The sequence below is a fragment of the Rhinopithecus roxellana genome, chromosome 15 (genome assembly GCF_007565055.1).
Source record: "Rhinopithecus roxellana isolate Shanxi Qingling chromosome 15, ASM756505v1, whole genome shotgun sequence".
In the NCBI taxonomy this organism is placed as follows: Eukaryota; Metazoa; Chordata; class Mammalia; order Primates; family Cercopithecidae; genus Rhinopithecus; species Rhinopithecus roxellana.
The window spans coordinates 82,271,441-82,415,619 of NC_044563.1; the positions used below are offsets into that span (position 1 = coordinate 82,271,441).

The window sequence follows — 144,179 nt, forward strand, 5'->3', positions numbered from 1 at the left end:
GTTTCTGAATTGGAAGGGGACACTAGCAGAGGACTGTTTTTGAAAGATAAGTGTGGAGGTAATACAAAGACTGAAAGTAAACGTTGGGAGATGTAGTCAAGATGACTCATTTCTAGAAATAAAGGAATTCCGGGATGTTGGACTAAACAAGAGTAGTAAGAAATTAAGTGAAAAGAGGGAACTATAGAATGGCCTTTACAAAGTTATGATTGACAAGACTTGGTGACTTGACCTGGGTAGGAAAAGACAGGGAGGAACCTAGACTACCCAACAGGTTTACAACCTGGGTGACTTGAAAAAACGATGAAACCCATAGCAGAAAAAGAAATGGCACAAAAAAAGGCGACTTGTTGAGGAAGAAGATGAGTTTTGTTTTAGATATACTGGGTTTGCTGTGATGAGGGAACATCCCAGGGGACAGGCAGAAATGTCTAAACACTTCATGGTTATACTATAAGACTATAAGACTATAAGACAGTGTATACTGCTCAGGTGATGGGTGCACCACAATCTCACAAATCACCACTAAAATAACTTACTCATGTAACCAAACATCACCTGTTCCCCAATAGCCTATGGAAATAATAAAAGAAGAAAGAAAGGAAGGAAGGAAGGAAGGAAGGAAGGAAGGAAGGAAGGAAGGAAGGAAGGAAGGAAAGAAAGGAAGAAAAGAAAGAAAGGAAGAAAAGAAAGAAAGAAAGAGAGAAAGAAAGAAAAGAAAAGAAAAGAAAGAAAGAAAGAAAAAGAAAGAAAAAGAAAGAAAGAAAGAAAGAAAGAAAGAAAGAAAGAAAGAAAGAAAGAAAGAAAGAAAGAAAGAAAGAGAGAGAGAGAGAGAGAGAAACTTTAGCTTAGGAGACAATTGAGTGTGGAGGGGATGGCTTTTGAGGTTATTCACATATTCCACACTTCCACATAAGTGTCTAATAGTCATCTCATACTTAATGTTTCCAAATAGAACTCTCAGCCACCTTTACCACACTCTAGTTATTGAAGACTCAGAGAACGCCAATCTGTTTTAGTAATGATCTCAGCCAAACACCAGTGCATAGGCAAATTCTCACTGAAAATGAGTTAATACTCTAAAGCCAAATATAAATTATTTGATATCATATTCTCTTTGAGAATATTCCTCTCCGAATTTTGAGTTATTTTCTATGATCATCTTGGGATGCCTTCAAGTTCAATTTAGCCATCTGCTTAAAGGGAATGATAACCCATAAAACCAAGGTGTCCCAGTTCAGTCAGCTTCCATAGCACTCTCCTCACGGATAGACTGAATTTTCCCAACACCAATTCTATATGAATTTGTTAACTGGATTATAGACCAAGTTTCCTATCTTCTCTCTGGGCTAAGAATCTGATTTTCCCTTGACAATATATTCCTAATGCCAGAGGTCAAGGCTTTTATTAAGCCATTCTGAACTTGCCTTCAAGTGGTTAATGAAAGGTCCCTAGAGCATAGCTTTGACCTTAGCCTGAGTTGCATTTTCTTTAATTGGATTGTATTTTGCTCCCTTCCTTTGTTTCTTTAGTCTCCAACCAGAGAAGGAAGCCAGTTGAACTCCTGGGATATATTAATTACATGTTTTATTCGACCATGTTTTGGTTTTCCATTATGTTCTTGTCATCTTTTTATTGTTCCATACCACAAAACATCACAGGGACTAATTCTCTGGGAGTCTCTCATTTGCATTTAGTGAGGAGAGGACAACCTACCCCAAGTGGGTGGGGGAATGCCTGTGATATCAAGTTATAAGGCAGGGGGTTCCCTTTCCACATTTATAAAGCTACCCCAAGCTTAGGACACCCCCCAGTCAAATGGGGTAAATGCTAGACAATTTCCTGTGGGAGACCTGGCCTTCTTGGAAGGAACTGAAATCTGCTGCTAAACAAGAAATCTAGAAATGTTTTGAAAATCTAAACATGTGATAAAAATAGAAGAGAGCTTTCTTATTAATAACGGCACACAGATACACAGACCTTTGTGGTTAACAAACTGTTCACACTTGATACTCCTAATTGCCCTTAAGATAGGCATGGTGAGTACTATATTCATGTTACAGAGGAGAGCATGATACCGACAGAGCTTGGTGACTTGCTCAAAGCCACACAGCAGTAGAGCTGGGATAAGTCTTAATGCTATTTATGCTGTTTTCTTTCCATTTATCTATAGTAAAATCATCAACCAGAGTTTGCTGACCTATCAGGTGGCACACTACAGACTGCTCTAAGCTGTGGTTGTCAAAGGTGTTAGATCCACAGAATTAAACTGCATGCCTGTGAATAGACAGTTTTCAAAAGAAGACACACATGCAGCCAACAATCATGAAAAAAAGCTGAACATCACTGATTAATAAAGAAACGCAAATCAAAACCACAATGAGATACCATCTAACACCAGTCAGAAGGGCTATTACTAAAAAAATCAAAGAATAACAGATGCTGGTGAGGTTGCAGAGAAAATTGAAAACTTACACATTGTTGATGGGTGTATAAATTAGTTGAACCATTGAGGAAGACAGTGTGGCAATTCTTCTAAGACCTAAAAACCGAAATACCATTCAACCCAGCGATCCCATTACTGAGTATATACCCAAAGGAATATAAATTGTTCTGTCACAAAGACACATACATGCAAATGTTTGTTGCAGCACTACTCATAATAGCAAAGACATGGAATCAACTTAAGTTCCCACTGACAGTAGACTGGATAAAGAAAATGTGGTATGTATACACCATGGAATACTATGCAGCCACAAAAAGAACAAGATCGTGACTTTTCCAGAAACACAGATGGAGCTAAAGGCCATTATCCTTAGCAAACTAATGCAGGAACAGAAAACCAAATACCACGTGCTCTCACTTATAAGAGGGAGACAAATGATAAGAACTCATGGACACACAAAGAGGAACAAAACACACAGGGGCCTATTGGAGTGTGGAGGGTGGGAGGAGTGAGAGGATCAGGAAAAATAACTAATGGATACTACAGTTAATACTTGGGTAATGAAATTATCTGTACAACAAAACCCACGACACCAGTTTACCTATATAACAAACCTGTACAAGTACCCTAGAACTTAAAATAAAAGTTAAATTAAAAAAAAAATTGCATGTCTGAATCCATTTTATTTCTTTCCCTCACTTACACAAGCAGCATTTTTCCCTTACCTCCAAAATCACTCTAGTATATATTGACATTTCACCAAGCCACTCTTTACTCCACAAATAGACCATGCCATTTATATATGGCTACCACTTTATTCATATTGTTCTTTTCACTGGATTGCTCCTTCTACATCCTATCTGTCCTAAAGCCTCTTTTGATTCTCTGTCTGTGTGCTCTACAGTTTGTTGCTTTTTCCTTAAAACATTCAGAGTATAATGTTTAATCATGAATTTGTGTAATTGAGATAATGGATCTAAAAAGCTAGTGCAGAGTCCAGGACATTGTGTGTGTTCAGTAAGTGTTAGCTATGACAATGATGATGATGATAAAGATGAGGATAATGATGTATTTTCTATTAGTCTCCTAACTAAAGGTTTTGTATTTGGCACAACACATGTCACATGGTAAGAAATCAGATGTTTTTATTTAATTTTGGGGTTATTCATACTGGTAGTTTATAGATAGAAATTCAGGCAATCTTTATATTAGCCTACAATGGGAAATGACAGCATAGATATAAAACCATAGCGATGATAATTTTAAAGTAGTGTAGCTGAATCACAAACATAGTGTGTATGAGTTTGAAACAGGCTGAGCCCCTAGTCGAGTGGTTTTTAAAGTGTGGGGCCCCCACTAGCAGCAGCACTGGGAACTTGTTAGAGATGGAAACTGCAACTCGATTCAATATTTACTGAATCAGGCACTCCGGGAATAGCATCTAGAAATATGCATTTCTGCAAGTCCTCCAGGTGATGGTGATAAAACTGGAGAGTGACTGATCTAGTCCAACCATCATCTCGCTTAACACTTGAGAAAAGTAAGGCACAGAGGTCAAAGTCACATACCTTGTTAATGGCAGACATGAGGCTAGAGTTGTGATCATGACTACATTACCTTTATATTTCTCCTCATTGCTTTTAAAAAGTTATTCTTAATGTGTTTCTTTATTCAGTTAACAGCAATATAATTATATTAAAAGTTTTGCTGTAGCCAGCAATACACACTATCGTAGCAGAAAGCCTTAGTACCAGGACACCAGAACCTGTATTCTGGCTTGCCCAATTACTGTCTGTACAGCTATCTGAGGCAGCTCTTCAGAATAAAACCTGTGGTGCCGAGTGCAGTCAGTTGATGGCCTCAGCTGTAGCATCTTCGGGACCTGCCTCAAAATGAGAGCTAAAAACATAGGCTCCCAGCCAGTGCCTGAGCATGGCAGGGGTCCTAGGGCCTGGCCATTTCTACACAATGCTATACTCCTCCAACTGTCCATCTGTCCTTGGGAGCTCCTATTGGGCTAGCGGCAACTCTCAGGGCTGCCATCACCTGAGGCTGGTTCTTCTTTTCCTCCATCCTTTCACACTGTCAGAGCTACACCACGGGCTGAAGGTTTTCTGTGTCTTACTTTGCTCTCTTCCCTGTGTTTTTCAGAGAGGTCTGCCCTATTAGATCTCTTCTACTTCTAACTGTACCATGGCTCCTGATTCCAGGATGACCTGAAGGGACACATTACTCTCCTCGAGTCTCAGTTTCTAGATGAGTAAAATGAGGTTTCAGGAGTTCATTGCTCATACAGAACTGGGAAATGATAGATAGTTGCTCTGTTATTAGTAGTAGCAAGACCATCAGCATCACAAGGTCATTATGCTGACGGAAGACATCGGTGTAAGTGCATGTGGCAGAGACATCTGTTGCTATGGAACATCCAAGTGACCACCCATGCCTCCAGCCCAGGTGGAGACATGTGACAAATTCTGGACAATATGCTAGAAGCAGAAGTGATAAATTTTCAATTCAGCCTAAAACACAAACGAATAAATGTCTCTTGGGAGGCCGAGACGGGCGGATCACGAGGTCAGATCGAGACCATCCTGGTTAACCTGGTCCGGTGAAACCCCGTCTCTACTGAAAAATACAAAAAACCAGCTGGGCGAGGTGGTGGGCTCCTGTAGTCCCAGCTACTTGGGAGGCTGAGGCAGGAGAATGGCGTGAACCCGGGAGGCGGAGCTTGCAGTGAGCTGAGATCCGGCCACTGCACTCCAGCCTGGGCGACAGAGCCAGACTCTGTCTCAAAAAAAAAAAAAAAAAAAAAAAAAAAAAAAAAAAGAATAAATGTCTCCTAAGGCTGGCACAGCAAACCCCAAAGGCATGTGTTTAGGATGATGGAGGCTTCATCGGCGTGTGATTTGCGAGCTAACGCGGAATCCAGCCCCCAGCTCACTCACATTGAAAATGTCTCACAACAAGAAATAAAGCTTTAGTGTGTTAAGCACTGGAATTTCAGGATTAATTTGTTACCACAGCCTAAACTATCCTATCCTAACTAAAACAATATGTTTGGTAAAATAGACAGCACAATGAAAAAAATACATTTCATTCTTAACTGTTCATTTTCAGGCATTCTTTTTGGTTGTACTTGGAAGAAAGCATATCGCCATAGACAAAAGATGAAGATATAATTCAGACGGAAGAACAATGGGACTCGACTTAGAAATAAAATCCTAGATATGGTTTGCATACATGATTCAGAGACAGAAGAACAATGGAACTTGACTTAAAAATAAAGTCCAAGTCTCATGTTAAAATGTAATCCCAGCCAGGCACAGTGGCTCATGCCTGTAATCCCAGCCCTTTGGGAGGCCGAGGTGGGTGGATCATGAGGTCAGGAGATCGAGACCATCCCGGCTAACATGGTGAAATACTATCTCTACGAAAATTACAAAAAATTAGCCAGGCGTGGTGGCAGGCACCTGTAGTCCCAGCTACTCGGGAGGCTGAGGCAGGAGAATGGCGTGAACTCAGGAGGCGGAGCTTGCAGTGAGCCAAGATCAGGCCACTGCACTCCAGCCCGGGTGACAGAGCCAGACTCCGTCAAAAAAAAAAAAAAAAAAAAAAAAGTAATCCCTGGTGTTAGGGGTGGGCCCTGGTGGAGGTGTTTGGACCATGGGGATGAATCCTTTATGAATATTATCACCATCCCCTTGGCAATGATTGAGTTCATGCCAGATCTGGTTGTTTGAAAGAGCCTGATATCTTCCCCATCTCTTGCGCCAGCCCTTACTGTGGGATGTGCCTGCTCTTCCTTTGCCTTCCATCATGACTGCAAGATTCCTGAGGCCCTCACCAGAAGCTGATGCCAGAGCCATGCTTGCACAGCCTGCAGAACTATGAGCCAATTAAATGTCTTTTCTTGACAAATTAACCAGCCTCAAGTATTTCTTTATGGTGATGCACAAACAGGCAAACACAATCCTCAATTTTAAGATGGAAAAATGTAGTCATTTTGCAAAATTCAAGAGCCTTTCATGCTAAAAACTCTCAATAAACTAGGTATTGATGGTACATATCTCAAAATAATGAGAGCTATTTATGACAAACCCACAGCCAATATCATACAGAATGGGCAAAAGCTGGAAGCATTCCCTTTGAAAACTGGCACAAGACAGGGATGCCCTCTCTCACCACTCCTACTCAACATAGTGTTGGAAGTTCTGGACAGGGCAATCAGGCGGGAGAAAGCAATAAAGGATATTCAATTAGGAAAAGAGGAAGTCAAATTGTCCCTGTTTGCAGATGACATGATGTATATTTAGAAAACCCCATCATCTCAGCCCAAAATCTCCTTAAGTTGATAAGCAACTTCAACAAAGTCTCAGGATATAAAATCAATGTGCAAAAATCACAAGTATTCCTAAGCATCAATAACAGACAAACAGAGAGCCAAATCATGAGTGAATCCCATTCACAATTGCTTCAAAGAGAATAAAATACCTAGGGAACCACCTTACAAGGGATGTGAAGGACCTCTTCAAGGAGAATTACAAACCACTGTTCAACGAAATAAGAGTACACAAACAAATGGAAGAATATTCCATGCACATGGATAGGAAGAATCAATATCATGAAAATGACCATACAGCCCAAGGTAATTTATAGATTCAATGCCATCCCCACCAAGCTACCAATGACTTTCTTCACAGAATTGGAAAAAACTACTTTAAAGTTCACGTGGAACCAAAAAAGAGCACGCATTGCCAGGACAATCCTAATCAAAAAGTACAAAGCTGGAGGCATCATGCTACCTGACTTCAAACTATACTACAAGGCTACAGTAACCAAAACAGCATGGTACTGGTACCAAAACAGAGATATAGACCAATGGAACAGAACAGAGCCCTGAGAAATAATACCACACATCTACAACCATCTGATCTTTGACAAACCTGACAAAAACAAGAAATGGGGAAAGGATTCTCTGTTTAATAAATGGTGCTGGGAAACCTGGCTAGTCATATGTAGAAAGCTGAAATTGGATCCCTTCCTTACACCTTATACAAAAATTAATTCAAGATGGATTAAAGACTTAAATGTTAGACCTAAAACCATAAAAACCCTAGAAGAAAACCTAGGCAATACCATTCTGGACATAGGCATGGGCAAGGACATAGGCATGGGCAAGGACTTCATGACTAAAACACCAAAAGCAATGGCAACAAAAGGCAAAATAGACAAATGGGATCTAATTAAACTAGACAAATGGGATCTAAATAAAGAGCTTCTGTACAGCAAAAGAAACTACCATCAGAGTGAACAGGCAACCTACAGAATGGGAGAAAATTTTTGCAATCTACTCATCTGACAAAGGGCTAATATCCAGAATCTACAAAGAACATAAACACATTTACAAGAAAAAATCAAACAACCCCATCAAAAAGTGGGCAAAGGATATGAACAGACACTTCTCAAAAGAAGACATTTATGCAACCAACAGACACATGAAAAAATGCTCATCATCACTGGCCATCAGAGACATGTAAATCAAAACCACAATGAGATACCATCTCACACCAGTTAGAATGGCAATCATTAAAAAGTCAGGAAACAACAGGTACTGGAGAGGATGTAGAGAAATAGGAATGCTTTTACACTGTTGGTGGGACTGTAAACTAGTTAAACCATTGTGGAAGACAGTGTGGTAATTCCTCAAGGGTCTAGAACTAGAAATACCATTTGACCCAGCCATGCCATTACTGGGTATACACCCAAAGGATTATAAATCATGCTACTATAAAGACACATGCACATGTATGTATGTTTATTGAGGCACTATTCACAATAGCAAAGACTTGGAACCAACCCAAATGTCCATCAGTGATGGACTGGATTAAGAAAATATGGCACATATATACACCATGGAATACTATGCAACCATAAAAAAGGATGAGTTCATGTCCTTTGTAGGGACATGGATGAAACTGGAAACCATCATTTTCAGCAAACTTTCGCAAGGACAAAAAACCAAACACCACATGTTCTCACTCATAGGTAGGAATTGAACAATGAGAACATTTGGACACAGGGTGGGGAACATCACAAACTGGAGCCTGTCGTGGGGTGGGGTAAGAGGGGAGGGATAGCATTAGGAGAAATACCTAACGTAAATGACGAGTTAATGGGTGCAGCACACCAACATGGCACATGTATACATATGTAACAAACCTGCACGTTGTGAACATGTACCCTAGAACTTAAAGTATAATAATAAAAAAAAAGAAAAATGCAGTCATTTTGAGGGGAAGGATAAGTTAGACAAGTCATACCCCTCCATTAACTACATAATCAAATTAAACAGTGGATGGTAGTTTTTTTCCTACATTAACTTGCTATAGGGTGACTAATCAGTATTATTCAGATTATTTTTCTAGTGCAATAAAACTAGAACAGAACATATCTAAAGTGAGGCTGCTTTCTGTGCAAGTGGCTTGTACTCACTGAGGATGGCTCAGTATGCAGCTATAGAGAAGACCAACTTGTGCTGGCCTTTTTGATAGCTGGAATGCAAGTCAGCTGGTGATTTAGCTTTTCTAGTCCTTAGAAGACGACCAGCCTCCAAGCAAGGCTAGCAATGGCCAGTCAGTCAGAATATGGGAGAATGAGAAAGTTGAAACAGGTTTGGGCAAGGGACAGATCTCAAGCCTGGTTGATGTTTGAAATTTCATTGCCATCAAACAAATGGCATTTAGCAGAATATGTCCATGTGCTGCCTTTTCAGGGATGAGATTTCAACCAGAAATACCTTAGAGGAAGCCAATATTTTGGATTTGGAAGTAGGGAAGGAATGCTTCTCTGACTCTTTGGACAGAGACACAATCAAAACATAGAACTTGGAGCTTTTACTTGACATAACCTAGAAAAGTACTTTATATAGCTACTGCCTTTTAACTACTCTTGGGTGCTCATAACTTAACACTGAAGCAAGTGATGCTAGGTCACTCACTTTGTGGTTTGTCATAAATTAAGGAATGGTGCAGCTATCCTTACAGCAAAAGTGGAGAAGGGGTGAGTTCAAGGGCCCTGAAAGCAAACTGTACTCAAGGAGGAAATCTCCAACTGAAACAGAGAAGTAGGAAATTTTCACACAATGAAATGATAGTAGAATGGGGGTATTTGTAAATCTCACAGTATTTTAAAGTTACAAGTCGGTATTGAATCTAGTTTCCTTTCAGAGCAGCTCCATATAAAATGTGGAACATCTTGTCTGGATACAGATTTCACATAACCTTACATCTTAGGAAATAATTGCTTCTATCATCCTTCTCCCTTACTTCTTCCCTCTCTTCCTTTGCCACTTCTTTCCTTCCTGCTGTATTTATGAGTCTGCACAGTTGTCTATTGATGTGTTTCTGTACTAAAGTCACTGGATAATTTGGCCAACCTATGAAATTGAAAAAATGAAATGACAAGAGGTTTTGTTATATTAGAAATAAAACAAAACAAAAAAATAAAATAAAAATAAAACTTAAGGAGTAGTTGTCACTTTGTGTTTTTTTTTTTTTTTTTTTTTTTTTGGAACTATTAACTCTTAATCTTCTAAGTTAGAAAAACTGTGCCTAGCTCACGACTCTTCTATTAACTTTTCTGGGCAACTGGACTTTCAGATGCAGAGTTAACCAAAATTTATTCTACACTTTCTATGTATGTGCCAGGCATTAATCTAGGTGCTTGGAAGTATGCCATTTTACTTCATTGTCATGAATTTACAAAGAGGTTAGAATAACTGTATGTTCTGGTTTGCCTGGGACAGTTCCAATATCTATTCCCCACCAACCTATCCAGGTGGCACCTCTTTTTACTCTTGAAAGGCTCATAGTTTGGAAAAGGAATGTCCTAGTCATCTTACATACGGTAGGTATTACTGTCACATTCTCTTTATAGGCCTTTCTGGGTCTTCATTTTCTCACTGATAAAAATTGGATGCTTAAGACATTACTATCTGTGATTTCTTGCACATTCGTAGATTTCTTTGCATCAAAGTTTTCTATCTGCTTTAAATGTCTAAAAATGCGAAGATTCTGCCCCAGCAACCTGTCAACACTGAAAAGGAGAGAAAGAATTCATCACTTCAGTAGAAGAAATAGATTTTCTACAGAGAAAAGGAGAGTGAAAAGAATGCCTAATTAATGTACATGTGTGAATGGTGCAAGACTGTCTATTCAATCACCAACAGTTTATAAAAGATATGCAGAGAAGAGGGGATATACCAAGAAAAATGGGGTGATATATTCCTAAAATAATTTGACGATATCTGTTTTGTAATAACGTGGTAAGTTCTAGTATATTTCAATTTAGAATCATTGCAACAATTAAGAATTATGAAGTGTTTCAGTTGTAGGTTACTCATCTTGTATTATAGGGTTTAAAAATATGACATTTGCAAATGTTATATCAAGAACACAGTTTTCACTGTACCCACAGGCAGCCTCCTGGGTAATATGTTATGGTGAAAAAAGCATGGGTTTTAAAATAAAACATTTAAGTTTTAATCCTGGCTTTGCCAGAATTAAAATGTGTGCTCCTTACTCTTTCTTAAGACTCAGTTTCTTTATTCATAATATAAGAATAACAATCTGAATGTACAGGATAATGCTGAGAATTCAATGAGGTAGTGCTGGCGCATTGCAAGCCCTGAGCAACTATTAATTCATTCCTTTTTCCCAACCTGCTCCCAAAGAGGCTCCCATAAGAAATGCATCAAATACGCATTGTGTTGAAGGATAATCAGACACCAATAAGAAATGTATCAAATATGTATTGCAGAATAAATCGTGTTATTATAAACCTAAATCTCTCATGTTTCGATGGCCATGCAAACACCAGTAGGAGGGATTTCATCTGATGATGGTTTTATGATTAGCAGCAAATAGTGGCTTGGTTTTCAGCTCTGCCTTACATTAAAGTTCTTTAGAGTAAAGTCTGTGTCTTCTACAAGGCTGTCCGTAAGTCTGTTGATCCTCCAAGGTGGAACATGTCCTCTTTTCAGAGGATGCTTAATAAATGCAATTTGTCATCAGTTCTCCAAGTTCAAAATATCTTCCCAAATGGAATTTACATGCCTTTCTTTCTTTCTTTTTTTTTTTTTTTTTGAGACGGAGTCTTGCTCTGTCACCCAGGCTGGAGTGCAGTGGCAGGATCTCGGCTCACTGCAAGCTCCGCCTCCCGGGTTCACGCCATTCTCCTGCCTCAGCCTCCCAAGTAGCTGGGACTACAGGCGCCCGCCACCTCGCCCGGCTAGTTTTTTTTTTTTGTATTTTTTAGTAGAGACGGGGTTTCACTGTGTTAGCCAGGATGGTCTCGATCTCCTGACCTTGTGATCCACCCGTCTCGGCCTCCCAAAGTGCTGGGATTACAGGCTTGAGCCACCGCGCCCGGCCTACATGCCTTTCAAGCTAAAGGAAAGCTAGGATCAGATCTCACCTGTGGTATTGAGTTCTGTTCTGAATTCCATACTTTAAAAATGCCACATGTGTAGTCTTGGGATTAACGGGACTGAAATGACTAGAGGGTAAAATCTTGAGCAGCTGTAGGTGGAAAGTATGTTTAGAAGTGTTTTGGATAAGTGTTTTTCTGATGGGAGCACATTTTTTAACCTAAAAATGGTCAATTCTGGCCGAAAATAAGGAGAATATTCCTCCCTTCTGGAAACACAATACAGATATAACAAAGAGGCATCTGAGGGAGAGACAGACAGACACCGAGACAGAAAAATGCAGAGGCACTTAGAGAGAACAAACCATTGCCATAATAAAAGGTAATTGGTAGCAAACACTTCATAATACATATCCAAAGAAGTATTTCTCTGTGACCACAACGAACAAGGTCTTGCTATTCAAGCGAGTCTTAAACAGTTGCATCAGAGACTGAAACCTTTTTTCATAGTTTTTGTAATCTGTGAACATTGTAAACCCAATGCAGAATTACCTAGAACAAAAACAATAACATGAGAAATCTGAATAATAGTGGCTCCAATAGCTATCTTGATGAGAGGATGGCCCTAAACTTTCCAGAATCTCCCTCACCTTCAAAAGCTACCCTAAATAAAAATAATCACTTCTAATATGGACAATGGGTCATCTCTTAATCTTAGGTGCTCTATGTGTAAAAGTATCTTTAGAGAACTTCTTTTACTCACACATCACCTAAGACAACCCGCAGCATGGGACAAAATATTTGCAAACTAGGCATCTAACAAAGGACTATTATCCAGAATCTACAATAAATTCAAATGAATCAGCAAGAAAAAAAACAATAATCCCCCAAAAGTGGGCTAAGGACATAGACAGTTCTCAAAAGAAGATATAAAAATGTCCAACAAACCTATGAAAAAATGCTCAACATCACTATTAATAATTATCAGGGAAATGCAAATCAAAACCACAATGTGAAACCTCTTTACTCCTGCAAAAAATGGCCATAATTTAAAAACCAAATAATAATAGATGTTGGCATGGATGTGGTGAAAAGGGAATACTTTTACACTGCTGGTGGGAAGGTAAACTAGTATAACCACTATGAAAAACAGTATGGAGATTCCTTAAAGAACTAAACATAGAACTACCATTTGATCCAGCAATCCCACTACTCAGCATCTACCCAGAGGAAAAGAAGTCATTATATGAAAAAGACACTTGCACATGTTTTCTACAGCAGTGCAATTCACAATTGCAAGGATATGGAGCTAGCCCAAATGCCCATCAACCAACAAGTGGATGAAGAAAATGTGGTATATGTTTATACATCATGGAATACTACTCAGCCATAAAAAAGAGTGAAAGAATGCCATTCACAGCAACCTGGATGGAGTTGGAGACCATTATTCTAAGTGAAGTAACTCAGGAAAGGAAAACCAAACATTGTATGGTCTCACTTACAAATGGGAGCTAAATTATGAGGATGCAAAGGCATGAGAATGATGTAATGAACTCTGGGGGAATGGGGGGAAAGGGTGAGAGGGGATGAGGAATAGAGAACTACACATTGGGTGCAGTGTACACCACTCAGGTGATGGGTGCACCAATCTCAGAAATCACCACTAAAGAACTTATCCATGTAACTGAACACCACCTATTTTCCAAAAAGCTATTGGGATGCTCTGGTTTCTCTTCATAACGAATAAATCTTTCACCTTTTACAAAAAGCTATTGGAATAATAATAATAACAAAAGAAAACCACACTACCTCAACTGATTTGTCATGTATGATATAGGCAAAAATAATTCCTATGCGGAGTTTTAAGAGAAACCCTCTAGTTTCTCTTTCCAACCTGATTGCCTCCCTCAATGCCCCTGTAGACTGAAACAATCATTGAATCTCCTAGAAAATTCTTCCAGCCTTTCATAGCATTCCTATGGCTTTGCACCAAGATTTGGCGGATGGGAAATTTGAAATTCATGTACAAATGTCTATTATTTACTAACAAATATTTACTGAGTACTGTCTAGGTGCCAGACACTGACCTTGGTACTGCTTATCACTGCTTTATGGCATATCAATAGGTTCATTATCAAATTTATAGAAAATTAAATACTGTTTTATTCTATTGTATGAATTAAGTCAGTCCCATTTAACATCTCTTATTTTTTTTACTTTTCTAAAACCCCATTTATATTTAGAAAGTGTTAGAGATAGCCATTACTCATAGTCATTCCTATATGGACTCTGATGCCAAGGGGTGGAAATTTCACAGGTAGCACCTCTTCCAAAATGTTGCTTACTATGTAACCCAAACACATAGTGAGATACCAACTAGATGATAAAGGTATTTGAAACCATTTTCTGTGATGAATGATGGAAAGAACAGGGGATATTTAGTGCAGAAAGGTAAATGCTTCTTGGAAGGCAATGAGTTCAAGAATAGAGTCGGAAATTGGTAGGAAAAGTATAGGACAGTTCCAAACATCAGATTTAGGGCTGGGCCATAAATCCATCCCAGTTCCAAGAGGTAATGATTTTAATGAAATAAAATGAACATGAGGAATAAAACAAAAACCAAGTTCTTTGGGTCACAGAAGATGGAAGAGTATATGATTTAGAGAGGAAAATTCATGGGGCTTTAAAAAGATCTTCTGCTAGAGAAGAACAAAATCATGCAGAGATGACAAGGCCAATGTCCCTAGTGAATAATCTCCAAACGCATTGGGATTGGGCAGCCAGGCTCTGACACTGTGTAGAAAACAAAGGTAATTTAATACTAAGAAAGAGACATATAGTGGGTCAAATAATATAAAATCTGAGCACATTAATATTTCTGTCAATTTAACCAAGAATGTTATGGCATATGTGTCGCTGGGAGTGACAGAAGCTATTACTGAAATGAGATTAGAATCTTTTTGAAATATCAACAGAAGCATTATAGTCGGTAACATTCCCATATAAAACAGATGACATTGATGCTACACAATCAACATACTAGGGGAAAAGCATGGAGAATTACAGACTAGATTATTTTGCTCTATATAGATTTTTTTTTTCTCTTCGGAGTTTTTGGTTAGCTGTCAACTCAGTTTTTCTCAGCCCCAAGTACAATATCAAATTTCTCCGATTTTTGAACAGAAGTGGGGTGAGTATATTTGGGTTTCCTTTTATTTATTATGACCACCAGGGTGTGAATCAACTGGCCAAATAAACGGGTAAATTAACCTGTAAAAATAATTCTCAGGCTAGGAGTAGAGGTGCTTCTTCTGTCACCTTCACAGGATTGGTCAGGACTATGTTGCCCTTTGGCTGGGCCAGTGCAATGTGAATTCTATGTTCCAAGTTTTACAAACCCCTTAAGAAGCAAAACATAGTAGGAGGGTATTTTAATATTGAGGTCTGTTTAATCTCATCTTCCCCATCCTCTAATGATGCAAGCGCATCACAACGTTCTATAGTGCTGCCTTCACAGTAGAGCCAATAGCCAACAAAGAGTTAAATGCTTCATTTTGGAGCTCTTCTGTATAATTGGGTAGATCTAAAGCAGGAAAAAAGGCCTGAAAAGCCATGTCTTGTATTTCAAGTACCAACTACTGAAATAGAAACAGAATTATTTTACTTCCTTGGCTTTAAATGTGAAAGAGCCAAGGCCTAGAAGATTCAAAACATAGTATAGCAAGAACAGATGGGTAATGTAAGCAGAGATGGAAACTCCGAGAAGAGAATCAAAAGAAAATGTTAAGAATAATAAACATTGTAACAGAAATAAAAAATGCCTTTGATCAGTAGACTGGATATGACCAAGGAAAAAATCAGTGAGCTTGAAGATAGATCATAGAAATTCCCAAAACTGAAATGCAGAGGAAAACAAATGAAAAAGATGGAACAGAATATACAGGAAGTGTGGGACAATTTAAAAAGGTATAACATATATGTAATAGGAATAACAAAAGGGAAAGAAAGAGAGGAATGAACTGAAGAAATATTTGAAGTAACACTGGCTGAGAATTTCCCAAAATTAATAATAGGCACCAATCACAAATCTAAGAAATTCAGAAAAACACCAACCTTGACAAGTACAAAAAACCCTGCACCTCAGCATATCATATTCAAACTGCAAAAAGAAAAAAAAAGAAAATCTTGAAAGAAGCTAGGGGCTAGGGGGACCCACCTAACCTACAGAGGAATATGAATAAGAATTACATCAGACTTCTCTTCACAAACAAGCAAGAAGAGAGTGGAATAAAATATGTCAAGTGTTAAAAGAAAGCAAAATACCCAACAAGCTACAATTCTTTATGCAATGAAATTATCCTTCAAAAGGAGAGTAAAAGATTTTCTTGGACAAACAAAATTTGAGGGAATTTGTTGCCAGTAGATATATCTTAAAAGAAAGTTAAAAGTTGTTCTTCAGAGAGAAAGAAAATGATAGAGGTCAGAAACTCAAATCTACATGAGGACGGAAGAACATCACAAAAGGAATAAATGAAGGTAAAGTAAAATCTTTCATTTTTCTTATTCTTAATTGATCTAAACGATAATAGTTTGTTCCAAATAATAACGGTGACAATGTGTTCAGAGTAGAGCTTGTCAATAAGTGAAAAAATGACAATAATATTGTAAGAGATGGGAGTTAGGTACTGGGAATTCTCTGCTATAAGGTACTTCAGCTACCCATGAAGTGGTATAGCATTATTTAAAAATGAACTTGGATTGGTCGTAAATGCATATTGCATACTCTGGAACAACTGCAAAACCAAACCAAACCAAACATCCCACCACGTATACCATAAGCCAGAGAGTCAGGAAGATGATATGGTGACACTAGAATTTATTAACTGAGAACAGAAGGGGGAAAGGTGAATTGGGGTGCTCTGAAGTCTCTGAGATGTGGCCCAGGTCCCAGCGGTGGTTGGAGATCACAGGAACACTAGAGCTTCTGACAGAAATTCCAGATGATCTGGGAGCATTTCAAATTAGAATGTACCATTTTCTCTTTCGCTCTATGCAGTCTGGAGGACTGCAAGCCTCACAGAGAATCCCCAGGTCCAATATGGCATTTGGGTGGTAGAGTAGCAACTGCTGAGGAAATCAACAGATGGGTCAGAGCACAGCTTTGAGTCCCTCAAGCCACAGTATGACATGAGAAAAGCAGCTGAGTATTCAGAGACCTCCAAAAGGAGCCTCAGAGTTGGGATGAGGGACACAGGTGCATGGGATTTTGAACAGGAGTTCATCAGGAGATTGTCATCATAAGCAGCAAATGTGCCCTCATGGCTTCTGCTAGTTTTTTCTGCTAAGCTTGTCTTCTACTAAGTAATTTTCCATTTCTCATAACTGCAGCATTTGCCCTCACTCTACTTCATGGAGTCTTTCTGTGACTCCTTTCAGAATTCAGCTCTCACTGTTAATAACCTAATCTTCTCCAAAATTCCCAAGCATAACTGCAGAGTTGAGAGGATCTTATCAGATTAGCTTGTTCCTGAGTAGAGATTTAGAGATTTCATAGGCCACTGGCGAACCTGGTCATTGGCTCCTCTCAAGCCAGTTGCTCACCCATGGCCTCATTTGGTGAGGATAGAAGCAGGACCACTTGGTTGAGACTATGTATATCCAGGGATGTTCCTTTTAATCCCTCAGCAAGAGGTGTCTACAAGGTGGTTTCCCTGAGGAAGGGCCATGGGCAGGTCAAGCATGATAGTTGACCTTGACTTGCTTGATTATAGATTGATGCATAGAGAAATACCAAAGCAAAACCGTTCTGTAATCAGTAATCTGTGGTAAGAAGGAATCACAGATCTGAAAATAATAATACTGTAGGGGGTAGAGTCATGGTGGTAGCACTTTTCTTCTGTCATTCCTTAAGCAAGTCATGTTAGTATTAACAGTAATAAGAGCTAACATTTGTTAAATGCCTATCGCACATTAATTAACCTATTTATATAAAAGTAGTTAATGCATTAATTAAATGATTGATTTAATTTCCATAATAATTCTGCAAGGTAAGTACTGATATTTTCATCACCAATGAGAAAATTGAGAGTCTGAAAAATATAGCAACTCATACACATAATTTTCTTGCTTATAGGAAGTAGCATTTGCACATAACGCTTTCCTTGCAAAATATTCTTGATTATACTTCGGAACAGATTTACTTACACAGAGCAAAGATAAAAGTGTAATTTAGAGATGAGAAAAGATAAAAGGGCCAGGCGTGATGGCTCACACCTGTAATCCCAGCACTTTGGGAGGCCGAGGCAGGCGGATCACGAGGTCAGGCGTTCGAGACCAGCCTGGGCAACATGGTGAAACCCCGTCTCTACTAAAAATACAAAAATTAGCCGGGTGTGGTGGTGATGCCTATAATCCCAGCTACTCAGGAGGCTGAGGGAGGAGAAGCGCTTGAACCCAGGAGGCAGCGGTTGCAGTGAGCCTGTATTGCGTCATTGCGCTCCAGCCTGGGTGACAGAGCAGGACTCTGTCTCAAAAATAATAAATAAATAAATAAATAAATAAAGGAATTAAAATAAGGTGGTAGAGGGCTTTCAAAAGCTTACTTTAGTTACAGTAATTTTACTAAAACAAAACTCTACTGGCTTTGCAAAAACATACAGAATCCTAGAAAGCTTTAACTGAAATTTAGGCCTCTATGAGATTTTTATAATCTTGGTGTTTAAGAGGAAACAGTTCACTGGAAAACAGAAAACTAGGTTTTTCTTGGTTTTGTGACTCATGTACTGCAGAACCTTAACCAAGTCCCATCACTTTTCTGACATCACAGTCACCACAACCAATAAGACCTCATCAAATGCTTTTAAAATGAACATGGACTATGAGGTAGGAAGGAACTTGAAGATGCTTTGGATGAGCAAATCTGAACCCTTTTCCTAAAGATCAAAGAGAAGGCATTATGTATATAATGTGACAAGCATGCAAAAGTGGGAGACAGTCCCAGAGAGTCCTCAAGGAACCCACTAATGAACATAACGGAGACGTAAACAATAAGACATTGTGTAGTGAGCTGTATTACAAGTCTTTAGTAAAGATATATGAGAGCAAAACTAGTTCCCCCTCTCGTACATTGACCCATTGGTAAAGTCACAATGACTGACAATAGGATTCACCTTGCACGCTAACTCTTATCAATTATTAGCAGCCCAGAGTCCTATGTGGAGAGATCTGTGACTGTCCAGGCCAAGCAGGAAAGAATGCTAAAAGTTATTAAAAATGTCTGATGTGGATATAGGTGGGAAAGCCCAGGGGCATGTGTGTAGAATAAGAACAGTTCAAATGCATAGAAACCTTTGAAGTTACCAGGAACTAGGTTGTAATTCTTGCTTCATTACTTAACCATGTGATCTTGGACAGCACAAACCTCAGCTTCTGTATGTATATAACAAAGGATCTAGTGCCCATATTTTGTGCTGCTATGGGTATGTCCTTATATAAAGTACCTAGCACAGTGTCTGACAGGCAGTGATTATTCAATATATTTTAATTTCTTTGACTGGAAATCCAACTTCTTCCATATAATATATGGTAGACAGGCTTTTTTTTTTTTTTTTAAATAGTGATCATTGTAAATATAGTTTACATGGTCTAGAAATCACATATCAGTGAGGACTCTAGACTCCTCTCAGCCCTGAAGACATCTCTCAATACACTAAATTTTTAACATTCCCTTTGCAACTTCACACCTTAGGTTTATGCATTTTCTTATTATCTTCCTCTGCTTTTCCTCCCTCTGCCTCTTGGATTTCTTATATCTGTGAATGGTACCAACATTTATCTAAGGACTCAACACATAACACTGGGAATCAAGGATGCCTCCCAAGCCACCATTTTAACTAAAACACCTTCTGAGTATGAAGTGGTGAAGGAAAGGCTGTCACAAGGCTTCCCTACTGGAGATGTGTTCTGTTCTCTGAAGAATCATTGTCCAGTCCCACTGCAATGAAGTCCATCATCGTAGTCTGGAGTAGTCATTTTGAAGGCCTTCAAATACCCACTTTACAGTTTAGCTCCATTGTATGACTAAACAAATGGAAACAGCCACATGTTTCTTTCCCTTTCCTTGATAACTGAGTTTCCCTAGACCTCCTGGCCTCTTTGTGCCCTTTGCTGCATACATGAACAGAAACTGCCTCCCAGAGCAGATCTGCAAAGAATTTTTCTGGCTGAGGCAACCTGAGGTCAAGAAACCATACAGCTGTCAGCTCACAGTTTCAGTCTAATGGGAAGAAGCCTGAGGCATGGGCATCAGGCTCCCACACCATCAACCTCCTCACCAGCATTTCAGCTGAACAATAACCACAATTGATATAAGAAAGAACAAAGCCACTTCCCAAATATTTTTTTCTTTCTTTTTCTGCCCAGTATGCAATGCTTCCTGTTTCTCTAGTAATGAAAATGTGTTCATCTGTCAAATGGAAAGCTGCCCCACTGTCTTAGGTGCAGAGAACTTCAATCACAGCAGCTGCTGCGACCAGACCGAGAGCCAAGCTCCTCATTTGTTTTGGCTAACACTGAAGAATCAGTTTAGGCATCCCCTAGAACAAAATGGTGCACGGGAACAGAGCCAAGCGATGGAAGAGAAGCAGCAAAGTTGCAACAGATTATTTGTCTGCTAAAGCAGAAGGAGAAAGATATCAAAACCTGGATTCATTTGAGTCCAGCCTCCCTAACATATTCTCTATTTGCAACACAGATGATTTCCTCTAATATCATTCAACAGGTGCTAAACTGTAGCTTTTCTGAAGATTAATCATTGCAACCTTGGCAACAGAGAATTAGGAAGTCACAAGGTGGCTCCCAGAATTCTTAGGCTATTTCTTCTGAGTACTCAGCACAGGGCACTATATATATTTTATATATATATATGTGTGTGTGTGTGTGTGTGTGTATACACACATATATATCATATATACACATAATGTATGTATATAATATGGATATATTATATATCCATATATTATATATAACCATATATATAATATATATGGATATATATGGATATATAACCATATGTAATATATATCCATATAGTGTATACTCAGGGCAATATATATCTACACTATATATATAACTTTCCATTTGACAAATGAACACAGTTTCATTACTAGAGAAACAGGAAGCATTGCATACTGGGCAGAAAAAGAGAAATATTTGGGAAGTGGCTTTGTTCTTTCTTACATGTAGATATGTGACATATATCTATATAGTGCCCTGTGCTGAGTATACAGACACACACACACACCCCACTACAACATATATAATGATACATAAATATATATAGTACATATATAGTATATATATGTGTATATATACGCTTGTTAATTATAAGAAAACTATCGTTGCCTTCTGTGTTCACAGAGCACCCATGCATCCCTATATCTTGACATATATCACATTGATAGGAAGTTATATTTGCTTCTGTGCCTCCTGCTTATGCTGCAAGCTCTTTAAGATAGGTCTATCTTGGCCGGGCACAGTGGCTCAAGCCTGTAATCCCAGCACTTTGGGAGGCCGAGACGGGTGGATCACGAGGTCAGGAGATCAAGACCAACCTGGCTAACACAGTGAAACCCTGTCTCTACTAAAAAATACAAAAACAAAAACTAGCCGGGCGACGTGGTGGGCGCCTGTAGTCCCAGCTACTCGGGAGGCTGAGGCAGGGGAATGGCATAAACCCGGGAGGCAGAACTTGCAGTGAGCTGAGATCAAGCCACTGCACTCCAGCCTGGGAGACAGAGCGAGACTCAGTCTCAAAAAAAAAAAAAAAAAAAAGAAAAAAAAAGATAGGTCTATCTTTAACTTACCTCTTATTTTCAGAAACTAGCACATGATAGACACTCAATAAATGTGGATCGAATGATTTATTTGCTGAGTTAAACTACATAAATGCATGAATTATCAATCTTTCCATGTCATTAGGGAGATTTGAGTAAGCATGGTCATTTTTTGGCAATTTACCAGCACTGATTATTCTTAAAGCTCCATTTAGATTTTTATTTTCACCCATTTGAGACAAGGGCCAAGGCCACACAGATGTAAATAATTTAGTTGAGTCACTAAACCAAGTCCATGTTGTAGTCCAGTTGGCCCACATAAAGAAAAACTTAGAGCTTGGGAATGATATGGCTTTACTTTTTTCCAAATTTATCTGAAAATGGCTAACTTTGAACTTCCATTTGAATATTGTAGGCCTCATTGGAACAGGGAAACAGTGAAACCAAACTCTAGGAAGGACAAAAAGAGAATTATATAGAAATTGTAGAATACTTAAATGCCTCAAAAATTTTGAAGGTCTATCTCAAGTCTGGCCAATTTTTATTGTAGAAGATTGCTATCGTATGGCCAGCCTGTTTGTTCTGTATGGGGGTATGTCCCAAGAAATATCTAAGTTAGGTACTTTTCTAGGTCAAGATAAGTCAGTACACAGTGCTAGTGGATTGTGGATGTTGCAGTATGATCTACTGCCTGAATTTCCAAGTCTTAGATGAAGGTAGTGATCTGGAGTGGATGAATGGATCATTCATTCAATGCTGAAGGGTGTCCAGTAGGAACTGAGTCATTGGCCTGGGAAACTGGAATGGAGAATGAAACGGCCTGGGAATGGAGAATCCTCAGCTTTATCTTTAGTAGTTAGATCTTTGTGATGGTTAATACTGAGTGTCAACCTGATTGGATTGAGGGATACAGAAGTATTAATCCTGGGTGTGTCTGCGTAGGTGTTGCCAAAGGAGAATAACATTTGAGTCAGTGGGCTGGGGAAGGCAGATCTACCCTTAATCTGGTAGACACAATCTAATCAACTTCCAGTAAATATAAAGCAGGCAGCAAAATGTGAAAATGAAAGATGGGCCTAGCCTCCCAGCCTACATCTTTCTCCAGTGCTGGATGCTTCCTCCCCTGGAACATCAGACTCCAAGTTGCTCAGTTTTGGGACTCAGACTGGCTCTCCTTGCTCCTCAGCTTGCAGATAGCTTATTGTGGAACCTTGTGATCACATAAGTTAATACTTAATAAATTCCCCTTCATATATATGTCTCTTGTTAGTTCTGTCCCTCTAAGAGAACCCAAACTAATATAGATTTTGGTACCAGAAGTGGTTCTAGAAGAAGAGAATATTAAGGATGGAGTTCTTTCATTGGTTTTAGGGTTTCTGGAGTTGACTGCTTAATATGAATAGACCCAAAAATGCTAAGGACGGTACTTCTAATAGTATGCAGAACACTGACAGTCCTTGGCGTGCACTATTTAGAGAGTTATGTAAAATAAATGCATTTGACACTCCTGATTCACTGCTCATGAGAGGCAAGGAGTTTAGTGACTCTGTATGTAGTAACTTTGACCGTATGTGGAGAACCAAGGAACATAACGAAGCTGGTTGGTTGCTCCTAAGTTCAATGACAAAGTGATAAAAGAAAATGATGAGATCACTTGGACTCGGGAAGGGGAACATCACGCACTGGGGCCTATCATGGGGAGGGGGGAGGGGGGAGGAGGGAGGAGGGAGGGATTGCATTGGGGAGTTATACATGATATAAATGATGAATTGATGGGTGCTGACGAGTTGATGGGTGCAGCACAGCAACATGGCATAAGTATACATATGTAACAAACCTGCACGTTATGCACATGTACCCTAGAACTTAAAGTATAATAAAAAAAAAAAAAAAAAAAGAAAATGATGAATTCAGGGATTCTGTCTCCCAGCTTCCGAAGCAGATACTGAGCCTCAAATATGCTAAGATTGCCCTGAGTGAGAGTCTTATCTCCAGTAGAGAAAGAGCTGAAATTGTGGAAAAACAGACACAAGCTTTTATCATGCGAGTGGCTGACCTGCAATGAAAGGTGCATGCACAGTCTTAACAGGTGTCTACTGTTAAAGTGAGATCATTGATTGGAAAAGATTGGGACTCTGAAGCTTGGGAATGGGGATGTGTGGGAGGACCCTGATGAAGCTGGGGACACGGAGTTTGTAAAACCTGATGAACCTTTTTTGCCAGACGGAACAGCTTCCCCATCCCCAGTAATGGCAACATCCCTCCCTTACCCATGCTGCCATCAGCCTTTCCACCTTTGTCTGAGGAGATAAACCCTGTGCTGCCTGAAGCAACAGTGGTGGCCTCCCTTGAGGCAGTTGCCAGGCTAAATAATGTTGATTCTCCTCAGGAGCCGCCCCAACACCCCTGTTTGCCTTCTAGACTTATAACTAAAGTCCTAATAGGCCCCTGGATGTGAGGTTGAGAGTGTGACCCATGAGTAGGTGCACTACACTCAAAAAGAACTGTTTGAGGTCTCTAATTATATAAACAGCAATCTGGAGCACAGGCACAGGAATGGATATTAAGGGTGTGGGATAATAGTGGAAAGAACATAGAGTTGGATCAGGCTGAATTTATTGACTTGGGCTCACTAAGTAGGGACTCTGCATTTAACGTTGCAGCTCAGAGAGTTAAAAAAGGTTCTAATAGTTTATTTGCTTGGTTAGCTGAAAGAAGGATTAAAAAATGACCCACTGTGGGTGAGCTGGAAATGCCTGATCTCCCTTGGTTTAATGTAGAGGAAGGGATCCAAAGGCTTAGGGAGATTGGGACAGTGGAGTAGATTAGTCACTTTAGACTTACTCATCCCAGCTGGGAGGGTTGAGAAGATATGCCCTTGACCAATGCCTTGCCAAGTAGATTTGTGAGGGCAGCACCTGCATCTTTGAAGAGCCCTGTAATTGCTCTTCTCTGTATGTCAGAGCTAATGGTGGGAACCACAGTCACTCAACTACAAAATTTAAATACAATGGGAATAATTGGATCCCAAGTGGCAGCACTTAACTATCAAAGGCAAGGTGGGCATGGCTACTGCAAGGGACAGCAGAGGCAGCCGCAATCAGAATAGTCTGATTCGTGTAGAGCTCTGGCATTGGCTAATAATCACAGTGTTCCTAGAAGTGAAATTAATAAGAAGCCTACTGCATTCCTACTTAAATTATACAAACAGAAAACTTCTAGGTCAAATGGAAAAAAGACTAATTAAAACTATAAAAACAGAGAATCACAGTCCCTCAATCAATTTCCAAACTTGAGCCAGTTTACAGACCCAGAACTCCTTGAATGAAGGGGAGGCCAGGTCTCCTTGAGGAAGGACCCCACTACATTACCAACAATTCATGCAGGATCTTTCTCCCATCTTTCCACATGGAGACTTTCCAACTTTTACCAGGGTAACTGTGCACTGGGGAAAGGGAAATGATCAAACATTTCAGGGACTAGTAGACACTGGCTCTGAGCTGACATTGATTCCAGGGGGCCCAAAACATCACTGTGGTCCTCCAGTGAAAGTAGGGGCTTATGGAAGTCAGGTAATTAATGGAGTTTTAGCTCAGGTCTGACTTACAGGTCAGGCAACTAATGGAGTTTTAGCTCAGATCTGACTTACAGTGGATCCCCAGACTCATCCTGTGATCATTTCCCTAGTGCCAGAATGCACAATTTGCACAGACATACTTAGCAGCTGGCAGAACCCCCACACTGGCTCCCTGACTAGCAGAGTGAGGGCTATTACGGTGGGAAAGGCCAAATTGAAGCCATTAGAGCTGTCTCTACCTAGAAAAATTGTAAATCAAAAACAATATCGCATCCCTGGAGGGATTGTGGAGATTAGTGCCACCACTAAGGACTTGAAAGATGCAGGGGTGGTGATTCCCACCACATCCTCATTCAACTCCCTGATTTGGCCTGTACAGAATACAAATGGATCTTGGAGAATGGCAGTGGATTATTGGAAGCTTAACCAAGCGGTGACTCCAATTGCAGCTGCTGTACCAGACGTGGTTTCTTTGCTTGAGCAAATTAAGACATCTCCTGGTAGCTGGTATGCAGCCACTTACTTAGCAAATGCCTTTTGCTCCACTCCTGTCCATAAGATCCACCAGCAGCAATTTGCCTTCAACTGGCAAGGCCAGCAATATACCTCTACTGTCCTACCTAAGGGGTATATCAGCTCTTCAGCTTTGTGTCATAATCTTATTCAGAGAGATGTTGGTCGCTTTTTGCTTCCACAAGCTATCACAGTGGTCCATTACATTGATGACATTATGCTGATTGGATCCAGTGAGTAAGAAGTAGCAGGCCGGGCACGGTGGCTCAAGCCTGTAATCCCAGCACTTTGGGAGGCCGAGACGGGCGGATCACGAGGTCAGGAGATCGAGACCGTCCTGGCTAACACGGTGAAACCCCGTCTCTACTAAAAATACAAAAAATTAGCTAGGTGAGGTGGCGGGCGCCTGTAGTTCCAGCTACTCGGGAGGCTGAGGCAGGAGAATGGTAAACCCGGGAGGTGGAGCTTGCAGTGAGCTGAGATCTGGCCACTGCACTCCAGCCTGGGCTACAGAGTGAGACTCCATCTCAAAAAAAAAAAAAAAAAAAAAAAAGAAGTAGCAAACACATTGGACTTATTGGGGAGACATGTGCATGTCAGAGGATGGGAAATAAATCTGACTAAAATTCAGGGACCTTCTAATTCAGTAAAATTTCTAGGGGTCCAGTGGTGTGGGGCCTGTCAAGATATTCTTTCTAAGATAAAGGATAAGCTGCATTTGGCCCCTTCCTACAACCAAGAAAGAGGCACAACACCTAGTGGGCCTATTTGGATTTTGGAAGCAACACACTCCTCATTTGAGTGTGTTACTCTGGCCCATTTTTTGAGTGACCCGAAAGGCTGCCAGTTTTGAATGGGGTCCACAACAGACAAGGTTCTGCAGCAGGTGCAGGCCGCTGCACAAGCTGCTCTGTCATTTTGGCCATATGACCCAGCAGATCCATTGGTGCTTGAGGTGCCAGTGGCAGATAGGAATGCTGTTTGGATCCTTTGACAGGCTCCCATAGGTGAATCACAGCAGAGACCTCTAGGATTTTGGGGCAAGGCCCTGCCATCTTCTGCAGACAACTACTCTCATTTTGAGAGACAGTTCTTGGCCTATTACCGGGCTTTGGTGGAAACTGAATATTTGACTATGTGTGATCAACTCACCATATGACCTGAACTGCCTATCATGAACTGGGTGCTTTCTAAGTCATCTAGCAATAAAGTGGTTCATGCACCGCAGAATTCCATCATCAAATGGAAGTGGTATATATGTGATGGGGCTCAAGCAGGTCCTGAAGGTACAAGTAAGTAACATGAGGAAGTGGCTCAAATGCCCATGGTCTCCACTCCTGCCACCACCCTGCCTTCTCTCCCCCAGCCTGCACCAATGGCCTCATGGGGAGTTCCCTGTGATCAGTTCACAGAGGAAAAGAAGACTAGGGCCTGGTTCAGAGATGATTCTGCATGATATGCAGGCATCACCCAAAAGTGGACGGCTGCAGCACTTCAGCCCTTTCCAGGACATCCCTGAAGAACAGCAATGAGGGGAAATCTTCCCAGTGGGCAGAACTTCAAGCAGTGCACCCAGCTGTGCACTTTGCATGGATGGAGAAATGGCAAGAAGTGCAATTATATACGGATTCTTGGGCTGTAGTCAATGGTTTGGCTGGATGGTCTGGGACTTGGAAGAAACATAAATGGAAAATTGGTCACCAAAAAAATTTGGGGAAAGGGTACGCGGATGGACCTCTCTGAATGGCCAAAAACTGAAGATATTTGTATCCCCTGTGAGTACTTACCAACGGGTGACTTCAGCAGCGGAGTTTAATAATCAAGTGGATAGGATGAACCGTTCTGTGGACACCACTCAGCCTCTTTCCCCAGCCACCCCTGTCATCTCCCAATGGGCCCATGAACAAAGTTGCCATCATGGCAGGGATGAAACTTACCCATGGGCTCAGCAACATGGACTTCCACTTACCAAGGTTGATCTGGCTATGGTCACTACTGAATGCCCAATTTGCCAGCAGCAGAGACCAACACTGAGAGCACAATATGGCACCATTCCTTGGGGTGATCAGCCCCCCACTTGGTGGTAGGTTGACTATATTGGACCTCTTCTATCATGGAAAGGGAAGAGGTTTGTCCTCACTGGAATAGACACTTAACTCAGATGTTGGTTTGCCTATTCTGTACACAATGCTTCTGCCAAGACTATCATCCATGGACTCACATAACGCCTTATCCACCGTTATGGTATTCCACATAGCGTTGCCTCTGACCAAGGCACTCACCTTACAGCTAAAGAAGTGTGGCAGTGGGTTCATGCTCACTGAATTCACTGGTCTTACCATGTTCCCCATCATCCTGAAGCATCTGGATTTATAGAATGGTGGAATAGCCGTTTGAAGTCACAATTGCAATGCCAACTAGGTGACAATACTTTGCAGGGCTGGGGCAAAGTTCTCCAGAAGGTCATGTATGCTCTGAATCAGCATCCAATATATGGTACTGTTTCCCCCATAGCCAGGATTCGTGGGTCCAGTAATCAAAGAGTAGAAGGGAAAGTGGCACCACTCACCATCACCCCTAGTGAACCACTAGCAAAATTTTTGCTTCCTGTGCCCGCAACATTACGTTCTACTGGCCTAGAGGTCTTAGTTCCAGAGGGAGGAACACTGCCACCAGGAGACACAACGATTCCATTAAACTGGAAGTTAAGATTGCCACCTGGACACTTTGGGTTCCTCCTACTTTTAAGTCAACAGGCTAAGAGGGGAGTTACGGTGTTGGCTGGGGTGATTGACCTAGACTATGAAGATGAAATCAGTCTACTACTCCACAACAGAAGTAAAGAAGAGTACATGTGGAATACAGGAGATCCATTAGAGTGTCTCTTAGTATTACCATACCCTGTGATTAAAGTCAATGGGAAACTACAACAGCACAATCCAGACAGGACTACAAATACCCAGACCCTTCAGGAGTGAAGGTTTGGGTCACTCTACCAGGAAAAAAACCAAGACCCTCTGAGGTGCTTACTGAAGGCAAAGGGAATACAGAATGGGTAGTAGAAGAAGGTAGTCATCAATACCAGCTATAACCACGTGACCAGCTGCAGAAACAAGGACTGTAACTGTCATGAGTATTTCCTCCTTCTTTTGTTAAGAACATGTCTGTGCATGCACACACTTGAACTAAGAAAATATCTTCATTTTATTTCCTTTTCCTTTATCATGTGACATAAGATTTATTGACTTCATATCAGCATTGAAGTATTAACTTTATGTAATAGTATTTGGGTTGGGGATTGGTACATTTCTGGTCGTACAAAGGATAGTTGTATTATGTTAGGTGTAACGATGACCTCATTATTGTCTTTATTTGAAGATTATGTATGTTCTCAGGAGATGTGTATGGGTTCAAGTTGACAAGGGGTGGACTTGTGATGGTTAATACTGAGTGTCAACCTGATTGGATTGAGGGATACAGAAGTATTAATCCTAGGTGTGTCTGTGTGGGTGTTGCCAAAGGAGAATAACATTTGAGTCAGTGGGCTGGGGAAGGCAGACCCACCCTTAACCTGGTGGACACAATCTAATCAACTTCTAGCAAATATAAAGCAGGCAGTAAAATGTGAAAAGGCGAAACAGCCTCCTAGCCTACACCTTTCTCCTGCTGGATTCTTCCTGCCTGTGAACATCAGACTCCAAGTTCTTCAGCTTTGGGACTTGGACTGGCTTCCTTGCTCCTCAGCTTGCAGGTGGCCTATTGTGGGACCTTGTGATCATGTAAGTTAATACTTAATAAACTCCCAAGATTATATATGTGTTAATAATAAACTCCCTATATATATGTATCCCTATATCTATATATCCCGATATATATATACCAATATATATGTATATATATCTCAACATATACCCTTAGAGGGTTCTGTCCCTCTAAGAGAACCCTGCCTAATACAGTCTTCTACCTTGGATGCCTCTCTTCCAAATCCACAGTGCTTGCTGGAATGAAGGCACCACAGAGGCAGCCTCCTTCGTTGCGTCCCTGCTCATTGCTGGAGACAGCAAGCTCTGTCCAGACCCCTCCATAAAGAGGGGGTTTAATCTTCTTTGCCCCATATATTTCATGCTTGTTTCCTATTTCCCCTATCTTCCTCCCACATTATTTCAATAGTAAAATGGTCAGTGCTCCACACACAAACTGATCTGATAACATTTAGTTGAAATGATTAAATTTAGCAAAATATTGGAGTAGGATTATTTAGTTCTGTGATACTATGTGGTTGGATCAAAATAATTTTCATTTCATTGCTTAGTTCTGTTTTTCTACAGTATCAGGTTACTTAACTCTATCTTGTCAAATATCAGATTTGGGAATGTCAGAATAATAAAAGCAAGTTTTATTATTTCAAGATGGATATTTGGCATTGTATAGTCATAGCTTATATCTGAGATAATATTTTAAGGATTCATATTGGAGCAGAACTAGAAGAATGATATAGTTATTCAGCATACATGTGACATTTATATAAAACAAGGATGGATTGAAATAAACCAGTTTAATTTCTAAAAGCCCATTGCATTTAGCAGAAAATTTTGCATAATGTGTGCAAACCTGTATCATTTTCCCATAAGCCAGACTCTTCAAATTACTACTGGAGATTTCAATTCAACCCAAGCAAATGCATAGTATATATGTGCTTATATGTGTGTAAAAATCTGAAACCTCTGAGACAAAAGTCTTAAGACAATGTAGCAGGTGTCAACTTTTTACCAAGATAATGGTGAGAACCCTAAATCAGAATGTTACATACTTAAAACAAATTTGTTTCAGTGGCATAAACTCAAGTGTCAAGTATCAAATGCTGATTCAAAGAGAGACCACATATGTCAGGTTTGTGCAACACTGTTTCTGTTGATTTTCTTCCTTTAAGTATGCTCTTGTATCCCGAAGTATTTTCTTAAGGCTGAAATTTAGCCATCTGTGGTGCAGGAACACAGGACTGGGAAGAACTTGACCCAGTTCCTTCAGGGATTAGTTCTTGAACTCCTGAAAACTGTATTTAAAGTGGCTTACAAATGAATGAGAATTCTTGCTTAACATTTTAAAAGCTATGATGGGAATTAGTTTTGGCTTTGAAACCAGGACTTACGAGTATTAACACCAGGTCCTTCTTCTTAATCACAAGGCAAAAACTGCATGTAAATTTGGTACAACAATGCTCAACCACTTCGAATAAAACTCAACATGTTGGAGAACATTGATTAGCCTTGAATACCATGTTAAAGGTAGAGTCTTGCTAAGTATACCTGCCGATACAGAGCCCTGTAATAGTACCAAACTGTTAAAAGGTAGAGATGACCATGGGGCCCTCTTCCGTATGGCGAGCTCTGTTACTCTTGGGGTATGGCATATTATAGTGACTACTGGGTTTCCTTAGCAGGAAACTTTGGTTGATATTTGGCTTTACCTATATTTGAATCTCAAGCAAGTTACCTTGAGGATATCAACAACTCTGAGGCTTAATGAACTAAGACAGTGATTCTCAAACTTTTCTGTCTTAGGATTCCTTTATACTCACAAAATTAGTGAGGACCCCAAAGAACCTTTGTTTATGTGCGTTATATCTGTTGATGTTTTCCATGTTAGAAATTAAAACTGAACATTTAAAAATATTTATTCATTTAAAAATAACAGGCCGGATGCGGTGGCTCACGCTTGTAATTCCAGCACTTTGGGCGGCCGAGGCGGGTGGATCACGAGGTCAGGAGATCAAGACCATCCTGGTTAACACGGTGAAACCCCATCTCTACTAAAAAAAAAAAAAAAAAAAAAAAAAAAAAAAAAAAAAAAAAATACAAAAAATTAGCTGGGCTTGGTGGTGGGCGCCTGTAGTCCCAGCTACTCAGGAGGCTGAGGCAGGAGAATGGCATGAACCCGGGAGGCGGAGCTTGCAGTGAGCAGAGACCGTGCACCACTGCACTCCAGGCTGGGTGACAGAGTGAGACTCTATCTCAAACAAAACAAAACAAAACAAAAAAACAATAAGCCCATAACAGACTAACATAAAATATATTTTTATGGAAAAATAACTATATTTTGCAAAAATATTAGGGAGGAGCATTGTTTCACATTTCTGCAAATTTCTTTAGTGTTTAACAGAAGGCAGCTAGAGTTAAGACTGCATTCAATCTGTAGTAACATCATACTTCATGTAGCTTCAGGTAAACACTGTGTACTTGAGCGAATGGAAGTGAAAAAGGCACTCAACATTTTAGTATCACTATGAAAATTGTTTTCATCTCATGGACTGCCTGAAAAAGGGACCACCAGGGGTCCCCACTCCACACTTTGAGAACTACTTTCCTTAGAAATAATATCGAATAATAACAATAATAATAAGCATAGCTAATATTACTTAAATGCTTGCCCTGTGCTTCTCCCTATTTTAAATGCTTTTTATTATTATCTCACTTAATCCTTCTAGCAACTGAATGAGGTAGATATTATATAGCATTGTCTTTATTTTCCAGATGAGAAAACTGACGCAGAAAGAAGTTCTGATTTCCCAGGGTCACATAGATCATAAATGATAGAGCGAGGATAGGAGCCCAGGTACAGTGTTGTCGTAAAGATCAACAGTAATAGACAACAGTGTACAGTGGCAGCAGAGGTGACATTGGCGATCATACAGTGGCACTGTATGCTATCTAACGTTTAGGAAACACAGGCTATGTAAAATGCCAGGTGCCTTCGGTACATTGTCTCATATTCTACTCACAACAGATCTATGATGTACTTTTATTATCATCATTTGACAGAAAAGGAAACTGAGTCTTTCCTAAGATCATATTTAGTATGCAGGAAAATTATATAAACTCTCTAAAGTTTTGTTACTACTGTAATTAAACATAAAATTATGCTAAGGGCCGGGTGCAGTAATTCCAGTACTTTGGGAGGCCGAGGGCGGGGAGGATCACTTGAGGTCAGGAGTTCAAGACCAGCCTGGCCAACATGGTGAAACCCCATCTCTACTAAAAGTACAAAAATTAGTCGGGTCTGGTGGCAGGTGCCTGTAATCCCAGCTACTCGGGAGGCTGAAGCACGATAATCACTTGAACCCGGGAGGTGGAGGTTGCAGAGAGCCAAGATCAGGCCACTGCGCTCCAGCCTGAGCAACAGAGCAAGACTCAGTCTCAAACAAACAAGCAAACAAAATTATGCTAAGATTAGATGCTGTGATCTGATACCTCATTTAACTGGCATCATGGCATCATAAGATCCAGTTATCTCTGCAGATGTGAATTTTCCAGAGTAGTTCATCTTTCCTACTTTGTGGCTCAACTGTTTTAAGGTATAACCATAATGATGGAAGAAATCATTATGAGCATCAATTTGGATTCTATGCTTTCCTGTGGAGATGCATTGGAGGCTGTTGAAATGGGAAAGCATCAATTTCCTGGTCAAATCATTCGAGGATACTCTTCATGCTGTGCCAGTGTTTTCTTTTTAGGGTTTGTGTATCTTTCCTGTTTTGCTATCTCCTTCTTATAAATTCAGTAGTATTTTTATTTTTTTCAGATTTAGCCCTTGTGCCTGATTTTAGCCAACTCTCTTTTTGCACGCTTGTAAATTATTGCTTCTATTTTGTCCTCTTGGGGAATTAGGCAACCACGTTTGCCTGTACGTATTGTGTGTAAAATAAAGGCAAAACCTATCTGAGTCTACGGACTCTGAATATTTGTTTAGATTGCTCCAAATTCTTCCTCTGCTCACTTCCACTTGATTGGCCTTACTCACACAAATGCAGTTGCTACATAAGCACTTTCGTGTAAGTGAGATTTTACCAAGTGATCAGAACTTCTGAAAGTTGGTGAGTTTTAATGCCATTTACTAGGACAGCAATTTGCATATGGGCTTTCTTTTCCTGTACTTTTACATTTCAGAGCTCTGCTATTAACTATACTTTAAAAAGAATCCTTCAGAGGAAACCAAATATGCCTTGTTCCAATTCCAATAAGGTTGCTTTGAATATTTTGAACTTGTAGTCACGGTTGAGATGACTTAATTTAAAACACATTTGGGAGTGCAACTGAGCCTAACCTATGTAGGTAGTTTCATTATTTTCTTGGATGAGTTCACTTTCTGTTGTTTTGTTTTTGTCTAAACTCATGGCCCAGCATTATTTATGTTTTTCTCTATCTGAGATGTATCTCTAGTAAAAATAAAATAAAAGGAAAGCCACTATTGTCAGAGCAGAACGAAGTGGTAAAAACACAAACAAAACAGAAAGAAACAAGAGGAGCCAAAGTCTGAGAAGAAACATAAATCATTGTTGTACTAGATTCAAATTAATTCAACAAACAATTATATGCACTAAGGACTGGTCCAAGGTATACACTTGCAAAGTCTTCTAATCACATCCCTAATAAAGCTTAAAGTCTAGGATCTGGCGCCTATCTACCTAGCTAGGCTGCCACTCCTCCTGACCTTCCTTGTATGTTCCATAGAAAACGCTACAGAAAACAGTATGACGCTTCCTCAAAAAATTACAAATAGAATTGCCATATGATAAAACAATTCTGCTGCTGGGCATATACCCAAAAGAATTGAAAGCAGGGGCTCAAACAGACACGTGTACACCCATGTTCATAGCAACGTTATTCACAACAGCCAACAGGGGGAATCAACCCATGGGTCCATCAATGGATGAATAAACAAAACGTAGCATACATATGGAATGGAATATTATTCAGCTTTTAAAAAGAAGGAAATTCAGTTGGGTGTGGTGGCTTTTATCTGTGATCCCAGCACTTTGGGAGGCTGAGGCTGGTGGATCACTTGAGGTTAGGAGTTCGAGACCAGCCTGGCCAACATGGTGAAACCCCGTCTCTACTGAAAATACAAAAATTAGCAGGGTGCAGTGGCAGGCCACTGTAATCCCAGCTACCTGGGAGGCTGAGGCAGGAGAATCACTTGACTTTGGGAGGCTGAGGTTGTAGTTTGCTGAGTTTGCGCCCCTGCACTTTAGCCTGGACAACAGAGGGAGACTCCGTCTCAGAAAAAAAAAAAAAAAAAGGAAATTCTGATACACGTTACAATATGGATGAAGATGAAAGACATACTAAGTGGCACGAGCCAGTCACAAAAGAACAAATACTGTGTGATTCCACTTATATGAGGTACCTAGAGTAGCCAAATTCATAGAGACCAAAAGCAGAAAGATGTTTGCCAGAGACTGGAAGGAGAGAGTGATTGGGAGTGTTTAATCGGTACAGAGTTTCAGTTTTGCAAGATGAAATAGTTCTGGAGAAGGATGGTTTCACAACACTGTGAATGTACTTAGTGCTACATTTAAAGATGGTTAAAATGGTAAATTTTAGGTTATATATATTTTGCCACAATTTTAGAAAATTTTTTAAAAAACTAAACAAACCTACACATCTGTGCTGTTGTCATTCTGTTGCTTACTTAATATCTTATAGGCTGGATGCCTGAACACACTGACTTTGGTAAACTATCTTACTTCAGTTTAATTATGCTAAGTAAGGCAGAAGGAGAGCAGTTGACTTGCCACCAACAGGCTGGAAGGTCGCTGACAAAGGTCCACACAGAACCCTAGTGACTGGATCCTGGCTTTGTGCAAAAGCCCCTGAGGCTTTGCCACTTCCCCGTGAATTCATCACTGTAAGCCTGAGAAAGCCGATAGACACTGGGAAGGGGACTGAGCTGGTTGCTTTGCCGATCATGGACCAGTCCCAGAGAGAAGACACCTGTGATGTGACTTGGCCATTGTGTCTCCTCCACGGTGCTGAGCTCCTGCATTTCCATGCTTATTAAAAGTTACAATTCTGGAGATGATACAGGGATACACTCATCTGGCTGTAATTCAGGACAGAGAAAAAAGCCTCACCTTCACCCTACCCAGCAAGCCTCCTCCCGCCTTCTTTCTCCACCCAACAAATGCAACAAACTACTCTGTCAGGGAATTCTTTCCTCCCCGTGACCATTCTCTAATGAAGGGCAGGTGTGCGTGCAGCCCATGGAGAATATGAGAGGATGGGGCGCCAGGAGGGGTGAAGAATTTCCTGAGAAATTCAAGCCCTTAAATCGCTTCTCTTCCATTAGCCAAAGAAAGTTTTTGGTTAGAGCTGGAGGTTGGCAAAGTTTTTCTGTAAAGGGCCAGATATTAAATATTTTAGACTTTGTAGTCCCCCTGACAAGTATTCAATTTTGCTCTTGGAAAATGGCATAAATAATATGTAAAAAAAGAATGTTTGTGTTTCAATAAAACTTTATTTATGGACACTAAAATTTGAATTTCATTATAATTTTCATGTGTCTCAAAATATTATTAATTTTTCTAAATCATTAAGAAATGTGAGAACAATTCTTAGCTTGCAGGTCATACAATAAAGCAGGTGGCAGGCCAGATTTGGAGACTATGGACTGTTGTTTGTTCACCTCCGGTTTAAATATTTATAATCCACCTACTTTTAAAAAAACTAATGTAGCTCACATGTTCTTGAGAGGAAAGAAATAATATTTACGGATAACTTGTTTAACACAATTTAGCATAGCATGATGGTGAAGAGCATAGCTTCTGGGAGCAGAATGGTTGGGTTTCAATTCCAGCCCTGCTACTCACAAGCTGTGTGACCTTAAGTAAATTACTTAAACTCTCTGAACCTGTGTCTCCTCATCTGCAAACAAGCTGACTCCAATAAAATCTACCCAACAGAGTTGTATGGATTAAACGAAATAGTATGTGTTGAGTGCTTAGACCGTTGCTTGGTGCCTTGTAAATGTTAGATGTTATTTGCTATATGACAGCATTATCACATTTAATCCTGCCAAATGAATATTATCACCATGTGATAAATACAAACAATACATTTCAAGTCATTTAAGCAGCTTGCTTGTTGGGAGTCAGAAAACACTACCCCAAAGCCCTCTGAGGTGAAGGAGATCGAGAGGGCCTAGGAAGCAAGCTCACTCTGAACTTCCACCACATTTCTGTGCGAGAGCCGAATATAAAGGAATTCTCTGTCTTACCTTTCCTGCAAGTAGATCATAAGATCCTCATGCGAGAGATGACCTGCTCTATTCCCGGAGGAAAGAAATGCTGCACAGAGGGGCCAAGAAGCGTCGGAACAAATAGGCCTCTCTGAGTTAACACGCCCCCACACGCAGTTTATTACCATTAGGCCCTGCCCCTTTCTGTGGTCCAATCACATTTCTTCGCACTTCTTTCATCAGATTTACCATAAAAATACAAAGTTTTCCCTGGATCTTTGGTTTTTTTTTTTATTTCTGAAGCCTCCTGAGTCAGAAAAAACTTTTAAAATAAATTCGTTACGCTTTTCTCTTGTTAATGTCTTTTATTATAGGAGTGTCCACCATGTCCCTTGCAGTAAGTGAAAACAAGTTGTTATTTTTTCTCCCCTCTGTGCTCAAGCTTCAAACAGAAGGATGGTTCTAACACAGCCTATCTGCTGTGGTCCAGGCTTTCCTTCCATTCAAACCAGGCTGCCTCACTGCTCCCGTTAAGACTATTTTGGTAGCTTTTCACGCTGTTAATCACGTATTTGCTGACAAATCTCCTTTCTCTTTTGATTCCATGATTCTTCTTCTGTTAGGTCTTCTCTTCTGTTCCCTTCAAGAGTTCCGCTTCCTCGGCCGGACGCGGTGGTTCAAGCCTGTAATCCCAGCACTTTGGGAGGCCGAGACGGGCGGATCACGAGGTCAGGAGATCGAGACCGTCCTGGCTAATACGGTGAAACCCCGTCTCTACTAAAAAAAATATAAAAAACTAGCCGGGCGACGAGGCGGGCACCTGTAGTCCCAGCTACTCGGGAGGCTGAGACAGGAGAATGGCGTGAACCCGGGAGGTGGAGCTTGCAGTGAGCTGAGATCTGGCCACTGCACTCCTGCCTGGGCGGCAGAGCAAGACTCCGTCTCAAAAAAAAAAAAAAAAAGAGTTCTGCTTCCTCTATCTCCAAAACTTCCCGTTGCTGAAGTCCAGAATGTCTACTTTTTTGTCCTCTGCAACATTCCTCTAGTGTCTCCTGCAGCTTTGATGATAAACAATCACCTTTTGCAAATGTGTCCCACAGCTCCACGTCTCCAGGTGCTGCACAATTAGATGCTTCTAGAGGGCAACGTGCTAGATGGACTGCGACATCGAGCTGACCTGGTTTCACATCTCAGCACTGCCTCTCATTTACTGGGGGATATTGGGAGAATTGTGTAACCTCTCTGAGTCTTGGTTTAGATATCAGTAAAACTGTGATAATAATAAGAACCCCCAACTAAGGTTGTTATAAAGATAAAGTGAAACGATGGACATAATGCAAACAGGAGGTTTATTCATTCATTCTTTTATTTATTTTCTCAGCAAGCGTCTGTGGTGCCCCTCCTATGTCCCTCTAAGTGCATACTCAGTGGTAGGTGATGTTGCAAAAGCCCTGAGTTTTTTCACCTCAACACATCTTCTAAATGTGCACTTCTCTATTTTTGCCTTTTGCTCATCTTCCAGTCTTCTAGGTTCTTGGTAATGCTACCTTCTCTCAGCTCCTGTATTCCAACCGTCAAGTCTTGCTTGACTTACTCATGTTTTTCTTTCTTTTTCCCAGGGTTACCATCCTAGGACCAAGCCCAGGTCAGCACAAACCTGGATCCTTCTTTCATGCCACTCCTCAAGTTTTGACTTTCTTTCAATTGGAAATTGGCATCCAGGGAAGTATTTGAATAGGGAAGGAAAAAGATCAAAGTGGTGCTTTTGGAAGTTTAATTTGTGCTCCACATGAGTTGGAGTGGGAAGCGGCCAGCGGCAAGGAGACAGGTAAAAAGTTTTAACAATTTAACTATAAACTGATAAAGACTTAAAGTAAGGTGATGCTTTTAGGCATAGAATGGAGAAAGAGGAGGCAGCAAGAGGCATTTTGAAGGAACCTGTGTGGGAGTGAATTAGGTTTGGGGTCTGAAGATAACTCCTCCATTTAGAGTCTTGGTAGCTAGGAGACTAATGATACCTTTTTCACAACTTCGGTAACACTTTGTGCTGCTCACATGTGTCTTTTCACCTACCATCTGGTGTAGGTTATTTCTTTTTCGTGAATCATTGTCTTTCTCTACAAATTGGTTATGAACTCCATAAAGCAAGGTCTATGTGTGTCCTAGTCTATTTTCTATTGCCTGTAACAGAATACTTAAAACTGGGCAATTTATGAAGAAAAGAAATTTATTTCTTACAGCTATGGAGGCTAAGTCCAAGATCAGGGGACCACATCTAGTGAGGACCTTCTTGCTGGGTGGGGGACCCTGCAGAGTCCTGAGACGGTGCTGGACATTACATGGCAAGGGGGCTGAGTGCTAGCTCAGGTCTCTCTTCCTCTTTTATAAAGCCACCAGCCCCACTCCCATGATAACCCATTTATCCACAAATCTACTAACCCATTAATTCATGAATAGATTAATTCATTCATAAGGGTAGGATCCTCATGGCCCAATCACCTCTTAAAGCCCCCACCCCTCAACGGCCCTACATTGGAGTCTAAATTTCAACGCGAGTTTTGGAGGAGACAAATATTTAAACCATAAGAATGTCCCATCATGCTTCCCTTTTTATTTCAAAATCTGCTTACACTGAGTCTAGGCAGTGCTAATAAGTGTTGCTAATTGGTTCATTCTTGTGAGTACTTTGATGATGTTGCAGGAATGGAAGTTGGAGTAGCAAATTTTTTCCCCAGAGAATTAGAGGTATGTCAGTATTATTAGCTTATTGCTAAACTAAGTCTATTCTGTAAAGAAACATAAACATTCAGATTATGCACAAAATTTATTTTCATTAATGAAATATAACCCCCATGAAAGCTCCCACACAATCTCAGTAGGCTGGTGGTACAGTGCCTTGGAAAGAGAAATCGGGAGTGACATTCAAGAGCCAGCGACCCCAGAAAACCCTCTATCTTGATGGAAAGGGCTACTTGTTTTCTGTCTCCTCATCCTCGCATGTACATTCCATCTGCCTAATGCTTTCCTCTCTTAATTGAAAAACAAACAGACATGACACACACAAAAAAGCATTTCTTGCCCCACTTCTTAGAAAGCAAGGTCAACTTATGCTGCATTTAGGCTGTGTAGTAGGTGCAGTCATATGTTTTTGGGATTTCTTGAAGCACAGCTTTTAAACAGTGTGGCGTAGATATGAAGTCCTGCAGACAGCAGCTGCAGGCAGAGTGGGCTGGTATGCAGCAGGGGAATGCATGGGAGGGCTTTCTGAGCAATCTTTGAGCAGATGGCGAGTCTAGGCATCCGGGTGCAAATCACTTCAGTCACATCTGAAAACCAAACAAGAATTCTTTAGAACTGTGACGTCTGGACAGTGTTATTCATTCTATGGTGATATCAGAGAAAGGGCTTCATATCTTTCTTTCTGAGTAGACCCCCCTCCAAAAAAAAAAAAAAAAAGTCCTAGAGCAATAGCAAGAGTCAAGAAGTCCAAGGCTAAGCAAAATGAGTAACATTGGCTGGAGGCTGGGATCCTAGAAAAGGAAAGGCAAAAGACTACAAAAATGAAGAAGTGCTCATTAAGCTGAGGAATACGTCCAGGGATAGAGTTGGGAAAAATAGTAGAACAGATAACAGAGTGGTTAGGGAAATGATTTTAGACTTGCTAGCATCTCTCCTGTTATCTTGGATTGGTCAATTCAACACACAGAAAATAAAGGACTTCCTAGAATGATGTAACAGAAAGATCAGTAACTCTTTTAACAGACGGGCTTAGGTTTAAACCTCACACCCTGTGAGTGATCTTGGCGAGTCACTTCACTTTATTGGGCCTGGGACTCTTCACCTATGAAAGAGGTAGGACGATATCTACTCCTAGGGTGTTATGAGGATTAAATGAGATATAATGTATGAGAAGCTCAGTTCAGCCCAGCACGGCTTGGTAAACAGGGGACATTCAATAAGTATGTGCTCTTTTTCTCTCTTCCCTCTTCTCCTTTTCTCATAGGAGATAGGGTTCACATAGACCTATAAAGGCAGAATTCTTAAACAGGCTGCCTTTAGGCAGAGAGAACAGAGCTTGGTCGAGAACTGTGAAGGGTTTGAAACTTTATACTACTTGTAAGCTCACAAGATAACCTGATGGATTCATGAATGCTGGCAGAAGACACAATATTCCTGAGTCAGAGACAATGGACTCTACTCACAGCACAGGAAGCAATATGAGTATTAGCATATTTGCTTTGACCCTCCAAGCCCGAATTCCCACAGAACAATGTGAAGAGAGCCAGGTGATACCTGCATACACTGTAGGGTGGCTTATGAGAGAGAAGCCCTGAGTATAGAAAACCCAAATCTTGCATAATGGACCCTAAGTGCACCTGCCCTATGCTCCAGCCCAGCTCCATTTTTCCATGTATGTTTCCACTATGGAAACACCCTTAAAAAGAGAGGCCAGCACAAGGACTGTCAGCACCTGCCAGAGGTAAAAATGTAAGACACATGGAAAATTGTCTCCCAAAAGGCATAACATAAATAATCCCTTTCCTTCCTGTCCTCTTACCAGATTCATTAGCAGTGGCAGGCTTTCTGCACAACATTACTTTTCCCTGTGAACATGCAGTCTCATACATCCCATACCCTCCATGTTTCCCTCTTTATCTATTCTCCTATTAACGTAAGCACTCAAGCACCTCATCAAGAACTTTCTATCCCCAATTTTGACCTTTTTAGAGAAGTGCCAGAGCCCACAGTTGGGGAGGCTGCTGGCCTGACCAAAGGACATGGCTTTTCTCTGGGAATCTCGTTTAAAGTTTTATGAAAAACATAAGAAGAGAGGAATAAGGGAGGAGGTCAAGGGAGAGAATGAGACATTTCTCCTTAACTCTCTGCACTTGGGGAACATTTGATCCCAGCTTGGAGGTGAAAATGGAGCCAAACTGGTGTCACTGAAATGAAGCAGGAAGTGTTCTGAGTCTCAGATATCTCCCTTCAGGTGCACGGGCCCAGAGCCAGCTGGATGTTTGGAGAGAGCAAGAGGCCACCTACATGGAGCTATTTGAGTGACACCAAACATCTTCCTGCACCTGATATTTCCATTATGGTCCCTTCTCCAGCAAAGGCATGATCTAAAAAGGACACTGGTCCAATATAAACATGCCATCTGGGAGAAACAATTTCCTCTATTTATAAATGCTTCCAGAGGTGGCCCATTCATTTAATGCCCTTATTTTAGTACCAGCTACGTGCTAAAACATTGTGTTAGCCACTGGGCTTCAAGGGGGATCAACCATACATCTTGCCCTCAGGCATTCATAATAAGAATCAGGAATTATACTGGGAATTAGGATGCAACTGACAAGCTTTATGACAAGTGAATTGAGAGAATGACATACGAACATAGATAAGGGGCATTTAATCTTATTTTGGAAGATCAAGAGATGTCTTTCAGTGGAAGCTAAATGTAAACTGAGACCCTGTATGTTGAGTCTTTCTTAGCTGTATTTTAGAGGTGAGAAATGGAAGTTTAAAAAGTCTAAATATCTTATCCAATGTTATACAGCCTGGGAGTGACAAAGCCAAGACTCAAACATACTATATTTTAATATTGGTTTTATTGTGGGTTTTCCCATAGGTATTAACATATTGGTTTATCTAGGCAGCTAGGGCCTTAGGAGACAGGACCTCTGAGAGAGGAGTCCTAGTGGTGATGGGAGGTGCAGGAGTGTGGCGAGGGTTGGGGTGAAGATGATTGTGTGGGGTGGGGGTCGAGACAGGGTGATGCAGCTTGGGAAAGTCTTCCCAGGGGTGGGGTGCTGGTGTAATGGGGGGTTTTGGAGGAGCAATCGATGAGACCTGAAGACAGTGGAGAGTGTGAAGGTTCTTAGGGAGAAAAAAAAGAGGAAGAAAGAGGGTGGGGAGAGGAGGAGGAAGAGGGAGGAAAGGAAAAGAAGATGAGGAGGAAGAGGAGGTAGAGGAAAAGGAGAAGGGGGAATAGGAGAAGGGGAAAAAGGAGAAGGACAAGGATAATTATTTAAGAATGAGATCATATCTTTTGCAGGAACATGGATGGTGCTGGAGGCTATTATTCCTTAGCAAACTAACACAGCAAAAGAAAACCGAATACTGCATGTTCTCACTTATAACTGGGAGCTAAATTCATGATGAGAACTCATGAAAACAAAGAAGGGAACAGCAGACATTGGGGCCTGCTTGAGTGGGGAGGGTGAGTGGAGGGAGAGGAGTAGAACTGTACCCAATAACAATTGGGTACAATGCTTATTACCTGGATTATGAGTCTGTATGAAAAAACTCCAGGCCGGGCGCGGTGGCTCAAGCCTGTAATCCCAGCACTTTGGGAGGCCGAGATGGGCGGATCACGAGGTCAGGAGATCGAGACCATCCTGAAACCCCGTCTCTACTAAAAAAAAAAATACAAAAAACTAGCCGGGCGAGGTGGCGGGCGCCTGTAGTCCCAGCTACTCCGGAGGCTGAGGCAGGAGAATGGCGTAAACCCAGGAGGCAGAGCTTGCAGTGAGCTGAGATCCGGCCACCGCACTCCAGCCCAGGCGAGAGCGAGACTCCGTCTCAAAAAAAAAAAAGAAAAAAAGAAAAAACTCCTGTGACACGAGTTCACCTATATAACAAACCTGCATATGTGCCCCAAACCTAATACAAAAGTTTAAAAAAAGGACAATTATTTAAGGAAAAGTTGTGATAGAAAATTTGATGTAAGCAGCAAAATCTAATTTTCTCTGTTTTATAAATGTATCCAGTGCTACATGAGTTAGTCATAGCCACTGTTCCAGGAAGCAGGAGGCCAACACCTTCTCTGTCAAGAGGGAGAATTCAATCAGAGCCGCCACACAAAGCCCACTGCTGATCGGGTTCTTCACAGGAGCCTGAATTAGTAGTTCTTCCAGTCCTTTCACACACTACTACCCCACCCCATCTTGTCAAGCTTTCCTCTGTTCTAGAGGGAATTGAAGAAACAGGTGATAAGAACCAGCTTCCCCACTCTACTTTGACCCTACAGGCGCCTGCAGTTTCCTAGGACTGACTTTAGCATTTGGAATGAGCATAGTGTCTTGTAGAGTGCAGGGTCAGTGCATTTCTGAAATAACAACCAAAAAAAAAAGTAAAAAGTGTTTTGAGTTGGATCAGGGCTTATATCATATGCTATAGTTCAAAGCTTTCCTCCTAGTCTTAGGGCCAAGCCAAACTCATTTGGGTTTCAAATATCACCATTTAGCAGTCCATTGGCCTGGGTCTCCTTTTCTTGACTGAACTCTCATCCAACCTAGGCAACATTTGGATTCAATTTGGTAGAAAATGTGGGTGAGCTGCTTGCCAAATTCTTATGAATCTGTGTCAAACTCAGTGATTTAGGCTAAGATTTGGGGTGTGGCTGAGTCCCCGGAGGAATTCTGTGGTTGCATAATCCACAGAAAGTGAAGCAAAGGGTATTTTCAAATCTATTTCCAAGGAAGTGGACTCTGTAGAATCTCAGTTTATGGGGATTAAGATTTTGGAGACTTCACTACAGAATTTAAGTATTTTCACAGTACGTAATGGTCCTTTAGGGATGTTTAACCATCTGTTCATTTTTCTCCCCCATCACTCCATCATATAGGTTATTATCCATTTGAACCAAAGTAAGCCAGTACACAAGAATGATACATTACTTAACTCAAGGTCGAGAGGTAAGAAAATGACTGGACTAGGCTATAGGCCTGGCTCAATGAATTCTGTTGTACAGAGGCTACCAAAACCTTGATCTCTGACCCCTTCAAAGACTGTAATTTTTTTTCTTTCATTACAAGACAGGTTACTACAGTGACAACATACAAGCCAGAATAAATATAGGGTATTGAGACTGTTCCCCGGGAAATTGACTCTGAGGTGGAGATTTGCATTCAGGGAGTTATTAGGAGTGCTCTCAGGGATGATACTTACGAGAGAGTGAAGGAAGCAGGACTGGACAAAGGGAGAAGCTGGACAGTGGGGCATGTACAAGAGAGGGCTACCCAGATCCCTTGGGGCACTCTGGAGCTCTGATAGCCGTTCACACAGTTGTCTAACATTGTGACAAAGGGTCTGGACAGACATTAGTTAAGAGCTACCTCTGGAGAGTAGACATGACCTTGGACTAGGAGGTTCTCTTTGGCAGAGAGCAATTTTCATGGAAGGCTCAGCTGTGTGAGGTTAGCAGCCAATATTCCTGGCAGCTGGAGTGCCTTGGTCCTCAAGGAGGTGGTGCCCCCACAGCATCCACTACAGGAAGGGAAATAGAATTGTACATTGAAAACCCAGAGTACCGTGGCCAGTTTCATAGAGGTCATGTCCATAGTGATGTGAAATTGCTTATAGGAGCTAGAATGTGGCCTAGAGATATCTGAGGCTCCAGAGACTAAAGAGAAAAAGACCCAGCAAATGCTAAGGGTGTGTAGGAGTAAACAACTATGGCTTTTGCATTTTTATACAGGGGGTAAAATCAGGTTTGATAGAGTAAAAGATAATGGGGGAAGAGAAGATGTCAAAGAAGAAATCAAGGACAGACAAAAAAGTCTGCAAGGGAAAAGGAATGTGATTTAGCTGAGTGTGGAAACTTCCAGAACAAATTGAAGACACATAATCCTTGAGTTATATTTTGTAAACATCCTGGAATCCCTACTTTCTTCCCAGAAGCTACTCTAAGGCTTCCCAGAAGCTTGGCCTTGGTGCTAACGTCATACCCCAAAGCTGGCCTAGCTAGCAGCTGATCACTGGAGTAGGAGTTAGGACCCTTGAGTTTTTAGGGATCCACTTGAGCAATAGGGTGGCCTTGGACTAATAAATTTGTTTTTGTTACCTATTCTTTTCCTCTCCTTCCAGCACTAAAATTACTGAAAAATGTGCCCATTGTTTTACACCAAATTGCTAGGTGAGTATTTAAATTTTCTAAAACATGTGAAAACATGAGGGGTTTTGAAAATGGCTTCCTTCTTTCTTCTCTTCTCTCTCTCATTTCTGTCCCTAACTCTGATTTTTTTATGACAAGATTATGATGCTATTTTGCTTTTTTGTTGTTACTATTTTCATTTTTGCTTACATTTTTTCTCCTTGAGCAGATTCTCTTTTCAGATCAACTCAAGGTTCTCTGAACACATCTGGTGTGCTCTTAACTTTACCTGCTAGAAGTATTCTCAACACTTGGAATTCCATCCCATCTACATCAGAGCTCTCAACAAAATGGCATCCAGTTGTTATGGCCCATCTCAATAGCAGTGTGCACTTGGTTCCTTACTCACATCATACACAGCACATTGAAATTGAAATTGCCCACTGACTTCCATTCAGTCATTTATTAGCCTTTCTGAAATCTCTTGTTTTTTGTCCCCATCCTGATATGATTTGACCCTGCCCTGCCATTTCTTATATCTACTTGTCTCATTCGACCTTACTATATAGTCACATGGTTTCTCACTCTATTCTATTCATCTGGTTTCTATTTTAAACTGAAAGCTCTCAAGGGCTGAGATTATATCTAAATATTATTAGATTTTTTTTCCTGTAACACAATATCATGATTATATATATATACACAAACACACACACATATATTATACATATATACATACGAGCAACCTAGTAGTCAGAGCTCATAAATATTTAATTGAATTTACTATCTAAGAACAATGAAGGGAAACCAGGAAAACATTCAAATAATGAAAAGCTTGATACCCCTTAACTTCTGACTCTTAACTTAGTTATCCAAACTGAGTGAGATAGTCCTGAGCTCAAAGTTAGCTGTTCACAGTGACTGGCTTTGTGAACTTAAATTAATAATGAGCCTGTCTGAGCCTTAGTTTTCTCATCTGTAAAATAGGAATGGTAATTGTAACTACCATGGTAGGTGGGACAGTAGTACATAGCCTGACATTTTATAAATCTACATATGTTCAATTGAAGAAGGTTGAAGGATGGAGCTGGAACACATTAGCTGAGAACTGAGTCCCCTTGGCCCCATCAACAGATCCTAACTCCTTCACATAGTGCCAGTGCCACTGGGTTGTGAAAAGTAAAGAACGTTGAGGTCATTTGTTTTTGATACCAAAGTTCTCTTTGATACCAGTTTTAACTCTTCTTAAGAGGATAACTGTATTTTTTTTTAATGTGGACCAAAAACTTGTCCACACAAATTTATAAAACTGAATTATATTCTGGTCAGCCCTTAATTATTCATAGGAGCATTTTCCACTTCTAGATTATCAGTGGAATTCTTTTCCCTTAGATTTCGGGCTGCCTTCTCCCTGCCACCCAGCATATGGCTAGGCCACATCCCCCAGTGTGGCCTTAGGGAATGCAAACTCATTTTAACTTTTTCCTGAGCAGAACATCACTGGGAAGGAAAATTGGAACCCCCCAAAAGTCATACAAAGCATTCCAAAGTAAAATATAAGAAACATTTTTATTGTTTTTCTGTTTTGGATTATCTGTGCCACTATTCATTTCCGCTTTTTGTGGATAATCGAGAACTGGATGTATTATGGTTAACAAGACTTGAAAATTGCTGAGAAAACTCTGCAGGGCATTAAAGCCTTTTAAAAGTAAAATTCATAATCCTCAACATTTACACTCGATAGCCCATGCTACCTTGGAGGAGGGGAGTAGAGTAGGTAGACAGCTGCAATAGTTGCAACTGAAGATTTCTTTTTTTTTTCCCCAGGAAATTTTAGCTTCACCTGTTTCAAATCATATCTGGCCAATAATGATTAAAATCAGATAAGGCCCCCAAGACAGAGAGAAAAGGAAAAAGAAACTCTATCTTGCACTGCAAAGATTTTTTTTTTTTTTACATCGACTTAAATTTTTAAGAAAAGAAAGATTGTTTTCCTTTTTAGCCAAGGAATTTCTTCATTGCATTTAGCCAAATATAGATTCCACACCCTTTTCTAACTCCAGCCATCTGAATGTCCTGATAAGCACATGGCAAAAAAACATGGCAAAAAATAAGCTAAGTGAAACATTCTCATTGCCTCATGATCTCTAGAGTCTATGTCATCAAGGCACTCATCCAAATATTGCAAGTGGGTTATCTTGAACTTCAGTTTTGAGGGACCCAGGGCCACCTCCTCAGTCATGGAGGTGGAAAATGGGATCCAGCAGGAGCTTATAATGAAGGTAAGGATTTGAGCTGGAAGTCAGAGTGCTTGAGCCCTTTCTTTGGTTTTGTACTCCTAGGTCAGCTCTGACCAGACCTTAAAAGAGTTGGAAGATCACACCCATTGCTTTTTTCTTCATGGGATTCAATTCCATGCAAACAATGCAATGTCATTTGTCTAGTTTTAAAATGTAGGAGGCACAAGTGACTAAGATACAGGATCCAAAGCTGAAGGCAGTGCAGTTCCTCCCCTCAAAGAGCTCACGGTCTAATACAAGAGACAAATCATTATTGCCGTTGCACAGAGAGATTTGCCCACTCTCTCTAACACAATTGCGCTTTACTGGTTGCTAACAGTGCAGTGGGAACACAGAGTAGGTGTTCTGAATGGCATTTTAGGGCAGTCCAGAAAGGCTGCATGAAAAGTTGATATTTAAACTGGGCCATGAAGAATAAATAGAATTTTGACAGATATAGGAAAAAAGAGTGAGACTTTCAAGCCGTCAGCTGATTTTTCAAGAGAAATCTCTGGCCAAGGGACACTAAGAGGTAATACTGGACAAACTCAGTAAGGAACTGATAAAAAGATCTTCAGAAGGTGATAAGGAAGAGGTTGGCGATCAACAAGTGAGAGGGCTTACAAAGATCAGCCTTAACCACCACCCTATTGTGCTTCTACCCCAGGTACAGTCCCATCTCTCCTTCAATGAATTCCTTTCTCTAGAGGAAATTGACAGTTCTCAGGAGAAGTCCTGATTCCCCCAACCCCACCAACCTTTGCTTCCTCTGAGATTACTATCGTTATTTTACATAACAAAAATGACAACAGTACAAGTTACTCTGCCTCACCTAACGAACAATGATAATAATAATAGCTATCATTATTTTGCATTTATTATATGTTAGACATTTGTGCTTAGCATTTTACATATAAAATCTCACTCAATCTTTGCAACAGCCTTTGAGTTACGTACTTTATTAATACACAGTATTTCACAGCTGAGGAAATTTAGACTTGGAAACTTTAAGTAATGTGCCCATGGTCACTCAGCTAGTAGAGTTGAAACTCAGGTTTCTCTAGTAACCTCAAAGTCCAAGTTTTTAATCTCTACATCATCAGGTCTGTCTAGGAATTTCATTCTCCCATAACAATAATATCACAGTTTTATATAGTGCCCTACGAATGCACACAAAGTTTATTCCTTTTTATTTGTTCATTTAACTACAACAGCCTTGTGTTGTTACTTTAATGTTTCATTTTTAAAAATTAATTTATTTTTAAATTACAACATTTGTATTTGCTTGTTGCTCTCTCCTTGAGAATGGAGACGTTTAGTAAATACAAATTAAAGGGAAGAAAAGAAAAGGGAGAACGTTTGGAAAAGGGGAGGAAGGAAGAAAGGAAGGGGAGAAGGAAGAAAGGAAAGGAGGAAGGGAAAGAAAGAAAAGGGAAGAAAGGAAAAAAGAAAGTATAGAGGAGAAAAAGTACTATCTTGCTTTACCCATCACAAGGTTGATGGCTGATACCTTTATAACCAAAGACAGGTTAGCAACAGAAAAGCGTAACAAACATATTTAATTCATGTCTTATGTGACACAAGTCTTCAAAAATGAAGACCCAGAGACCCAGGAGAAACTGTATTTTTATGCTTAGGTTTGATGATGAATGTAGAGGCACGACTGGACAAAAAGGGGGTATGACTTAAAGATAACCTGGAGGGCACTTAGTAAGGCCTGATTCTTCAGATTCTTCTTAGTCTCTCTATGGAACATTCCTTCTCTCTGGCTGTAGGGCAGGACACCTGTCACGTGAGGGTCTTCGAGAGAGGTCAGAAAGACCTTTCTGCTTCTGTGGTTTTCTCTGTTTCCTTCAGCTTAAAATACTGAGCATGCCAAGGTACCATATTTGGGGGGTAGAATTTCCTGCACTCTGTCAAAAAAAGAAGGAAAAAAAGGAAGGAAGGAAGACAGGGAGGAAAGAAAGAGGAAAGAAAGGAAAGAAGGAGGGAAAGATGGGAAGAAGGAGGGAAGGAGGCGAAAGAGAAGAAAGACAATTTTCTGATAAATAAATTGAAGATCAGAGAGCTGAAGCAACTGGAATGGAGCTGTGACAAGTCAATTACAATACCAGGATCGGAATCCAGCTTATGGATTCCTGATGTGACCATCTTTTCATTGGGTTGTTGACTTTGGTGATAAAGGTCCCATATATATATATATATATATATATATATATATATATATATATATATTTTTTTTTTTTTTTAAAGTTCAGTTTTTATCTTTGGTGATCAGAAACAGTATCATAGTGAGGCAAAAGAGTTAGCTTTAGGACAAAAATGAATTCTCTGCAGGAAAAATGGTGTCTGACCTTATAAATTAAAGTCACATGACTTAGGGCCTATTATTACACAGCAACAGTCACATACCAAGCATTACACAAACAGATGGAGGGGGTGAAAGACGACTTAATGAGAAATACATGAGAAGAATGTGAGACATGCATGAAGAAGGAGCATTAAATACCTAGGATAACAGCTATGGCTAAGCTACTGTGAGTTGGGATAAAATAGTTTAGGCTAATAAAGGAGTCAAGAATGAAGAATTCATTCTGCATGCCAAGGGGAAGAAACTTCGTGATTGAACCATTAGTCTGGGACCTTCTCAAAGGATATTCCTCGTCCTGCCTTAATACTTATCCCCTCGAATTCTTTGACTGTGAAATTCTTTTATAAACAAGTTTATAATGATCAAAAGGATATTATGACATCAATTTTGAGGAAAAAAATCACCCATGCATGATGGGAAGGTGAAGTAGAAATTGCATTAATAGTAAGTTGGAAAAATAGTAAGGACAGGTGGGCAGAAAAGGAATCATTCTACGGGGAAAAATTAAGCAATTGACTGAGCAGATGCATATGTGCCTGGATCATCCACTCTCACCAAGCCAATCCAATAGCAGTTCTAATCCTGTCACCTCCACACAGTGTCCACAGCCTAACAAAATTTTTCTTGGATGTGAAACCACTATATTCTTTACTGAGGTCTTCACCCTGAAAATTGATTTAACTCTGAAATATTAGTAAGGTAAATGTTATCAATGGAAAAAATCCCTGAGCTTGTTCTATTCTCTATACATTCTTTCTTTCTTTCTTTTCTTTTCTTTTTTCTTTTTTCTTTTTTTTTTTTTTTTGTGATGGTGTCTTGCTCTGTCACCCAGGCTGCAGTGCAGTGGCATGATCTCAGCTCACTGCAACCTCTGCCTCCCGGGTTCAAGCAATTCTCCTGCCTCAGCCTCCCAAGAAGCTGGGACTACAGGTGTACACCACCACGCCCAGCTAAGTTTTTGTATTTTTAGTAGATACAAAAATATTTACTATATTTTCACCATGTTGGCCAAGAAGGTCTCGATTTCATGACCTTGTGATCTGCCTGCCTCAGCCTCCCATAGTGCTGGGATTACCACTCCCAGCCACTATTGTCTATACATTCTTCTTATTTAGGTCCACTTCACTATTGTCTGTTTCAGATTCTACAATTGCTGAGTAGAACAATCATGTTATATACTCTCTATGAACTATTCCCAGCTAGGAAGCATCAATCTTTAGACAGTTCATAATGAAGATGAAGAGGCAGATGACAATGACAATAACCAGGAGGAGAGTGGACATGAGATTCCATAAGGGATGGGAAGAATGGCTGGAATTTTGCTACCTTGCGTATTGATAATTTAAGGCAGCACGGTATAGAGAAAAAAGCCTGGCCTTTTGAGTACAAGATAGATACTGTTTCTCATCTTATTTCTCTTCATTGTGTGGCCACAACATAGGGTTTATTCCATGGATCATGGATTTACAAGGTCAAAATTCACTTCTAACAGATAGGAACTATATCCATGCCTCAATATTTAAACTATGGATAGATTTATAAACTTCACCTTGGAAAGCCTCAGAAGTATTCTCCATGCAAGCAAAGAAAAAAAAAAAGAAAGAAAAAGGAAAAAAAGCAAATGGCAGCCAACTTGATGAAAAAATATAACAAAACAATAACCTGGAGACAATATTTAGGAGGTAACAACTCTGGGAAAGTATTTCTTTTTTCCCCAACTGACTTCAGAGGGGTGGCAAGTATTCACTGGGGAGCATCACTTTAAGCCAGGTACAAAAACAGGCTCCAACTATGAAAAATGCGTTTTCCTAACAAAAGTACTCCGAGTAACCTCCCTGTACATGGCACATTTTCTGAAAATCAATCAAGCCCTCTCATTCAGCTAAAGTCCAATCGCATTGTCTGTCCCTTCCTCCAGAAGCCGATTTCTGCCAGGTAGAAAATTAAGTTTCCTTTACTCTTCTTTCAGACACAATGCTTCAGCATTGCAGAACTGTTGTTCTGTGTGGGAAACCGACTTCCTGTCTCAATAAACAAGCACACACAGGCTTTTCTGGACACATAATGGAGCCTTTTTTATTTTATACAAAAATCATTCCACACTTAACACATCAATGAAGCCACTTAAGCTCTACTGCATCTGAATTAAAGAGGAATTGTGTGATCAAAGGGTGTGAAAAGAACCACACAGGGCGTTCTTCAGATCCTCTACTTTTGTTACATTTGATACATAACAAACCCAATAAATATGCTTATCCTAGGAGCTAGTTTCATTATCTCATACCCTTAAGCCTGGTGAAAGTATGTCTGTACTGCCCTTCATTCCATTTTATACTGACAGTTTTGGTGAAAAAGTGAAAATTATTTGGCATGTGGGTGAGATTGAGGGAATGAAGTGGTTTTCCCTTAAGGTTTTGTTTCTGTTCACTAGCTATAAATGCATATTTATATGTTTATGTATATGTATAAATATATATCTACATGTATCTATGTACACATCCAAAAGAACTTTACATAAAAATATGCAATATATATATTACAGATACAAAAGCATGTACATTTCTCAAGTTAATATTACACATAAAATGATAACATGGGAAATTTCTTTTTCTTACCAAATATTTGAATATAAAGCAAAAAAGACATGATGAAAATTCTCTAGTGCCTAGAATTGAATAGGTGAATAGGACATACTATAATCCTTTTATACCTTTTCATGCTATAGCTTCTGTGAAGGTTACTAGGTATTTAACATTAGCTGCATTTTTTTAGTATCATGCATTGTAGAAGATTTGGAAAATTCCTAAAGAATTCAGGCATCCTCATAAGCCACATATCACAACTACAAATATATTAAAGTGTCTTCCATACAGTTGAAAAAAGGCATGAAATGCAAAATATGCAGTCAATGAATTAAAGTTGATTGAACACATTATTTCAATTTATGCAATCCAATCAATATTGAATTGAGAGTTGTTCCTTTAGCTATCATTTGTATAGCTCTAGTGAATTGTTGAACAAGAACCCAAAATTTTCAGATAGAAATCCTCTCAATGAAGAAGTTCAAGTTGCAATTAGTTCAAATATAATCTGTGGAATGCCAATTATGAGTTAGCCGGTGATCTAGGTACAGAGGAGTCAAAGATTAAAAAGACGTGTCTCCTACTGTACTCATAGTCCAATAAGAAAGAGACAATTGTAGACAAAAGATCCCATGCAAAGTGTGATGGTAACTTTCATGAGGTGCCCTATTGGAGTGTAGTGGAAGAAACAACTAATTTAGTGTAGAGAAGTCAGCAAAGACTTCCCTAAAGGAGTTTATATTTGAGCATGGTTTTAAAAATGGATGGGAAGATTAGAAGTTTATCAGACAGAAAAATTAGAAGAAAAATATCAGGTATAATGCAAAGAAGCCAAGACATGCTTGAAAACATGAAAAAGCATCAAGCGCTCTTAAATTGATGCATAGTCTGTATGATTGGATTGTTGAGTTTATAAAGTGAAGAGAAGCTGCAGATGAGGCTGGGATGACAGGCAATGTCATTAAGGCATCCAAACTGTATTCTTAGAAGTAACCAGGAACCAAGTAAGATCTTAACAGATCCGAGTGATTTGAATTAGATTTTCTATTTTGTGTCTAGATACAGTGAGGTGTCCATACTAACCAACTCTTTGAATACTTACTCAGATCTGGTTGTATTGGTCTAAATAATTTAGCCAGTTGCATTTTTCTTTCTCAGTGCTCAGTTGTTTGGCATTGCATATGCCGGCTATGCAGATGATGGGCTGAAGGTTTGGTTTACATGCAGATGTTTTCAATGTTGTGTAGACAATCACAAACATTGAAAGAAAAAATATTTCAAGGGGATGAAAGTCCCTTTACCATGCTTTCCAAATACATCATCATTGATGGTATCACTAATAGCAATTCGGCTTTGTTTAAACACAGTTATTAATATCAGATGACCATCTGTTTTCCGCTACAGTATATATCATGCAAACCTTTCCATGGAGCCTATGGACTGTTCTCTATTGCACAGACAAATAAAGTCCAATAAATAACCATAAAAATAACAACATATTGATGCAGTTGTACATTCTCTTCTTGATTAATTCTGTGTGTGTATATACCCAAGGTCCAGACATATCCAATCTGGCTTTCTCTGTGAAAAAATAAATCAATAAGGGGTTTTTCCCCCTTCACTAATCCTATCCTGAATTTCCTGTCAACTTGCACTTACACTCACATAAAAAAAATGATGTTTCATTTTGCTTTTGAATGATATACAGAGTCCCCTTTTTCCTTATTTTTATTTGGGGTTTATTTGTCCTTGAATTGTATGGCTGCACTTGATGTCATGATTTAAATGTGGTCTAAGGCAAGATCTTTCACTCAACAGCCCATAACAATTTGAAAATAACGAGAATGGAATTTTCTAGTAAACAAATGCTGACAAACATGCCACTTAGATGTGATAAGCACAGAAAAATCACATTCATTGGCTATGAGGGAGAGAGCTCAGGAAATAGAAGAAAATTTGTCCATGTTCATTTAAAAAATACTGTGACTCCACCATGAATTTTTTAAGATCTGAGCATGAAGAGGCCTGTACATTCATTTTAATTAATACATTTGAAGGATGAAGTGACAAACAGAAGGATTTTCAGAGGAAAACAATCAAGAAAGTGGAGGTACTAGAAGCTATATCATATGAGGAGAAGTGGAAAGATCCAAGAAGCTTCCACCTAGAGAGAAGCATCAATCATGGAAATCGCCACAGATGGATCCCCAAACTTTATGTGGGGTAAAAGAATTTCACTTATTGTGCATATCTTTAAAAGGAAGCATGGCTGGAAGAAACACAGAGATATTGTTCCAATACAAGTAGAAACCTTCCAACAGTCAGAGCCATCTGTATAATGGGTAAGCTGAGGAAGTAAAGGATTTTGTATATACAGAAGTGTTCAAGCAGATGTTGGAGCACCATGAAGCAGGAATGCAGTAACTCAAGAATTAGAAGGGTTCTTAGGTTTCTAGAGATCCCAAGCTGTAATTCAAACTCATCTCAATTTACTGATTTTCCTTGGGTTCGGCCTATTATGAACTACAGCACTTTCTCTCCTGCTATGGTTGAATGTTTGTGTCCCCTCCAAAATTCCTATGTTGGAACTTAAGCCTTAAGGGGATATTATTAAGAAGTGGGATCTTCAGGAGTAATTAGGTCATGAGAGCTCTGTCTTCATGAATGCGGTTAACAACTTTGCAAAAAGTCTAGAGGAAATAAGCTAGGCTCTTTTTTCCTTTCTATCCCTTCTGCCTTGTGAAGAAACAGTGTTTGTCCTCTACAAAGGATGCAGTGTTCAAGACAGCAGGACCTCACAAGACAGCAAACCTGTGGTGCCTGATCTTGGACTTCCTAGCCTACAGAACTGTGAGAAATAAATTTCTGTTACTTACAAATTACCTTCTCTCAGGTATTTTGGGATAGTAGCTCAAGCAAACTAAGATGTCTCTTCAGCATGAGTCTGACTGCTGCCGCTCCTGACTTAGTCAAGCCTGAGTCAGACCTCAGTTCTGGACATCACAGTTATTTTAAAGTAACAACCTTTTCCTAGATGATGATATCTGGTTGGTTTTGTTCTCTTTTGATTTGTTTTTTTCAGTCATAGCTAGTAATCTGACACCAACTTCTGACTGATGCTCTCATTTGAAGATTTGACTTTAGCATTCTTAATCTTGAATTCTATCATAGAGAGAAACAAAAAGAAAGACTTCAACCCCTCCTTGTATAGGGTCATTTCAGAACATTAAAAGATTTGAAACCCCGTCTCTACTAAAAATATGAAAATTAGCTGGGTGTGGTGGCGGGCGCCTGTAATCCCAGCTGCTCGGGAAGCTGAGGCAGGAGAATGTCTTGAACCTGGGAGGTGGAGATTGCAGTAAACTGAGATTGTGCCACTGCACTCCAGCCTGGCAACAGAGTGAGACTCAGTTTCAAAAAAAAAAATCACACACATGCACACAAAAATCACAAAAAATCTCACGTTAAAAAAAAGATTGGCATCAAAAAGAGTTACAGAGAGGAATGGTGGTGATGTTTGCATATTATGAATGTATTTAGTACAACTGAACTGTACATTTAAAAATGGTTAAGGTGATAAATTTTATGTTATGTGTATTTTACCACAATTCAAAAATTAGAAGGGGAAATAAAAGGTTTAGCATGGGATTTTCACATAGGCAATAATACAATTTATGATTTGAATTGATCCATTCTTACTACTTTTCAAAGTGACCACTATTTTACTTGAGGGTTTTTCTTTCTAAAATCCTTGGGTCATTTTTACACATTTTAGTCTCATGCCATAAATCTAAAGCCAACCAAGACTGTATAGAGAATTGGGGAAACCTTCAAAGTTCTGGTGTCGCTCATTGATCTCTTGGGTAATTCAGTCAATTAACTAGTGGTCCATGTATCTACAGACTATTACTCCCCTCAAGACTCCTAGATTATTAACCAGTACTGGAAAAATGTTTTGGGGCCAGCTTACATGCCTGTCTGACTTGTCTGCTTTGGAATTTCCCTGTGAGTCTCTAGATTTTGGTACATGAGTTATCTCCCAAAAACAAACTTCCTTGTCAAGAAAAGGAAACTTAAACAGGCATCAAACATTCATGAAACTCAGCAGTTTGATGAATGGAGAGTAAATGAATCATAGGCTTATGAATTACATGACTTTCTATGTACTCACATGTCTCAACAGGAAGGGGTGACAAGTTGGAAGCTTCATTCTTGATTCTTGCAAGCCAAACTTATCTGAACATGCCATTTGAGGCCATTTAAGGTTAACATGTCCTTATTTCTAATGCTGACTGCTACCTTTTATGGCCTTTACTAAAATTTTTTCAAATTTCTAGGAAATTCACATTGGGGCTGATGGGGGTGAAAAATAAATGACTTCTGAATGTCCTTTCAAGTCAAACAATCTATTACTCTTTTTTTTTATTTAGGTAAGCCATACTGATTCCATAGAACAAGTCTGCTAGATCATAGCCTTACTACATGCAAGGGGAAAGTTCGTTACCTGTTAGTAAAAGAAAAAGAAATCAAGCGAAGAGCTCTTTTTCTTTTCTTTCTTTTTTTTTCTTTTTTTTTTTTTTGAGATGGAATTTCACTCTTGTTGCCCTGGCTAGAATGCAATGGCACGATCTCAGCTCACTGCAACCTCTACCTCCTGGGTTCAAGTGACTCTCCTGCCTCAACCTCCCAAGTAGCTGGGATTTTAGGTGCACACCACCACGCCCCACTAATTTTTTGTAGAAACAGGGTTTCACTATGTTGGCCAGGTTGGTCTCGAACTCCTGACCTCAGACAATCCACCTGCCTCGGCCTCCCAAAGTACTGGGATTATAGGTGTGAACTACCACACCTGGCCAAAGAGTTCTTTTTCTTTGGAGACCTGGACAATACTGATTCTCTTAGCATGCATTTATTGAAGAACTAATGTGTGCCAAGCACTCAAGCTACAGTCTTTCCTCTAAAGGAGCTCCCAGTGTGGTGGGAAAGGGCAACAAGGGAGCAGGTAATGTTAACACAGTATGAGATACCCTGACAGGAATATGCACAGTGTACTCTGGGAACACAGGGGAGGGGAATCTAACCCCAAGGCAGGGTGGAGGAAGGCTGGGAAGTACTCCTAGTGGCATTGATGCTCAGGTCAAAGGTGGAAGGATAAGTAAGGCAGGAAGAGAAGAAGGGTGGAGACGCTGGGTGTTTGGAGAGAGTTTAGTATGAATGTTACTTCGGGTTTCAGTTTCCAGTTGGGAATTCGGTGGGCAAGCCAAGGCTGGCAAACCAGGCTGGGGCTGGCTCATGAAAGGCCTTGCATGCCAGGTTAAGAAGAGCAGATTAAGTACTGGCTTTAGTACACATGTGGTTTCTGCTGTTATTGCTGTATCTGAGCTTGAATGCTGTTAGCATCTGGGTTAGCCACATGTCCTCCAAGAGCGTGTTTTCCTTTCACCTGCGTGTTTCTCTTAAAAATAATTTATCCTACAGGAACTAGGAGGAGGAGAGGGAGTAGGTGGGGATTTACTACTTAGTCTTAAGCCCTGGTAGAAACATTTTGACGTTTTATTCCACAGTTCTCATTCAACGTTGGTTCAGCCCTCTGCATTCCTGGGCCTCGGTTTCTCATCTGGCAAGTGAGATCACTGTGCTCTGTCTCAGATGTGCTGTGCGTCATTTGGAGGAAAGTTGTTATTTGACTACAAATGCTCTCAAGTTCCTAATCAGATTGTATGAATAATTCACAAACAACATCATCCAGGGATAAATTATATTTGGAACTTTTATGTTGACCAATTCTCAAGCCAGACTGCTGTGATTCATAACAATCTTTGGTGACGTTTTCTAAGAGGTAAAGAAAAGTAAACAAAAAGTTCTTTTTAAAGATGAGGAAAGAATTAAGGATTAAAACAGTATCAGGGAACTGGAGAGATAGACCAAAAATACAGTGGGGGATTTTATATGTTTAAGAGTCATTAATAAAAAAAAAAAAAGAGTCCAAATTATAGATACAGAGCAAGATTTTTTTTAACACCCCCCACACCCCAGTCCCTGGTTCCCATCATTTCTATTCTCTGCATCTATGATTTCAACTCTTCTAGGTTCCATATATAAATGAGTACATGTGGTATTTGTCTTTCTGTGGCTGGATTATTTCACTTTAGCATTATGCTCTCCAGGTTGATTCACATTGTTACAAATGACCCAATTTCCTTCTTTTTAAAGGTTAAATAGTATTCTGTTGTGTATATGTACCACACTTTCTTTAGCCATTCATCCATTAATGGACACTGAAGTTGATGCCATAGCCTGGCTATTGTGAATAATGCTGCAATACACATGTGAGTGTAGCTATCTCTTTGACTTACTGATTTCACTTCCTTTGGATATATATCCAAAAGCAAACATGCTAGATCATAGGGTAGTTTTATGGTTAATTTTCTGAGGAATCCCCATATTGTTTTCCACAATGGCTGGCTGTACTAATTTGCATTCCCACCAACAAGAGGGGGGTGTTTATTTGGGATCTGATACCATTAAGTTTTTTTTTTTTTTTTTTTGAGACGGAGTCTCGCTCTGTCGCCCAGGCTGGAGTGCAGTTGCATGATCTCGGCTCACTGCAAGCTCCGCCTCCCGGGTTCACGCCATTCTCCCGCCTCAGCCTCCAGAGTAGGTGGGACTACAGGCGCCCACCACCACTACGCCCGGCTAATTTCTTGTATTTTTAGTAGAGATGGGGTTTCGCCATGTTAGCTAGGATGGTCTCGAACTCCTGACCTCATGATCTGCCCACCTCGGCCTCCCAAAGTGCTGGGATTACAGGCTTGAGCCACTGCGCCCAGCCCCATTAAGTTTTTAAATATTAAGCTTTAACAGATTTGGTAACATGGACAAGGACCCGTACTTGGTGCATGGCAGAGCAGGGATTTATAACTAACTTTTTCTGGGTCAGAGTTCTTCAACACTCTGCCTTTGTGCCTCTACTCATTGCTTCAGTGATTGATTCTCAAGGACACGGTTTGGGATATGAGTACAACGATTTTATCATACATGGGATTTTGTCAAAGGTATCTGAGAAGTGAAGTCAGTAATTCTGGGGAAATCACAACTTTCCCAGGCCTTTCTACAGGGAATAAAAGCCACTAGTTTAGTAAGATGTCCTGATCATTGGTGACACGTATGTCATGAGTCTTAGTGTAGTTTCCTGCTAAATCCAGCTCAGCCCTGCAGTCACTTTCCATGAGCCCTAAGTACTGCAGGAAAAATCTGACTCATAGCAGCACTTCTTGTAACACATTCTGGCTTTGTGATTAAATTTTCCTTCTTTATTTTTTGAGTGTGGAAGCAGATAAAGAAGAGAAGAGTCTCATTCAGCTGATATTTAAGAAAAGGTCCAAATATACCTCAAAAGAAGCACTTGCATAATAAGAAAGATTATTCCCATTTTACAGAAGAGAAGCCTGAAGAATTCAAATCAAGGATTTGCTTAACTATTTAGTAAGAGCTGTTATCAGAGCAAAGACAAAAATAGAAGGACTGTTCAGATGGTGAGGAAAATTGTGCACGTAGAAAAGCCTAAGTGTTCTTTTCTTCTCTTATTTATTATTTATTTATTTATTTATTTATTTATTTATTTATTTATTTGAGATGGGGGTCTTGCTCTGTCGCCCAGGCTGGAGTGCAGTGGCATGATCTCTGCTCACTGCGACTTCTGCCTCGGGGTTCAAGCAATTCTCCTGTCTCAGCCTCCTGAGTAGCTGGGATTACAGGCGCCTGCCAGCACGCCTGGCTAATTTTTGTATTTTTAGTAGAGATGGGATTTCACGATATTGGCCAGGCTTGTCTCAAACGCTTGACCTCAAATAATCCGCCCGCCTCGGCCTCCCCAAGTGCTGAGATTACAGGCATGAGCCACCCGCCATGCCTGGCCTCTTCTCTTTTTTAAAAAAAATTTTGGGCCGCGCACGGTGGCTCACGCCTGTAATCCCAGCACTTTGGGAGGCCAAGGCAGGCGGATCACGAGGTCAGGAGTTTGAGACCAGCCTGGCCAACATGGTGAAACCCCGTCTCTATTAAAAATACAAAAATTAGCTGGGCATAGTGCAGGCGCCTGTAATCCCAGCTACTCAGGAGGCTGAGGCAGGAGAATCACTTAAACCTGGGAGGCGGCAGTTGCAGTGAGCCGAGATCATGTCATTGCACTCCAACCTGGGGGACAAGAAGGAGACTTCCTCACAAACAAACAAACAAACAAAATTGTGGCAAAATACGCATAGCATAAAATGTATCATCTTAACCATTTTTGAGTGTATGGTTCAGTAGCATTAAGTACATTCCCGTTGTTGTGCAACCATCACCACCATTCATCTGCAGAACTCCTTTCATTTTGCAAACTGAAACTCAATCCCCATGAAACACTAACTCTCCATTCCTTCCATCCCCGGTCCCTGGAACCCACCTTTGTACCTTCTGTCTTTGTGAATTTGACCACTGTAAGTACCTCCTATAAGTGGACTCATATAGCATTTGTCTTTTTTGTAACTGGCTTATTTCACTTAGCATAATGTCTTCAAGATTCATGCATGTTGTAGCATATGTCAGAATTTCCTTCCTTTTAAAGGCTGAATAGTATTCCACTGTATGTATGTACCACATTCCATTTGTCCATCCATTCATTTCTTCTTTGTTGTAGTTCATCTGAAAAATGCTGGCAATCTGCATTTGAGTATTTGGACGTCAGATTGGCTTGAAGGAATAGAGGTGACAGATAATCCATCCCAGTGTTTTTCCAAGTTTGTTTCTTTGTCCTTGCACTTATGTGACAGCCATTGCAGAGAACCCCATCTACAAAAGTGTGAGTCAAGCTTCCTATCAGGCCTGATTGGGAAAAACCCTGTTCCTTGTATGGATCTCAAAACTTTCCTTGTCAATCCTGCCACCCAATTCAGTATTTAACTGAGTTAATATGTAGACACATGATACTAGCCATAATACTTTTTAGACGTTATGCTCAAGCATCAGATTCTGCTAAGGCTTAGGAGCAGGTGGGAGAGAAGAGGAACCCCAGACCACCACATTCAGACTGTTGGGTCTTGCAAGACAGTGAAGGAGCATTTGCTGCTTTCATTACCCTTACTCCAGCCCATGCAGCTGTTTTAGTGACTTCCTGCCATTCTTCTCTCCAGACTTACTCCTCTCTCACAGAACACGCTAAATCCCTCCTTTTCCTTCATGCCTCAACTAAATTAAGTCCTCTCTCTTAGCCCTAAAAAAGTGAAGCACAGTGAACCAGTAAAATGTATGGTTTAGGTTTTGTCTTTCTCTTACATTCGAAGTAAATATTAGAAATAAATTTGACTTTTCTGCACCAAGGTGAATTGCCCTCAAGTTCCTAAAAACAGCTGGTTTTCTTCTCCTTTGTCTTAATACTACAAGAACAGAGTCAGTTTCACCAAAGTTATGGTACATTGTTCCAATGGATGATCCTCCTGTATGCTAAAACAAATCTCTTTTATTAATTTTAATTTTTAATTTTTATGGGTACATAATAGGTGTACATATATTTATGGGTTACATGAGATATTTTGAAACAGGCATGCAATGCATAATAATCACATCAGGGTAAATGGGGTGTCCATCACCTCAAGTATTTATCCTTTGTGTTATAAACAATCCAATTATATTCTTTCAGTTATTGTAAAATGTACTATTAAATTATATTTGACTATAGTTACCCTGTTGAGCTAGCAAATACTAGGTCTTATTCATTCTTTCTAAGTATTTTTTGTACCTATTAATCCTCCTCACTTCCCCCCACTCTGCAAACACACACACACACACACACACACACACACACACACACACACACACACACTTCCCACTACCCTTCCCAGCCTCTGGTAACCATCCTTCTACTCTCTATCTCCATGAGTTCAATTGTTTTAATTTGTAACACCCACAAATAAGTGAGAACATGCAAAGTTTGCCTTTCTGTGCATGACTTATTTTGCTTAACATTAATGATCTTCAGTTTGAACCATGTTGTTGCAAGTAACAGGATCTCATTCTTTTATATGACTGAATAGTACTCCATTGTGTATATGTAGCACATTTTCTTTATCCATTCCTTGGTTGATGGACACTCAGGTTGCTTCCCAATCATGGCTATTATGAATAGTGCTGCAATAAACATAGAAGTGCAGATATCAGTATAATAGACTAATTTTCTTTCTTTGGGGTATATACCCAGCAGTGGGATTGCTGGATTATAGTGGAGCTCTATTTTCAGTTTTTTGAGGAACCTCCAAACTGTCCTCCATAGTGGTTGTACTAATTTACATTCCCACCAGTAGTGGATGAGGGTTTCCTTTTCTCCACACCCTCACCAGCATTTGTTATTGCCTGTCTTGGATATAAGCAATTTTAACTGAGGTGAGATTATATCTTATTGTAGTTTTGATTTGCATTTCTCTGATGATTATGCTGTTGAACATGTATGCCTTTTTGCCATTTTTATGTCTTCTTTGGAGAAATGTCTATTCAAATTTTTTGCCCATTTTTTAATCATGTCATTAGATTTTTTTCGATAGGGTTGTTTGAGCTCTTTACATATTCTGGTTATTAATCCTTGGTCAGATGGGTAGTCTGCAAGTATTTTCTCCCATTCTGTGGATTGTCTCTTCACTTTGTTGATATTTTCCTGTGCTGTGCAGAAACTTTTTAACGTGATGTGTTCTAATTTGTCCATTTTTGCTTTGGCTGCTTGTGTTTGTGGGGTACTATTCAAGAAATCTTTGCACAGTCCATTGTCCTGGAAAGTTTTCTCAATGTTTTATTTTAGTAGTTTCATACTTTGAAGTCTTATATTTAAGTCTTTAATCCATTTTGATTTTATTTTTGCATATGGCAAGAGAAAGAGTTCTGGTTTCATTCTTTTGCATATAGATATCCAGTTTTTCCAGCACCATTTATTGAAGAGACTGTCCCCTCTCCAATGTATGTTCTTGGCACCTTTGTCAAAAATAAGTTCACTGTAGATGTATGCATCTATTTTGTTCCACTGATCTATGTGTTAGTTTTAAGCCAGTACCATGCAGTTTTAGTTACTATAGCTCTGTAGTATAACTTAAAGTCAGGTAATGTGATTCCTCCAGCTTTATTCTTTTGGTTTAGGATAGCTTTGACTATTCTGAGTCTTTTGGGATTCCATATAAATTTTAGGATTTTTTTTCTCTTTCTGTGAAGAATGTTATTTATATTTTGATAGGGATTACATTAAATTTGTAGATTGTTTTGTGTAGTATGGATATTTTAATAATATTGATTCTTTCAATCTATGAAAATAAAATATCTTTCAATTTTTTGTGTGTCTTCTTAAATTTGGGGGGTATTTCCTAAATTTTTTTCTTTTTTGTGTGTGTGATTTCTTAAATCAGTGTTTTATAGTTTTCATTGTAGATATCTGAAACACTTACCTTTAAAGTCTACTTTTCAGGTCTAATCGTTCATTAAGCGTACTATAAAACAGCATTGTTTAAGTCATACTAAGACATAAGAAATACTGGTTTAGAAGAACATATATTCTGGTATATTCAATATGCATGTGTTAATCAAACCTATGTTTTACAATTGACTGAGACTCAGTTTCCTCATCTACAAAATGAGATGAAATGTAGCACCTACCTCAAAGAACTGTCGTGAGGATTAAATAAAAGAGCCAATGTGCTTAGCCCCATACCTGACATCTAAGACTTCAATAAATGTTAGCTCTACTTGTATTAGCCACTTAAGTCAGTGTCTGTCATTTAGGGGGATTACCTGTCCTGATTTGCCTGGGACTCTTCCCATTTTAGCACTGCAAGCCTCACATTCCAGGAAATCTCTCAGTCCCAGGCAAATCAGGATAACTAGTTACCCTCCATCATACATGAAAATCCACAAATACCAACGACAGTCATTACTTCTTTAACACTATTGGAAAGCTCCTAAAAATAAAAAAGTAAAAATCTATTAAAAACTATTGCTTAAAGATACTATTTGTATGACAGTGGTTAAATAAAAAATTATGAGTATACTTGGACAACATTCATCACAAGTTGAGGATTAAAGTGAAAGGGTCCTAAAACAACCGCTTTTTCTTGTTCATAGTTTCCAAGTAGACTGAAGATACTAAATAGGATAGTATATAATTTAACACATGTAATATTATTTTAAAATGAAGACATATTATCAAAATTCGTTGATATTTTTAAAACACTAAAATATTAAACAAATGAAACATGAATAAAACACAGAAAGTGTACCCTTTTTGTGTGTTTATGAATAACTTTAGTGTGAATCTCTCACAATGCTAAGCTCAGGTAGTTTTTAAACAAAATAAACAAAATCTGATTAATAATCCTATGTTATAGAATGTTTTTTAACCTGCTCTTTCCTTTGATTTCATAGAAAGTAGCTTTATTTTTCTCCGTTATTCTGAAGAAAATATCCCTTTTGTTATTTTTATTTTTAAATTCCTAAGTAGACCTCACCCACTGAGAGTCTCTACGGAACTCCGTCTGTCTCTGAGAAACTCTCCTCCTTGCACTAAAATGAAATAATTCTGTTGTTAGCTGTCCTTTCGAGACCAAAGAATTGTGATGGTATCATTCTGCTGTAGCTGATTTCAAATAAAGTTCTTATGCTGGAGCTGGATAAATAACAACTTTTAAGAATCCAGAAGTTTTTTGAATGTAAAATTAACGTATGTTACATACAAAGTTAATCATTTAACAATTACAAGCAAACACATTTCTTCAAAATGTCTATACATGTCAAAACAATTGGTCATATTGTAAAAAAAAATCAGCCAAATAAAATTTTGTGAATGAAATTGATTACTAAAACTTTTTAGTTTTGATAAGTTGCATTTCATTCATTTTGATATGACACAACTTGGACATTTGAAGCTTCATGGGTAAAAAATAATTTAACTGAATTTAAAAATCCTTAGATTTATATTTGTGTGTGTGTGTGTGTGTGTATGTGTATGCAGCCATTGTTAATTACATACACACGTCCTCAGATATCAAAGTTTTATTTCAGGAGAAAGAAAAGAATATGCAATACATAGTATATCTATAGTTGTTATATTTCATACACTTACAGTTTTTATATTTAAAATGTCTGGATGCAATTTCTCATCAAAAATGTTAAATACCAAGGACACATCTATATTTTTTGGTAAGATGCTATCTATTGAAAGTGCCATGCAGGAGAGATATAAAAGTAACGTGATCAAGTCTGAATTCTCACTAATCTCTGGTGAAGGAAGACATTTGCTATTGATAATGCTAGTTAATCTCCAGAGTACAACTTGGGTTTTATGTATTTTTAGATGAGAAATCACAAAAATTGATCTGCACTTGCTTCCCATACAAGCTTCAAGTGCCAGCTGCAATAAAAATCTACGGCTATGATTCAAAGTCTACTTACAGTCTGCATGAAGAAAGAGACTCCAATGCTGCTCAAAATGAGTTATCTTCTTTCTTCAATTTTGAAAATGCCTTAGAAAAATTAACTAATTAACAGATGCATCTGATGAGAAATCCTGTAGACTATCACTCAGAGATCTTCTATTGTATGTGACGTAATACATTACCAAGCACAATAGAAGTTACTTAGCTCTTAACAATAATTCTTAGAAGCTATGTAGAAACTGAGATTGATTCCATGTAGCATTAAGAAAAAAGATTCCTAAGTAGCAGACTCCTTCATCCTTTATTTAGGCCAAGGAAATTATGACCTTAAAACAAAATAAAACAAAACAAAAAAGAACCACAAGTTAATTAAAGAAAAAACCTAACCCACAGCGTTTACTTGCAGCTGAGATTGATCTTAAAGCTAGCAGGTATAAAACGTAGTAATGACTACTACCAGTGCTGCTTTAATTTTTTGAAAAAGGAAATTCTCATTGGCGAGGTGATTTTTTGTGTGTGAGGGATGAGTGATGGCTTTGATGTTCCTGAAATAGGAGATTAGGAAGATGGGTTTTCAAATTCTTGGTTTATGCGGTGTGTAAATAGTGAAATAGCTATTTATATTTACATCTTGATAAGACATAGGCTTTCTCTAAAACACTTTCTACAATGTACCTAAAATCATGTTTTTTTTCCAGCACCTAACACAGTACCTGGTACTCAAAATGCATCTGTTGAGGGAGTAGAAACATAAATGACACCCAATAAATACTCATATTTATATTATCACAGAAGTCTATACATTTGCAACCTTGGTTTTGATCATGTCTACTAGGGTGTTACTAGGGACACCACATGTACAAAGCCTGATTACAACGCACACTAGAGGAACTCTTAAGGCAAACTGCTATGCGTATCTGTACTACAGAAATCACGTTCAAAATAGTACTAGATAAAATTTGGTTTAAATTTATGAACACATTTTTGTTTACAAGTTAATGCACATAAATATTTACTCTTTGAATAAAACTACATGTGAATCATAGACCCATTTTTGTTCCATTGACTTGAACAGTACATTTGACATCTTACAAATACTGTGAACAATGTTCTTTCTGAATCAACCATACGAATATAGAGAACAAACCTACTTTTACATTGCAGTTCATGTAAAGTCTGCCAAGTCTGTTAGGGTGTAATTGACTCTAGTTAGCTCTCTCACCAACAGAATTATTCTTTACGTTGGGTGAATAACACTCTAAAAAGTAATGCAGTTTAGAATTAAAAGAAAATAGAAAAAGTGTGCTTTCATTTTTGTTCTTCTAGCTACAGTTCCCACAGGGCTAAGTAAGATCCGAACTAGGAAAATTGACATAAAACATGAAATTGACAAGGAAGTTGGATGCATAAAAGTAAATGATTGCTACCTCATGTGATTACTGCAACCTCATTATGTACTACACACACACATTTATATACATACATTAAAACTAACTTACAAATGTACAACAAACTTACTGGAGTACAATTACTAAGGTGGTATCTCTGATTACGAAGAAAAGCATCTAGACCTATTCTTCAAAGAACTTGACAAGTAAAATGATTTGCATTAAAATACCTGCTTACCAATGATGACAGAGTAACTGATACACAACTAATTTTCCTGTCATAAATAACTATAAAATTGGACAAAGTATATGAAATAACCATTTTAAGACGTTGTACAACAGGCAATGCGAAATAGTGATTACCGTGTGAAGAAAACTAAAAAACATTAGCTCAACAATCTCCCTGGCTTTCTGTTTGGAGGCATTTTCTGAACTGTAGTGGAGGGAGAGGAAACCCAGAGCACAGTGGTCATTTTTTGGGGCTAAGGGGAAAGAGAACAGAATTTGGAGCTCCAGTATTTGCTAGAATGTATGAGTTAGGGTCCACATAAAAGGGAGCTGTACAGAGCAGGAGATTCGGAAATCCATATTGAGGACCCGGAAACACAGCTTCACATGGGCAGGCCAAGAAAACATGAGGTCCAGCATAGAACAACTACTGAGCAAAGACAGCTACTAGAGGAAGAAAAACTACTGAGGATCTGTGAATAGAACAAGTACTATAGCCTGCACAGGCCAAGAGACATTTAAATTCCAACCAATTAGAGAGCAGAGATCTCTTTAAACACCCACAGTGCTTAGTAGAGAGTCCAGAAAGGCCATGCCTTAGAAGGACATATTTATCTCTAGAGTAAAGGCTACTCTAGGCCTGCTCTAACAAAATTTTACTAAGACTCAAAGGAATCAAGATGGCTTAATTTAACTGCTTTCTAGAACAAAACTTAACACTCTATTAAGAAGGAAACTAAAATCACACACCATAGGAACTATAACGTTCAGCATAAAATCAGGAATTACTTGATGTATAAAGACCACAGCAGAAGAAAATCAGTCAATAGAAACAAACTCAGAAAAGAGAGAGATAATGGAATTAACAGAAAATAACTTTAAAACAACTATTATTACTATGTTGAAGATTTAAAGGGAAATGTGCATAAAGTGAGGAAACAAGTAGAGACACACAATAGAGAATGGAAATTTTATAAAAGAACATAAAAGAAAAAAGATATCCCCTGCTGGGTGTCATGGCTCACACCTATAATCCCAGCACTTTGGGAGGCCAAGCTGGGAGGATTACTTGAGGCCAGGAGTTTTAGACCAACCTGGTCAACATAGTAAGATGTCATCTTTAAAAATAAAATAAAATATTACAATAAAATAGAATAATAAAAAACAAATCTTAGAACTTTGTTCCCCCCTCTAAAAAATACATGAAATGAAAATTTCCCTGGATGAGTTTAACAGCAAAAGAAAAGATCAGTGAATGTGAACAAAAAAATAGAAATGAGTCAAACTGAAGCAGAGAGTGAAGTGGACTTAAAAAATTAACTGAGCCTCAGTGACATGTGACAATATCTAATTACATGCATGGAATCGGCATGGGAGAGACAAGAGGAGGAGAGCAGAAAAATGTTTGAAACAATGGTGGTTGAAGATTTTCTAAATTTGATTAAAAACTATATACTCAGAGACCCAAAAAAGCTTAATAAATTCCAAGAAGGATAAATCTATAGAAAATATCTCCAAAGCATATCATCACTCACTAGCTGAAAGTCAGTAATAGTAAGAAAAATATTAAAAGAAGACAGAGAAAATAGACACATTACACACAGCAAAAACAATCATCAGAAAAACTACTGACTTCTCATTAAAAACAATGCAGGCGAAAAGACAATAGAAGGACAATTTCTAAGTGCTAGAAGGAAACTGTCAACAATCAATATCCAGTGAAAACTACTCCTCCAAAATGAAGAGAAAATAAAACTACTTTTATCTGCTGTCTTCATTTATTTTTCTCAGTAAAATGACATATGATTAGAGGTTAGACAGCTTTCTTTGAATATTAGCTGGAAAATTTTGACATATTTTAGTGCCTGAGTCTTCATGATACATTAGTGTTTTGACCAAAGCAATTAATAAAAAAGAAAAAATTTGTCACCCACTGGCCTGCATTACAAGAAATGTCAAAGGGAGGTTTTAAGTTAGAAGGAAAATAATTTCAGATGGAAACTCAGTTCATAAAGGAATAAAAAGCACTTGGAAAGCCACTATATAGATAAATATATAATATGTTTTAATGTGTTTTTGTTTTTTGATTTTTTTAAAGATAATTCATTGTTTAAAGAAAAAATAATATCAATGAATTGTGAGGTTTCTTTAAACGTGTAAAAGTTAAATGTGTGACAAAAACAGAAAAAAAATAGAGGAGGGGAAACTTTTAATTTCCTTGTGTTTTACAAACAGTGGGCTAGTATTAATGCAAGGCAGACTGTGGTAAGTAAAAGATCCATATGAGAAGTCCTATAACAACCATTAAGAATAATATGAAAAAATAAATACAGTGATATATATATTAAACCAATAGGAGATGTAAAATAGAATAGTAAAAACTGATCTAAAATTAGTCAGAAAAGAGGGAAAAAAGAATAAAATATATATGGGAAAATATAAAACAAAGAGCAATATGGAAGTCTTAAGTCCAACTATTTTAATAAATATATTAAATGTAAATGAACCAAATACTTTACTAAAAGGTGAAACTGTGAGACCTTATTAAAAAGCATCACCTAATATGTGCTGTTTACAAGAAACTCACATATAATGTAAAGACACATTGAGCTTAGAAATGAAAATGACTGGACAAAGGTATGCTATGAAAACACTAATTCTAAGAGTGATGGAGTGGCTACAATTATATTAGACAAAGTAGACTTCAGGAAAATTAGTTTTACCAGAGATAAAGAAGGATATTTCATAATGACAAAAGTGTCCAATCATAAAGAAGCCACAGTAATCATAACAGGGCATGCATCACTAATAACAGAGCATCAAAATTCATGAAGCATAAATAAATAGCACAAAAAAGAGAAATAGACAAATTCAAAATTACAGTTGGAGATTTTAACACTCTTATCTCAGTTGACAGAATAACTAGACGTAAAATCAATAATCATATAGAACGTTTGAATCATCCTATCAACAAACACAATTCTAAGTATATTTATAAAACACTCTTCCCAACAATCAGAAAATCTATGTTCTTTTCAAGTGTTCATAAAACATTCACCAAGATAAGCCTTGTGCTAGGCCATAAGACAAATCTCAATACGTTTAAAATAATTTAAATCATTTAGAGAAAGTTCTCTGACCACAACAGGATTAAATTAAAAATCAATTGCAAAATATATTTGAAAAATCTTTCAATATCTGAAAATTAATTAAAATGCTTACTAAGACATAGGTCAGATACAAAATTAAAAGGAAATTAGAAAATATTTTGAACTAAATGAAATAAAAATATGACATATCAAAATTTGTAAGATGAAGGTAAAGCAGAAAGAAACAAGGTTTTAAATATTTACATTAGAAAATAAGAATGATTTAAAAACAGTGATCTAAGAGTCTGTCATAAGGAACTAGAAAAATCAGGATAAATCAACCCAAAGTAAGAATGAAGAAGGAAATAATAAGGATAAGAGCAGATATTTATTAAATAGAAAAGTGACAAATAATAGAAAAACTAAAAAAAAAAAATTCTTTAAAAAGATTAATAAAATTGATACCTCCTAGCTATACTCATTAAGAAAAAAGAGAAAATGTAAATTATCAATATTACAAATGAAAAAGGAAATATTATTATAGATTATTCAAACCAGAAACACAATAAGTGAATACTATTAACAACTTTGTGAGTAAAAATTTGGCAATTTACATTAAAAGAACAAGTCTCTTGAAGAATATAAATTATTAAACTTAACACAAGAAGAAATAAAAAATCAAAATAACCCTATATCTATTAACAAATTTATTCATAATTTTAAAACCTTTCCACAAAAAAAAAAACATAGATGGCTTCACTGGTAAAGCCTATCAAACAATTAAGAAAGAAATTATACAAATTGTATTTAAACTTTTTCAAAAATATAAAAGAAGGGAACACTTCCCAATTCATTTTATGAGGCCAGTGTTAACTTGATACCAAATCATTCACATACATTACAAAAAAAGAAAATTACAGATTAATATATTTCAATAACACAGATACAGAAGTCCTCAAGAAAATATGATCAGCTCAAATCCAGCAATACATAAAAAGGCTAATACATCATGACCTAGTGGGATTATACCAGAAATCTAAAGCTGTTTTAACACTCAAAATAAAATGAATGTTATTAAACATATTGGCAAGATAAAATAATGAAAAATCACTTGATTATCTCATTAGTTGAAGAAAAAGCATTTGATGAAATTCAACACCCAACTACAATAATAGTAGTAATAATAATAGTATCTACCAGAAAGTCAGATATAAAAGAAAATTTTCTCAATCTGATAAAGACCACTTATTTTTTACAAACGGAAATAATATTATATTTAATTATAAAATACTGAATGCTTTTCCCTTAGGAAACAAAGTAAGGATGTCCTTTCTTAGCACTCATATTCATCCTTGTACTAGAGGTCCCCAGCTAGTATAATAAGACAATATAAATAAATAAAATGCATAAGGACCAAAAAGGAAAGAGAAAAACTCTTTTGAATTACTGGTGACATAATATATAGAAAATTCTAAGAAGTCTTTAAAAAAATCCTAATAAGCTGATTTAATATTGTCACAGAAAACAATGTCTACATACAAAAGTCAATTGCTTTATTACATGCTAGCAATCAAAACTTGAAAAATGAACCTATAAACATACCATTTACAATATCATAAAAACAAAAGAAAGTATAGAAATTGGAAAAGTGTGGTATTGGTGTAAAGATGAACAAATAGATTCATGAACCACACAGACACACCTCAAACATCTACCAGCTGCTCAGTTCACCCATATCCACCTGTATATTATGAGTCAAACCCAACCTCACCTGGCGTTACTCTTTCTCTCTCATTTCAGATAACCCACCTTCTTCTACCACACAAGAACTGAGAGTAGAAAATAAATCTACACTTACATGATCTATTAATTCTGAACAAGGTGTGGCCTCTAGAAGCTGAAAAGGGCAAGAAAATAAATTTCTTACTAGAGTTTCCAGAAGGAATTCAGCCATGCCAACAGCTTGGTTTTAGCCCAGTGAGATCCATGTCAGAATTCTGACCTACAGAATTGTAAGATAGTAAGTTTCTATTGTTTTGATCCACTAAACTTGTGTTCATTTGTTAATTAGAAATAGAAAACTAATAAACTAGTTCAAGAAATAGTATATTCATTAATTTATTTAGATAATTTTCAGATAATAAGCTGTGCATCTGTTTCATGCCAGGCACTGACCCAGGCATGGAGATTTGGGATTAAAATGCACAGCTCTTAACTTGAAAGTTGGGATCTGAAAGCAATGAGAAATAAATGTAGCAAAAACTATGATAAGGCTAAGCACAAAATGCTGTGAGAGCACGAATAAGAGGCATTTAACCAAACTGAGGAGGAAATAATAGCCAGGAAGGCTTCCTGAAAGAAGTGATATTTTAACCAAAGTCTAAGTGATTAGTAGAAATTAATCTGGCAAAGATGGGAAGTGGGAATTTAATAAACAAAAATAATGTTGAGTTCTAAGAGCCATAAGAGATCTTGGTGCATCCAGGGAACTGTGAATAGTTTGCTACTCACCGAGAAGTAAAATGAAATGCATAAGCAATCATGGGTCAATATACAGATAAGATGTAAACCTTAAGCAGAAAGAAATTATTGATATTGATTTAATTATCATTGAGTTATCATTTACCTGTGGCAAAATGCAGATTTTAGGGGTTATATTTGGCTATCGAATTTGCTTATATAACCCATATCCCAACAAGATACAGTCAATTCTACCATAATATGAAATATGCATTCCTAAAAATCACCATTGCCACATAAAATCATGCAATAAAAGTCACATCATAAGGTTTAGCACAAAAATGAGACTGGGCAAAACATTCAAACACTTCATCAGTGACACATAAAAATAGGTAGGAGCCTAATAAAAACACTAGTGCAGTTTTACACATGTTAGGCGATTAGGAAGTTCATAAATGCTACGATAAATACGGCACTTTACCTTGAAAAAGGCCTGAAGCTGGCTTGTGTGGGAGTGGACATCAGAAGGGTTGCAGCTTGTGAGTTTTTGTGAGGTGGAGGAAGCAGGGTTATCTGAAAGCAAAGTGGATCTTATAAAAACTTTAAAACATAGGCATTCAGCATCAGGCTTTTATAAGCATAAAAATGAGCAGAACTATAGTCACTAGACATATTAGCAATTGTTCTTACTTGGACCAAAGCTTGGCCCAAAGAAGGAAAAATCTTTCTCTTGATTTTCTCATTGTCAAACTGAGGCAAACGGGTTCTTTCAAACTTTTATTGTATAATAAGGGTAGCCAAAGGAAAATAAACACAGGATAGAGGGATGTAAACAAGATGGCTTAATAATCAGAGGGGTCTGAACCCATCATGATTTATTTGTGTGAATGCTGTCTCAAAACAATTACTTTTTATAGGCTCAAAAATGGCAAGGCACTTGACTGGGTCCTTCACATTTTAACTCCCAACACAGCTCTTTGGTCTTTCTTTTTTGACACCTTTATCCCTGTGTTAATATCTAATCTAAAGCCTAATATCAGTGTCTGTTCTAAGAAAGCTGCTTTTTCTTTAGTTGAATAACACCTTTCAGATGAGACCTTATTTTATATCCACAGGGATGGGGACAGATCATATAAAATAACAAAGGAACACTAATCTGGTAGTTAAGTAACCTAAATTCTTGCCCTGGTTTTCTCACCAACTTAAATTCTGAAATCTCATCTGTGAAAATAAGGTGATTAACCTTGCCTGTCTTTAAGGTCCATTTAAGTTCAATACTTCTATGACCATTATTAACAAACATTATTGAGATCCTTCTAGGTGTAGAGTGTTTATCAAACAATCTATCCTCATTTTTAACAAGATAAGGAAGCTCAGAAAGGCCAAGTGACTTGCTAATGTCACACTTCCAGTAAATGGCAGAGCTCAGATTCACTTGCACATCTTGTCCACAACACAAATGTCTTTGCAAATGCCACACCGTTGTCCTTAAAAAAATGGCTATCATAAAACAGACAGAAAAGATCCCATGGGATGGACACCTGGGTGCCCAGTACCTCCACCCATTCAAGTGGTTTCCTTAGGACCTGTCATATTTTATAAGATCCTGGCAGCTTAGCCTCTGTTGGTTACTTCAGGGTGAGACATGACTCAAATTAGGAAAGTAAGACTCTTTCAAATAATTTGGAAATATGAAAGGAAGTTAGTATGTCTGAGATGATTGAAGCCATACAATAAAAAACTCAAAAGATGTTAGCAGCCGTGTTTCCTGCCAAGTGAAGAATGCCAGTTTTCAATGACAGACAGTGAAGCACAGAGGAAAAAGACTGATATGGTTTGGCTGTGTCCCCACCCAAATCTCATTTTGAATTGTAATTCCCATAAACTCCACATGTCTTGGTGGGGACCTGGTGGGAGGTAATTGAATCATGGGGGCAGTTACCCCCGTGCTGCTGTGCTCGTGATAGTGAGTGAGTTCTCATGAGATCTGATGGTTTTATAAGGGGCTTTTCCCCCTTTGACTCGGCACTTCTCCTTGCTGCCATGTGAAGAAGGATGTGTTTACTTCCACTTTCGTCATGATTGTAAGTTTCCTAAGGCCCCCTGCAGCCCTGCAGAACTGTGAGTCAATTAAACCACTTTCCTTTATAAATTAGCCAGTCTCAGGTATGTCTTTATTAGCAGTGTGAGAATGGACAAACACAGAGGGAGACTTCTGGTAGCATTTGGACCTGAGTTCTGGTTGCTTACGACATCCCGCTGCACACTGACCTTCAAACAGCTCAGTTATTCCTTCCTCCCTTGCACTCCATGTGCTAATAGGTCCCCTTTTTTGCTTTGATTGTTGAAGGACCGTATATTAGCTTCACAGGGCTATTGTAACCAATTACTACAAACTGAATGGCTTTAAAACAACAGAAATATATTCTCTCACAGTTCTGGAGTCCAGAAGTCCAAAATCGAGGTATTGAGAGGGTTAGTTCCTTCTGGAGGCTCTGGCAGAGGATTCGTTCTCTGTGTCTCTCAGCTTCTCGTGGCTGCTGGCAGCCCTCGGCATTCCTTGGCTTCAAGGCTCATCACTCCTGTCTCTGCCTCCATCTTCAGGTGGCCTCCCTGACTGTGTCTCTGTGTGTTTCCCCCTTTCTTTTCTCTTTCAGGTAATCTTGTTTTTGGGCTTAGGCTCCACCCTTATCCAGGACGATATCCTCTTGAGATGTTTAGCTTAACTGTATCTGCAAAGACCTTTTTCCAAACAAGGTCACATTCACAGGTTCTGGGAGCCTCTTCTGGGGGGCCACAATGGACCTCTAGCAAAAGAGAATTGCTAATTGTGTGGTGACTAGTTTCAAAGTTCAGTGCTATCCATCCTAGGGAAGTTTTCCATGTGTTTAATTACATTTTCCCTGCTGCTACTGCTACCTTTTTTTTTTTTTTTTTTTTTTTTCCTGTAAGGTCATTTAGACATTTAGCAAATATAGCACTATAATCTGAAGAATGAACTGTGTTGGCAAATATGTAAATACATCCATGAATATTTTAGATTTATCTCTTTGTGTTACAAAGGCAACAAGATGACCAAATGATCTCAATTTTCTTAATTCAGTGATGCCAGTGGTAGATAACTGCAGATAAGACAAACTATCCTATTCCACTTACATCTTCCATGCACTGCTGAAAATTCATTTGTGCCTTTTTATTGCTTCAGGGCTGGTATTATAACACCTTCAAGAATGGTTTACTAGAGAATTCTGATGTCTAGACACCACATAGGTATGCACTTATTTGTTTTGTTTTTGAATAAATAACAAAAAAGAGGAAGTGTGTTGGTGTTTAGTGTTTTGACCAATATAAATTGGCTTCTTTTCCAGGGAAATGTTCCCTAAAGTCAGTTTCCGTGTAACCAGCTATTTGCTGGGGTAACAAATTTACCCCATCCTGGAATCTCAAATAAAAAATCCATTGTAATGCCATTATATGACTGGTTTTATGTTTACTAGCAGCTGTCTTCCCATCTTCACTATTGTAGAGTAAAACTATTATACTGGTATTTTAAAAAATCCCATAACAACAACAAAAATACAAAGACCCTGGTTTACAAGAGGTGTTTTATTGGGAAAATACTACAGGATGGATTCAATAAAAAACAAAAACCATGCCTTCCGCTCAGTATAATCTTACGGATGCCGTCCATCTTCCTGATTCACTGCTGAGGTACTAGAAGGCATCCAAAAGGTTTAAACTTTGTGTTTTCTGTATTCTGACGGTTTCACAAGGCAATTTCCAAATGCATACTGTCTTTAGAAATAAAGTTTGAATTCAGACAGAGCTCATCTTGAATCAATCATACAAGCATTGTATCTGATAATAATATAGATTCTCCCAGAATGGATCCTATGATGCCACTTCCTTAAGACCCTTTACTTTGCTATGTTGTAACAGGTCTCCTTTGTGTATTATAGCACCCTGTTTTAACACAGTCAATCCAAAAATAGGAATGCCAAGCTCTTGCAACGTAAAATCTCTTAGCGTGGGACTAAAAAAGAAGATATAGCTTTCACAGAGGGACAAAAATGCTATAAACACGTGATGGCTGATTTGTTTGGGGTAGAGTTAATTACTTCTTTGTTAATTCCTGATACACTTTAGAAGGCCCTTTAACAACTCACTTTTGACTGTTTATGGATCTTTTTCTTTAAAGAGACGCAGATTATTAAGTTAAAAAAAAAGTCCACACTTTTTTCGTAGGTAACAGTTTTAGCTGACTTTATAATTTTCCATCCTCAAACTGACTTTATCCTTTTTAATGATGTTCATGCTCTTAATCAGGACTATATAAACAATCCATATTACAAATTTCATAAAGACATATGTGAACATTTAACAGGCTTTGGGAGACATTTGCAGTGTAGAATATCTAGTTGGATTTTCTTCCTTGGAGATTATTTTGTACTAGTAACAAGCAGAGAAAATATTTCCCACGCCTGTGAGTATTTAGGAGTTCCTTTGTATGCCTAGATCTTTTTCCCCCATACAGGGGAAGTGGTGTGCACTGGGGGTAGGCAGAAGAAAAATGACAAGGAGCAAAAGCTTTGCTGCTGTGGGATCAAATTCCAAGCAGAATTCCTTCATACACTTCCATTTCTGTGAAAGTGCGGTGTGGTGCTCGTTTTCACTGTATCTGCTCGCTTAATTGTTTCTGCCTGTTCATTTCATTCTTCAGTGCAAACATTAGCCTAAGGGACATCTGAAAATCAAAAGGTAGGCTTGAAGTTTAACAGGAAATGAACAGCGGTGTTGCTGCAATATTAAAGTAAAAGTTGAGAACCAATAAGAAATAGCCACAATTCTAAACTCAACACGTCTTTTCTCCTTTTTGTTGTTTCCTTTGCTCTCCCAAATGTCAAGATTAAAGAAAAACATTCCATGGTTTCTACATGTTTACATTGCAAGGGTGTATAAAGGATGCTGTGAGGTATGCATTAAAATAACTTATCCCAGATACAGTAAAGATCCAGAGATTTTGAATTATTATGCAGGAATATATAAAATCCAGCACAGATTTCCTGACAGCTATAATTATTTAATTCTTTTAGAATTATCTTTTTCCACCCCCAAACCTCCTCTTGCCAGAATTGTTGAGATAATTAAGGAAGTGGTGGGAAGGTTAGAATCTGAACCATTTCAAAACCAAAACTGACCCGATAATTGTCCAATTCTGTTTCACTTACAATGCAGGACTATGACTTCTGTGTCTGCATGTGTGTGCTAAAGTTTGACCTCTGGTAGGGAAATTGTCTTCAGACAGAATAGAACTTGAACTTCAGAAGTCCAATGGTCCCCATTGTAGTTGCCCATTTACACTCAACGTAGCATAGCTTAATTGTCACAATGATCACTTATGCTAAATGCTGGTATTCTAACAGCTTAAGGTGAACTGTTGTTACTGTCCATCTTTTCTCTGATCGCTGAGACAAAAGATCAAACAGAAATATTTTTAAAAACACTCTCAGAGGATCTCAGCTTAAAATACTGCCTCTTTTACAACCACATTCTCCATCTTAACAAGGAAATCAAACAATTCAAGGGGAGCAAAGCAAAGAAATCCACAGAGAAAAGTTGTTTAAAATTGCCCACTGGATACAGCCATGGTAAGAGTTGAATAATGAGGTGGAAAAATATCAGACTTAAAAAAAAAGTCTAGATGTTTTAACATACAAAAGTTATTACACCATTTATTTTTGGAAATAATTTGGGTTAATCCAAATAGCCATGATGAGGAATAGTCAAATAACAAGTAATTACCTTTTCCTGCCTTTGAAGAACAATGGATTTGGGATGAATCCAAATTTGTAAAAAGCAATCATGATTTTATATTCAATTATCTCACGGAAAGATCTCTGCAGTTTTGCATTAGTTTGTTGATGCTATACTTCATGGGCATTGCACACTTGGAGAAATAATTTAATCAAAAGTTATTAATGTATTCAATTATTCATTGATTATGTATGGCACTCATTAGTTTTAAGAATAGCAGGACAACAGAACTATTGATTAGAAAAAACATTTTTGGAAGAAAAACTGGCTCTCTTAGCTACCTTTGCAGTGGTCATTCTCCGTGGAGAATGTAATCATTTGGCTGTTTCTATTGCCGGAGTGGAAGCGGTTTTTGTGGTGGTGGGTGGGAGCGTGACACTAGGTATATGTCTGAAATGGGGAAGCAAGGCAAATAGACAAATTGCAAGTTAAATACTTTAGAAGGGCGGGGGACGTATTTTTACAGGTATCAGTTATTGTCTTTACAAGTAATAAATAATGCTAAATAAAACATGTAACTAAACGGGCATTAAAGACCTTTTACATACATAGAAGACAAGAAAAGCTTTTTTTCCTCCTATGCTGCAGACTGCAGGCATTTTCCTCTGCCTCTGTCAAGTGTAATTCTTTCTTGATGAATGACAAGGCAGGATAATAGGCTGTGGTCTCCATGGCAACCAGACAGCAGCACTGTGTGCCTAGCATTTTTTCATCTGAAAATGAAACCAGAAGCAAAGAAAAGCTGAAAATGTAACCAACAGATTAACTGATACAAAAAAAGAAAAGAAAGAAAGGAAGAAAAAGGAACAAAAAAGCAAGTTAGATTACAAGCAATTAAAATTACAGTACCTAGTCTTTCCCTCTCTCTCTCTCACACACACACTGACTAGCTATTAAATACTATTTGAGAAACATGAAACAATCATGTTTTATCTTTATTTTTCAAAATGCTTCATTTGTTTTTGAAATCTAGGAAGAATCGATTTTTAAAGGGCCGTTTAAATTCTTTAATCGCTGAAATTTATGAAGCTTTCTGTATTGTGTTTGTATTGGAATTTCGAAATTCCTTTTCTCTCTAGCGCCCATTCCTGAACTATCCAGAAACCAAATGCTTAACGTGCAACAGTTTTTTCCGGACGCAGAGTTGGTGGGTGGGGTGAGGAAAGCAAGGTGATTTGAAACTGAGAAATAAGAAGCCAATATTATATCAACACTCACGGATTCTATAGACTTCACTCACTGTATTTACTAAGTAATCAGAGTTGCTTTTCTGTTCAGCAAAAAAAGAACGCTGCAATTTTCTGCTATATCCCCATTCCTAAGCGTAAGAAGGCTCCTGAATCCTCATTCAACATATTGTATGTTCTGCCCATATCATTTCCTTTCATTTACTGATCTCAAAACTTGTATTGAAACTTTCCTGTGAGATGTTCTCGGGATCTACTGAACACAAATAAAAGAAAACAGACATAAAGGAGTATTTTCTGAGAGCTGCCGTCCCTTTACACCTCAGGTTTGGTAGAGGCAAAGAACACTGAGCTGGAAGTTAGAGGACAAAAGTCCTGTGAGGGGTGCAGCTTTGCAACTGCAGACCAGTGAGCACAGAAGAGCAAACCAAACAGGCCTCAGAATCAACATCCTTGAGTTTGAATCTTAGCTCCATCCTTTTGGTAATCATAGTTTTCATAATAGGTAATATGATAATAGGTATCTGTTACAAATGAACCAGAGAGTTCTTAAACTCTCTGAGCATCAGTAGTTTGCATCTTTAAAACGGGCAAATCTCACCTACACTATGGGAAGGAGAGGATTCATGAGATCATCTGTTGAGTGTCTGGTATATAATAGGAGTCACTTAAAGATTCCTCCTTCCGGTAATCAAAACACCCAGTTTTCTAATATGTGTAATAGAAATGTCTGTATATAGTGTGTGTGTGTGTGTGTGTGTGTATGTGTGTGTGTGAGAGAGAGAGAATGTATACATAACCACCTGTTTTGGGATGATGTAAATCAAATAAGTTACTCTATGTGAAATGATTCAAGGGTACAATGTGCTATGAAAATGGAAGATGGTGTCACCAAGAGATGTTGACAAACTTCTTTTCCAGAAAAATCCTAAAGAAAGGTGTCCGATTCCAACCTGCCCTGAGGCAGTGAAAAAGATTGACCAGCTAAGTCAGGGCTTCTATCGCAGGAACTTTCCCTTTATGACCGGAAGACTGAAATGTGAAAGAGCCCCACAGGGCAAGTTCCGGGAAGATGGTGAGCACACGGGGGCGTCTGAGCAGGCCAGGGCCATGGATCCCACGAGCCTCCACACAGAGCAAGCACTCCTGTCCTCCCTCTAACGTACCCAGCGTCTGCGCCGGCCACCCACAGAAAGGCCTCATAAATCCTTCCTTTGTCCCCATTTCCCCAACACACACAAATGCAAAGTGAACAGTTGGATCAAAGCTTTTAATGTGCTTTGTACTGTTTTATTTGAAGAGATCAGGTCTGATATTTGAGAGGAAGAGTCCATCTGGCTGGGCTGAGCTCAAGGAGCCTCAGACAAATTGTAAACAAGACCGGGGTACAAGCTCCTCTCACAGCCCACAGCCTGCCACTGCCATTGCCAAAGCACTATCTCATGCTAGCCAGGTTTTCCTGACTATTGATGCAAAAGGAGCTTAGTTACCAAAATGGACCCTCTTACAGGTTTTCCTAAACTTTTCTAGCACATCTTGCAGATTACCACTGGCAGCTTCTAATGGCCTAACACCACATCTGTATTTTTAATTTTCCCACAGTAGATATCATGGTGCATTACATAGTGTTAAGATTCTCTGTTGTTCAAATAAACTCCCCTAGTAGAGTGAGAATGTGAAGATTGAAGATTGGAGAGAAGGGAATAATTACTTTATTAAATGCAATGTACATTTCTAAAAAGTAAAATTAAAGCTTACATTGTTTACTACTTTGAGAATACAAAGAAGAGACATATTAGTTGCATTTCTTCTGTCTCAGCATTTATCACACTTCATATAATCATTCATGCAGTTATCTGTTCTTGCTGGATTGTGAGCTCTTTGCAGAGGGAGCCATGCCTATTTTGCTTCTTGACACATCCCTAGGACTTAACAGGTACTAGGTGTATGGTAGGAACTTAATAAATATTTGTCAGTTAGATGACTGAACTTTGAAGTCAGACACACCTATATTTGTACCGTTGTTTCACAACTCCCTAGTCCTAACCATGAGCACCTTTATTTATCTGAGCCTAATTTCTTCTCTGTAAAATAAGGTGATAATTCTTCACATAATCGTTGTGATTTCTAAATAAGACACACGATATTTGAAAATGCTTAGTGCCTAGCATAACATAGTAGATATACAACAGCTATTAGTTTTTCTTTAAAAAATTTAATCTGCTGTGATAAATTTTTAGTGAGTTGCTTGCCATTCCAAAAGATCTTTCCTGATAGTCTTTGGAAACCCATACAATGCTGGTGGAGGAGTAATAGGTTTATAAAAGACTCATTCCTCAAAAAGTGTGTATGTGACCCTAAAAGTGTGTATATTACATGTCACCATGTCTTTTGCAAGCACAGAAGAGCAAATGTCATCTGTAATTAACTAGAACAAGGAAGGTTTGAATTTGATTGGAAAGACCAGGATGGAAAGTGAATGTAGACCCCTGGGGTTGCAGAGGGTGAAGGACCAGAAATAAATGCACAGCAGTAGAGCCATTAATCTAGGGATGACCACCTGTGTTGGAGTATCTGGAGAACAAATCACGGATAGCAAAATTGGTCTGAGGCACAAGACAAGTAGGATGCACACAACATCAGTTGAAATCAAAGATAAAACTAACATTCAGGCAACATTTATTAAGCACTCACTGCATATGGGAAAATGAATAGGTGCATTCACATATGTGTATCCCTAAACTTAGGAGGCAGTTACACAGCAGTAAAGCACAGATTCAAAAATCAGATGCCAGGGTTTCTGTCCAGGCTCTTCTACTTAATGGTATGACTGGCACATTTTTAAAATTCTCATATCACAATTTCCTCACCTGTAAAAGGGGGATAACAATAGTACCTACCTCAAAAAATGGTTGTGGTCATTAAGTGATTCAATACACATAAAAACACTTAGAACAGGGTCTGCACATAGAAAGGATTCAATAAATTTTAATTATTGTGGATTGATTTATATTCATTCATATTTTTAACCTTTGTTAGAGCTAACAGAGATTGTCAACTTATGACAGAAAAGAGGTCTAGACCTGGGATCAGAAGACTTGGGTTTGAAAAATCAGTTCTGCCACTTGCAAGCCTCAGTTTCCTCATCTGAAAGTAGAAGGAAGAAGACCTGACTTGAAAGATGTGCAGATGTGCTGTGAGTTGTCTATTTATTTAAAGAGACCAAGATCAAGTGTGTCAGTTGAGAAGCAAATGATACACAGAGTTTTAAACTGCAGGCAATGAGTATCAGGGACACTTGGTAGATGATTTCAGGCCAGAGCAGCAGAGGTTAAAGTCCCCGTCCTTGGACACTAAGGAATAGGGAATCAAACAGTCAGAGACAGGAGTCTCCAACATCAGCACAACAGCCAACTTAACCCTGAGACAGAGTGGTGCTAAATTACTTTTCCAAACTCACAATTCAGATGAGGTCACCATTCTCCAAGGCCTCCAATGACTCCACCCTGGCCTAAGAATAAAAATCTAAGCTCCTGTGACCAGCATTCAATTTCTTCCAGGACCTGCTTTCAGTCTTCAGTTTCTACACCATGTTCCTTTTGAGATCACTAAGATATTGACTATTTACTATACACACACATGACTTTCTACAGATAGAGGTACAAGCTTTTGATCTCACTCTTGCTTGCATCTAGAACACAGTTTCTTCCCATCTCCACCTGTCCAAGTTTCCCATAACCATCAAGTCTCAGCTAAAGGCTGCTTCCTCTATAAATCTTTCTCCAGTCCTCCAAGCTTGAAGGGCTCTCTTGGGCACTGAACAGTTTCTATTTTGTATTAGAATCATGTATGTTTCTATATTTGCCTGTTATCCCCTAAACCATTACAAGTTTCTTTAATCGGTAGAGTTTTTAGCTGTTTCACCCTTGTTTGCTTGAAAAGGGGTTGAAACAGCAATCATTAAATGTATATTTTTTGTTATTTGTTTGATGGCTGTATGGAATATATGAATGAATTAGTGAGTAAAGGAAAAAGCAAATCTGTAATTCCCCGACCTATCACTAGGTTTGGTTTTATAATAAAAACGAGGCTGATCATAGATGTATTAGTAATAAGAAGAAGAATGAATTATTATTGTTTCATATTATGAGCCATGCTTGAGCTAAGAGGTAGCGATGCAGGGGTGAGTAAACCATACCCTTCTCCCTTCTCTCGAGGAAAGTCCTATGGGAGGAGCATGCATTTATCAAATCATTGTCAAAATACATAATTACAAACCATGAATGGTATAAAGAAAAACATTACAGCAAGTTATGAGAACACAAGCGAAGGGACAGGATCTAATTGGGAGGAGGTCAAAGAAGGCTTTCTTGAGGAGTCGATGTTTCTATTCAGATTTGAAATGATGATAGCAGTTGCTCATGGGCAGAGCAGTGACTTGACTGCAGGGGACTGAATAGAATGGCCATTAAAGGTGTTTTACTCTGCAATCAGATGTTTCTGGGATCGTGAAGGTGGGAAGTGGTCTAGCATCTGTGCTAATAATTTTCAGTGTGTGTGGAAAATAAAGTAGGCAGACAATAAGAAGGATGGTCCAGAGAAGAACATGATAAAGGAGGACAGAGATCAGGCTGGGAGAGGGGAGGAAATAGCTCAATGAATAAATAATAAACCTGAAGAAGTAAAAAAACTAAAAACAAGGCAAAACAGAGGAAATGGTGAGTGTACCACCAATATCAGTCCTGAGCAGCTCAGATAAAACCCACAAACCTTTAACCGAGAAGTATATCTTTGTTTGCAGTTAAACTTTCTGCATCTAGAATTTAAGGAAAGAATTTTGGCTAAAAGGAAATTCTAAACTGGTGAAGGAAATTCTAAGTTGGTCTTTCATTAGATGGAATTAAATGCCAGGGGTTGGGGCTAGCCTCTCTGCATCTTTTGCTGGGGCCAGATATCTATTTGTAAACATACGTGTAGTTGAACTTAGGAAAACAAATGGGATGGCTGAAGGTTGCACTGGAGAAGGAGAAGGCAAGTGGAGTTATATAGATGACCTCTAAGCTCCAGATTGGTGATTAAAATCTTAAGTATTTAAAAAGCAAAGGGAGAAGGTGCATCTGGAACTCTGATCCACTGTATTAATGATTCTATTGTCACGTGAACCTTTTAGGATACAGACTGGTATCCTTGGCCTCATGTACGTTCCTCAAAAGTAGCATGTTTTCTGGTCCTCCTGTGTGGATGGAATGAATGTCTCTAGCTCTGCTGGCACAGCAATGATGGAGACACAGGAGCAAGATCCTGTTTCTGGTCACATCTGTTAATAAACTTCAGTGGCATTGGGCTTGAAGGCAAGTGACAGAAACCAAAGGGCACAGAATGTCCTGGTTACTGGAGCAAAGTAGGAAGCAGAGCTGCAGAAACAAAAGGTAAGCTTTGTTTGCTTAACAGTCTTCCCAGACAAATTGTGTTGAAAAATATAATAAGAGTGATTTAGCCTGGGTTCCTCCCTTCACCCCTGCTAGTTTGCCATGGTGTCAAAGAAAAAAAAAAAAAATCAATCATTGGAGAATCCTTCCCTGAGCAGTGAAGTCTTGTCAGTCTTCTAGGTTCCTTTATTAAAGCCCTAATACCCATGGGAGGACCCCACCTCATTAAATAATATGTTAGAGAAATGTTACTCTATCAGGTACTCTCTAACAGGTACAGAGAGCTGAGCTCAAGACCCTAAAGGGAAGAGACATAGGACAGAGCTAAGGGTTAGGCAGAGCATTACCACATGGGAGAATGCTGGAGAAAATTCTGTCCAACTTCACAAGGGAGGGTCAACCAGGGCCTCAATTGTATAAAGAGCCTCTGTTGGCTCCCAGTAAATAACTCCTGGCCCAACACAAAGTCACTGTATGTGCAAACATTTTATTCACAGAGCAGTCACTTGCATCAATTATCCAATAAAAATGTGCACATATTTGGGGCACTTGCTCTTTAGTATTCATGGGACTTCACATGGTCAGACATTTAGCCAGATGCAAGAAAAGTGATTATCAACTACATACAAAATAAAAAGCGTGAGAGACTTCCTCGCTGCAAACATGATTGCCTCATCCCATGCTTTTGTGAATGGGCATTACTGACTGGCATTCAGACCCCATAAGTAAATTGGCCAATGAGAACTCAGCAATGCTCTGATTGAAAGCTGATCACACACACAGAAGAAATGCCAATATGCAAAACCTGATAGCAGGATTTTAAAAATTCTCTAGAGCAGAACGTATAAACTGAAGAATCAGGTAAAAGGTGAATTCATGGTTATTAGCTAATAACAAGACTATGATTATTGCAAAACATCTTGGACAATGCAGGATGGTGAGTTAGGGCTGAAAATGGAAACAAATAGTTTTTTAAAAAGGTAAAAATGAATGACTCAGGAAGAAGGTAACTTTTTTTTTATATGACTTTCTTTTAGGGTTCAAAGGCTACTTATAATATTTTTCTCAGCATTGATTTTAAGGTTATTTCACTTCTGGAGTCAATGTGGTTGTACATTCAGTGAACTTGATACTTCACTGTAGATCTGTTTTCTCTAAAATGTCTAAAAAAAGCCCCGGTGACCCACCATGGTGGGGGGTTCTCAAACTCAGCACTTCATCTCAATTAAGAGATTCAGTGGGGAATGAGCCTTTTCAAAGAAGATGCTGAAAACCGAAAATGAAGAAGATAATCTTCTTACGTAGTATGATTCTATAATCAGCTGGTTTGGACTTGGCATTCAAGATGTCGTAAACTCAATCCTTATATAGATCAGTTAGTTTCTACTCCACAAACACTTGTCTGTCCTCACTATGTACCGTAATCTCAGATAGTCCAGGCTAAGTCCAGCTGGCCACCTACCAAATGCCATTGTTTAAAGAGAACAGGGCCATTATTTAAGGAAAGTGTGGGTGACTGACTCCCTGTGTGTCTTTAACATGTGTCTTCACCTAAATGTAGGTGAGTTAAAGCTTGATATATAAAGGAAAGAGCATATTATTACTTAAGTAAATGGACTATCTAGGGGATAGAAGCATAAGTCGAAGAATGTGAATATTTCCACCACTGCCAGTGATTCCCTTGCAAATACGTTTTTGGCATATTTGGTATAATTATCCATGAGAACAGATGGAATGGGATCACAGGTAACTCAACCTTTTTGGTAATCAGAAAGTCATTTCTATTTGATTTTGGAATACATTGTTTACCACTCCTACACAGGCAAACCTTCTTCATTATGTTCAACTTAACTTAAACCTGTATTTCCATGTCCGCTAGAAGGCATTAGATGTAATCCTTTATGCAATCTCTCTCAAATTTTCATCTTTTACTTTCTTCTAGATATTTTCTCTAGTCTCTTCATCTTCCCACTGTCCCCCGATGCTTGAATCGGCAGAAATTCACACCATTAATTTTCCAGAGACCAAATGTTACTAAGGGTCAGCATTTTTTACATGTCTGTTTCCCCTAATGAGGTAAGCTCTTTGACGACAAGGATTATGTATTATTCATCTTTGTATTCCCAGGACATAGTAGGTCCTAAATTAATGTTTATTGAATGAATTAAGTATAAAAATATGTAACAACTCATTAAAATATTTTGCGAGTCAATTCTATAATTTCTTAAACTGTTAGTTTAGCATAAAGCATTACATTGCTCTGGGCAAGCAGGTAAGTGGCTATTTCCAAGGCAGATTTATATTTAATTGGATATAATGTATTCTAATGATTTGAATTGATTTGGTTAGTCTAATTTGGATGAAAGACACTCAGTCCATTGGTGTTATTTATTTCCTTGGTGGTAATAAATGAGATTCCTTCTAATACCTTGCTGATGGCAATTTGTGTGTCAGTGGAACAGTTGGAGCCTTTCACTTTTGCAATAATGGTTTAGGGGCAAACAATAAGACCCTTAAAAACCTATCTAATCCAACTTTATGGCCTTATAAGCTGTCAGGCTCTTCACTATTTTGTCATGATGGGAAGACAAGACAGGATGTAAGAAAAGCAGAGAGGGGACCGTGGGGCTTAAGGAGCCAAAGGACTTTGAGATCATGTAAATAATAAAATTGGTAGGTGGAGAAACTGCTTTCCCTCTAATCTCTATTTCTCATTTTTGCAAGTGGAAGTATGTACATAAAATCAAGCAAATGATAAATGTAGAAATTCCTAATTATCTTGTGAATAGCAAGATTGGAAACAATGAAACAATGTCCTAATCAACTTGTAGAGGCAGAAAGCTATTTTACTACAAGAGGTAAAATTTTGGGACACACTGCACCCACATTAATATGCTTAGTAAACCGAAAGCCAGAGGTAGGATCTCAGTGTAAAGACATTACCTGTGGTGATAAAAATAAAGGTCCAGGGGTGGGCGCAGTGGCTCAGGCCTGTAATCCCAGCCCTTTGGGAGGCCGAGGCAGGTGGATCAGTTGAGGTTAGGAATTCGAGGTGAGCCTGGCCGACACAGTGAAACCCCATCTCTACTAAAAATACAAAAATTAGCAAGGTGTGGTGGCTCTTGTCTGTAAACCCAGCTATTCGGGAGGCTGAGACAGGAGAACAGCTTGAACCTGGGTGGCGGAGGTTGCAGTTAGCCGAAATTGCGCCATTGCATTCCAACCTGGGTGACAGAACGAGATTCCACCTCAAAAATAAAATAAAATAAAATAAAAATAAACAAATAAAAGTCTAGGTAAAAGACTTCGAGTTTTTCATATTGTTTGAAGAGAATGATTTAAATCAGCCACAGCCAATAACAATTTGGACTCAAAATCAAGCAAATTTATCCCTTTTAAACAGTGTATTAGTAGGCCGAGGCAGTTCACCTTGATTCAATGAACTGAACTGGACTTTGGATTTTAAAATTTACAAAAAATCCTCCAAAAATTCAGACAGACTTGTGAACCAGGAGTCAGGAAAACTGGGTTCAAGTGTTGTCCTGCATGTCTTCATGGTATCTGCTCAATATTCCTACCCCAAATATTTCCTTTACCAAAATGAGATAATATCATATGACTACTAGGCAGACAAACTAAATAATAGATGAAAACATGTTGCTCTAACCCTTTGAGAGAAATCACTAAAATATAAGGAGTTTGTATTTTTATTACATCAGAATTACCTACAGCCCAGTATCTAGTTCCAGCTAAGGATAGATTCAGAAACAGTTCAGAGAAAAGCTACCCTGATGTTAAGAGTTCTAGAAATAGATGGTATTTTTTAAAAAAGTTAAAAGAATTGGCCGGGCGGGGTGGCTCAACCTGTAATCCCAGCACTTTGGGAGGCCGAGACGGGCGGATCTCGAGGTCAGGAGATCGAGACCATCCTGGCTAACACTGTGAAACCCCGTCTCTACTAAAAAATACAAAAAACTAGCTGGGCGAGGTGGCGGGCGCCTGTAGTCCCAGCTACTCGGGAGGCTGAGGCAGGAGAATGGCGTGAACCCGGGAGGCGGAGCTTGCAGTAAGCCGAGATCCGGCCACTGCACTCCAGCCCGGGCGACAGAGCGAGACTCCGTCTCAAAAAAAAAAAAAAAAAAAGAACTGGGATTATTTATCCTATGGAAGACATGGTTGAGAAAGGATGAAATCATGGTTTAGAATTAGAGCAATGTTTCTCAAAGTGTGGTCCCAGGACCTACAACAGCAGCAACCCCTAGAAACTTAGAAAAAATGTAAATCCCAGGCCTCTATCCCATACCTGCTGGATCAGTAACTCTGGAGGAGACCTGACAACCTGTGGTTTACCAGCTCTCCAAGGTGATTTTGATGCACAGTCTAGTTGAAGAACCACTTGGTGAATATGAGTAGTGGTCTTGTGGACAATAGTGAAAGTGAATAGTGATACTCATTGAAACAGAAAAGAAGGGTTGGGACGGCTTTTAAGTATTTAATCTTTTCCCCTGTCAAATAAACCAGACAGCAAAAGAGGAAAGTATGCAAGTAACTCAAGGAAAAAACATAGAAACCATCTAGAAAAGGCTCCTTCTTTCCTTCCTTCCTTCCTTCCTTCCTTCCTTCCTTCCTTCCTTCCTTCCTTCCTTCCTTCCTTCCTTTCTTTCTTTCATCTTTTCTTTCTTTCTTCCTTTTCTTTAAGGAGGGTACAGAATCCATATGACTTCCTACATGAAGCTTTAGATGTAATTTTAACATTGGTTTACTCAAATGAAGTTTTAAGGGAACAATAGTAGCATCAGAAGTAAAGCTAATATGTATGTACACCAAATTCAAGCAGTAATGGCTCTTAAATAATCCATAATTGGCTGGGCGCTGTGGCTTTCGACTGTAATCCCAGCACTTTGGGAGGCTGAGACGGGCAGATCATGAGGTCAGGGGTTCAAGACCAGCCTAGGTAACATGGTTAAACCCCATCTCTACTAAAGATACAAAAAATTAGCTGGTCATGGTGGCAGATCCCTGTAATCACAGCTGCTCAGGAGGCTGAGGCAGGAGAATCGCTTGAACCCGGGAGGCAGAGGTTGCATTGAGCCAAGATTGCGCCATTGCACTCCAGCCTGGGCGACAGGACGAGACTCCATCTCAATTAAAAATAAAAATAAAAAATAAAAAATCATAAAAAAGAACCATGACTTTTCAGAAAATTAGTGAAAAAAGAAAGATGAAATACCAATAAGAGAAGGAAAGATAGAGAAAAAGGAAAGAAGGAAGGGCAAAATCAAATGGAATACAGAGAATTGCCAACTCTCAGCACAGGAGTGAGGGCAGGAATGAAAAGGGTGCTTTCAATGACCCAATACACATCACCATGCAACAGCATAGTACATTGGAGCCTTGCTAAGAATTCTGTCTTCTGGAGCCAGATTGTGAAACTGCTTTTTCATGAATTTCAATTCATTTTAAGATTTCTAATGGAGTCGAAATTCCTTGCTATTAATTTCTTTAGGCACTTTGGTAGATAAGCCCCTTGAATAGGTGCCAGATCATACTCACCTTATATAGAGGATTGTTACTACAGTGAGAAGCCAAAAACATGTATTTTTGAATCACATTTATTTGTACTTTATTTTGTGGGGTAGGTAAGTTTTAAGGATATGTAGACATGTTAATATCCATAAATAGTACAGACAAAAGATTTCCTACTCTACTTACCCTAAATCTCCTCTTTCAAGTAAGGATAATTATCAACCCAATAAGACAGCAAGAAAGAAAAAATCCAGTTATTTAAAACATCAATGTATGCACTATAGTAATCTCAATTATTCACATACAGAATGTTGCCTTTTTTGATTACCTGAAGCAAAATGTTGATCCCAGATCAACTTTCTCTGGTTATGCATCATTTATCTAGATAGCTGCTTCCTAGCATCAGTAGTTAAGACAAAACAAAACAAAACATGTAAATATGAGGCCAATGAAAACAAACAAACAAAACTAACCATTCTAGACTAACTTTACTTCTTTCTTTTATAGTTATTAGACTAATAGTTTTGGGGAATGACATTTGGAATCCTAACTTCAGTATGTGATTTGACTAAGCTTCTTATGATCTCTTTTTGGTAAGTTTGAGTCAAACATTTGAATAAGATGACTCTGAGAAAAACATCTAATTTAGCAGATATCTTAGGATAAAAAAATATTCAGAGATGGAATGATGAGCTGAATTTTAGGATGAGGGAAATAGAGTTTGACAGCAGCATGTATAGAAAAGACTTAAGTGCTTTAATAGATAGTAAGATAAGTTGAATCAATACTGATAGATGGTTGCTAAAAAGATTAATAGGAGTTTTATTCCCGGAAATCCAGTACTTAAGGAAAAAATTTTTAAAGGTGATCATCACTCATTTCTTCCCATTTGTCACTCCACATCTAGAAAAAAGCATTCAATTCAGAGTAGCACATTTAACAAGGCAACCAAACCAACTGAGTGTGGAGACACACAAGAATGACAAAGGTATGTGAAATAATGCCATGGGAGGAATGACTGAAAGTGCTAAGGGTGTGCAGCCCAGAGAAAAATGACTCTGGACCGAACATGATTTCTTCTTTTACATATCTGTAGGACTGACAAATAGAAGAGAAATTAGACTTAACAGACTTACACTATATCTCCTAAGGGTAAAATAAGAAACAATGAAAGACAATGCCTTTGTGATTCAATATAAAGAAAAAGTATTCGGCAGGCTCAGTGGCTTACGTCTGTAATCCCAGCACACTGGGAGGCCAAGGCAGGTGGATTATCTGAGGTCAGGAGTTTGAGACCAGCCTGGCCGACATGGTGAAACCCTGTCTCTACTCAAAAAAAAAAAAAAAAAAGAAAATTAGCTGGGCATGGTGGCATGTGGCTGTAATCCCAGCTACTCAGGAGGCTGAAGCAAAAGAATCGCTTGAACCAGAGAGTCAGAGGTTGCAGTGAGCCAAGATCATGCCACTCTACTCCAGCCTGGTGACAAAACGAGACTCTCAAAAAAAAAAAAAAAAAAAGAAAGGAAAGGAAAGGAAGGAAGGAAGGAAGGAAGGAAGGAAGGAAGGAAGGAAGGAAGGAAGGAAGGAAGGAAGGAAGAATTCAAATGATCTGGGTTGTCCAAAGAAGGAAATGCTGATCAGGAATGTGGTCCATTATAAGCTAACAGAAAATTCAAGCAAAAGATAAGAATTGGACTAGATGGCCTTTGTGGCTTCTTCATCAGTGAAAGTCTGTGAACCTAGAATCAAAAAGGGAATTTGACTGAAGTGAGCATCTAAGGCACATTCTGAAGACCATATTCATTTTTTACAACATCTGCACCCTGCTCCTCTCTGTTAACCTGGGTATTTAAAATCCAGTTGTGTGTAATCTAAAGACCTTCTCAAAACACTCTACCATATTTACATTCAAAATCTTTGTAAAGTAAGAACAAGTCAACTACCTTGTTTCTCTTCCTACTGAAGAGCTGACTCTACTACAGAACTTGTAAAGGAAATAATTATCAATAGAGTTAGATCTAGAACATAGCACCTTTGATTCATAAAAATGAAACTGTGAACATGTGTCTCTTGACCTTCACTGTCTAACATTCCTCCCCAAATTCTCCCTAATGCTGATGGCTTAGTTTATTAATTCAAGTCCGTTGAATAAGCCAGAGTCTGCAATCATGACAGTAGTTGATGAGAGCAAGTGTTGATGTTACTCTAAGTGCATGGGGAAGTTGCAGAGGTCCTTTTCTAGAGGCCTTCAAGATAAGTTGCAGAGGTCCTTTTCTAGAGGCCTTCAAGATAAGTTGCAGAGGTCCTTTTCTAGATATTGTGATTATTCTACTATTGGCTCATTCCTACTTTTCCACTAAATCTGCCAGTTATCACACTATAAGCAGAGTAAGAAAAAACTCTGGGAATCAAGAAATTCTGCCAATGTCACTTGTGTATTACAATGCTACTGCACTTTTGATTTTCTCCCTCCCACTATTAGTAAGTTATGATACAGCCTCCTCAACACAATACCTAATGCTGAGTACTGTAATAATCATGGTGCACTGCTCACAATCCCTGTGGCAAGCATTTAAACTGCTCTAAGCACCAGCAAAAAAAGAAACAAAAAATTTTTTGGTGGTTCCTTTTAGTCCTTGAATATATCACAATTTAACCCTAATCAGATTTACCTGATGTCAGGAAATAACCTGGGACTTTCGGCAGTCATTATCCTAAAGGGTAATAATCAGAAGGTTGAGAAGAAAAACTTAAAATGGGACTTATCTAATGGGCTAACTTAGGTGACTTAGATAATTAATTACAAAGGGTATAACCAGAGCCAAGTGTAATGTCCCATGTGATTTTTACTAGGAGAGACAAGTCTTAATAATTTCATCTTTGGACAACCCTCCTTTCTAAGCATGTACCTGCCACTTAGGGATCCCCAACCCAACATGCTGAAGCTCATTTCATCATCATTACAGCTCTAACCCCATTGTAAAAATTCACTAGGCTCTTTTAAGCCAGGATAACAAACTTCTCAAAGTGTTGAAAAAACTTGGTGGCTGATATATGCATAGACTAAGTTATGTATATAGGTTAATAAACACACACACACACACACACACACACACACACACATACATCTTTTAGGACTGGTTTGCCTGAAGTCTTGACATCATGGAATGTCAAATGTCAAATGTCTTTAAAATATGATTATCGGCCGGGCACGGTGGCTCATGCCTGTAATCCTGGCACTTTGGAAGGCTGAGGTGGGTGGATCATGAGGTCAGGAGTTTGAGACCAGCCTCGTCAATATGGTGAAAACCCGTCTCTATTAAAAACACAAAAATTGAGGCCGGGTGCAGTGGCTCACACCTGTAGTCCCAGCTACTTGGGAGACTGAGGCAGAAGAATCGCTTGAACCTAGGAGGTGGGGGTTGCAGTCAGCTGAGATCATGCCACTGCACTCCAGCCTGGGTGACAGAGTGAGACTCTGTCTGAAAAAAAAACAAACAAACATATATATGTATATGTTTTATATATATGTCATGTATATGATATATATGTGTGTATATGTATGTGTGTGTGTATATATATATATTTTGTCTGATTCTCCTAAACGAAGAGAGAGTAAACTGGCAGAGAAATAGGCATAAGATAATAATTTGACATTTCACATTGTTGTTATCTATATATAGTGTTGTCCTTGAGGTTAGCAGATGCCAGAATTCCTAGATCAATTAAATACAGCACCCTTTGCCCACAGCTTCCTTTGTAAAAGCTGAATATACTAACGGATTTTTCAAAATATCTATTTTTCATTTTTAAAAGTATCCCTATTTAAAATGTAGGAGTCTAAAAATATACACAAACCAAATGTTGATTCATTGTAGGAGTTGCATGTTATGATTCCCTCATTGCATCTGGTAACTGCATGTGGTTAGCTACACTTGGTACGACTGGATACAGCTTGACATATTCTGGGATTTATTAAAATGTAAATGACAAAGCAGAAAAGAATGTTCAGACAATTGGATTACTCCATTGACTGAATGTTCCAATACTGTATCTATTTTTGTCAAAGAAATGGTGGTTCCTGCTGTGGAATGCTGAATGGAATATTCCATTGCAGGGCATGGGGAGAACTTGAATAAAGGAAATTGAAACCTAACCATTTAATTTTTAATTCACCTCTCTAAAAGCAACACATTGCCAATACTTGTAAAAGAAATTATGATAATTTTGGCACACAATTATTGGAAGATCATCACTTTCAACTATTTATTCAGTTTGTCTATTACTGGTTCTGTAACTTCATTCATGAAAACAATGATACATTTGCTTGTTTTTGCTCTTGGCCTTGGCTTGTTTTCGTTATGAGCATTATGTGATGAGCATGAATATCTGTGATATGGCAGTGAATATGCACAATCCAAGAGAGACATTTTCCTGATGAGAACTGTTCTTATTTGTTCCAGAGAAGAGAAGGCTGGTAGGTAGTTGTCTTTAAGGACATGAAGGGATTGAGTTTAAAAGAATGGAGGCCGGCTGTTCTTTCTCTCCACAGGGAACAAGAGAAAATGGGATTAAACTACAGCGTGAGGGATTTGGAATAGAAATAAGAATTTCCCAACTGTGTAGAATCTCAAACACTGAAATGCATTTTGATGGAAGTATGTGGACGTTAGTTTTATTTCGATGCCTTTAAAATATGGAACGGCATATTTTCACTATGTGGTTTTATACGGAGGAAGAAGAGCAGATTTGATGACAGAGTTCCGGGATTCTCTTGATGTATGAGTAGAATCTAAAAGTGGTGCACAGTGGTAACTATGAGAAGTAACTATTTTTTATAGTGGTTATTTTTTAATGTCAACTTTTCTCATGAGGACAGACTGTCAATTTTACCTGTACTGCGAGACATGAAATGGAATGGAAGGTAATATAATAAGTTGGGTGGGGACAGATAATACGAGAGCACAATGCAATTTTTAATTTTGTCTTCCCACTACCATTTCTGCTATTGAGTAATTTAAGTTTAAAGGCAAAATATCCTTCTAATGGAGTTTAATATATGTATATTGATTTTTGAATTTGTAAAAATGTGCTCAGGATTCCTGGGGAAATGAGCATCTCCTGTACCCTCTTTATGGACATATATATATATATGTATATTTTTAAGGAGTTGCATTTTCACATTTGATTAGCAAATTAGCAGAATTATTTGAGTATATGGGATTCAAATTGGTCCAAATTCAATTTTGCTGTTAAAAATTATCACCACAGTGCATATTGGTCTTGACTTGAAGATAATTATATTTTCCACTTCCCTGAGATAGTTTAGTGTAGCAGGAAGAGTGTTGCGTTAAAATCAGAAACTTGGGGGTCAGGTCTTACCTCAATCATGACCTGGCTGTTTGACCTGGACAACTCAGTAACTGTTAAGTATCAGTTTATATTCTGAGGAATAAACAAAAATGTGTTAAACAAATGGTTTTTGTTCTAATATGCTATCAACTATTAATACCAAAAACTCTCAATTTTCTGAGCTGAGTCTAAGATTATGTTCCCATAAGTCAATAGTTCTCAACTTTGGCTGCACATTCCGATCTCCAGGGGAGCTTCAGAAAATTCCAATTCCCAGGCCACATTCACACCAATTAAATCAGAATCTGACCTAGGTATCAGTATTTTCAAAACTCCCCAGGTGGTTACAATGTACAGCCAAGGTTTAAAACTCATGCTTTGGATACAGTGCAGTAAGGAACTGAAATAATCATATTAGTGTTATCTACTATGAGTGTGAGAATTGTGTCCATCTTGTTCATTCCTGTATCCTCAAAACTGAACAAAGTGCCCAGCACATACTTGGTGCTCAGTAAATACTTAATATTTTTAGTAAACTTTGGCCAATTCCTAAAAGATATAGGATGTATCAAATCAGCTACCTCCTTTAATCATTTTTATGTTCATCTCATTCACTTAATAAGAGCTCAATTCTCTTCTCTTTTTTTGGTCTGTGGAAACATCAGACGAAAGTGAAATAATAGGTAATCTTTTGCTGCAATACAATTCACCTATCCTTAGGACGAAATTGAAAAAAAAATTATCTATCACATTCTCTAGAGAAGGGGCCCTTTGGAATCTAAAGACATGTCTCCTACATGACTCTACACATCTAGGTGAAAATTAATAAAACTAACTGTCTCTATGTGTCCAGATGTGATATTCATTCAGCAGACATTTATGAAGTACTTTTGATGCCAAGCATTGTGGTAGGCTATTGTAGACTTTCCTGAGCAGGGTTTTATACTAGAATTGAACCCTAATGCTCTGAGCATCTTTACACATAATGAATTATTTGAATTATTTTCCTTCCTTTGCATATAAAATTTTTTTTTAATATATCATTCTTGGGAGAATTGAGAAAATATCATTCAAATCATATCTTTGTTCTCTGTGGTTCACATAGCAAACCCCAGTTAAGAAAGGGCTGCAAGTCTAGAGGATAAAATAACAAGCAAAACGTAGCATTTATCTTCTAGAGTGGCACTGTCCAATAGAACTTTCTCAGTGATAGACATGTTCTATATCTGTGCTGTTCAACAGAGTGGCCACCAGTTGCATGTGGCTGTTGAGAACTTGAGATGTGAACAATGCAACTGAGGAACTAAATTTTTAATTTTACTTAATATTAATTAATTTAAATTGAAATAGCCACATATGGTGAGTGGCTACCTTGTTGAATGGTGCAGTTCTAGAATCTCATGTTCAAATATGAGCACGACACTGGATGATAAGTGCTAATAAGAGGTAAGCTCAGAATGACATGAAAGCACCTAGGTGGGGAAGCTAGTCTTAGCGGTGGTAGAGGTTGGGGTGAAAACTTTCCAGAGAAAATGACTTCTAGGATGGGATGTAAAGGACGAGCGATGGAGTTTGGAAGGTGTAGTGGAGAAAGTACTAGGTAGAAGCTGAAGTATGTGAGAAAGCGCAGAAGATAGAGGGAACATTAAGAAAAGGCAGGTGGATGGCACGAGCCTAGAATCACAGAGGGGCTGAAGAGCTGATGAGTCCAGAGAGGACTATTGGAGCCAGGATCTGGGCATGAAGGGTTTTAGGTATCACGATATCTCAAGGGCAATGGGAAGCCAGTGAAGCATTTGAAGCCATGGAATAATACCATCATATTTGTGGTTTAGAGCGATTTCCCTGGCTGCCCCTTGGCAGTGTGAAGAGGAAAACTGGAGGCATGGTACATAGTCCAGCTGAGAAATGAGAGTTGTACTTTAATGCAGTAGCACAGATGGAGAGAAGTAGACATATCTGAATAACAGAAAGAGAAAAAAATCAAAAGATTACCTGAGTGATTGACCATGGCTGGTGGAAATGGGAGACACAAAGGACCAGACCTTGATTTTTGACTTGGTAGATGACAGTACCTTTTATTTAAAGGTAACATGGGATCCTTTAGAAGTTGTCTCTACATTTAAATTTTCCTATCACATTAGCTGACTTGTTCCTTGTGGATCCTGAAACTACCTTTGATATATACTAGTGAAAACAAATAAATTATAAGAGCATACTTTTTCAAGAAATCAACACAAATTCACAGTTGATGCAACATTGCTTTTATTGGGGGTTAGGAACATATGACAAAGTCACGTAAAATGTCAACAAAGTCACACTTTATGCTTGGCTGCTCTTTACAAAAAATCCCTGTTTATTTATGAACTCATTTAATAAGAACTGTAAGAGATGTCGCCAGCAATTATCATGTTGAAAACAGGACGGCCAGAGCCATGAGAAGATCTATGTCTGACAATGCTAGCAAGCTAAGTGGAAATTTACCATAGTCAAATATCAGATACTTTCACACATTTAGATGTTTGTCCATAAGTAGACCCAGCTTAGCTGACTCCTTTGGGACAGAATTGTGTCTTGAACCTCTGTTATTCAGCTGACCACATTATTAATCATTACTAAATGCCAGTCACATGCAAAGGGGATGGATAAGAAGAATGAGATTTGCTCAATTTTAGCTTTTTATGGCTGAAGTATTTTTGAGTCAGTTACATGGATACGTGAGGATTATAATAGGAAATGACTGAATATTTTTAAAAACATAAGTACTATGGAAACAGTCATGTATAAACATTTGTGCAGAAGCACGTACAAACATATACTGTGCATAAAGTTGGTTAAGAAGATGCTCATTAGATATGATTTATGAAGGTGAACTAAGAATTTGAAATAACTTAAAAACACCATTGAAGACATTATACACATAAAACTTTGGACATTATGCATTCTTTTGGGGATGAACTACTGACAACTTCTGGACTTCACTGCTAGCTATTTTTTACATTGAGATGGGAAACCAAAGCAGTGCAGAACAGAAGCAATCCACTAGGAACAAAACTCCCTGGTCACTACCTATAGACAGACTGTTTCCACTCATCAAATTGAAGTGCATACTTAATTTAGGAAGGGCAGACTAGTGCAAGAGCTACTGATAGTGAACCGGAGGGCCTGGTTTCCATCCCTTACTCTGTCACACCCCAAAGTTCGATCTTCTGTAAGTCACTCTAAATTTATGGCCTTTAGATTTATTGCCTCTATTAAAAAGGGCATTGCAACAAGTGACTTAAACCTCCCCCTTTTTTATTCTCAAGGATTTGGGATTTTATGGAGACAAAAGTGAACAATCTCATCAAAGTCTTGCAAAAAAAAAAAAAAAAGTCTGAAATGCCGATAAACTTCATTCCCCATTTTTTTTCAAATTTCTATCATGAAAATACATTCTATCAACCTCGTGTAATTTTAACCAGAAGATTGAAAAGTTTTAGGTGATTATTAAATGGAATAGCTATTTGTTTGCCATGGAAAAATATCAAGGAATATAAAATGGGGTAATAATTGTGACATTGATTACAATATTGCAACTTAGCACTTTAGATCATGAGCTTTGCGACTGCAATCCTGAATGTGAGCCCTGTATATGGCACTTTGGCAAGTTTTCTTGCCTATAAAATGGGAATAGTAATACCTATTTTGCTAGGCTGCTGTAAGGCTTAAGTGAGTTAATATGTAAAATGCTTAACAGAATTCAATAAATACCAATTATCATTAGGTTAATGGAAAAAATCATGGTTCTCCATATTGACACCAATCTCCCTTACTTACTTTAATGGAAGGGAAATATGATAATAATTCTAAGGAATACCTGGGGTGAGAGACAGGAGGTGACAGTGCAAAGTCTTTTCCAGATATGTATAGAGAGCTGCTGAATGTCTGGGTTTAAGTCAACAAGATGTATATATTCATTTCCTCCTCCAATGACATCCACCTAAAGAACTCCATTTCCTCCTTCCTTTCCATTTATCTAAATCTTTGACACCACTCAAGGTTCATCTCATATTTTCCTCTTTTAGAACTTTCTTCCCTATATAATCCAGTTTTGCCAACTTGATGGCAAACTCCCCTGCACTCATCTTTTGCTTGGTTTTGTTTTTGATCTTACCCTCTACTGACCCTATCTGTTACTTATCTTTGCAAATGTTTCTATAACTTTTCTAACTAGATTTAAACTCTTTAGAAGCAGTGTTTTTTATCTGACAGAATCTAGCTTTCTCAATTAAAAAAAATAATGATCGATTGGTTAGTGTCAAGTGGACCAATGTGGTACTATGATTATTTTATCTTTTGAATAGCCTCACTACTTCATTTTAAAAGTACTTTTTATTCTGTAGGTCACTCTTTTTTTTTTTTTTTTGAGACGGAGTCTCGCTCTGTCGCCCGGCTGGACTGTAGTGGCCGGATCTCAGCTCACTGCAAGCTCCACCTCCCGGGTTTACGCCATTCTCCTGCCTCAGCCTCCCCAGTAGCTGGGACTACAGGCGCCAGCCACCTCGCCCGGCTAGCTTTCTGTATTTTTTAGTAGAGACGGGGTTTCACAGTGTTAGCCAGGATAGTCTCGAACTCCTGACCTCGTGATCCGCCCGTCTCGGCCTCCCAAAGTGCTGGGATTACAGGCTTGAGCCACCGCCCCCGGCCTCTGTAGGTCACTCTTAAGATCCAACCCAGTGTGTGGCTAAAAATCATTCTCCTTGTAGGATTAATTTTGTTTCTTAAAATATCAACACATTTGTGCAATTCGGGATTTTGGAGCAAGTGCAATAATAAGCATATTCATACTAGGAAAAAATGAATGTCACACGAATTTAAGTACAAACAGAGGAATACACACGAGGAAGGGAAAGTTCTTGTCTCATGAAAATCTAGATGTCATTATTGAGTTTTCCTGTTTCTTGAAAAGATTGTCTCTTGTTCTGAGAGTTCTAGTGGCTGAAGCTGCACAATTTGGGGGTGTTGCTTAGCAGAGGAGGTGTCTTCAGGTGATCACTTTCTTTGTTTCAACTTCATAGTTGGTTTGAGAGTCCATCAATATAGCAGTCTCTTCAGTCTTTGTCCTTGCACTGGGGAGACATTCCTGAGGAGGGGGACTATAGGACCAGCTGAAAGGAACATCAACACAACTAAAAAAATAACAGAACATGTCACAGAAAGTTATCACATTGACTCTTTAATAATAATAAATAAATGTAAGGATACTTTGGGGACCATTTTCACTAGAAAAATGCCATTGTTTTACATTGTTCCCCTTGCTAAAGAATCAGTCAGCAATGGCATTGCCTGAGTGTGTGTGATACACCACTCTAATGGCTCTGGGAGAAAATGCTGTGTAAGAAAAGCTTCAGGTTTATCCAACAGGGAACTTGCTGAAATAGGACACATAGGGAAAGAACAAAAGAACACAAGACATTGAGGACACATTCAAATAAATCCAAGGAGTGAAAACAAAGTAAGATAGCTGTGAGTACATAACTGCTTAGGAATGCAGGGCTGAATGAAGTCACTAGAATTGTTAGATGTTGTCAATTCCTTGTATTTGTCTTTGTATTCCCAGTGCCTGGCACAGAACATGGTATGGAAAGAAACAAAATAAAAAAAAAAAAAAAGAAAGAAAGAGGGAAGGAAGGAAGGGAGGGAGGGAGGGAGGGAGGGAAGGAAGGGAGGGAGGGAGGGAGGGAGGGAGGGAAGGAGGGAAGGAGGGAGGGAGGGAGGGAAGAATGAAAAACAAGAACGAAAGAAAGAAAGAAAAAAGAGAAAGAAAGAAGAAAGAAAGAAAGAGGAAGGGGGAAAGGAGAACAAAAAAAGAGAAGGGTGGAGGGAAGGAGGGAAATAAGAAGAAGGTTTTCAAAGTGTGGAAGAGGTTGGGGGACAGATTATGCAGAAAGGAAAAGCATATCCTGGAGCATATTCAATGACTTGGAAGCCAGAGAAAGCAGGCTCACTTAATTCAAGAAGAGATTACACATTCTAAGTGGTTTTAGAAAATAGGGTAGGGCAATTTCCAGGTGGCTTTGAACATGTTAAGATTTAATTTGGGAAGTATGATGTGTTAATGTAACTATTGTAGGCTTCCGAGAGGAATATTAAGATGATTCAAATGAATCAAGTGGAAGGAAAAATGTGAAACTCAAAGGAGTTAATCCAATGGAAAAAAACAAACCATACTGCAAGAAATTAAATGAAGGCAGCCCTAAAGAATATAGTCTTAAAATAGAAAGGCAGGTGCTTGTCGGGGTTTCTTCTATGTTAATGTTAATTGAGAGAAATGGGCTTAGAACTCAGATCAAGAATTTGCTTCTCCCACTGTGTAGCTTTTTTCATTCTTCAGCTGTTCTTTTCTGTTACTGCCCCTTCCTGAAAATGAACTCCAGTCCCTACTGTTTTAGCATCAATGCAAAATATGTTAGTAAATACAGAACGTGGAGGTGGAATCAAATATAACTTTGAAGGACAACTGTTGGAACAAATAAGCTCTGGATTCACTGGTCCTGGAGTTGTTCCTATGCCTCCATACTTTAGAATGACTTCAAAAATTCTTAAAGCTGTAAAAGAATTTACAGCCCAACTAATCCAACCCATGCATTTTAAATATAAGGGTATTTGAGAAGAGCTGTTATTAATGTTTCTCTTTTTTATTTTATAAAAGTTGATATGAATAAAATATACTTTTCAGGTAGACGTTAATTTAACTGAAGACCTTCTCATCAGCCTCTTCATCATGCTTACTCAGCGAAGACGTCTATTAAGTCAGGCACACCAAAAGGGGTACACTATGACACATGACTGCTTTTTGCCCTAACCCCTAACCACTGTGGATATACTGAGGATGTTGGCTCTCTAGATGGCAGGTATAATATGTTTTTCAATCTGCAAAATAACTAAGTGTTAAATGTTAATAGGTATTTTTCTAATTAAGCATGCAATAACTGATCTTGGATGAGTAATTAAATATACATCTTAAGATTTTAGAATGTATTATTTTGTGAACATTGACAGGGATGATGAAGTGCTAAGCTTTTGATACACATTTGTAAAACTCATTTTTTAATAAATTAAAATGTTATATATTAAGGAATAACATTTCACACAATTTTTTGTGGCTCATTTGGATATCTAATAATGGCAAATCCTTGAATACATGAGCAAGTGAAAACTAAACCTTGTATTTCTTTGGTATTAGGAGCTACACATCATGCAAAATGTCTCTTTTCTAATAGGGACTCCATTATTAAAACAAATTTTGAGAAATGGATAGTATAAATATGTGAATGACCATATTCTAGGTGTCTACTATGAGTCAACTGTTCTACAAATCAGCTTTCTTTGGGCTCTATGCCTACTCAATTGCAATGAGTCATATCTCGTATCATCTCGATATAAGCCTCTCTTAGAATCCTTTTTGTCTCCCAAACTTGTAAGCATAAATCAAGACCCTTGTATTGCCTTGCTCAGTCAGGGTCCTTCTGTGACCTGATGGTAATGATTCTCCAAATTTGCAACAAGAGCCTCTTCACCTACTGAGTCAACTACCAGGCTGACCAGCCAACTCGCTGTTGCTCTGCCTGGGCTACTCCTTAATAGGTAGCTCTTCAGGGCTCAGTTCCCTGGAAGGAGGCTCTCCAGTGGGGCTGTCAGTAGACCTTGGACATCATGTCAAGGCGTCAAAAGGGAAGTTGATGTTAGTGCATAAATAACCTAAGGCAGAGTTTCAGTATTCAACATGTGCCATGCAAAACAGTGAAAAACAATAAAAACAATTGCTGATTATTGTTACTGTTTTGATTACTTTGGTTAAATTAAAATTATTATCTCTGCCTAAGGTCATTTCCCTGGCATTCTATTTTGTTATTTCAACAAAGGAAATGAATTTCTTCTTAAAACAAATGAATAACATTATTATCCTAATATTCTCAATTACTTCAAGTTATCTAAAGTCAGGAAAAAGACTAAATCAATCAAGAGTAGCAAATATTTTACAAATTAAGCAAGTGTCCACAATCATAACCCTTTTAGAGATAATTAATTTCCAACCTCTAGGTCACACATATTTATTCTTGCATAAGAACACAGATTATAGAGTCCTCATATTCCTATATTAACTAAAGAATTTTTTTAAAATAAGCTTATTTTAAAAAGATTCTACTAAGGAACCATTTCAATGATGAGAAATGCACAAGAAAAGAAAAGAAAAAAACTCAAGTAGTCAACATGTAAACCAACAGACAACTATATGCACATTAGTATAATTACACATTGCAAATTATATCGGATGTATCTAATATCTAATTTTTTGAAAGCTGATTCCACTTGAGACTTCAATAACAGCATCAACATTTTGCAGGTGGCTCCTTCTGTAGAGTATCCAAAGGGAATTATTCCTCTAATGTGCTTACAACCCTCAAGTAAAAGCTAAAGCTCTCTCTTTAGCTTTTGAACACTAGGAATATTACCTTGATAAAGGAAGGGGGAAAGGTTTCACCATATATAATATTCAGCACGGTTATTTATTCTGTTCCTTCTGTGCCCATGATATTTATTTGCTTCAAGCAATAAGAAACAAACTTCAACAGGAGACTCATTAGAAAATGTGAACGAGGCTACATCTATATTCTGAGGCAGCGATATAAGAAGCTAAGGGTTGATAATTTCTTAGATCAATTGATAATAGAGAAATGTTCAACAGAATGGCAGATTATATATTTGACTGAAGACAGAAAGCCCTACATTAAATTCAGCACTTCTAAAACATATGATTAATTTGTCCTAAAGAGGACACCAGATCAAAGCTCTGCTTTGAGAAATAGGCTTTTGTCCTCATCTTTCTATATGAGTTAATCAATCATCAAATAACCAAAATAAATTTGTGATCTTGGAGAACGAAGCATATTATTCAAGGTGATTGGCTCCATTTTCTTGATTCCTCCTTCAAGATCTTTCTGCTAATTAGTCAGGGTTACTATTGAATTATTTAATTATCTGCACTTTTGTGCAATAAAATATGTTGTCATATCACATACTTTATCATGCTGTTGCAGTTCACACTTAATGATGCCTCTATAGTTAGCAATTTCCTTTGTTCTGCTCAGTAAGTGGTTTTAGAAAGAGGGTGGGCCGGGAAGGTGGAGCCCTGGGGTTTGTAAAATAAAATCATATATTCCTGGTCCACACGCCAAACTTTATGCATTTACATGAATTTCTTCTTAGAAACTCAGTGGCAATTCCATTTGTAATAAGCTAAGAGGCACAGGTCGGTGACTTGGAATGCAACCGCCACCGTGTTACTATACCTTGAACATCTCTCTAGTGCATTTCCACTGCAGTGCAATGGTAAAATGACGATTTAATTTTTTTTTTTTTTCTAATCAGCAAGGAATGCCTTTAACAAGGAAGAAGTAAATTATGATAATTACTCTGAATGGTCGGATCCTTGAGCATTACTAATTAGCATTTATTGCCTGGATTATAGAACAATGCATGTGAAACCGAACTGCGATTGCTCTTTTACGTTGAAGACTTGAAAAGGCAATGGAGCAAAAAGCCAGCATCATCAGTAGTGTAGTCAGTAGTTTACATCTCCTTGATAGGACGCAGAACCCCTCACTTTGGAAACACATAAATATGGTCCTCAGTATTTATGGCCCATTCATTTTTTTTTTTTTTTGTTAGTCACATATTTACATAAGATATCACAGTCATGGTAGACTAATGAGAGAAGCATTTTGGTTATGATGTCATTTTGGGATGATTTTATCAGTTGTGAGAGTTTAACAATAAGGAACATAAAACTTGCTGTTTCATAAAAATGTGAAATTTTCCTGGAGAAATTTTGACTTAAAAATGGAACAAAGAACGCAGTTGGTCGTGAATAAAATTTTACATTCGCTTCCCCACTTTCTCTTAGAAGATCTACAGTTGGGAATAACCGATAAAAGGCAATTGGTTTCTGGCTTAAGAGCCTTTTTCATTAGGAATTTTCAGTCAATTAAAGGCTGAAATTAGAAAAACATTAGACATTAATCAACAGACCAACACCAGTCACATAAATAAATGGCATTCGTATAATTTGGCAGTTGAAATTCTTAAATAATCTGGCAGGTAGAAGGAGAGAAAGAGGAAAAACGAGCCGTTCATCATTCTCACTGCGGTCTCACCGTTTCCCTCCACACCCCATTACAGCGAATGAAGAGAAAGAACATCGTAAAATATAAAGCCAGTACTAAATACAGTCACTAGTCTTCCGATACCGTCCGTGGATTCCCCACCCTGATCCTTTCTAGTTTGAAAGAATAAGTTTGACTAAATCTGTGAGGCGATTAAACAGGCTGGTGATAAAAATTAATTCTGCTGAATGAGCAAATGCATTTGGATTGCAGAGATGCAAATAAGATAATACTTTTCTTTTCCTTTGACATACCAAGAGGATTCGTTTAGAATGTTAAATTTGATTTTATTAGAATATATTAGCAGTGTTTTAATTAATACCAATCAAAAATGTTCTTTCCCTGAGGCTTGATGTGTTCCTCGCTTTCTAAATCATCTGTCTTTTTTTCACCAAAAAGCCCCTCTACCAAATTACCAAAGCCTTTGTTACATTCTTTATAATTTTACTGTATTCAATGGAAAATTATGAGCTGTTTACCTAAAGGTGTCTTGCCTATAATATTAGTTCCCAGGTGCTAGATTTAAACTGAATACTGTTCATTAGTACACATTTTTTTTTTTAAGGTAGACTTGAAAAGAAATATCTTCTGTACTTTTCTTTTGGGGAAAAATGTTGCAAAAAGAGTTTTGGCTGGTTCATATTATTTGGCTTTATTCTCACTAGAGCTTTCTAGAGCTGTTAAATTTCCAACTGCCTTGGTTTTGAGCTGGCATTTCTTTGGAAACAGAGGCAAAAAAGGAATTTTTAAAAAGGAGGTGGGGAGAGAATCTAGTTAAAAATACGGTGAGCCAGTGTGCCCTGTGAACTGAATTGTAACTGTGTGTTCCAAGGAGGTGCTGCATTGCATTTCACTCATTATCCTCTCCTTTTCTCTCAAGCTTCCTGTCCTCTGTGTCCGAAATCTCCAGTTCACTTCTTTCTCTTTTCTTCCCGCAACGCACCCCCACCCCAGTTCCCCGCCTTATTTTTTTTTTTTTTTTTTTTTTATCTGCCAAGCTGGATTTGCACTTTTAAAGATCAGTATCAATAATGCCCTGCTTGTTTCGGTTGCACTCTCCCTTTAAAAGACAGCCCCCTCTAATTGATGCGTCTGGGCTAGTCTAGACTGGTAGTGATTGAACCAACCACCAATTATGTTATTCATTTCACTGAACTTCACTGATGGGCTCGGTGAGGAAGAAGGGGTGTTGAGAAACCTGCCCTTGCACTGAAGCAGTTGCCTGCTGAAATAGAAAATCGGGTGTCGTTATGCACTCTTAAATGCCTGGGTGATCAATTGTATGATAGCAACCTCGGAACATGAGCAATCCACTTGAAAACATGTAAAAACCTGAGAGTGCCTTGAAATACAAACTAAAACACTTGCATTAAATTACTACCCTGTTATCAGTGAAAATCACAGAAGAATTTTATCTGACATGTTTTTATTGATCCATGTATACCTTTTCATAGAGTAAACTGCAGATATATTTTAACTTCAAAAAGCACCAACTGTTTTACAAATGTTTGATATGAATAATGTGGTAATATAGATCCCTAAGTTAAATAGATGCCTCGCTGTAATTTCCAAATACCTATGCATACACATCAGCTAAGATAGGGGAAGTCATTAAACCATCGAATATAAACTAACGATGACTCAACAATCAAATAACTATTTTTTTTGAGGCACATTCAGACTATCAAAGACTGGAAAGTAATATTCAAATATTACTACACAAGATGTTTCAACAAAAGACATGGTGCAATTGCTGCATAGTTCATATTCTCAATTCAATTTTCTCATACAAAATGGTTTCTTGATTGCAATGTGGCATTAATGACTAAAATTGCAATAAACACTTAAAAAAAAAAACCGGCAAAGAACAGTTCCTTAACCTTCAACTGCACATATAAAACAAGGCTACAACCTATATAAAATCTTAAGAAGAAGAAAGCATTTGGATTGGACTGATTTAGGTATTTTTCAAACATAGAAGAGAAATGTTGGCCCAATAATACGAAAATTGTTTAAATGAAATTTTATACCAGAATTTTTCACAACAAAGGAAAGGTAAGTTACTGTTTCTCTTCCCCAACTACAAGACAGACCTAAATCACTGAAATTATTCGGTTATAAAAAGTTACAGCTCAAGAAAACTACAAACTAGGTAATGCTAGCCATTACCTTAAGAAAGGATAATTTTAAATGTACTGTTTGGATGTTATAAAACATTTTTGGACTGAATTTAAGTACTGATAAAATTTTTCTTAGTTTTAAAATGAAAAACAGTATTTGTTACTCCGAAAGAATATGATAATTCTGTTTGCTGTTGTTGTTGCTTTCATTTTACATATTTAGAAGATTTATTTCCAATCTTTATCACCTTTATATCCATAAAGTATAACATTTTGTAAAAGATACCCAGCAAGGAGGTGGTATCCCTTCTTTTATTGTTAAAAAATCTTGCAAATTCATACAAACTTAATTTTTATTAATACTATACATTCTATCCTTTGTGTGGAATTGGAAGAATAGAATTTTAACCTACTAATATTTTAGTCCAAACTATTAGTTTGCCTTTATCTGCGTCTGTATGTTCACTGTCTAGCCATCCATGATACACATGTGTGGGCACTGAATATATAATATATTTACATGCCCATTTTAATTGGACACAATTTTAAGATTAACTGTGGAGTTTGAAAGTTGGAGGCATGGGGCATGCTGGGACTTCAGCTGAGATGTTCTGAGGTCAAGCACCAGGTACTGAGCTGTTCTTGTTACGCTCGTATACTACTGCGTGTTGCTCTCAAGGAACAGACCAGGCAGATGAGTTCCACAAGCCTCAGGCATCAATAACATACATACATGTACATAGCAGCCAACACGCTATTAAAGCAGAATATATACCTACTTTAACAGAAATTCAGGAGCTGCCACTCTCTGGTCACCTGATCCCATCTAACAATGAAAACCTCAGAGGTATACTCAATCACTTCAGACAAACTTTCTTTTCTTTTGTTTTTGCTTTAAAGAATAAAGTTCCACCAAATTTCCAGGATGCAAAAGCACGACTCGCAGCTCCCAAGAGCCTAACCCGTGGATTTAAACGGTAAACATCACAAGTTAGGGTCTCAGGGACTGAGAGGAGCGCAACAATGTTTTCTTTCTTGAGACAAAACAAAGCAAAACAAGAATGACAGGCAATTTCTGTTCGAGGTTCGTAACTAAAATGCAACAAACAGGTGGTATGGTATTTCTTCTCTAAGCTCCTTTCCTTCACAAAATTGAGATTCCATTTAAGCCTAATACATACATACACACATACGCAGTATCTGGGGGCGCATATACAGTTACGCACATACACATACAATCACGAGTATATCAGAGAAAACTCTTTCAAGATTTGGGCAAAATAGTTGACTAAAATGGAAAATAATATGAATAGACTCAGAAATGCCCACGTTTTTAAAACCATAGTCTACAATAAGGATTTCGTGTCTCTTCAAAGCTTTAATTTACGACTAGCACAGATGACTGAAGAGAAAATAGGAGGCATCTCTTTCCCCCAGGGCAAGCATGCCGCATGCAAAAATCATAGAAATTGGGTTTTCAAAGGAGAAGACCAAGAAGTAGGATTCAGAGGCTATAGAAGTGTAAATGTGAAGAGCATTCTGAACTCACCCATTCGAAGCGGAGCGGGCCCGCACAGCCTCCTGTGGCACCATCCCGAGCAAGGGGGGGAAATGAGAGCTCTCAGTGCGCTAGGCTGGGCGAGGTGTTTCAATAGAGGACGGAGAACGGGGGCGGGGAGGGGAGGCGGGGGCAGGAAGCGATACACCAAATCTCGAGACTGTAACTCTGTAGCTTATGCTTTGACGAGAGAAAAAAGGGCAGTTGGGTGGGAGTGGAGGGAGGGGCTGGAACTGATCAAATTTGGAAAATATTCACTTAAAAATTAAAAAAAAAAAAAAAAAAGAGAGAGTATGAAACCTCCCCAGAGCTGCTTTCTGAAAAATTTCTTCCTTCTTTCTTTAGCGTGCACTTTGCCAGTCCTGCAAACGGAGCCTTCGTCTGCATCAGCTGCTTGGCTGAAGTCAAGGCCAAATCACCAAGAGCGAGCACCAGGCTGTCATTTGGTAGACGCGAAGTGGGAAGGGCTGGGTGCGGGCTGGGGAGAGACATTCCCCCCGCACCTCCCGCTGCGGATTCTTTGAAGCCTTTGGCCAATATTTCAGAGGAATCCGAAGCATAATTCCCCTCCATCTTCGCAGACAGCCCCTGGTTCTGTACCTGATAGATTGTCGCTTTCCTCATCAGACTGGAAGTGTGGCTTTCCTGTGCCGCCTCCAAAAATGAAAGGAAAAGGAGAGGAGGCGGATGGGAAGACGACCCTTTTTCAAATATTTCTTCTCCTTTTTCTTTCTGTTTTTCATTTCATTTCTTTCTTCTTCTTGTTCTTCTTTTATTCCAGGCCTGAGCAAGGTAGATGGCTGGCTAGTCAAAGAGAATGACAAAGCAGCCACAGCCAGGAAGACACTGGAGAGGCCTCAACGCACTTAGTAAAAATGCTAAATATTTTTTAGATATTTCCATATGCAACTAAAAACAGTTAGAGCTCCAGACTCTCCCCCTCCCCTCCTTTAAAAATAGAATCATGCTAGCAAGACAGCTAAATTATGTCTCTTTTCCCTCTGTACAGTGTCTGTTTAGCACCCCCCACCCCCCCCCCGCCCCCCCCACCTTCAAGACAACTTTTTTCTCACCTCTGTAGGTTCTTCTCAGGCACAATCCTCCGTTGAGCTCAGGGGCTCTCCTTTTCTTTTCCCTTCCCTTTTCCTTTTCCTCTCAGAAGAGCTAGTCTGTCATCATCACACCTAGCTTCTCTCTCGCTCGCTCAACCTCTCTCCCTTTCTCTTTTACTATTAAAATATAATAATAATAATGGCCCTTTCGACATAGCAGCATGAAGTGGCTGCCTTTGAGAAGCACATTTAATCTTTACTGGCTCCCCTAGGCTTCAGTGAAGAAGGAGAAGGCAAGGGAAAAAAAAGGGAGAGAGAGAAAAAAAGATTGTAAGGGAGGCTGCTGACGGACAGCAGGCATCAGGCACAAATCAGCGACAAGTTGAATTTTCCTAGACCACACTGCCCCCTTTCTTCTCGGCTTGCTCCCTGGGCTCCTGGAAAGCCCGAGTGTCTGGTTACAGGAGGCAACGGGTCTCCTTTTGCCAACCATGGTGCAGATTCCTCGCATGCCTGCTTAAATCTCTGGCAGAATAAGAAATCAATATCCCCCTCTAATCACCTTTAGCTCTTCGATGGCTTCCCCCCTTTTCTGAGAATCCACTTGGCTCTCCTCGCCGCTCCCCCGCCCTGCCGGTCTCCTACATACAAAGCTTGCAGCCCTGTCATTTCTCACTTCCTTCCATATCTTGGAGACAAGCCTCTCTTCTAATATCCTCTCGCGCTTGCTCCCTCTCTCTGTTGTAGTGTGTTTCATCCCTGACTTGCAGTGCTGGATGCACTAAGGCATCTCCCTGACTACTAATGAGGCCAAAAATACATCAGCAGGTCAGGGGGAAGGCCAGACACTGTATTATACAAATACAAAAAATTTCTCAGCCTGCTAGACCTAGAGATCAGGTATCACATTTTCGGAAAGGCAAAACAGGGAGGGAAAGAAGTGAGGAAGGGAGACCACGGTGCAGTTTCTCTGCCTAATTGTTTCACATCCTAGGGGAATTTAAAGCACACATGCATGTATGAGTGCAGGTGATGGATTCTGTGAATCTTCGTGACTTTTCTTTATGGACAGAATGTCAACAATGCCCAAACATTTCTCTGCAATCAGCATTTAGCGGGATAAAAGAGCAATGATTCAGATCTACATTTAAGATACATAGACACTCTGTTCAGGCATGTGATGACTACGGTGCTAAAATTCCCTTTCCTTCCAGTGGCTGGGGTTTGCTCGTTGACTGTATTTGCAATATGTACTAATTTACCATCTATGTGCCCTTGGATTTTGAAATGAACTCGTCAGTCACTGAAGCTCATCCTAACCCTTTGCTTTCACTGCAGACATTTTCCTTATTCCTGAAGCATGTTTTTCCTCTTCACATGTCCGACAGACACATATACACTTCATCGATCAGCCTCAAGTCCCCCAAAAATGACAAGTAATATTTCAGATGACAAAAAAAAGAGGCACAAGAAAAAAGGAAGACATCCTAAGTTGATTGGGGGAGCATCTCCTATCATTTCTGTTGGCACTCATTTTTAAAGCTCTGCTATGCATTGATCCTTTAAAGCATGGATCTGCCGAAAATTAGGGTCTCTACCTATCTGTATACACAGTGGGTATGTTGCCATTCTAACCCAATTTTTCTGGCTAGAATCATGCAGACAACAGGTAGTGTGGTGTTAAATATAATGTCAGATTCTGTAAATAGCAAGGAAAGGGAGAAAGGTATCTGAGGATGCAGGTTTCCTCTAAGTCAATGTTTTTAAAAGATAGTTTCTTTGTGCTCAACTCAGACATAATTGTGCTTTGTCTCTGACTGTGAGACCTGCAGAAGCATATCTAGATGCCAAGGAAAAGGAGAAGAAAATGCACAAATAAGAAGATACAGAGAGAGGAAGAAGGGAGAGGAGAGAAGTAGAGAGGAAAGGCGAGGAGCGCGTAACAGTTAAAGGCAAAAAGAAAGTGTTGGATTTTTTTAATACTTTTTTTTCTTTTTGTCATTATTGGGAAGGAGAAAGAGGTGGTTGCCAGGAGTTGGTGACTAGGTTAGAATCTTTTTCAGATTTGGCTAACAGGGTGTTTTCACTAGACTGATGGAGAAAAAAGAAACACGCTAGAATAATCATGAAGGGTGGAGCTGTTAAAAAAAAAAAAATCTTTGACTCACTGGGTGCCTCCCTGTACACCAAAATGAATCATTCCTAACCAGAATCATCAATTGTCTTAGAGTACTTCTATATGAAGACCAGATTATGGGAATCATGTCATTGAACCCATTTTCAAAGGGAAAGGTAAATAGAGGACGCGATTCCCCGAGACTCTTTTAAACCTCTCTATATTTGCAACAATAGTTCAGCATGATTTTCACATAATAAGCTAATTTGCCCTTGCCTGTATTCACTCTGCTTACAAAGATATACAAATATATAGCTTATGAAAGTTTTGCTATGAACACATCATTTTCTCTATACAACTCAGCGATGTCTTTGGAGGATACTTATTTCAAGCAGTTAACACCTGACCCCAATTTCTGTGGGTAATTAGTGAGCTAGATAACCACACAAAGTGGGTAATTATTTAGTACCCAAGGGTACGCTAGAAGTGGGTAGTGGCTTTGTTAACAAAAGCACATCTCTAATTATTGTATCTATGATGGGTGTTTTAAAAATACCAGTTACTATATCAAGTGAACCATGATAAATAAGTGAACTAGTTTGCTGTCCTTAGCATATACATACGTATCTTCTATCATGGTTAATAATATTTACCTCTCTTGTATGGAGTGTTGTGAAGATTAATTAGTTAACATCTGTAAGACTCTCAGAAGATGAAATATTGCTAGAGGCCTTTTAAATACAGTATTATTATTGTTATTATTACCTTGGCTAAAATTCCCAGGAAGGGAGAAATGGAGAGGGTAAATGTTATTGTCTGGTCTACGTCTAAGTTTGCAAATACGCTGAGATCACAAACATAATGAGTTTGATTATGGGGAGTAGTTTCCTACCTGACAGAGTCTAACCCACGCTGTAATAGAAAAGGCAGAAGATATTTCATGGACAGCTGGCTCTGGTTGGATCTGAGGAACTGGGATAGAAGTGGAGGGGAAAGGGAGGAGCAGGAAGAAGGAGTCACTGATGGACTGGGAGGAAGCCGAATCTGCTGGACCACACCCTCCTTCCAAAGTCTTTCTATCCTTCTCTTTCACGAGCAGCAAATAAGCACAAAAACCCCCAAAGAAGATATCTATGCAAGTCCTGGGACAAATTCAGCGTAATGACAATCTATCTGCCAGTTACATAGCATTTCTTCTGGAGGAGAACCATCAGCACAAATTATTATAACAAATGCACATACATTTTAAAATATTACAGTGTTGAGAATAGGCACACACAGATCAACCTCAGATAACTTTAACCCAGGTTATGAGCAGCAATGAAGAAGCAACTTTTAAATTGCTTTTATGAATCACTCTCAGGGGGAGAAGAGGGTATTATTAATTTTTGCTAAGAAAGAAAGAAAATAAAAAAGAAAGGAAAGAAAAAAAAAAAAAAAGGAAAAGAAAACCCCATGCTTTCAGGGACCTAATTCTGGAGAACAACCAAGCCTTGAAAACAAACAACAACAAAAACTTACTGCTGCTTTCCCTGTAAATGCCCATCTCCTTGAGCTGGCTGTGTGGCTCTGGCTGAGGCAGGACAGACAGAGGCCTCTTGGAATCCAAATCTTCAAGTAGGCTCACCACATTTTTTCTTTCAAAGCAAGGTTGTCCTGGGGATTAACCCTAGGAGTCTGGGAGATGCAAGCATGTGGGGAGGGTGAAGAAAAAGATGCAAAGATGTTGTATTCAGTCCAGTTGACGGCTTCCAGGGAATAGAAAAAGGAAAGGACCCCATGAGCCAGCCAACAGGTACCACTGCCGAAATCTCTGCTGGAGGACGGCCTTTGGAACACGTGCTTGTGCTGTGATTGGAGGTCAGTGGTGTGATGAGCACCTTTTAAGAGTTTGGGAGCAGAGGGAAAATTTCTCCAAAAGCCACCCAAGCCAGGCTTCTGACCTGGAGCCCAGTACGTGTCACCCCCTCTCTGAGCTCAGAACTACAAAGGCTGACTGGCATTCTCCAACCCGCCCAGCTCCTTTCAAACCCACAGACTGTGCCAGACTGGCCCCACCTCCCACTGCAGCAAATTCTGTAGCCCTGCTCCATGCTGTGTTGTAAGGAGCCAGATTTCCGTTTTAATTGTCCTACCTGGCCGTCCCCTCTGCCACTACCCCTGGCTCTTGGTTCCTGGCATGGTTTCAAAGGCCCAATCAATGGCTTTCCCTCCCCCATTGGAATCTTAAACACTGCTAGTTCTCCCTTCTCCAAATTTTATCTCTTTCAAACTTAAATGTTTTTATGTCTTGTACTTTCTTTCATATCTGGCCACCACCACCTCGTTTCTTTGGACCCTCTCATTCTCTTGTTTGACACTTTTTTTGCCATGTCCTGTCTCATATTAGGACTGAAAACCCAAACCAAAAGTCAGCTGCTAGCATCTTTCCCTTCTCCTCCCCCACGCTATGTTTAATGTATCTGACAATCCAATGCATCTCAAGGCATGTCCTAAACTCTCGCCTAAAAAGAGTTGAAGCCAGCAGACAGCAGGTGTGTATGTGTGTGTTAGATAACCTAACTATGTGAATGTAGCAGGAAAGAGCCTGATGCACATGGGTGGAAGGAAGAACAGAAGAAAGGAATCTGGTATACTTGAAAATATTTAGGGTAAAACCAATGAAAGCTAATTGTGGCAAGAACTTACAGAGAAAATACCACACACAAACACACAGGCACACACACACACACACACACACACATATAGCTTATATCAAGCATCCATGCTGAGCAGTTAAATCATGATACCCTAAGATTATCTGATTATCTGAAAAAGTATTTACCATACTGTGAATGGGACAGGCAGGGCCACATGGTTCTGCAGCTGAAAGCTAAATACAAAAGCCTTCTAGAATGGATTGGAAGAGGATGGCAAACTCCTATGAATCATCTGCCTCCCTCCACCCTTGTCTGGGCTTAGGGCTTAAGAACTGTTATGGCACCTCTCTTTTATTCCCATCATGATTTTAAGCTTATTATTGCTATTCATTCTTTAAAATATTTGTGCCCTTAACCTTACTCCTTAGATATTCATGGCTTTCATGTTGCAAGTCCGTTCTCTGTGATACCCCTAACACCTATCATTGAAGGTCTTCTCTGTGTCAGACACAGGTAACTAATATCTCATTTAGTCCCCAAAACAGCCTTTAAAAGGTATCATCAGTGTTTTACAGATGCAGAAAATAAGGTTTGAAATAGTTCGAATTGCCCAGCTCATGGGTAGCACTGCTAGGATTTGAACCCAGGGCTAATTCATGGTCTTTCCTTTGCATCAATATACTCTTTGACTCCTGTCCTAGCATAAATGACACTTTCTGCAGTTAGTCCCCTCAAACTAGTTTAGTTTCTTCTCCTATGCATTTTCCATAGCACCCTATACTTACACTATCTTAGCATTCATTCATTCTTTTTATTTTGCTGATTTTTATCTAGTTCATAATTACTGACTACTTAACTCTATGTCGGGCACTGTGCTGGACAGCAAAATTTCCTTAGCCAGAGGCCAGGAAGTGATGCTGCAGTGCTGGCATCATCTGTGTACTATGCTACTCCATCTCCCAACCCTAAGATCACAAAGACAGAGGCTGTGACAGGGTCTCCCTGTAACCCCAGTACACGGCACAGCACCTGTTACACAGCAGGAGCTCAGCAAATCATTTCAGAATAAATTTTTATGCTAAGATGGCTTTGATTGTAACATTTTGAGAGAGCAATATTCACGCCTAAATAGCCCTTAAAATGCTTAATAAAATGCCACATAAACATGGCATTTAATAAATGGTAGATTGAAACCTTATTTTCTAAGACTGTACTCTGGCTGAGGTCCCACTTATAGTCACATTTGTGTTTCTGAAAACTAGAAAATTGCTCTGTTTAATTCATCCTATACGTTCTGAAGTCAGGCTGTTTCTGTTTGAAGCCAGTCAAGCTCTGTCTGAAATCTCTCCAATCAGTAGAGTAGGAGGTCACGTCAAGTGATAAACTGTCCAGGGTGATGTGGCTGTGAAGAACTATTTTGGGCTACATGTGAGGAGGGAGAGCTCTTACACTTTAGAGTGTGTGGCTAAATCCAGATCTGAGATAAGCAACACAGCTCAGGGTGCCCTCATTTCAGAAAAAGAAGTTGAGAAGATAGAAATGGTTCATGACCATATGACCTAAATGACTCTAGGGTTTCATACTGTATATTCTGAAGAAAGATTAGGCAATTCTTTATTTTGCCTAAGGAAAGAATATTTAAGTACATATAATGGCTACCCTTGGCAGACTAGCTTCTATTCTATTCTTTATCTGAGCAGTTCTTGTCTCTGAATAGAGTTAAGCAGGGGAATATATGGACTCCATTCTGTTTTCCACTAGCGTTGACTGACTTTGGTTACAAATATGTTACTATCTGTACTAGACTGGGATAATATTCATTATGTTAACCTAGAACACAGTTTCTAAAACTGTATCCTTTGGGGCATTCCTGGCATTTCCCAAGGCAAAACTGGATGGGTACACATCATTCTACTCTAAAGGTACTTAAGATAAAGACTATCTAAATTCCCTCAGCAAGACTCTTTCACTAACTGGCAAAAATATTCCTCTTCCTATGATAATACTCATCATAGGAAGAGGAAGAGGAGGCTCTAGACCAGTAGGGGGCAGTGTTTGGTACAGGCACTCTATAGCTCAAGTGGTCTCAAAGGGAATCATCTGGCAGATTTTGTACCCGAAAATCCACATCATTTCCAAGTGTCAGGCTAAGTAGAGTCAGGAAAAATACTTGGATTTTTGCCTAGTTAAAAAACTGCTTTCATTAGTATCTTAGGGGAAAAATGAATGCTGAGCTAAACCTTCAGTATATATTTAGTGATATTTATTGATATAAATATAAAAAATAATTCTGTTGCCTCCTTGTACCTCACTGGTTGAGTTTCAGAGGACTTTTCCTGGCTTCCGTCCTAATTCCATAGACAAGCTGGTGCTTATCTGATGGGCCCAGGTGGTTTGTGAAGCTCTCTGGAAGGTAATCTATGGCCTATTGATTGCATTGGGGCCCAACTCTACCAATTTGTAGGAAGTACATTTTAGCAGCCTTTGGGTTTTAGGAAGGTGAGGTAGAAAAGCTTCTGTCTAACAATAGGTAAACAGAGAGAGAAAGAGAGACAGAGGGAAAGAGAGACAGAGGAAAAGAGAGACCATTCCCCTCCCTAAGGTGAGATGCCTATTACCTATGCACTAAGTGGATTGAATCTGACATTATAAAAGTCATTATTCTTGGCTGGAGGATATCATCTAAGAGCCAAATGCTATTTTAGTCTAGGTTCCCTGCCATTCAGTCATTAGGTTTAGGCTGGCAAGCAAAGAGGGATATTTTTCACCCCTGGGACTTTTGAAGATTGCGATTGTAAGGCCAAGAACCTAGAGATGATATTCAAGCAGGCATACAGACCAGGGATTTGGTCTGGAGTTGTCTGTATTGTTTTGAAACTGCTGCAGATAGCCTGGCAGTTGGGAGGGAAAGAAAAGAGGTGGAGGAAGAGTAAAGAGATATCTTATTGATGCCTAGGAACCACGGCATTAATAGGACTCGATTTGAGACTGTTCTCCTCTCAAATAGGGTCTTATTGATGCCATGGTTTCTAGGGATGTCTTTGCTGACCAAATTAATGCTCTTTTGAAGATAGGGCTCCTTTTGTAGTACTCATAACCTCTGGATCTCTAAGCATTTTCCAATACATAGGCAAGAAGTAGCTAGGGCAATGACTCACCACTAAGTAGAATTAGATTGTCTTGGGTTGGTGCAAAAGTTATTGTGGTTTTTGCGATAAATTTTAATGGCAAAAACCACAATTAATTTTGCATCAAACCTAATAATTCAGATTTCAGGGTTTCCAGTCATACTCCCAATATTGCTGTTCAAGTTTTTATTAATGTTCAAAAAGTCAAGACACACTTCTTTACTTTCAAACTTCAGATTTTTACATTTTTTTAAGCTACTAAGATTCTAAAGGTTAGGAGAACGAAAGGGAGAAGCAAATATTTTCATATCATGATTCCTGTTTCATAGTTGGGAACTGAGGCAATTAATGACTAAATACTTCTCCTAAGAAGGTTGTTACAGCACCAAGAATAGAATCTAGGTCTTTCATTCAATCTAGCTGTTATGCGGAAAAATGAGCTAATATGTATGAACTGCCTCAAAATCATTCAAAGAGTGGGTTTGTGTAAATCTGAGGTGTCGTTAATAATCATACCCTGTGCATCTTGGTTCCCCCATAATTAACTGATGACAGCACAGTAAGGAAGAGCTTCAACAAGATGCGATTAGTTTACTTGAGCATTTGTAAAATAGATAAGCGTGTCAAAAGTGCTGAGTGTGCAGAAATAAAATTAAAGGAATATAGAAACATATTTTGAGACATATTTTTCGGTCCAAGGTGCAGCGGCAGTATCAGAATTCCCAGTGAGATTAAAACAGAGAGTATGTAATCCCAGCACTTTGGGAGGTTGAGGCAGGCGGATAACGAGGTCAGGAGATCGAGACCATCCCAGCTAACACGGTGAAACCCCTTTTCTACTAAAAATACAAAAATAAATTAGCCAGGCGCAGTGGCGGGCACCTGTAGTCCCAGCTACTTGGGAGGCTGAGGCAAGAGAATGGCATGAACCTGGGAGGCGGAGCTTGCAGTGAGCTGAGATCACGCCACTGCACTCCAGCCTGAGAGACAGAGCAAGACTTCGTCTCAAAAAAAAAAAAAAAGCAATGAGTAGGGAGCACCCTGGAGAAGCCAAGAAATATTTTAAAGGTGGAAACTGCTACCTCAGAGACTTTAAATTCGGCACATTCTACACTTCTCAAGGAGTCTCCATGCCACAAATAGCAGTGACATGAATACCACAGGAACTATGTCGAAGGGAGCCAACTCACCTTCTGGGGTCTGCTGCTTTCCCCTTTATGAAGGCCCATTGCACGTTCCAATCCAGGCCAGCACTGAGCAAACCAACTACCGTTTGCAAACAACCTGCACTCCAAAATCTGGGGGAGGTAGGTAAATATTTTTCACATTCTTAAGTCTTTATTTTTTGTCTTAATTTTTATTTTGAGTCAGAATCTTGTTCTGTTACCCAGGTTGGAGTGCAGTGGCATGATCATGGCTCAATGCAGCCTCAAACTCCCTGGCTCATGCAATCCGCCTGTCTCAGTCTGCCAAGTAGCTGGAACTATAGGTATGTACCACCATGCTCAGCGAATGCTTTTATGTTTTGTAGAGATAGGGTCTCACTACTTTGCCCAGGCTGGTCTTAAACCCCTGGCCTTAAACTATCCTAGATCTTGGCCCCCTAATGTGCTGGGATTACCAGTGTGAGCCACCGTACCCACTCAGCCAAGCTTTTAAACATTCACTGTGATGTTATGACTACCTAGCCCAGTTTTGGACTGTTTGATTTACAGGCTCATGGGTCTATACGCTTAACTGTGCATGATACTTACACGTACTGAATGAGGACATATATTCATTTTGATTCAACTAATACCACTATGTATGCTGCATAATAGGTGCTTTACAAATGATTGTTTATTCTGCACTCTTCTGGAAATTTAATATAATCTAGGTTGTAGCATTATGAAGCACAGACCAATCAACAGATTGAACTCACACAAGGAATCTTTAATTAATGATTTTCCTTTCCTGTCATGAGTTGAATGACCCAAAATCCACATCTTATAATTTATGGAAAAGTAAGAAAAGTCCAAAGGTAAGAAAGGAAAAAGCATACTTTGAAAATAAAAAGAAAATCTGGTTGGTGTTTAGATTTGTTTAGAATGTGAACAGTGATTTGGGTGCTTCTAATAAATAGTTAGGAATCTACCTGTCAATGTATTTTAACGTTATTTTTATTCCTTTTAGAGATGAGGTCTCACTCTGCCCAGGTTTGAGTGCAGTGGCGTGATCCCAGCTCACTGCAGCCTCAAACTCCTGGGCTCAAGTGATCCTCCTGCCTCAGTCTCCTAAGTAGCTGGGACTACAGGTGAGCACCATCTTGTCTGTCTCTTAATGCATTTTTAAAAACAAAGTGAACAGATAAAACAGATCAGAGAACCAAACCAGGGGAGGAAATAACTGATGACCAGCATGTTCACCCCAATTACTCTACATATGCATATATATCTTGGGTCCCAATGCCTTGCTTTCCACAGTGCAGTAAGAATTATTTGAAGTCCGGTAAATTAGCCTCATTAAGGAAATTCATGAAGAACTGATGAGGTAGCTAAAGACTGGCGGTGGGCATGGACGAGAGGGAAGAATTTGACCTTTTATTTCTCTTCCGTTAAAAACAGGGAGTGTTTGAGAGGCTGAGGCACGTGGATCACCTGAGGTCAGGAGTTCAAGACCAGCCTGGCCAACATGGCAATACCCCGTCTCTACTAAAAAACACAAAAATTAGCTGGGTGCGATGTCAGATGCCTGTAATCCCACCTACTTGGGAGGCTGAGGCAAGAGAATTGCTTGAACTTGGGAGGCGGAGGTTGCAGTGAGCTGAGATTACACCATTGCACTCGAGCCTGGAAGACAGAGCAAGATTCTGTCTCAAAACAAAACAAAACAAAACAAAACAAAAACAATAACCAAAAAAAAAAAAAAAAAAAAACGGAGCGCTTACCCTAGAAAATATCAATGCATAAAAATGAACTTCTCTGTCCTTTAAATAAAGCGGACAGAGGAATAAAAGCAGAAGAATTATTACATGATCTGCTCAGTCTTCTTTGTCTCCTTTCAGTGATCTCAGTCTCCCCTTTCTCAGCACCCCATCAGCACTGTAAGCACACCATGCACAGGAAATGTTGCACTACGATTGTAATTAAGACATGGAGAGATATATCTCCCTGTGTCTCTAGCCTATTACAGAATGACTGGCACACAGTAAGCTCTCAGTAAATGTGGAATATAAAATGAGTTAGGTCAATGTGAAGATAAAATTTAAGAGCTATAAGATGAAGTGCAAGCACAACCATGTCCAAAATAAGGAAAAGTGAGAGCTCAATTAGATCCAGATTCTGGGCTGGGTCTAATGGGACAGGAAGGGGTAAAGAAGAGTGTTCTGCATGAATCCTCCATCCTTCGTGAAGATGCTAAAGTCCTGCCACTGAGTTATACACACAGAGTTGGAATCTGGCCCTGGGGAAAACCAAAGGCTGACATATCCTTGTCTGGTCTGCTTACTTCAACTTCATTTTCTATTTCTGGCGATAGTGGTCCCAAGACACATGACCCAATGGAAGGAATATAGAACTGCAAGTTAAGAGACATAGGTTCTCCACTTAGCTTTGTCACAGTGACCTTGGACAAGACATTTCACCTCTCAGATCCTTAGCTCCCTCAACTATAAAATGAGAGGATTACACTAGACGAACTCTCAAGTTCCCTCCAGAAAAATTCTAGAATTGCATAGTTCCTCTCTCTGTCTAGATTCCATTCTCTTACAAGAATATTTTCTTAACAGCTATGATTTAGATGGAATTTGGATTTAGAAAATAAATAGAGCATCTTAGCTGATGTTGAAAAAAAATTACAGTCTGAATATACACAATGGGAGAAGAAAGATACGAAGAGTCTCAGTATGGTGAAATTCATCATAGCAGATCGGGTCATGAAAAGGGGATTCCCATTTAGCTATCTACACATCTCTTTATGCTTGAATGGAACAAAGAAAATTCGACAAGGTTTCTGGGCAACAAGAAAGCATGTTGTTGTGAAGGGACGAGAATTATTCATCCCATTTCACAGAAAGGAAAACTGAAGCCCAGAAAAGATAGATAACTCATTCAAGACCACACTGTGATGGTGAAGCCAACTTCCCACCCAATTATGTTGTCTGAATTCATCAACAAAGAAATCACCACTGCTCCCAGTGATCATGGTGCCACAGTCCAATAAAACTGGGCAACCCCAGAGCCAGCTTCACTCTCACGATCTCTGCTGCAATCAGACCTGCTCAAAATTTCTGTAATGTATATTGCTAGAGAAAGTAACTGCATAAATGACCCAGAGAGGCTCCTTAGAAGATTTCCTGTGGTCAAGATGCTTTCACTGGCCTTGGGTCAAGAAATCTGGTTTCCATTCCATTGTCTGTCACTTGAGGCTCTTGCATATTAATTTCCTTCTCTAGTAATCAAAAAACTTTTGAGAGAAACTTATAAAATATAAAATGATCCCAGATCAATACATATGAAATATTATTAGAAGAGTTTTGTCTGGTGTTGCCAATTATCTGAAGAAATTATTCTTATCTACTTTTTAAATCACGCAAAGATGCACATGCACATATATAAATAATATATATAATTTCTATTTAAATGTTTATAAGTGTATATACACACATGTAGACACAGTTCTCATAAAAATTATAGATGTATGTGTACGTATATATGTGTATGTGTACGTATGTATAATGTGTGTGTGTATATATATGTCTATATGATAAGTATGTATATTTCTTCCAGTCTAACTGGGAAATCTGTTTCAAAATCAACTGCTGCTCTCTCTTCGGACGTGATATATAGCCAAACAAGCCATTCTCGATTAACACTGCTCCCTCCTGGGGAAAGTCACAGAATAACTTTATTGATTTCTCTTTACCCTTCTCCACAGTTCTCTGCTGAAATGTTGTCTTAACTCTTCAATGCAAAAGCAAAAGGAAATGAAAATGAAAATGAAGAGAGCTTTGCTTTATTAGGGCCATGTTAATTATATTTTTCTTACTTCCTAAACAAAATTTTCTTCAAAGAACAGGATATCCATGAAGGATATCTATATGGTAAAGAAGAGAGAGGATGACATGATTCCTATGGTTTCTAGACAGCAGATTTCTTTACACTGAAACCTGTGCTTTACCCACAATGCTGGACTCAGAACTACACGAACCTAAGCGGATTCTCTTATGATTTGGCCAGCCATCTTTGAGAACCGCTAAGACATTTTGGCAAACAGTCCTTCCACTGTTTTCCAACACATCAGAATATAAAGAAAGTTTGTTTTTTGTCAGTTTTTTCTACCTCAAAAGATGTCAGGCATGATTCAGTTTTTGCCTTTTCTTTCTCTTTTTCTTTTCTTTTTTCTTTTCTTCTACAGAAAATTCTTTACTTTCACAGTTTCAGGATCACTGATACAATTTAGGAGTTTCTCCCATGCAATTGAGAAATGCAAAAGGGAGGTTCTACAGGCAGGATCTTTTCTGCCTGGAGCTTTTAAGATCACTGAGGAAAAATAACTCAGATCCTCACTCTTTCTCTCCTCCCAGCTTCTGAGCTGCCCTGCGGGCTCAGTTCTCACTGTGGGTAGGTATGGGTCAGTGTAGTGGAAAGAAAGCAGAGAAGGGGACACTGGAGTGGCTTAAAGTAAAAGCTCTAAAACACCTTTTCCATTTCCTTTTCCTTATTCCCCCACAGATTGAGTTCTACTTACTCTAATAACAGAGTTCATAAAAGATCACTAGAATTTCTATTTCTTTCAGTTCCCTTTTTTAGTATCCACAGGTTTTTTTTTTTTTTTTTTTTGTAAAGGGAAAGAAAAGTTAGACTTATTTACAACACAATGACAATCTCTGATTCTTCACTTTAAGCTAATAAAGACGCCTAGTGAAATAAACGGATTGTGTTATTTAAAATTGAAAGCTTATGTGAACCACCACTCAGAAACACGCTTAAAAAATACAGAAAGAAAATGAAAACCCTGTGACTACATAAGATTATTCTGATGCCAAATGCTGAGTGTACAATTAAGTAGAGTAAGTGTTAATAATATGACAAATACCTACTTCCATTGTACAAACGAAATACACTCAAAACTGTAAAGGACAGTGGCACTGTATGCTGCCCTAAGGTTTACAACCACACAGCTTTTTTTTTCATGAATTTGTAAGCTTTGTTTTAATTAAATGCCATTTACTTGTAACTAGCCAGTGTATCCTTTTTTAAAATTTTGTTGTTTCTCTGCACAATTTGAACCAACTTTGGAAAAGGTGTGGGTAAAAGTGGGTAGAAAAGGATGGTAAGAATTGGGTCTTCTTGTTGAAATCAAGTTTTCTTCTGTGTTGTGCAGCCTGAATAATGGGGGAAATCTGTCCTAATATCTTGCTGTATCTTTCCTAACTCACTCCTTTTACAGGGCCTCAGCAGAGGAATTGCATAACAATGTAATTTGTATCCTGGTTAAATAGGAAGGTCTCTGAAGCACATGTCCAGGAACGTTCTGCTTCATGGCAGAGGAGCCAAGATTGTACCTTGTAAGAAAAGGCACTGTTTCCTTAGGCAATGTAGGTTCTTTGTTGGAACCCAAGAGCGCTCCAGTGGCAGGCATGCTTTTGACTCTGGATAAATGGAACTGCCAGAGGCTCGTTCTATCCATCCTGTGTAGAGCACACACTCAGATTCTCGGATCTCACAGAAATGTGCTTCCCGGCCCTCTATAGGCAACACAGTCACCACAATTTGAAGCTATTATGTAAGAAAGGCCAAAATTTAACTTCCATTAGCTTTATTCAGCAAGTTTTTATAAGGCAGATCTCATATGGACTATGCTTTGCCTAAGGACGGTGTTAGATGGGAAGAAAAAAGTGGTGGTATCCTTTCTCCTCTTCCTTTCTTCCCAGCTCCTACTATTCATGGAATTTCCCTTGATTTCAAGTGGCTACTCACCAAAATCCTCAACTGAAAACAGCTTCCAAGGGGTCATGTACTTATTCAATTCTCTTCTCGCTTCTCTCCAAACACAACATCATCTGACCAAGGTTTGCATGCATAAGCATTGCTAATTAACAGTAAGTCTCCACAATGTCCTCCTCTCAGTAAGTTTGACACACAGACCACAGCAAAGCTGTATGTACTGCCTAAAAGTGGGAAAGATCCTCATGTTGATTTCTGAACCGTAAAAGGCAGGGATACGTTTTGGACTTCTTGTCCCTTACTGTGAACAGACCTAAGAGTACTTACTTTATTTTTTAGAAAGAACCCAGAGCTGCTGATGCCTGAGGGAGTCATTCTAACAGAGACCAGAATATCGAGAGAGAAAATTGATCCAGCTCTCTTGTCTGGTGCTTATAAAACATGAAAGTATCACCCTCGCCATGACAGACCACAGGGAATGATCAATGTGAATTGTTAAGTCCTCTTCTCAGTGATGCTTGCAAACAATTTCCCTGGGGGAAGCAACAAGTTCCTGACCACAGTGTTGTACACAAATAAATAAACAAAATGCTATTACTTTTTGTTCTTCACATTGGGAAGAGTTCAGAAACATCTTGTTTCAATTGATGGGCTGGAATTACAGAAAAACTTTAATTTTGTCTTTCCTTGCTAGTTCTGTGCCTGAGATGTATTGGTAAAATGGAACATGAGTCACATTTCTAATTGGGAAAAGCCTGGTAATCATGGGCAACCCAGATCTGGGTGACTTACAGAGTATTTTTGTGTTGAGAGAGAAAAGACACTAAAAGTAGAAGTTTCTTAGTTAGCAGCAGCAGAGAGGCTATAAGATTGAATCTGGTGTTTCACATGGCCTGTATCATGGTATAATGAGAAGGAATGTGTCTTGCACAAATTAGCCTATTAGACCTTTCTAATCAGGACCAATATGTGACATATACAGAGGCAAGATCAGCTGTAAGGAAGGATTCACTCCTTTACCACCAAGCCATGGAGATTGCCTTGGTCTCTGGATTTCCCTTACGTTATTTGAGTAGGAACTCAGGCACCAGTGATGCCCCCAATTAATCATAACCATAATGGTAGCATCCAATACCATTTAAAAAAAGGTCAGGGTTGTAGACAAAAGACTGATGTAGACCAGTGGGGAAGACAAGAGGGAGCTATGCAGCCTACTTTGAGAGCAAAGTCTGGTTTGGATCTTCTCTGCTACTTCTGTACATTTCATGCTAGAGGCAGAACAAGTATCCAGGGAACACTTTGGAACTTTCCTAAATTTACAGAGGGGCCTGTAACATTCAATTAGAGGGAACACAGAATGTTCTACTCTAACAAAATTTATAGGTAGTATAGGAAATTCCATCAAGTGTCTTGTGGAAAACTGAATGCATAAAAGTAAAACTGAGACCAAGGATGTAGATAATGGGATCATTCAATATAGATTTCAAACCAAAGTCCACTGCTTAATAACTGTGAACTTGGGCAGAGTACTTAACCTTACTGAACATCAGATTCTTTATTTGTAAAATGGGGACCGTAATCTCTTCTTTGCCCAATTATTTGGGGGATTAATGAGGGAATGAATATAAATTATTTATCACAAGGTCTGGTATATAGTAAGCACTTCACAATGTTTTTTTCCTCCCTTTATTGATGAATGCTTTCCAGATTTCTACTTGGCCTCTTCTCTTTGAGTTTATAGAATACTAATTTTCTGTACTTTCTGGCAAATCTATTCAATCTAACAGTTTTTAAAATTTATTATAATGTGAGACATAGAAGGAATATGAAGAATAAATAATGCATGCCATTTTTGTAAATGATACTCATAATCTACCAAGAAAGCTAGAAACATGCTGGGTCACTATACATTACACAATGCTAAGCGAAATAATTTGGTTATTTAAACATTTGGGAGAAGGGGTAGTCTAATTATATGCCAGGCACCATACAAGGTGGCAAAGACCCAAAGATGTATAAGATGCAATTATTGAACTCCAGGGCCCTTAATTTTTTTTTCTTTTCTTTTTTTGGAGACAGCTCACTGCAACCTCTGCTTCCCCGGTTCAAGAGATTCTCCTGCCTCAGCCTCCTGAGTAGCTGGGATTATAGGCAACCACCACAATGCCCAGCTAATTTTTGTATATTTAGTAGAGACGAGGTTTTACCGTGTTGGCCAGGCTGGTCTTGAACTCCCGATCTCAGGTAATCCACTTGCCATGGCCTCCCAAAATGCAAGGATTACAGGCATGAGCCACCATGCCCGGCCTAGGCCCTTAATTTAGTACAGGAAGAGACACGTGAACAAACTTCAACAGAAGATAGACAGAACAAATGATACTGAGTAAAGAAGTAACTCAAAGGACAAGAAATCACTTTGGTTGGAAGTGTCAGGGAAGGTTTCACAGAGGAGAAAATATCTAGGCTAGATATACAAAAATAACTAGGTTAGTAACTTAGATAAAATGGACAAATTCATTGAAAAATACAACCTACTAAAACTGACACAGATATAACAGAAAATCTAAATAGCACTATGTTTATTAGGGCAATTTAATTCATTATCTAGACCTTTCCACAGAGAAAATTTTAGCTCCAAATGGTATCACTAGTGATTTGAATCAAAATATTCAAGTAAAAAATGACACTAGTCTTATAAAATTCTTCAAAAAATAAGAGGAATAGGGAATACTTGGCAACTTTTTTTTTAAATCAAATCAGGCAAAAAAAAAAAAAAATACATAACAATTACAAACCAATATTCTGCATATGCATAGAGGCGAAAATCCCTAACAAGATTTTAATCCAATCTAACAACATACAGAAAATAAATCCTGGCTGGGCGCGGTGGCTCACACCTGTAACCTCAGCACTTTGGGAGGCCAGGGTGGGCAGATCACAAGCTCAGGAGTTCGAGACCAGCCTGGTCAACATGGTGAAACTCCGTCTCTACTAAAAATACAAAAATCAGCCAGGCGTGGTGGCACACGCCTGTAGTCCCAGCTACTCAGGAGGCTGAGGCAGTAGAATTGCTTGAACCCGGGAAGTGGAGTTTGCAGTGAGCCAAGATCACACCACTGCACTTCAGCCTGGGCAACAGATCAAGACTCTGTCTCAAAAAAAAAAAAAAAAAAAAAAAAATACATCCTGACCAACTAGGGTTTATTCCAGGAATGTAATTTTGGTTTGATATTCAAAAATCCATCAACATACTTGATAATATCAACAAAATAAATGAGAAAAAGTATATCATTATTTCAATACATGAAGAAACACTACTTGATAAAATTCAACACCTAACGATGATTTTTAAAATAAAAAACCCACCTCTCAGCATACTAGAAACAGAGAGGAATTTTCTCAATCTGATAAAGGACATTCTACAAAAAAATATTGTTCTGTTCATACTTAATGGTGAACTATAATATAATTTTCCCCTAAGACTGAGAACCAGGAAAAGACACGTGCTCTTACCACTTCTATTAAGCATTGCTCTGGCTATCTTAGTCATTATAACAAAGAAAAAAAAAAAAAAAAAGAGAGAAAAGCATAAATAGAAAAAAGAAGTAAAACTGCCTCTATTTGTAAGCAGCATAATTGTTCATGTAACCAGAACATCTTAAGGGAATCTACATAATAATGACTAGAGCTAGTAACTGCATTTAGTAAAATACCAAAATACAGGATTAATACACACAAGTCAATTATATTTTTAAATACTAGCAGCAAATAATGGGAAATAAAATACTAAAAAAAAATCCACTTATCATTATAAAACATAAAACACTCAGAGATAAATTTTCAAAAATATGAATGTAACGAGTTGCATTGGGTCCTCCAAAAGATATGTCTACCTGGAACCTTAGAATGTGACCTTTTGTTTTCTTAGGAATAAAAGGTTTTTGCGCATGTAATTAAGGTAAAGGTCTTATCTTGAATAAGGATGGACCCTAAACCTAATGACACTGTTCTTACAAGAGACAGAAAAGGAGACACTGAAATACAGAAGGAGAAGGTCACGTGAACATGTGAAGCAAGAGGCAGAGATTGTAGTGATGTGTCTACAAGCCAAGGAATGTCAAGGATTGCTGACAACACCAGAAGTTAGGAGAGAGGTATGGAATAGATTCTCCCTCAGAGCTTCCAGAAAGAATCAACCCAGCCCACACTTTGATTTTGGACTTTTGGCTTCTTAAACTAAGGAATATATTTCTGTTGTTTACCCACATTGTAGTAATTTGTTATAACAGCCCTAAGAAACTAATAAAATGTATAAGACCTTTGCAGTGAAAATGTCAAACTATTGCTGGGGGAAGTTTTAAAAGGCCTGAAGAAATGCAGAGATATACTAGGCTCATAGACTGAAAGACTCCAGTATTCTTAAGATGTTAATTCTTCTCAAATTGGGCCATACATTCAAAGCAATCCCAATCAAAATTCCAGCACGTATTTTTGCTGTTGTTGAAGAAATGGACAAGTTAATTCTAAAATTTGCATGGAAACACAGTCTCCAGAATTTTCAAAGTAATTTAAAAAGAATGGAGGATTTATATTACTTTATTGCAAGATTCACTATATAGGAACAATAACAAAGACAGTGTGGTGTCGAAGAAAGAATAGACAAGCAGATCAATGGAACAGAAAGGAGTCAAAAATAGACCCACATTTATATGGTCAATCGATTTTTTTTTTTTTTTTTTGACAAAAATGCCAAGGAAACTCAATGCAGGGTGGGAGGAAGTCATTTCAACAAATGGTGTTAGAACAATTAAATGACTATATAGAAAAGAATTAATCCTGATCCTTACCTCATACCATATACAAAAATTAACTCAAGTAAATAATGAACACTGATATAAAAGCTAAATCTCTAAATCCTTTAGAGAAAAACACAGAAGAACATCTTCACAACTTTGAAGATAGGCAAAGATAACAAAGATAAGATGCAAAAACAAATAACTATATGAAAAAATGATAAATCGGACTTGCTGAAAATTTAAAACTTTTGCCCTTCGAAAGTCGCTACTAAGAAAAAAATACACAACAGGAATTGAGAGAAAATATTGGTAATACACACAATATGACAGACATATTTGGTATATATAAAGCTCTCTTAAAACTCAATAATAAGATAAATAGCATACTAAAAAGAAAGAGATTCAGACAAATACTTCACAGAAGAAGATCTACAAATTGTCAATACATACATAAAAAGATCCTCAAAATCATTAGTCATCAGGGAAATGAAAATTAAAGTCACAATGAAAAATGACTACACACATATTACAATGACTAAAATAAAATACACTGACAACTGAAAGTTGAAGATACTGGAACTCACATATGATCTTATGGGAACATAAAATGGTAAACAATTTTGGACAACTAGCAGTTTCTTACAAAATTAAATATACATGGAACCCATGACCCAATCATTCTAACTCCTAGAGTTTACTAAAGAGAAATGAAAATATATGTACACAGAAAGACTTGTACACAAATGTTGATAGCACATCAAAAAAATGGAAACAACCCAACGTCCATCAACTGGTGAATGGATAAACAAACCATGATATATCCACGCTACAATGAAATATTACTCAGTGATAAAAAGGAACAAACTACTTACACATGCAACAACATGGATGAATCTCAAAATTGGTATTCTGAGTGAAAGAAACCAGACACAAAAGAGTACATACTGTTTCACTCCATTTATATAGAACTATAGAAAATGCATACAAATTTATGGACACAAAAATCAAATCAGTGCTTACCTAAGGCCAGAGCCGGAGGGAGAGATGGACTGCAAAGGATCTCAAGGACACTTTCGGAGATGATGAAGATGGTCTGTATTTTGATTGGTGGTAGTCTTATGGATGTAAGCCCTGTTAAAACTCATCAACTGTATACTTTAAATAAATGCAGTTTTTTGTATGTGAATTATATCTCAGACCTCACGTGAGCTTTATAATTTCTCCATCTTCCTCTGTACACTAGCAAATAACTCTTCATGACAATCCAAAGAGGGATCTGGATTGCTTTTTAATTTATGTTAGTAAACAAATTTGTATATTCTAGATTAGGGACGAGCAATCTACATCCTTGAGCCAAATGCAGCCTGCGCTGTGTTTTATTGGAATACAGTCATGGTCATTTGTTTACTCTTCTCTATCATTGCTTTGTTCACTGCGATAGCCAAGTTGGATAGTTGCAACAGAGAACATACGGCCCGCAAAGCCTAAAATATTTACTCTTTGGCCCCTCACAGATAAAGTTTGGTGGCCCTTATTATAGATCATAAAAAGTTAGATGTGGACATGGGAATATTTGCATCAATGTTGTGACAGAAAAAGGAGAGATGTACTTACATGAATGAGTAAGAATGGCACATTGGACTTAAACAAATCCATGTCCATCAATATGAATCAACACCAAAAAAATGAGAAGAGAAAGAATCAAACATATTTAGCCTTTGCGTCCTCAAACCACCTTGTATTAATCAATGCTGTTATAGCCAAAAGCTTTAGAGAGACTAACGTGAAACTTTTTAAAAAGAGCAAGAAAATACCTTATGAATTCGGCCAAAAATGTCTTGCTGAATTTCCCTTTCTTGGTCATGAAATAAATGGAATCAACTGTCATTTCTATTCATGAGGCAAATTCTGTATATCAGTTTGGTGAACAGTTACTTATCAAACTATGCTCAATGCCCAATTTCCTTCAAATATAGGAAAACCCTCTCAGTTAAGGGTGGGGAGGGAACAATGTATGCTAGTGGAAAGAGGTATGTCTTTGGGGAAATAAAAAGCTTAGTGCTAGATCCTGTCACTACCATTATGAATAATTGTGTGATGTTGGGCAAGCTGCTTAACTTCTCAAAACCATGGCTTCCTCATCTGTAAAATGGAAATCACATTTCCTCAGTTATGGGGTTGTTGGGAAGTTTAAATGCGGAATGTAAACAAAACCCCAAATACAAAGTAGTCAATGCATAAATATTATGTCTCCCCTTGCCCATCACCATTGCAACGGCAATCTTATTATTTAAGATGAATTTCATCTCAACATCCCAAGATGATACTGACAGTTACTGCTCTAGAAAGTATTTTTAAGGTGTTTATTTGGGGGACAAGATTAATTAATTTCTAAATTTGGCTTTAATTCAATTTTTACATAAATATATCATCTTTGTCTCTTCCTAGAGAAGCATGTTGTGCTTCTATGTGTTGTGAAATACCCGCTATGTTTTCCTAATAACTCTATATTCCCTATACTGATTACGCCAGCATTTGCAAAAGTAATTTAAAAACCATTTGCTTGGAAGGAAGAACAGCTTTCTCAAAAGGTTTTTTTTTTTTCTTTTTGTGGTGTTATCAGAATCCTTTTTAGAATTGAATGCTCTCATCTTTTTTGAAACAATTTTTCTAAGATAAGAGAAAGACTTTTCAAATACTGCAAGTCACTTCATAATTTTATGGAAGAAACTGTGCAATCAACTTAGAAATATTAAGTTCAGTTTCAGCATGCCCCTTAAATAGGATCAATGATGAGCAAATCTTTGTATCTGTGTTCTTGCATCACTGAGGAGCAGAATTTGTCTTTGGACCTCTCTGTGGCTATGACAATCCAAAAGCCCTAGAGCCACCTGTACCAGCAACAGCATAACGTCTCCCATTCCTAAGAGTGATTTTCAGCTTAGATTCCTAATATGTCCACATTTATCACCTGCCTTTAGAATTTGGAACCCTATCTATTTGCTTAGACTTGTTCCTCTCTTGTAAATTAGTCCTCTGTAGGTGCACTTTAATTTGCTGTCACCAAACCCCTCTTGCTTAATTAAACTCCCAGTCTGGTTCCTTCTAAATAGCCCTGGCCTGTTGTTATCCATATCCCAGCATGACATTAAGCCGTTGGTCCTCCCTGGGTTCTAGTTTAACCATGTATAAAATGCAAATGTTGTGTTCTTGGGCACTCTGCACAAATGTACTAAAGACTGATAAAAGGAGATACAAACACTATTCTAATTTTCAAGCAGAACAGATTTTCTTATTGCTGACATTACTAAAGGTAATCTGAACGGTGGTTTTAATCAACCATTTCTTTTTTAAATCAATTTTATTTTTATCTTAAGTTCAGGGATACAGGTGCGAGCATGCAGGTTTGTTACAGAGGTAAACATGTACCATGGTGGTTTGCTGCACCTATCAACCCATCACCTAGAGATTAATTTATCCTGATGCTCACCCTCCCCCTGCCCCCCACCGCCCTGACAGGCCCCAGTGTGTGTTGTTCCCTTCCATGTGTCCATGTGTTCTCATTGTTCAGCTCTCACTTATAAATGATAACACGTGGTTTTTGGTTTTCTGTTCCTGCGTTAGTTTGCTGAGAATAATGGCTTCAAGTTCCAGCCATGTCCCTGTGGAGGACATAATCTTGTTCCTTTTTATGGCTACACAGTATTTCATGTGTATATATACCACATTTTCTTTCTCCAGTCTATCATTGATGGACATTTGGGTTGATTCCATGTCTTTGCTATTGTGAATAGTGCTGCAATGAACATATGTGTGCATGTATCTATAATAGAATGATTTATATTCCTTTGGGTGTATGCCCAGTAATGAGATTGCTGGGTCAAATGATTTTCTGGTTCTAGGTCTTTGAGAAATCGCCACACTGTCTTCCACAATGGTTGAACTAATTTACATTCCCACCAACAGTGTAAAAGCATTCCTATTTCTCCACAGCCTTATTTGCATCTGTTGTTTCTTGACTTTTTAATAATCGCCATTCTGACTGGCAGGAGATGGTATCTCATTGTGGTTTTGATTTCCATTTCTCTAATGATCAGTGATGTTGAGCTTTTTTTCATATGTTTCTTGGCCACATAAATGTCTTCTTTTGAGAAGCATCTGTGCTCATCCTTTGCCCACTTTTTAATGGAGTTGTAATCAAACCATTTCTATAACATTTCAAAATAGCCAATCTAGAAGTTATTATAATTTTTAAATCTTACTGTGTTTTCTTTAAAATAGCACGTGGCATGGAGAAAGGAGAGTATCTATATGAACATACCTAGAAGAACCTAAAAATAGAAAAGAAACAAAACAAAGCTACATATTGCCAGACACATGAAAAGCCCACCTGACTACTGATAAGGACTCACAAGTAACCATCAAGAAGCTTAGCACAAAACCGGAAGCAGTGAGCCAATAATGGCTTGTCTTAATCTTTCAGTAATAAAAGTTGTGATTTTCAAAGTGACTCTTTCCCTTTTCTATCTCTATCCAGAGTGGTGTGTCTAGCCTCCTCTGCAGTGCTTGGCTCTCCTGAGCACCATGCTGGGACTTACTAGGGACAGCACTTTTCAGAAGCACTGAATACAACAGTATTCCCACTTAGTGAAATGAAAACCATTTGACTCTGGTTTAAGAAAGTGGCCTGCAGTGAAATTCACAAAATATTGTATGTGTTTGTGTATATTGTGAAGAAGGCACTCAAGATAGGTGTAGAATATCTTTATTTTCATAATGTCATGTTAAGCTAATTTTGTTTTTGAGACAGGGTCTCACTCTGTCACCCACGCTGAAGTACAGTGGCGTGAACACAGCTCACTGTAGCCTTGACCTCTTAGTTTTAAGTGATCCTCTTGTCTCAGCCTCCCAAGTAGCTGAGACTTTAGGCATGTGCCACCATGCCTGGCTAATTCTTCGTGTGTGTGTGTGTTTGTATATATATATATATATTTTTTTTTTTTTTTTTTTTTTTTTTTTTGTAGAAATGGAAGTCTCGCTATGTTTTCCAGAATGGTCTCAAACTCCTGGGCTCAAGCAATCCTGCCTCAGACTCCCAAAGCACTGGGATTATAAGCATGAGCCACCATGCCCAGCCCTAACTTACTATCTTATCACATTGATTATAGAAAAGTCTCCACTTTTCAGATATGAGACTTTGCTTTCTATCCCTAAATTAATTTGGGACCTAATCAACCATAGTATAAATAGAGCAACACGGCAACATGCCCTTCCTTACCCAGAGGTCAGTGTTTTTTCAACCTCAACTTCCCAGAACCCATCCTAGAATGCAGAAGTGAGCAAATGAAACACTTTAAACACTCGAAGTAGCATCTGAGAGTCTCCACCATACAGTGACGACGTTCTCTTTATAGCCCCACTCAGAACTGGAAACTGACTCATTTCATTTACAATTTATGACAGTCTTGGCTAACTTTTTCCCCTGGCCCGAAGATGTTTTGGAGTAACAAACTACAAGTGAATTGGGAGAGCAGCTGGGAGCAGGCACAAGAAGAGCAGAAAAAGCAACTGCCAACAGCTCGATACAGAATACAGACCGAAAGGCAAAAAGCAGACAAAGACTTTTGAGAGCACAGAATTCAACAACAGCAGTTCATAACAGTGACCCATAGCCATCCAGTGCATTAGGCGCAGAAAATTTGTATGGAGACTGAAAAGGCAGAAACTGTTGTGATGCGGGTAGGTAAGCTCCTGTTTTTATAAAAATTTACTTATATGGGGATTTCATTCCTTAATAAAATAGGATAGCTGAGGCACTGCTAATGTAATTGAAGAGGGGCTCATTTCAGCACTTTTATTTGGTCATTTTACATTATTTTCTGTTGAGTTATTGCATGAAGGATCTATGTGCCCAGAGAGGGCAGGCCCATGTGGGTTTTGCCCATGTGTCTATACTTTGCATAAACACAATAAGGTGCTTAATGAATGTCTGGTGATGATGATGATCAAGAGCTTAATAACAGGGTCTTCTCTAAAGGCTGATTAATGGGGCTTCAAGTTAATATCTTCTCATTCTCTCCTTGCACTCATATTTTTGGTGTGTGTATGGGAGTGGGGGGTAGAAGGACTCTAAATTGAGTATCCATTGGAAAGAATGTAGAAAGGCTATTCTATTTAAATAGTAGATAGCTTTTACAAAATACTTGCTGATGGTGAAATAAAATATCCGAAATTATATTCCTATGACACATTATTTGGATATATCTTATTTATTCAAACTCCATTTCCAAGATTGTATAATCATACTTGCTATTTACAACATCTGAAATGGACCTGCAAAGTTAAGTGGTCTTTGGTTCAATCAATGAATTATCTGGCAATAGACCTATGTACTAGAAAACCAAGCGGTGCTGACAGTTCCTGTGATCCTACAGTTCTGCCATGACACACACAAGGCCATTTAATTTTCTACTTGAATATAGCAGGTGGTAACTCTTTAGTCACCGGCTCTCATCCACCAGTTAGTTTAATTCTTATTACCATTAAGTCAAGCATAAAAACAATAAAACTAACCCTGCCTTAAATAGGATCCACTCACCAGCTTCCTTGTTGCCATCCACTGTGCCATCATTCTTCCAGATTTAATGTGCAGGAAGTTATCTTAGATCTGCCCCTCCCGCAGCCTCCTCAAATCCATTTTTAGTGACAATGTTCTATAGCTCTCCTGAGCCACATGTGTCTTTTATCTCTCCACTTTTCACTATTGTCTTTGTCTAAGCTCTTAGCCTTCTTACCTCTCAGATAACTTCAGCAGCTTCCTGACTAGCTTCCCCATCTCTGGTTACTTTCTTCTCCAGTCCACCTAGAATTTCATTAACAGGATAATTTGCTTTAAATTCTGCTTTTAATTTGTCATGTCCTAAGCCCTTCACTGGAAACTTATATCATTTCATATTTATGAGTCCATAAATATGAGAAAAACTCCATAAGCAGGAAAACATTATAGACTTGGCATCGTCACAGTAATGACTCCTCCTGGATGTGACATAACATGACCCATCTTCCCTGAAGTATAACCTGATTTGAAGCTGCTGGCCAACGTGCCACACTGGGCTCTGGTTAGGTCAGGCTTGTCACTGTCAGTGAGCATATCCTATTCTTCCTGCACCACTCTTCCCTCCAGGGGCTGAATGAAAGTACAGGCGGGAGTTTTTTATATTGTGAAATGACCAGACCTACAAGGTTTGCCCAAGAGCTCTGTTCTTGACCCCCGTCTTGTTTATTTTATTAAAACCTTGGATGAAAATAGATTACATTCTTATCAAATTTGCACATATTGAAAATGGGGGGAAACAAAAGCTACACCAGATGACAAGATCAAAGTTCAAAGAGAACTCCAACGAGAGATCAAAATGAAGAGCACGAAATGTGACAGAAATAAATACATTTTGAATGTTAGATTCAAAGCTCCAACTGAACTGGATGGGGGAAGACCCTGTACAATTATTATTCTAAAAAATTATCAGGAGAGAAGGTCAGGATGAGGGTGAGAGGGTATGGATTAGTTACAAGGAAAAGATAAAAAAAGACAAAGGTTCTGCTTCCAAAATGGCCAATGTGCACTTAGGCTTAGTTAACAGACTTATGTTGGCTAAAAGAAGGGAGGGGCTAGCTACATGGTGTTCTTCACTGATGGGACAGCTCAAGAATATTTTCAATTCTGTTTTCTGTATCAATTGACAAATACATGAAGAATTATGAAGGATCTAGATATCATACATATAGTATAGACATAGATTTATAAAGAAATACATATAATACAGAGTTTATTCATGTTTGACCTGAAAGAAGTGACATAAAGAAAGGATGCAATGTCAGTGTTTTGAAGGAATATCTGAGCAGATTTCCTCCCTGTGGCTAAGGAAATAGGAACTAAATCCACTGGTGAAAGTTTGGAGGAGGTAAACTTTGGTTCAATAAAAAATATCATTTTCTATCCATGAGAGACATAAAGCAGTGGAATAAGGTGTCTTGAGAAATTAACTTCTTATGACTGGAAGTTTTCAAGTATAGACTGAGTGACATCATCACAGAAATTTTTCTGGCATTCTTGGAGTGCAGAAAGTTAGACTAGATAACCTAGATGAAAGAAGACTTTCTCCTTTCATCTCTAAGGTGTAATATTGGTCCTCACACCTTGTAAAGCCCTCTCCTCTCCCATCTCCACACAACACATCATATTTTCTTTCCACTGACAGACATCTCTGTCTTTCTCACCAGACTGGGAGCTCTTTGAAGGTAGAGATTCTATTTTTTATCTATATATCCCTGGCTTCTAGCATGATTCCTTAAGGAGCTGAGGTACTCAATATATTTCACTGAATTAACTGAATTATGAAGTTCTACTGAAAAAAAAATCCTATCTACCCTTCAGTGTCCGGCACAAATTTCCACTTTCCACAGAAAACCTTCCCTGATCACTCCTATAGCATATATTCTGTGTCAGACAATTTGCCACATGTAATTTTCTGTTTCTTTCTTGTATAATGTTGTTTACTATGTGCCATGTCTATCATCCCAACTAGACTGTCAGTTCCCAATAAACAAAAGAATACCCATTCATGATCTCATGGAAGTGGAGAGTACAGTGATGGTTAACAGAGGCTGAGAAGGACAGTGGGGAGAAGGAATAAAGAGGGGTTGATTAATTAGTACAAAAATACAATTAGATAGAAGAAATAAGACCTAGTCCTCAATAGCAAAATAGGGTGACTATAGTTAACAATAACTTATTAAATACTTCAAAGTAACTAGAAGAGTAGACTTGAAATGTTCCCAACACAAAGAAATGACACATATTTGAGGTGATGGATATCCTATTACCCAGATCTGATCAGTGATACACATTGCATGCTTGTACCAAAATATTGCATGCACCCCACAAATATGTATAACCATTATGTATCCATAAGCATAAAAAATAAAATAAAATAAATACCATTTTAAAATTATGCCTTATTGCCATGCTCAGGACAGAACGGGCTACTGATAATGTGCTCACTGATCGAGAAGTAATATTGTAGAATGTTTTGGTGTTAAAGAATCATATTCCACGTTTTAATTACAAAGAGAAAAATGGTAACTTTACAGTGGAGAAATGTGAGAGATAGAACCGTACCCAAGTAATCAAAATTTACATCACCCGGGAGACAACGTCTTGCCATAATCGACCCTGAGAAGATGCAGTGAAAAGGGCACATCGTTGCTTGCGTGGTGTTTCTGCCAAAAATGAAAAACCTCCATCTAATCACAAGGAAACACCAGACAAACCCAAACTGAGGGACAGTCTGCAAGATATCTGACCAGTAGTAAGCCACAGAAAAGCTGAGACACTGTCACAGATTAAGACTGAGCAAATGTGACACTGCATGCAATGTGGGATCTTGGATTGGATCCTGGACCTGAAAAAGGACATCTATGGGAAAAGTTGAGAAATTCTAATGAGGTTTGTAGATCAGTCAGTAGTATTATAACCAAGTTAACTTCCTGGCTTGGATACTATGGTTATGAAGACGTTAACTTTAGGGGAAGCTAGATGAAGGCTCTATGAGAATACTGCACTATTTTTGCACCTTGTCTATAAGTGTAAAATTACTTCAAAATAAAACGTTAAATAAGATTTATGAGTTTGGTTTTCAACTCGAGTGAGGATCCAAACAACGAAGGCAGATACCGCGAACCAAAATGAATAAGGTGCACTCCATTCTTGTTACTTGCGGGAGCTGTGTTCTACGTGGTTGCTGCGAATAGCGAATTAGCGAATACTAAAGCATTGCTCCTAGGGGAAATATAGGGTTCGTTTCCTAAAAGCCTCTGGCCACATTTTTGTCAGCTGATCAATGCACAACATTGTTTTATGTGTGTTTCTGTTTAAAGACATCCTATTTAATATGTATTGTTGATTCATTAACAATGAACTCATAGCTTAAAGTCCTGTAACTCATGCCTGAATGAAGTTTATTAGCCACATATTTTCTTCATCAGGCACATCACAACCTTCTTATGCTTAGGAACTCTAGCCAGCACTTCAACATTACACTTGGGAGTCATTTTAAACAGCAAAATCATCAACAGAAAGCATACAAATGCAAAGAACAGTGGCATCGGGTGACACACATTTTTTGCCACTCTGTACATGTCCATAAATGATTACAGAAGTTCAGCAAGTGTTAATTTGGGGATTTCAAATACATTTTAGTGAGTGGGCTAACTCACAATATGGAATCTATGGATAATGAGGATTGACTGTACCTAGAAACACGCACAATGATTGTGAACTTCTTGGCAGTCACCTTGAGTCAACAAGAAATAAGTATAATGATATTTGCATTTGAAATGATACAGAGAATTCTTGAAAGATTAGCAACTTAGTAAGTAACTTAGTTCTATCTCATTTTATGGTCTTTTTCCTCATCCTGGCTACACTAAGGATTTTTCTAGTACCCTGGCTTCATCAATGCTAACGGTATTTGTCTCCTTTCCATTTTAGTCATCAGTAAACACAGCCACAACCTGAACTTCAGTTTCAGTATCCCCAACTGCTTCACCTTCAGGAAGTCACTTCTTAATTACCACATATCCCACTCTCCACTTCTATTGAATCTATTCAACTTCCACTTAAGGCCTAAAAACAAAAACTCCTACTTATTCCCCCAGTCAATCACTCTCTTCTAGCTGTGCTTTATTTAGTCGGTAATACTTGGGAAGTTATTTTGATGATGCTTTCACTAGCACCCCACAATCCACTATCGTTTGATCTTTTACAAGTTTTTATCTTCCAAACTACGATCGCGGTAATCAGTTTGTTTTTTGTGTGTCCATTGCTGGTCTGCCAACTATTTCTGCAAAAATTCACAAACACATATTGTTTAAATGCAAAATAAATTAATTTACCTAATCAACCTTCAACAAGTCTTCATTGTTCTTATTCTTATTGATCTACTTAAAATCCAATTGCACAGACAGGATCTGCCAAATATTCCCTCCTTTCTACACACACTGCCAACACTCTATTTCAGACTGATACATAGATCACCTAAGCCTATGGTAATAAGTTCCTAACTAGTCTCTCCACATCCTGTCCTGTCCACTTTATAAGCTAATTAATCATCTAAAGTAGACAGTTAATCAACCTACATGCTCCCCATAGCTACCTGGCAAAAGTTCAAACACCTTTACATGGCATTCAAATTCTTCTACGAACTGACTTCAGATTACTTGTAAAGCCTTTTCTTCTACTAAACCTATTTGCAAACTATGTCTCAGCCCAAATAGACTATTTGCATTCTTGAAGATGTCCTATTTCTCTCTAATCAAGTCCCCTGTCTGCACTTTTCTCTTTATGTGGAATATTTTGCCCCTCATCTCTGTCCATCAAAACTTTACCTGTTCTTCAAGCCCCAATATAAAGTACATCTCTCCATGAAGCCTACTCTGATTCTACAATTGGAAAAAGTCTCTTCCTTGGATTCACTATAGCACTTCGGAACTGCAGTTAATGCATTTGTATTTGTAATTATTTTATTCTTCACACTACATTTCAAGATCGTTGAGGGCAGGAAATACCATTTCAATCTTGCATTTACCACAGCACCTAGCATAAATGCTCAGTAAAGTACTATTTAATACATGAATGAATAAATGTGCCTCCCATATGCTTAATATGTATATGTATGTAATATATAATGTATAGATAGATACATTTACATGTAACCTCTGTATAACAGTTAAAATTGAACAAGGTACAACACATTGTCAATGGACCATATTATTGGTAGATTAAAACTGGCAGTAGACATAGGAAAAAAAGAGAAAACAAGAGTGGTAAATTAAGAATTATTTGACAGGCCAAAACAAAATTGATTGGGAAAACCTACGTGTGATTAACTATTATAATATTAACTTTTTAGGCAGGGTTGTATTGAAATCTTCCCAGATATAGAAATTTACGTACTTTATTCCTAGGAATCCAAAAGAAAACATAAGAATAAACATATTCAATGAATCTTAAATTGAATAGACATTGCTAGACACAGTTAATACTATAATGGCACATCACTTAACTTGAAGGACTTTTCAATTTTGATTAAATGAAAAAAGTAACTCCTTCTTTATTCTCTATTCCATTTGCACAGTGAATACTAACAAAATAAATTGCCATCATTACCATCACTATCAACATCATCATAAAATGTATTTCTTAGTTAAAAAAACTTCAAAAACTATACTAAGAGATGTAGCTCTGTAGGAAGCTACAACTGTAGAAGCTTAGTAACATCAAAGCAAAGCAATTTATCAATTTCATGACTATGATGGTTTTATTTACATCTAATGAACAATATAGAAAAGGGTATATCAAGGCCCAGCCATTTAACAAGGGACATTTCTCCCCAGTAAGTTTTGTTTTGTTGCAGGAAAATTGAATGTGATTACTCTAAAATTTAAAAAAATTAAGTAATGAAAATAAGTCAGTTCTGTACTGATAAGCATGACAATATTTCTTCCTGAGGTATTTTCTACATATTTATGGTGTAATGCACCCTTTAATATCTGGTGATTCCCAACATGCTAAGGTAACTTTTCAAAAGCTAAGCTTCAGTTGCAGCCTAGTGTCATTGGCTATTGAACATGTTTCAGACTGGATCATGTGCACTGAAGCAACAGTAGAATGAAAGGTAAAACTTCTGTAGATGCTAAAAGAAACCTCTATGAAACTTACACGGAGGGTATAAAGGTGACCTGAG

The 144,179-nt window shown here is 38.5% G+C and overlaps 2 protein-coding genes across 6 annotated transcripts; both read right to left on the minus strand.

Moving 5' to 3' along the window:
• Positions 1-39,613: 39,613 nt before the first annotated feature.
• On the minus strand, positions 39,614-112,145 carry LOC115893617. Of its 5 annotated transcripts, XM_030918499.1 has the most exons (4): positions 110,711-110,900; positions 79,888-80,052; positions 74,007-74,098; positions 39,614-40,134 (listed from the first exon to the last, which is right to left on the minus strand). In XM_030918499.1, exons 1-4 carry the CDS (start codon positions 110,712-110,714, stop codon positions 40,129-40,131), a joined length of 267 nt encoding a protein of 88 aa, XP_030774359.1. In that variant the 5' UTR covers positions 110,715-110,900; the 3' UTR covers positions 39,614-40,128. The 5 variants fall into 5 exon arrangements, 1 of the variants encoding a protein (XP_030774359.1); XR_004053694.1 differs by lacking the exon at positions 79,888-80,052; XR_004053693.1 differs by lacking the exons at positions 39,614-40,134; positions 74,007-74,098; positions 79,888-80,052; positions 110,711-110,900 and adding exons at positions 101,447-102,004; positions 111,793-112,145.
• Positions 112,146-126,077: 13,932 nt separating this feature from the next.
• On the minus strand, positions 126,078-126,955 carry BLID (BH3-like motif containing, cell death inducer). The gene is given in 3 exon segments (XM_010356465.1): positions 126,078-126,259; positions 126,262-126,412; positions 126,908-126,955. Coding segments are annotated over 3 exon segments (381 nt in total).
• Positions 126,956-144,179: the final 17,224 nt, after the last annotated feature.

Excerpts from the sequence above, each read along its gene's own strand:
- LOC115893617 (XM_030918499.1), bottom strand. Across the intron at positions 74,099-79,887 it reads AAGCTTTTCTTGTCTTCTAT|ATAACCCTGCTTCCTCCACC; the intron begins GTATGTAAAAGG and ends CTTTGCTTTCAG.